General features: G+C 43.0%; 3 protein-coding genes across 9 annotated transcripts in view; 1 reads left to right on the top strand and 2 right to left on the bottom strand.

Annotated features, from left to right (window-relative positions):
- Positions 1-47,700, bottom strand: part of UPF2 (UPF2 regulator of nonsense mediated mRNA decay) — a 148,205-nt gene extending 100,505 nt beyond the window's left edge. For both annotated transcript variants that reach the window (XM_030216003.1, XM_030216004.1), the window contains exons 1-7: positions 47,445-47,700; positions 47,274-47,346; positions 45,736-45,783; positions 31,758-32,133; positions 22,905-23,684; positions 14,964-15,124; positions 1,962-2,159 (exon numbers count right to left, since the gene is read on the bottom strand). In XM_030216003.1, the coding sequence (XP_030071863.1) occupies positions 1,962-2,159; positions 14,964-15,124; positions 22,905-23,684; positions 31,758-32,116 (1,498 nt within the window). In that variant the 5' untranslated portion in view covers positions 32,117-32,133; positions 45,736-45,783; positions 47,274-47,346; positions 47,445-47,700. The remainder of the gene's footprint in view (positions 1-1,961; positions 2,160-14,963; positions 15,125-22,904; positions 23,685-31,757; positions 32,134-45,735; positions 45,784-47,273; positions 47,347-47,444) is intronic.
- A 9,436-nt stretch (positions 47,701-57,136) lies between these two features.
- DHTKD1 (dehydrogenase E1 and transketolase domain containing 1) lies at positions 57,137-112,358 on the top strand. Its single transcript, XM_030216100.1, has 17 exons — positions 57,137-57,309; positions 61,848-62,003; positions 74,190-74,401; positions 77,715-77,909; positions 79,953-80,222; positions 82,381-82,552; positions 86,007-86,205; positions 88,293-88,605; positions 92,322-92,406; positions 93,674-93,813; positions 95,598-95,748; positions 97,195-97,301; positions 98,827-98,991; positions 100,274-100,356; positions 101,346-101,515; positions 108,766-108,851; positions 111,837-112,358. The coding sequence occupies exons 1-17, from the start codon at positions 57,141-57,143 to the stop codon at positions 111,936-111,938; spliced, it is 2,775 nt and encodes a 924-aa protein (XP_030071960.1). The 5' UTR covers positions 57,137-57,140; the 3' UTR covers positions 111,939-112,358.
- A 7,203-nt stretch (positions 112,359-119,561) lies between these two features.
- On the bottom strand, positions 119,562-140,780 carry NUDT5 (nudix hydrolase 5). 6 transcript variants are annotated; one of them, XM_030216234.1, is made up of 11 exons: positions 140,423-140,669; positions 140,171-140,313; positions 135,935-136,015; positions 135,372-135,439; positions 133,905-133,957; positions 133,047-133,154; positions 127,748-127,843; positions 124,117-124,218; positions 121,774-121,782; positions 121,604-121,657; positions 119,562-120,331 (listed from the first exon to the last, which is right to left on the bottom strand). In XM_030216234.1, the coding sequence occupies exons 3-11, from the start codon at positions 135,980-135,982 to the stop codon at positions 120,222-120,224; spliced, it is 648 nt and encodes a 215-aa protein (XP_030072094.1). In that variant the 5' UTR covers positions 135,983-136,015; positions 140,171-140,313; positions 140,423-140,669; the 3' UTR covers positions 119,562-120,221. The 6 variants fall into 6 exon arrangements, with proteins under 6 accessions (XP_030072094.1, XP_030072090.1, XP_030072093.1 ...); XM_030216230.1 differs by lacking the exon at positions 140,171-140,313 and adding an exon at positions 138,543-138,554 and having other exon boundaries at positions 140,430-140,669; XM_030216233.1 differs by lacking the exons at positions 140,171-140,313; positions 140,423-140,669 and adding an exon at positions 140,677-140,780.
- Positions 140,781-144,179: the final 3,399 nt, after the last annotated feature.

Below are 144,179 nucleotides of genomic sequence, written 5' to 3'. Positions count from 1 at the left end.
GGGATTGACCGCCTGAGAAGCCACAACCTCAGGATCCTCTATATTCAGGGCTTCCAGCGCCTGAGAGATCAAGGAGGACAACTCCTCCTTATGGAAAATCCTCATGGCGGAAGAGTCCTCCGGTTGGTCAGTGAGGACACCGTCCTTCACGTCCTCTACCCCCGTCTGCTCCGAGAGAGCCACCACGTAGGAAGCTGCAGGCGACCATATGCAGGACCCCTCCCTAGAACCCAAAGAAAGCCTAGGCTTTTTAAGGGAGGAGAAATCCTCTGGGGAAAAACCCAAAATCTCCTGGTTACCCACAGACTCTCTGAAAGAATCAAAGGTCGAAGCTGTGCAGCTGCATGAGGGGGGGGGGGCAAGGCCCTTTTCAACAAAAACGCCTGCTGGAGTAGCAAAATAAACTCTGGCAAAAACCCCTCCCCCGCAACGGAGGTCGCAGCCATGGCACCTGCACCACCGCCCACAGTGCCTGATGGGCCCCCCCCCCCCCCCACGACTCCCCTACCAGCGGAGAAGAAGCTTTGCCCAAATCCGCTACCGGAGCCAGCTCCGCGACCGATCGCAAATTGGCGCAAGAATCGCCAGGCTCTGGGCGGGAATGCACGCTCGGGGGGGGGGTTTGACCCCGCTCCGTCGAGTCCCACCAAATCAGTGCACCCTGCGCTGCAAAGGCCCGCCGCCGAACGCCGTTTCCCACTTCGCCCGTCCCCGAACAGGAACCCAGCAGGATTTACCCCGGACCAGGAAAGTGCGGGAACTGACAACTGAGCCGAAGAAAAAAAAGAACTCTCTGACTCCACTTCAAGGCAGGCTCAGACAAGCAGGCAACAGAAAACAGGACTCGGACAGCAGTAACACAAACTTGCTCTCAGCAAAAACACACATCCCTGTGCTTCTCTGTTTCTCTTTTAAATAAATTCTATGGTTCTCTTTTTTTTTTTTTCTTTTTTTTTAGTGAGGAGGCAGAAACAAACAGGGAAGGAAAGGAACAGCAAAAGCCTGTTCAGAGGGAATTTGAGGTGCAGCAGGGACCCAGCAACTGTGTATGCTGCCAAAGGGGACACCACCAGTCCGCCACCCCGGCTCAAACAGGCCACCGGCCCACGAGCACCCTCAGAGGCCTTGGGCCCAGGCTGGAGAAAAAGTTGTCCACCACCTGCTGAGATAGCGGCATACTAACTGAGGAAGGAGCTGGCCCTCTGGCATCACTGCCTTTAGTTTGTTTATCTCTATCTCCACCTGCTGGTAGGCGGACTTAACCCATTAGTTCCTGGATTCATCTGCTGCAAGTGACAAGGAAATGGTCGTTCTTTGTGAGGGTTTGTTTGAATAGGAACAATTTGAGGATTTTGCGGAATCTAGTATATTCCTGTATATTTCTTTTTTTGGGTGGTAAGGAGTTCCACCATTTGGTTCCTAGGTAAGTGAAGTCTGCAGAGTGGACAGTTTTGTAGACCACTTTTTTGTAATTTGGGAGGTGTAGTCCGAGATAGTTTCTTGCCTCATATTTAGTGTTTCTTTGAGGTAAGTTGATTAATGGTACCATATAGTCTGGAGCTGTGCCATTTAGGATTTGAAAGATAAAGGTACATAATTTGAAGGTGATTCTCGCTTTGATGGGAAGCTAGTGTAATTTGATTAATAAAGGGGAGGCACTTTCAAAACTAGAGATTTTATATATGAACCTGGCTGCAGTGTTTTGAGCTGTTTGGAGTTTTTTTCAACAGGTATTCCTTACAGCCAGCATATATGGCATTACAATAATCGAATTGGGATAATGTTAATGATTGTACCAACTGAATGTTTCTGATGAGAAATAGGGTCTGATCCTTTTTAGTTTCCAGCACTTTAATGGTCTTTGCTGCACAAGATTACCCCGGCAATACTCAGAATAAGAATAAGCATAAACAGACATAAGCATTTAGTGCACTTTAATGTTTGCTGTCTTTGGTCTCTACCTCTTGAATCTTCTCTGCTGGAGTCCCTGCTCTGAAAACTTTTTTCGTTATCTTTAAATAAGATGGCTGGTACAAAAGCTTTCAAGTCAATCATGTTCTCATAGAAGTTGCGAGCATCTTCATCTTCCCAGATGCCTCCTTCCAAATCAAACTCGCCAGGTTTGCCAGGAGTAAAAATGTCAATACCAGGACCATGATCTGGCAGGGAACAGAGATAGCTTGTTAACATCAAAAGTGTATTCCATTATATGCAAAATTAAAACCACTTAACCACTCTAACTGGTGCATATACTAAAACATAAAAATGCAAGTTATTTAAAATAATAAAATCCACACCAATATAAGCAATTTTTTCTTAGATTGTAAGCTCTTTGAGCAGGGACTATCTCTCTATGTCAAATGTTCAGCGCTGCGTGCATCTGGTAGCGCTATACAAATGCTAGTAGTAGTAGTAAGTTGGGCCAGCCCTGTGAATTAAGGGGGGATCATTTACTAATGGTTAACGTGAACGACCTATTCGTACAAAACTGGACCTGTGGTAGATAGGGGGTCATTCATTAACAGACACCACACCGATTACCACAGTCAGTACAGACACCTCAACGGCAGACCAACTTGCCAAATATTTTGATGAGAAAATTATAAAACTACGATCCACATTACCACTCAACACCACTGATCACGAAAAATTTATGGATTGCCTGGACCCTACCCCTGGCGAATACCCAGCAGACCGAACCTGGAATGACTTCGATCTACTAACCGAAGAAACCATCACTCAAGCACTCAACAAATTCTCCAAAACCCACTCCAAACTGGATGTCTGCCCCAGTAGCCTAATAGGAGTCGCCCCCAAGCGCTTCATAGTAGATCTTACGTCACACCTGAACTATATGCTACAACACGGACTGTTCCCCACGGACAAAGGAAATATACTACTTACACCCATACCCAAAGACTTAAAGAAAAAATTAAATGACACAACCAACTATCGACTAGTAGCATCCATCCCCCTGATAGTAAAACTAATGGAAAGTATGCTAACCAAACAACTCACCAGCTACTTAAACAAATTCACAATACTACATGAATCACAGTCGGGATTTCGATCCAACCATAGTACAGAAACAGCACTAACCACTCTCATAACCAAATTTAAACAACTGGAAACAATGTCCTACTCCTACAATTTGATATGTCCAGTGCATTCAACATGGTCAGCCACCAAATGCTCCCGAATATACTAGACTACTTCGGGATTGGAGGAAACGTACTAAGATGGTTTAAAGGCTTCTTAACAGCAAGAACTTATCAAGTGACTTCAAACTCAAAAACATCAACACCATGGAAACCTGAATGTGGAGTACCACAAGGATCACTGCTCTCACCAACCCTTTTCAACCTAATGACGATACCTTTAGCCAAATCGCTATCCAACCAAGGACTCAACCCTTACATCTATGCAGACGTCGTCACGATATACATCCCGTTCAAACAAGACATTACCTAAATCACAAATGAAATCACACACAGCCTCCAAATAATGAACTCATGGGCGGACGCATTCCAACTAAAGCTAAACGCAGAAAAAACACAATGTCTCATCCTGTCCTCACCATACAACACAAACAAACCCAATACCATAAACACCCCAGACTACACACTTTCAGTCTCAAACAGCCTGAAAATACTGGGAGTCACAATTGACCAAAATCTCACACTCGAAGACCATGCGAAAAATACAGCAAAGAAAATGTTCTACTCAATGTGGAAACTTAAAAGAATCAAACCTTTCTTCCCAAGAGAAATATTCCGCAGCCTAGTACAATCAATGGTGCTAAGTCATTTAGACTACTGCAATGCCATCTACGGCGGATGCAAAGAAGAAATCATTAAGAAGCTTCAAACAGCTCAAAACACAGCAGCCAGACTCATATTTGGGAAAGCGAAATATGAAAGTGCCAAACCCCTAAGAGAAAAACTACACTGGCTCCCACTAAAAGAACGAATTGCGTTCAAAGTTTGCACACTGGTCCACAAAATCATCTATGGAGAAGCCCCGACCTACATGTCGAACCTTATAGACTTGCCTACTAGGAATGCAAAAAGATCATCACGCACATTCCTCAATCTCCACTATCCTAACTGTAAAGGACTAAAATATAAATCCACATATGCGACTAGCTTCTCATACATCTGCACGCAGCTATGGAACGCACTACCGAAGACCATAAAGACAATGAAAGACCTAACCGTCTTCCGAAGGCTTTTGAAAACAGATCTTTTCAATTAGGCATACAATAAACACCCATCTTAAACACTATATAACAACATTATACACGACCTTTCAAAACCGAACTTTCTATTGCATGACTGCTTAACCTCTTTGCTTTCAATGATCAAGCACTACCACTCTAAACCTTAAGTTGAATAGGATCTCTTTATAGCCAATGACTTAATACATATTACAATCCAATTCATTACTCAGGAACCTTTATGCAGTACAAGAATGTATTCTTCTTCACCATGTATTTTTTTTTTTTTTTTTTTTCAAATATTTATTTATTAAAGTTTTTGAACAATTACATATTGACAACCTCTTTATAACAGTCATGTATCACATACAGAATGTTTGAACTTCAATAACAAGAAGCGGTGTATCCCCAATCCTCCCCTCCCCCCTGTCCCTTCCCATCAACCCCCCTCCCCCCTTGTTACCAGTGGAATATCGTAATATGAGGACTGTATTATAGCAGTCATAGTCTTGGTATAATCAGTTTAGGTGCATCTAAGTCTATCCCATTTTGTGATCGCCAGGCTTGATATTGTTCCCACTGTATATTGAATTTTGTTACATGTCCCAATCGTATAGCTGTCATTTTGGACATTTGGTAGAGGTAGTCCATCTTGTGTATCACCTTTATCACTGGTGGAGCCAGCTGGCTTTTCCACGCTGATGCCAGTGTGATTTTTCCCGCTACCATCCAAACTGTTGTAAGCCTGTGTACCGACAGCCGCATTCCCGGGGGTCTGATATGCAGCAGACAAATCTCCGGTTTAGTAGGGTATCTTACCCCGGTCACTATAGCAAATAGGTCCAACAGTTCTGTCCAGTATGCTTGAATCTTAGGGCAAGACCACCAGATGTGTAACATATCCCCCACCATTGAACAGTTTCTCCAACACTGTGCAGACCCCTGTCCATACATTTTTACCAGTCTCTGCGGCGTGTAGTACCACTGATATAGTATCTTATAGCTATTTTCAATCATTGAGCTAGATATGGAAACCCGCAACAAGTGGTTCAATGCTTTTTCCCACTGTGTGTAATCTATGGTAACCTGCAAGACTCGTTCCCAGCGTTGTATATAATATAGTATGGGTCCCTTGTCATTAAGCAGTGAAGCATATATGCGAGAGATACATCCCCTGTGGCTTCCCACTCTCATTGCTCTTTCTAGGGTCGTTTCTTCTATACGTAATTCTGTTTTGGCTCTCTTATTTATATAGTCTCTAATGCGAGTGTAGTGGAACAGATGTGATAGTGGTAGCCCATAATCTTCTTGTAATTCCATGAATGAGAACATCTGACCCTCGTCCCATAGTTGGCCCAGTGTGTTCAAACCTCTCTTCTCCCATTGTCTGTATATTAAATTATCCATCCCTAGTGGACACCCTGGGGCCGTTTTTATTGCCATTTGGTGGAACCAACAGCGATTAGGAAGATATTTCCCCCTAATGGCTAACCATGTCTGTAAAGGGTATTGCACCGCTGGGGGGGCTCTCTTAATATATGTCCGTAGTTGGCCCTTTGGTATCCATAGTAGAGAGCCCAAATTGTTTAGACCCATCCAGTGTTGCTCTATCTGGAGCCATGCTTTTGCACTACCAGCGCTCCATCCCGCCAGCACACGTAGCTGTGCCGCCTGATGGTATAGTGTAAAATTTGGCACTCCCATCCCTCCCAGCTTCTTGGGCTGATATAGTATAGCTGCCTTCACTCTGGGCGGTTTATGCTGCCAAATGTATGCGAAAACCTTCCGCTTGAGTTGCCTAAAGAACCCCTTCGGCATTGGTAGGGGCAGTGCAAGAAACAAATATAGCAATTTGGGTAGGATCATCATTTTTATCGCTGCCACTCGCCCCAGCCAGGATAGTTCTAGGCCCTCCCACCTATCTAGATCTTCAAATAGTTCCCTGAGTTTCATGGGAAAATTAGCTTGATATAAGTCTGTCAATTTGGGTGTTAAATGTACTCCTAAATATTTAAGGGATCTCGTGACCCATTTGATCGGGAATTGTTGTCGTATTAAAGCTTCATCTCTCTTTGTTAATCCCAGCCCTAAAGCTTCTGATTTGTCCATATTCACTCGAAACCCAGAGCATTTGCCATATCGGTTTAGTTCTTGCATTATCTGAGGCATGGAGTCGCTCGGGTCTACTAAGGTTAGTAGAATATCATCGGCGAATAACATGATTTTATGTGTCACACCCCCCACAGTGATGCCATGTATATGTGGGTCCTGCCGGATATGCTGGGCTAGTGGCTCCATTGTCAAAGCGAATAATAGTGGTGATAGGGCACAGCCCTGGCGTGTCCCCCGTTCTAGTATTATCGGGTCTGAACTTTTCCCGTTGATCCTTAAGGCAGCCATTGGTCTGGTGTAAATCAATTGAAGCCATGTTGTAAAACGACCTGTAAATCCCATATGCTCTAAGACCTTGAACATGAAACCCCAGCTAACCCGATCGAACGCCTTTTCGGCATCCAACGAGAGAAGCAACATAGGTTGTCGGGTATTTCGTGCCTCGTGCATCAAGTGGAGTGCCCTTCTAATGTTATCAGTTGCTTGTCTGCCTGTGATAAATCCTGCCTGATCCTCCTGTACTAGTTTCGGCATTAGCTTTTGTAGTCTCTTAGCTAGTATTTTGGTGAAGATTTTATAGTCAGAGCCTAGAAGGGAGATTGGGCGGTAGGAACCGCAGAACTGTGGATCCTTCCCTGGCTTGCGAAGGACCACTAAATCTGCCAGTCTCCACGAATGAGGTAGTTCCCCCTGGAATTCCAACTCGTTGAATGCCCGGACCAGTAGGGGAATTAGCCATTTGCTATATCTTTTGTAAAATTTATTTGTGAACCCGTCTGGTCCCGGTGCTTTCCCATTAGGTAGTTCTTTAATTGCCCATGCCACTTCGTCATATGTAATGGGGGCTGAGAGCATCTCCTCCTCTGGTGGAGTTAATTTTATAAGCTTGGCTTGCGCTAGGTATCTCTCGGATTCCTGCGGATCCGAGTTTCCCTCGGCCTGATAGAGTGTTGTGTAGAAATTTGTGAAGGCTGCCCGAATATCTTCTCGTGTGGTGCATAATTTCCCCTCTTTGTCATGTATGGCTGTGATATGTGTGTTGGCAGACCATTTTTTCAACTTAAATGCCATTAGCCGAGAGGGCTTGTTCCCATATTCATAGTACGTCTGTCGCACCCGTTGGAGTTGTTCTGCTATCTCTGCCATCTGGATTTCCCTAAGCTCCATCCTCAATGCATGCATGTGGTGTTGTATTTTCTCCTTGTCTCTCTGGCGGGCTTCTTGTGCACTGAGGGTGGTCAGCTCTGTGTGTATTTGTTGGGTCCTTTCTCGTGTCTGGCGTGCAAGATGTACCTGTAGAGCTATTACTTTCCCTCTTATCACTGCCTTGCAGCCCTCCCACAATATTCCTGAGGTCACCTCTCCATTATCATTAAGGGTGATGTAGTCTTTAATGGCCACTTCTAGACTAGTAGCGATAGCCGAGTCTGTTAATAATTTGTCATTGAAGCGCCACTGCGGCGCCTCAGGGCTCGGAACCCTCAGCTTCACCTCTAGCACCATTGGTGTGTGGTCCGACCATGTTCTCGGATGTATCTGAATATCTATGATATCAGTCATTAAGGTTGGTGGGCCCATCCAAAAATCTATGCGAGAGTATGAGTTGTGGACTGCCGAATAGAATGTGTATCCTCTCGTTTGGGGATTTCTATGTCGCCAGATATCTACTAGATGCCATTGCCTCATAAATTTGTGGAGCTGAGACCGAGCGGATTGTGAGTAGCGAACCCCCTGTGTGGTGTTATCTATGGTTGGGTGCAGCGTCAGATTGAAGTCCCCACCTATTAATAGGATGCCCGTTATGTGCTGGGAGAGGAGCGCTGATAGTTCCAGACAGAATGCACCCTGCTGGTCATTAGGTGCGTATAAGTTTAGGAGTGTAAGTGTTTCCCCCTCCACTCGCACTATCATTAACAGATACCTGCCCTTTTTGTCCCTGATCATTCTCTGGACCCGCCATGAATATTTTTGGGATAGCATGATCATGACCCCATTCTTTTTCTTTTCTAGTAAGTTGGATGCACAGAATACCTGATGTCTTGTATTTTGACAGAGCCGCTCAGCTGACTGTAGCAAGTGGGTCTCTTGAATGAATGTTATGTCTGCTTTTAGGCGTTGCACTTCTTTGAGCATGAGTTGGCGTTTACCTGGGGAGTTAAGGCCCTTTACATTTAGGGTCATACATTTAATAACACTCATCTAATTTGTGGAAGTGCGCCCCTTAACTTTAAACCCTGCTTAGTCTTCCAGGTTATCCCCTCTTGTTGTGTTTTATCCCTCCCCTTCATGTGGTGTTTAAATATTGTCAGTCTTTTCCCACTAGTAACCCCCGTACCCTCCCTCTCCATTTGAGAACATCCTCGTGTCATATACATAAGGGTGTCTAGAAGGATAATGACCCATCCCCCTAATTGTCAACTTTAAGTACCTGGGTCCCACTTCATTAACTTATACATTGCTATTTGCATATCATAGTTATATCTCCTTTCCGCACTAAGTAGTGCATTCTTAACAACATCAACTCTACATAATTCAATTACATAGTCACCAAGTTGCGGCCTGCATCTGGGTTCTGCTGCCAAGGATATAGGCTCTGTTTATTTCTTTACTCTGGTGTCCATTTTTGTTAATTGCTTGTCTGATTGTTGGCGTTGTAGTCTGCCTTTTCCCGTGACGACTCTTTGCCAACGTGGTTTATCGCCAATCATGGGTAGATGTTTCTTTGGTGCAGTAGTTTCCCCTTGTGATCCTTCTTCTGGAAATATTTCCGCCACATCCGCTATACTTCGCACTTGATATTGTTTCCCTTCTTTGTAGAATCGCAGCACAAATGGGTGACCCCATCGATATTTGATGCCCTTGTCTGTCAGAAATTTAGTGAAGGGCTTGAGCTCTGCTCTTCTTTTCAGTGTGGCTGCGGCTAGGTCTTGGTAGCATTCTATATGGTAGGAGTCCCATTGGAATCCAGGTGTTGATCGTGAAGCCCTCATAATTTGTTCCTTTAATTTAAAGTCATTAAAACACGCAATTATATCTTTTGGCCGGTTATTTATGGTGTTTCCTAAGGCTCTATGTGCCCGTACTAGTTGGATTGTTGCTGGTTCTTTTGATATCTGTACTTCTTTCAGCAGGGCGCTTGCAATACTCTGTACTGTTGTTTCACAATCATTGTACAGTGGCGTGTCTGGAAGGCCGCGGAACCTCACATTGCAGCGTCGACTCCGGTTCTCGAGATCTTCTACTTTGTCCCATATTTGCATTGTTTCCAGTTTAGCCTCCCTCATCTGGGAGTCTATGGCCTGCATTAGTTCTGCTTGTTCATCAATGCGATCTTCTGTCTCTGCGACTCTGATGCCCAGCGCGCCTATTTCCCCTCGAAGCTCCGCCCCCAGTGCCACGAGGTCCGCTCGTACAGCGGCGATAATTTCAGTTTTTATTTCCTGCAGCCATCCGCGGATCTCGTGTATGTGGGTTTCTTCTGGGTTGTGTCCCTCTCCCGTTATAAAGAGTGGCGGGGAGAGCAGCGGGGGACTGCCTTCGCGAGGGCTGGTCGGGACTTGCTCGGAGGACGGCGCGCTCATGTTCGCCGTTGGGCCCGTGTACGCGAAAGCTTGTAAGTCGATCGGATTCGTTTTAGATTTCGGCATGGATCGCTTACCCTTGGCTTCCGATGTTGTTTCCATGTATTTGCTAATTGTTTTTATGCGCTCGCGTCTCCGTGGGTGTCCTGATAGCGTGGGGCTGATCGGAGCTCGTGGCTCAGGCAGCCATTTCAGGGGATGACGTCACTTCCTCACCTTCTTCACCATGTATGTATACATGTATATATATATATATATATATATATATATATATATATATATATATATACCATGATCTGTTCCATATATATCATACTCCCTGTATGTTATCATGTATGTATGCACCTTAATCGCAAGACCATTTGTAATTCTGTTACCTGTAAATGGCAACCGCCATTACGGCAAATGTAAGCCACATTGAGCCTGCAAATTGGTGGGAAAATGTGGGATACAAATGCTACAAATAATTAAATAAATAAATTAAACAGCTAGCATGCCAAGTCTCCTATTTGACTGGACTGATGGCAATTTGAATGGCTATTAATAACCTCTAAAGAGCCACAATCCTAGTGCATTACTGAAAATTATAAAACAGCCATCACACAAGAATTATTCAACGGCACTCATATTCAAAAGTGACATCAGATTTCTATTTATAACCACTGGCCCTTCATCCACAGTCTTACAGAGTTTTGCGATTTTTGATACATATTTTAATGTCTCTTTTTCAATTTTTTATCCCCTCAGCAAATTCATGTCGAAGACAGATAAAACAGGTGAACAGCTTCAAGGGAATAGTACAGTACAGGATATTTTACGATTGTCAAATGCTCCAACCACCAGACAATTTATGTTAAGCCCATCTCAACTCACAATATTTAGATTGCAATTAATAAGAGCAAGGGTTAATGGTTATAAGCAGAAATTTAATGCAGTTTTTTTTTTTAATATAATGAATGTGGTGTTCCTCTTAGAAATTTTTGCCAGATGGGTGGGAGAGTACTGTACAGTATTATAACATTTTCTGTTAAGTTAGCCAATTAATCAGTAAAATCAGCTGAGTGGTAACCCCATTCAGAAGTTGTAGGGAGAATACTGGAATGCTTTTTCATTCTCATAATAGTTACATTAAAGCACTTTGAAAAGGAAATAGCATAATACATCTTGTAAATAAAATTAACAAGGAACTACACCAAAAATTAATAAAAGCAAAAAAAAGAAGTCCTTGCAATTAGCTCATAATAAGGGAGAATCAAGGACTATACCAGAGGAAGCTGGTTTAACAACGGAAAGGATAAAAAAACAAAAACAAAATATACAGCACTCAGACTAACTTCTAACATCAAACCACAGCTTTAACACTAAAACTAATTATGGATTTTCTTTAAATAGACCCTTATTTCCAAAAATTAAATTGAGGTTTAAAAAAGACATAGGAATGATTTTCAAAAACCAATACATATTTACATAGATACCATAAATTAAGTTTAACACCCATGTCTACTAAATTGTGCCATGGGAGCGGAAGGGCGAGGTAAGCATGGTGCGGCGCCTGCTGTGCTTACCTCGCTTACTGTGTTGGCACGGCCCTGCATCTTATCTTGCAGTAACACAGACCAATCTGTATGGAGCCCAAGGCTGAGGTGAAAAGTTGCTCTTGGGCAAAGCTTATATTGTGTGTGGGGGGGGGGGGGGGGGGGGGGAGTGTATTTTCAATTATTGACTATAAGATCAGACTCTGACCTTTTGGTATAGAAGAAATACACCCCATGTATTAATGGTATAGAAATCTTATGGAGTTTGTCTTCATCCAAAAAAGTCAAAAAGTATTCCTATCAATTGGGGATATCAACTGGATGTCTTGGTACATGTGGATACCAATGACATAGGACAACGTGGAAAGGAGGTTCTGGAAGCCAAATTTAAGTTCTTGGGTAGAAAGCAGCAGAATTCCAGATCCTCCAGGGTACCGTTTTCATAAATGCTTCCCATTCCATATGCAAGACCCCAGAAAGCACAAAGCCAAGTGCTGACTGGTTTTCAGGATACGACAGAGTAAAACATGAATTGATGTGCTCTTTTCTGACCACTGACAAGTCATTTATGACTTATGAACTGCATAGTTATAAGGCTCAAACTTTTCTATACTTTTGCTAAGGGCTGAATCTTTCTGAAAGCCCTGACTTCAGCATTCTGTGTAATACAGCAGCAATTTTGCTGACAGCTGTGAAAAGCTGTGTATCCGAGGTCACTCTGACTCTTAAGAGCATTATTCCACCCTCCATGACAGAGTCGGTGCCACTGATACTACTACACAAGGTTGGAAGAGGGAGAAGTGTTGAGGATCTAGATAATGCTTTGATAAGCCCTGGGTACTAGCAAATTCCTATAACAAAATGGCGTCTATAATCCTCTGTAAAAGAACCTTGAACTTATTTTAAGATGCTGAGTTTTATAAACATTATTCTGCATTCCGTAAACAATAACGTAAGACAGGATTTAGCTGATGTTACAATAAATTTGGCTGACATTGCAAGTTGTAGACTGGATGGGAGGGGATTTTTGCTCAGTCCAGTGTATATAAAACGCTGCTGTGCTGGAGTTAGTCAGAGGGCTGAGATGACCAACAGAGAGTAATTCTTTGCAGCTGTGGTTTCACTCCCTCTCAATAGCAAATTTGTTATTTCCCAATTACCTAATATCCAACCTACTCTAATTACCTTATCTAATTACTATGTCCAATTACTCTAATTACTTCCTAATTCCAATTACTTTCTAATTACTTTCCAATTGCTGTCCAATTGCTTCCTAATTCCAATTGTTTTCTAATTACTGCCTAATTACTTTGTCTAATTGTTTTATTGCCTAAATAGATTATTGTCTAATTGCTTTATCATCTTATTGCCTTGTTATTATCTGTACTGGAATAAAGACTATCCCTTTGGAAGGAAATAGCTTCTGTCCTTTCTAGCACCCCTTACCTCGGGGATGGTTGGTCCATCATATCTGGGGTGGGTGTAAGGAGGTAGAAAAACCTTATTTGCCCCATACTTCCAAATTGTATATTTCTTATGGTATGTAGATATATCAGAGAAATAATCCCCACATAATCACGATCCTCACTGATACTAGGCTGTCAGAGGAGGCCCTAACAGACTCCACTATAAACAAACAGAACTTTGAGGGCTCTAGGAGGGGTGAGTAGGAATGCGGGTTTAATGTTTTATTAGATGGTGTGGGTGTCATAAGAGTTCAGGCCCTTCACCTTCATGTATGTTGCTCACAGTAATTTGTATTCTTGAACTTGTGAGTATTTTTTAGGAGTGGGGGGGGGGGGGGGTGAGGTGTAGCATTTGTTTTGTTTTAATTTATCACAATATTTGTTACTATGTTAAACTCAAAACATCTGCCACTGTTTCGTGTAAGCATTTGTTTTAATTACCTTTAAATAAAATTAACAGGCTTATTTTCAAAAGAGGACACCCATCTTTCGACACAAATCGGAAGATGGGCGTCCTTCTCACAGGGTCGCCCAAATCGGCATAATCGAAAGGCGATTTTGGGCGTCCCCAACAGCTTTGCGTCGCGGGGATGACCAAAGTTCGTGGGGGCATGTCAGAGGTAGGACTTGAGCATACCTAACACATGGGCGTCCTCGACCCATAATCAAAAAAAGAAGGGCATCCCTGACGAGCACTTGGATGACTTTACTTAGTCCTTTTTTTTTGTTACAACCAAGCCACGAAAAGCTGCTCGAACTGACTAGATGACCACCGGAGGGAATCGGGGATGACCTCCCCTTACTCCCTCCCAGTGGTCACTAACCCCCTCCCACCCTCAAAAGTCTTTAAAAATATTTTTTGCCAGCCTCAAATGTCATACTCAGGTCCATCGCTGCAGTATGCAGGTCCCTGGAGCAGTGGGTGCAGTGCACTTCAGACAGGCGGACCCAAGCCCATCCCCCCCCCACCTGTTACACTTGTGGTGGTAAATGTGAGCCCTCCAAAACCCACCACAAATCCACTGTACCCACATCTAGGTGCCCCCCCCTTCAACCATAAGGGCTATGGTAGTGGTGTACAGTTGAGGGTAGTGGGGTTTGGGGGGGGCTCAGCACACAAGGTAAGGGAGCTATGTACCTGGGAGCAATTTCTGAAGTTCACTACAGTGACCCCCTAGGGTGCCTGGTTGGTGTCCTGGCATGTGAGGGGGACCAGTGCACTATGAATGCTGGCTCCTCCCACGACCAAAGGACTTGGATTTGGTTGTTTCTGAGATGGGCGCCCTTAGTTTCCATTATCGCCGAAAATCAGAAACGACCAAGTCTAAAGACAACCATCTCTAAGGTCTACCTAAATTTCCAGATTTGGGCGTCCCCGACTGTATTATCAAAAGGAAAGATGGACATCCATCTTGTTTCAATAATACGGGTTTCCCCGTCCCTTCATGGGGACATCCTGCGAGGATGTCCTTAGAAAAACTTGGGCGTCCCTTTCGATTATGCCCCTTCACATATCACAGATGTTTTGAAGTATTACTAAAAATCTGCACAATACAAAAAGGACACTTTGTCAAGCTATTTTTTGTGTCCTCCCACGCCAGCTCAATTTTAAGCGGGTCTTTCTAGGCTACAGTGCTGTTGTTGATTATTATTTTATATTTCCAGTTTTGGCTTTATACACTGCTTTGCAACCTCCCGGGTTCTTTTTTCTTTCTCCCCCTCCAATCTAGACCCATCACTATGACCTCTCTAGAATCCAATATGTATGCTTCTTGTATCTGGCTACCATTCCACTTCTGCCACTGCTGCACCCACACAAAACCTCCCTTGCTGATTCAAACATAGCATTCATCCTTCACAAACTCATTTCCCCCCACATAAGTATACAAACACAGCCTACCTCTCTCAGCCTCTGTTTCTTTCATGGTAGCAAGTATCATGAAATCCTGTCATTTTGACTGGATTTTCATCTAATAACATCTAGACAGTTATTTAGGAACACAGAAATATACAGCTTTTAGTTCTAAATACATAATCCCATGTCAGCCCTCACCCTCTGGTGTGGGTTTCTCTTGGGGAAGTTCAGGCATATTCTCATCCAACAGATCTGCTAGGGACTGAGAATTTGCCAAAAGCTTCTGATAAGATGTTGCAAATTCTTCATGCTGTTTGTGCCGATCTTCACTCAGTTCCCCTTTGGAGTGCAGAATACGCCTAAGAAACCAGAGATAAATCAAGAAAAAGATCATCTCTATTAACAAAGAAACCAGGTCATTTTATCCACATTTTAAGTTTTTCAGGCAATATATTTGGCATTCACATAGAACCACATTATACTGGACAGCGCAGCAACTGTCAATTTTATATTTCTCAAACCACTGGGGTTAGATGAATTCCCAGAACAAAATACACCACAGACCCTTTTCTCAAGGAGATCTCTAACACCTCTTGAACTCTGAGGCTCAATGGAGATTTATAAGTATTTATTCTGTTCACAAATATAACCAGTCACAGTACACCCTAAAAATAAATCATTAATGAAAGTAACTCAAATGCTGCATAAATTAGTCCCCTACGGTCGTCTGAAGGGGTATCCCTAACTGTACCTTCATCAAATGAAATCAAATGAGATACCCACCAGGAATAGCCCCCACACTCTTGAACTCACTCCCAGAAGTTATACCTAACTCTAGACCAGGCCTTGACAAATACTTAGTATCTAGAAGCCAGTCCAAAAATCTAGAATAGGGACAACTGGAATTATTTATGCTTGTTTAAAATCATACATAACATGTTCAATGTGATGTACAGCAAGCTGGTACAAAAATAAGTACCTGAATATATGTAAACCGCTTTGAATGTAGTTGCAAAAAACTCAGAAAGGCGGTATATCAAGTCCCATTTCCCCCATTTCCTTATTACAGAAGCAGGGAAGGCAGGGATAAGATTAGATTATTTATAACCCAGGTACGAAAAATACACAATATAAAATCATACACGATTCTTAAATACAATAAAAAAAATAATCCATATTGAGCCTCCTTTGCTCTTCTCCATTGCCTGCCCACCCACCCACCCACCGCCTATCTGGCAATGAAGAGGGGAATTCCATGGCCAGCTACCAGAGCTACCAACACTACAAGACCCTGATGAGACCTGATCCGATGTACTACTACTACTATTTAACATTTCTAGAGCGCTACAAAGTGTACGCAGCGCTGTACAAACACAGAAGAAAGACAGTCCCTGCTCAAAGAGCTTACAATCTAATAGACAAAAAGTAAAGCATTTAAATTTAAAATATTTAAGCAGTCAAGCACAAGAGAACAGTCACAGAAGGACAGAAGATGTTGAAGGGTGGTCAGTGTGATTAGGTGTAACTCTGGTTGGAGTAGTGGGAGAAGGTGATAGGAGATATACTATAGGATGTCATTCTGAGGCCAGGCTAAGTCTAAAGCAGGAGAAGGTATTCTCTGCAGCCTATCTGTGAGATGGAAAATGCTCTCTGAAGCTGCTGCTATAAGTTGTTAGTTTTCTCTCCCTGAAAGAGATCCAAGCCACACCCACGAAGTTCAAACTGTCAGTGGGGAGGGTGAGGGGAGGAAATGGCAGTGCTTGATGAAAAAGAGAGCTCAGTTTGATAGGAGATATACTATAGGATGTCATTCTGAGGCCAGGCTAAGTCTAAAGCAGGAGAAGGTATTCTCTGCAGCCTATCTGTGAGATGGAAAATGCTCTCTGAAGCTGCTGCATGTATCAGATGTATCAGATGTCCAACCAAGAGCCAAGGAGGAAAAACGTAGAGAAGACCCAATGTCGGCCAGGGCTGCAATAGAACATCTAGACCTGCAGAATTGACCTCTTTTTTTCTGCTGAAGAACTCGGAGACTTGGGCGTTGTGCCTGGTCGCCATCAGGTCCAACATCGGCGTGCCCCACCGTTGACCGCTGAGAAAGTCGGCTTAAACATTAGTCTGGCCTGCAACGTGAGCCGCTGAGAGACAGAGAAGATGAGCCTCCGCCCACTGCAGCAGATCGGATGCCTCCAAAGCCAATGCTGCGTGAGTATCATCATTCATTTATCATTTATTCCTTTTATATACCGTTTCTTATTGCAATTACAAAACAGAATGGTTTACATTAAAAAATACATCTCATAACCAAACAAATAGGAACTCCAGTCAATAACAGGAAAGCACAGCAAACCAAAAAATAATAAAACACAGTTACCTAAATTAAATACAATCAAATACAGTTTAACCTGGATTTTAACACCTACCCTACTCTTATAGATTCTGTTCGATATGATTGCTAAAAAGAAAAGTCTTCAGCAGTTTTCGAAAATGAGTGTAGGATTTCTCCAATCTAATCTCTTTTGGAAGTCCGTTCCAAAGAGTAGGAGACAGAAAGAAGAACACCGATGCATGCGTGGATTCCCATCGCGCCTTAGTAGGCGAAGGAATGACTAGCCTATTGTCTGTTAGTGATCTGAGAGTCCGTGCAGGAGAATAAGGAATTGTCAGGTTAGATAAATAGCTAGGATTAAGTAGGTGAAATGCCTTATGTGATAAGACAAGCACTTTAATTCTGACTCGTTTTGATCGGAAGCCAATGCAGTTGATATAATAAAGGTGTTATTCTGTCATCTCTCCGTGCCCTACAGATCATACGTGCTGCTGTATTTTGAATTCCTTGTATTCTTTTTAAATTCACTTTGGTAATCCCTGCATAAATAACATTACAATAATCTAACCGTGATGTAATATACGCATATGTCAATGTTTCTAAGGAGTCTCTACTTATTAAATTTCTAATTGAACGGAGCTTCCTTAAGTGAAAAAAGGACTTTTTAACTACATCAGATATTTGTTCCTCAAAAGTTAAGGCAGAATCAATAATGACCCCTAGATATCTAAAGGATTTAACTGTAGTAATACTTTGTCCAAATAGCGTGGGCACTACTGATGGAATAGTTCCATGTCCTACTATCCATTAAGCGGTTGTCTTATCTGGATTTAGTACTAAGTGATGTACTGCCAACCATTCCGCCACTTTATCAAGACACATTTGAATTGGTGAAAGATCTATACTGGATGGTTGGACATAATGAATAAGAAGAAAGTCATCAGCATACGAATAAGAACTGATGCCCATTGTTTGAATGAGTAATGCCAAGGGACTAACATACAGATTGAACAACAATGGTGACAAAACCGACCCCTGGGGCACCCCAAATGATAAATTAAATTACCTAGACCAAGATTGCTGTTGGACAACTTTGTATGAGCGGTCTTTGAGAAAGGATTTAAACCAGTTCATGATTGTTCCTGAAATACCAATTTCATTTAAATCGATCAAGAAGTAAATTATGATTGATTAAATCAAATGCTGCAGATAAATCCAATGAAACAACTGCAGCAATATATCCATGTTCCAGCCTCGCATGAATTTCACTCAGTAAGGAGGTCAGAATTGTTTCCGTACTATGTCCTTTTCTGAAACCCAATTGTCTCGGATGTAACAAGTTTTTTGAATTTGTGTTTACACAAGCTTGCAATTGTGTAAACACAATCGTCTCTAAGATTTTAGACAGAAATGGTAAATTAGACACTGGTCGATAGTTATTGGGTAACAAAGGATCCAATGAAGGCTTCTTCAAACTCGGTTTTACTATTGCTTCTTTCAATAGAGTTAAGTACCACCCCTTCAGAAAGACTCACTGTAATAATTGAATACAAAAACTTTTGAATGTCTAGTGTAGATGTTTTCAACCAGATTGATGGTACAGGATCTAATAAGCTATAAGTAGGCGATAGACCCATAAGTGAATTTTGCAATGACTCAACACTGAGGTGTTGTCAGAGAGGACCTGAACTGCCTGACCTTCCAGGAGATCTTGAAAATTCTAGTCAGTTGATGGACCACTTCGCCTCCATCTCTGACCAACGTCCCTGCGCCACACGGTGGAGACAATGAGCTCCCCACCCTGAGAGGCTGGCATCCATGACTACCAAAGGCATTCCATTCTGAAGGTTAGGAGCAAACAGCCACCAAGTCGTGCTGTCTCTCAAGAATGTTCACCGCAGCCAAGGTTTCAGAAATCAAAGCGGGCAGTTCATCATGATGACAAATCTGAACTGCCGTTGGATCATCCTGTTCCCCTAGCGCAGGTTCCCCATCCTCAAAATCATCAAACTTAGGTTTAGCTGATTCCCCAGATTCTGCCAAAACGTGAGGAGGAGAATGAGGCCCCAAGGACCCTCCGTCCAGGAACGAACCTAACCGTCTGCGCTTTACAGCTATATCCTCCAGGGACTGTCTCTTCATGTTCAAGTGTACAGCGCTGCGTATGTCTAGTAGCGCTATAGAAATAATAAGTAGTAGTAGTAGGAAGAGAAGAACCGAAGTCACCTTGACTAGCAAGGGTCTCCCTGCCCTCTAAAGACGATTGGGGGTGGGGGGACACAGAAGGAAATCCCCTTTTGAGTAAATAAGCCTGGTGATAAAGGAAAATATAATCCGGGGAAAAATCTAAATCAGACGTAGCAGTGCAAGAAGAAGCAGCAACAGTGCCTGAATTCACTGCAGACACCCGTGCCAGAAGAACCAGAAAGGCGGGAAGACTCAGCCGGAGAAAAAAGCGCGGGCTCTGCAACCACCTCAGGTGCTGCAACTGCAACGCGGGCAGTACCGTCTGCTGTGCAGGAAGACTCTCCAACAGCCTCAACAGGCCCCTTGGAAGCAGAAACCGCGTCAGCGCAGCGTGCAACGCATGCACCCACTACGGAGCATACAGAGCCACAGCGGGAGCACCTTTAAGCCACCTCCGCAATATTCGCCTCGCCGGCACCACACACACAGCAGACTAACAGAAAAGGCAAGGAAAGCACACACCACAGCTGAAAAAGGACACCGCAGGCGGAAGTGACTCTCAGAGGGAGCCCAAATGGTGCTCCCTTCCTCCCCCTGCAACCCGACAGAATCTCCCAAAGGAACAGACAGCTCTTACCAGGGTACCTTTTTATTTTTTAAAGCAGTCAGAGAAGGGAGATCACAGAGAGCTAGGGGAAAATGGGGTAGGACAGGGACCTGCTACACAAGTATGTCCTCAAGGTCGGCACCCTCAGCCAGACGCCCCCCAAGCTCAACTGGCAGAAATGCCCAGGAGCCCCCCAAGAATCCAGGAGCTGGAAGGAATCCGTCCATCATCTACTGGAGATAGAGATATTCTGAAGTGACAAGGAGCTGGACGTACAGGGTCACTGCTTTCTCTATCTCCACCTGCTAGTAGGCGGATACAACACACCAGTTCCTGGATTCATCTGCTGCTGAGGCTAAGGAAGTAAATATTTTGACTTATAAAAACCACTTGTCCCTAAAAGACTGCTCCCACCTTCATGGCGCTGTCAGCTAACTCGGACAGCAGGGGAGGGGGAGCAGAAGACGAGGAAGATGAACAAACTCACCCCAGGGAGAAGGTGCTCCAATTCCAGAACGGGTCCTCAGGAGGAGCCCAACGGCAACCCTAGCTCCCAAAAGCTGCCCAGGCACAAGTTTCCAACCAAACTGAATAGGCTGTTTTCTTTCTTTCTTTAAATAGCTGAGACACTGACTCATTGCTCTTCTTTTTTTTTTTTTATGTGAGGAAGGTAAGAGCAGTACTGTCATGACCCCTACCTCAACACAAGCGGCATCCTCGGGCTGCGCGGGGTCCCGTCGACACGCACACTTGACTGGCACTGCCTGAGCCATGTGTGTGTAGCCCTCTCTGGGTTTGTTCAGAGAGCGGTGGTCGCAGGCTCCTTAATTGCTTTGCTTCCATGCACCCGTTTCTCTCTCTCTGCCTGGCTTCCAGGCTCCTTGATGGCTTTGCTTCCACCCACCTGGGTCTGCTCTTCCTCTGCCTGGCTTCCCTTGCTTCACTCCTATTGATCTTCCAGTTCCTCCTTCCCCTGCTCTTGTCCTATGGCTGTGCCCCTTCTCCCTGCTGATGTCAGACGTCAGCACTTTATCAGCTGAGCTCTCCCTGGACTCCATGCTTTGGCTTCTACTTTGGTAGGTGTTTCACTGTAGTCTGCTTCTTATCTACTGGTCCCTCGTTGCTTTCACCTGTACCTGGATTACTCTCTTGCCTGCCTACTGACTTTTGCCTGTACCTGGATTACTCTTGCCTGCCGCCTGCCTACTGACTACCGCTTGTACCTGGATTACTCTTGCCTGCCGCCTGACTGCCGCTTGTACCTGGATTACTCTTGCCTGCCGCCTGACTGCCGCTTGTACCTGGATTACTCTCTTGACCTGCTGCCTGCCTGGCCGATACATTCATCACCCCACTTCCAGCTCTGACCCGTAAGTCCTGCAGGCAGGCCACCCGCACCTAGGTGCTCAACCTCTGGGGAACGGTGGTCAGCGCAGGTGAAACCCAGGGTTGTCCAGCCGCCAAGCAGAACCTGGTCCGAATACCGGGCTCAGCAGTGCTCTACTTGGTACAAGAACTCACAAGTCTGACAAGTACAGCCAGAAACCTAAGGGAGCAACCTGGACTAAAGGGAAAGTGTGGGGTAAGGCAGGGACCCGACAAACAAGTATGCCTTCAAAGTTGGCACCACCAACCACACACCACCAAGCTCAACTGGCCAAGACAGCCCAGGAGCTTTCCCCAACGACTGAATTCAGGAGCTGGAGGGAATCCATCCACCACCTGCTGGAGATAGAGATGTACTAAAGGAATGAGGGGCTGCACGTCCAGGGTCACTGCCTTCTTTCAGAGTTCTCTATCTCCACCTGCTGGTAGATGGATACAACCCACCAGTTTCTGGATTCATCTGCTGCTGATGCTATGGAAGTGGGGATATGAACATCATAATATATGTAGAATATCCTTAATAAATATTAAACACATAAATAAAATGGGAAAAGACAAAGTCCTGTTTTGTTATTTTGTGCGAACAAAATTGGAAATGCTGCCCAGCATCCCTTGAAAAGAGATTCAAAGGAAAAATTATATTCAGACCTGTTCCACGAACAGTTACTTCTAAATATAGGGATATGTGCATATATATATATATATATATATATATATATATATATATATATATATATATATATATATATATATATATATAGCTGTGGGTTCTGCTCAGAAATATATATATAAGCTGAAGAACTTATTTAAGGCTGTGAGGGAATGGTCCTAGATATATCAGAGAGAAGACTGAGCAGTAAGATCTAATCAGCAGGGTTTGGTTCAGGTACCCAGATTTAGGGAAGTAGCGAAAATGAGCATCAGAGCTCAGATTATCTCAATGGGGGTCCTGAATTCTGGATTGCTCTCTCTCTCTCTCTCTGGAGCTGTGCTTAAAACAGGAATAATAAAAATTCCCTAAGCACTTAAAGGTTTTCCTCTTTCCAGTAGGAAAGCTGGGATGGTTTTGCCAGGATCTGGTTGGTTTAGGAGGAAACTGTATTAGATGTTTTTTTATTTATTAAATCACCCGCGGGAGGTGGTGGACATGAAAACAGTAACGGAATTCAAACATGCGTGGGATAGGCATAAAGGAATCCTGTGCAGAAGGAATGGATCTACAGAAGCTTAGCTGAAATTGGGTGGCGGGGGGAAGAGGGGTTGGTGGTTGAGAGGCTAGGATAGGGGAGGGCAGACTTATACGGGGACTGTGCCAGAGCCGGTGATGGGAGGCGGGACTGGTGGTTGGGAGGCGGGAAATACTGCTGGACAGACTTATACGGTCTGTGCCCTGAAAAAGACAGGTACAAATCAAGGTAAGGTATACATATATGAGTTTATCGTGGGCAGACTAGATGGACCGTGCAGGTCTTTTTCTGCCGTCATCTACTATGTTACTATGTTTATAACATCTTCACGTATTACTTAATTTTGACCGATTATAAACCTGATCGATTATCTTCTAATAGGAACGTGGTATGGGGGGGGGGAGATATAAATAACTAAATGTATATATATTGTGTGAGGTCACCTGTTTTGCCTCTCGATATTCTGCAGCTCTCGATGGTCTCTTTTTAGATGTTTCGTTAAAGAGGTGAAGTATTCCTTCAACAGGTTCTGGAAGGGTTGTTGCTTTTCTGGGCTGATGATCTCACTGGGAGGAAAACTCAGATTAAACTTCTCTGCAGCACTTTTCACCTTCCTGGGCACCAGGCCAGCAATATCATCACCACAGTGGCGGCAAAAACTTATTACCACAGAAACGTGTGTGTGGGTTTCCCGATCAGCATTGATGATGTTTTTCAGCTGTTCATAAATCAAGGATAGACCCTCTTTGTCAGTAAAAATTCCAACTATTGTCAGCTCTGCAATAAAACGCAAGTCTGTTCGTAGTTTGGTAATATTAGGAGTCTTCTCCTCTTTTCTGGCTTCAAAGTGTTTCTTCCATACCTGCAAAAGTGATGGAGCAAAGTCTGTGTAACGCTGGTGAAAGAGTGAGCACAAGTGAACAGCGCAATTTACATCAGATATTTTCAGTTTGGCTTCTACAATAGAAGCAACAGCTTCAGCAATGTACTTGCTCAGATTGAGGCCACTGAAATCATGAGACAGGGCATCTCGCTGCTGCTCTGTGATTGTTTTCAGCTTTTTGACAAAGGCAGTGTTCTTCTTCAGACTGGAGTCCAGTCTGCTAAAAAAGTGTTCTTCCGGACGGTTGTCTGACGCATTCTGGTTTTTGCTGCGCTGCTCCTTCCTTGCCTGATGGCGCTCCCATGCTTCCTGATGTAACTGATGGGCTTCTTCTTTTTCCCTATAAATAAATCATATGAGACTTTGAAGGCTTTAGCTTTATAGTTATGTTCTCATTGTTAGCTTTATGTCATCAAGAACATTTTCCAAAATATATATCCACTCTGAGTGATATATTACTACTTTAAGTACTGCGCTTTGGTTTGCCACTAAACATGGCATTCCTTCCCCCAGGATTCAGCAACGGAGAAGCAATCATCTTAAAAACATGTCAGTTGAGAGTAATACAAACTTATCATGCCACAAAGCACATGGAAAAAATTTGGTGGAATGATAATTAGTTCTTATATGCTCTCAACTGAAATTAGTTATTTTCAAGATTTTTTAGGCCCTGGGTGTTTGAGGTGGTTATAGAAATGTACAACTAAACATAAATAAACCAGGCTTGTCCAAGTTTAGGCCTCAAGGGCCACAAAGTGGCCATGTTTTTAGGATATCCCCAACGTATATGCATGAGAAAAGATTCACATTGAGGTGGTGGGTATGCAGATCTCTCTTTTGCATATCCATTAGGACAGAGCTTCATGACACAGGAAGAAATTAGGTCTTACCTGATAATTTTCTTTTCATTAGTTCTTTCTACTATTCCAGAACCTCTGGGTAGCTGTGTCCTTCAACCAACAGGTGGAAATAGAGAACTGAAAACTGAACCGTCCAGCTCTTCAGTATTTAAGCAGTAAGGAGAAAAACTCAGAACAAACACAACAACCTTAAACAACCGGCTAACCTAACTCTAACCAGACAAGCAAACACATATGAAACTCTCATCTCTGGACAACTTGTACAGAAGAGATATGCAGGAAACACCATGTAAGGCGACAGTCATTATTTGACCCATTATTTGGCACTGACTAAACATTTCAGAAACCTGGGGTGGGCCTCTGGAAAGTGAAAAAGAATAATGGAAAGAAAAATCATCAGGTAAAACCTAACTTCTCCTTCTGTTATGTAGTTTCTCACCATTCCAGAACCTGTGGGATGTTCAAAATCAATCCCTAGAGTAGATGGGATCTTGGCGCCGCTGCCATGAGGCCTGAAGCCCCAAAATGCGCTTCCAAGCATGCCACAACATCAACACCCTGTAGTGCTTGGCAAAGGTATGCAGTGATGACCAAGTCACTGCATTGCAAATATCCACCGGAATCAGTAAGGTGGACTCAGGATATCGCTATATGCCTTGTAGAATGAGCCCACAAGGCCTGAGGAGCCTGCTTCCCCACAAGCAAATAAGCTGACACAATACAGTCTCCTTCAGCCATCTAGCAATTGTGGGCTTGGAAGCCATGAGGTCAAGTCTCTGTTTACCAAAAAAAAAAAAAGCACAAAGTCTGACTGATTTGAGAAACTCATCTGTGACTTCCAGATATCTAATGAGGCCGCTATGTGCATCGAGAAGCTTCATGGAAGAATACTGAGCCTCTTCGTCCTCTCTGTGAATGGATGGAAGCTCCATAGATTGGATGGTTGAGATGAAATGAAATGCTGATACCACTTTTAGAAGAAAAAGGAAGAAACTGTACGCAGGAAGACCCTGCCTCTGAAAAGTTATGAAAGGGATCCTGACAGGACAGACTGAAGCTCCAAAACTTTATGTGCTAATGCAACAACCACCAAGAACGCTGTCTTTAGCGTAAGATCTTTCAAGGAAGACTTCCAGAGTGGCTTAAAGGAGACCGAAGGACTAAATTAAGGTTCCACTCTGGATATAGCATACCATATCCAGGTGAGCCGCAAGAGATGTCTTCTTTAGTCAGCCTTGAAACAGGCCAAAGCGGCAACCTGAACTTTTAGAGAATCCAACGCCAATCCTTTCTGAAAACCTGCTTACAGAAAGGCTAGGATAAGATCGATCTGAGAAGAAGGAAGAAAAGTCCATGCTCAGAACACCAGCCCTCCAATGTCCTCCACACCTCTCACGTATGCCACAAATGTAGAGCATTTCTGAGCCTTAAGCAATGTAGCAATGAACATCAGAATAACCTTTCCGTTTCAACCGAGCCCTTCGAACAGCCAAGCCGTAAGACCAAAGGGGAACAGATCCTCCATGAATATTGGACCTTTGTTAGGCCATGTACCTGCAGATGAGAGGACCCCCATCTAGCAGTCAAATCAGGTCCACGTATCACAGCCTCCGTGCCCAATCCGGGGCTATAAGAATTATTTGACCCCAGTCAATGCGACCCTTTTCAACAAGTAGCCTACCATGGGCCATGAAGGGAAGACGTACAGTAGATGTGTCTCCAGCCAGAGCTGCAATAGAGCAGAGCATCGATCCCCATTGAGCCTGGTTCTTTCCGACGGCTGAAGAACCTGGGCACTTGGCATTCCTTTTTGTTGCCATCAGGTCCAAAAGCAAAGAACCCCATCAGTCTACTATCAGCTGAAACTCCTGGCTGGATAGTTCCCATTCTCCCAGGACCGCCTGCTGAGAAAGTCCAGCTCCACATTCAAGGATCTAGTGATGTGTGTTGCCAACAGAGAACATTTTTCTCTGCCCAACTCGTGAGGGGGGCTGCCTCCACTGCCACTGAATAACTGTGGGCCCTGCCTCGTTTGATATTAGTCACTGCCGTCACACTGTCAGAGAAAACTTGGACCAGGGCCCTTGCCAGAACTGGAGTGAAGTCACATAAGGCATTCCACACTGCCCTGAGCCCCAAGTGATTTAAATCTACCACAGACTCCTGTTCCGTCCAGGTGCCCTGTACCAGATGGAACTTGTGATGAGCTCCCCAACCTGAACTTGCTGGTGTCAGTTGTCATCCCCTCTAGATGACAGAGGACGTCCTATCTGCACGAAAGAAGACTGGCATGCCTCAAAACAGGACTTCTGAACATACTGCTGACAACCAGGCTGGTTCCGTCTGTTGTCTCGAAATCGAGAGCCCTCTGAAGACGGACTAGAAGCTTTTGGCTTATCCTCCGCTAACTGCTGTGACTTAGTTTCCCCCAGTCCTTTCATTAAGTTACTGAGATCTTCTCCAGTCACTTGCCCCGAAGGGAGGTAGGACAATGTGACTAATGCTGTATTCGCTGCCCAATCCTGCAACCAGTGTTGCCAATATGCTTTGACAGGCAAAAGCAAAGCAAAGGGAAAAAAAAAAAAAACACTTCCACAGATAACCAAACAAGCAAAGAGAGTGGAAGGCACCAGGACAAAGTGCAAGATAAAACAAAAAGTCTTATTTCTTCAAACCAATTAAAGTATTCACAATACAACCTTCGAATGCAGTATACAGGATGAACTTGACAAAAAAATCCCAACATAGGCCGTGTTTCAGCACATAATGCCTTCATCAGGGGGCCTGTAGAAGTTATATCAAATGTAAGAACTGCAGGTTTGAGAATATGCTATTTCCAAATTGGAACACCGACTGCTCTGTGCACTTCAGATAAGCACACTGTTTGTTAGCATTTCACATACTCCAGTGACCTGCAGTTCTTACATTTGGTACCACTTGTACTGGTCCCCTGATGAAAGCATTCTGTGCCAAAACACAGCCTGTGTTGGGATTTTTTTTGTCAAATGCATCCTGTATATGAAGATTGTATTGTGAATACTTTTATTGGTTTGAAGAAATATACTGAAGACTTTGGTTTATCTTAGACTTTGAACTGGTGCCTTCCACTCTCTTTGCTTGCTCTATGACAGCCAAAGACATACTGAAGGCTGTTACATGTCATAAATAGCATCCAAGTAGGCCAACTCCACTTCCAGCTGAGCATTATGGCACGCATCTTATGTTGCCAACTGCTGAAGCCACTTCAGGCAGGCTTTTGCCACAAACAAGATGCACACTGTTGCTTGAAGGCCCAAAGAGGCCACTTGTTTCAGTAAACCTTCAAGCTTCCTATCCTGTAGGTCTTTACGGGATTGCCGCCTTCCACCGACAAGGTGGTCTTCTTAGTCACCACCATAACCAGGGAGTCCACTCTGGGAAGCTGCACTTTATCTTTCTCCTCCAGAAGTAACGGGTAGAGGTGATCCATAGCTCTTCTCTTCTCAGACCTGTGTCCGGAGACCTATTCTGCTGCAGTCAGGTCCTGAATGTTTGGATGCATTGGAAAGGTCTTAAGAGGACCTTGTAAGTCCCCTCATGAAAGACAAATATAGAACTCCTGATGATGAAGCAGAAGGCTCCTCAATGGAAAGCACTACCAGGGCCTCAGAAATAAGAGTACTGCGCTCCTCTTTATGAAAACAACCTCAGTACTTTTGGATCATTCCCCTACTCAGGAGGGAAATCTCTCTCCTCTAATGGCTCCTTCAATAACAGTTTCTCTGAATAGCCCGAGGCCACATCAGATAAGAAGGGAGAAAGAGATAACCTCTACTGCTCACTCTTGGGATGTTTAAATTAGATCTCTTAGTAGCTGGAGGGGCAGCATTGCAAGAAACTGAAGCAATTTGACTGTCCCTGCTCAGTAAATAGTCCTGGTTTAAGAGAAATATAAACTCCGAAGAAAACAAAAGCTCCCAACGCAGCTGAATTCTCTGTTGGGCCGAGAGGCTATAAAATGGCAGCTGTGCTCCACACGTGATCAGAGGCTCCTCCTCAATGCCAGTTGGCCCCAACAGAATGGGGCCCATTCTTGCACTCTCCTGCATCAAACTACGCACCGGCCCCCAGTCAGCCCAAAGGCCCTGGCATATTTTAATGCTGCACCAAATCTAAAGATGTGCTGCAGCCATTCCCTCCACATCCCACAGGATTCCCAGTTTGCACACACTAACACCCAGATGATAGCCGGCAGGTCCCACAGTGGGAACATTGCTTTACTGCTTCTGTGGGAGTCGCCATTCACCCCGACTGTCACAAGCACAGCACAACATGTCCAAAATGATGAGTCAGGATCTCTCCCCTGCACCAAGCATAACTTGCAGACCTCCAAGTGGCTCCAAGTCAAACTTTAGTCAGACTTACCACTGCCGGCTGCTCCCCCCAAGCTCACAGTCTCCACAAGGTCTTACCAGATAAGAAAGGCTCAGGACATACTCTGGCCCACGCTCTCCAGTAAACCTGTTTCCTTCTCCTTTCCTTTTTTTTTTTTTTTTTTATTGTTTTGCTGAAAAAAGGAGAGAAGTAAATTCACGAGGCATCAGAGACAGCGATTTGAAGACCTCCAGATATGACTCTGCAGACTCACGCCACCCGCAAAACTCAACTGGGGACCAGTTGACCATCCGGACCATGAGCAAAACACCCAGAACCAGAGGATAAAAGGTGTGTCCATCATCCTGCTGGAAAAAGAAAATTCAGAAGAGAGAGATGACTCAGCTCAGCTTTCAAGTTCTATATCTCCACTGCTGGTTGATGGATACAACTATCCCACAGATTCTGGAACTGTGGAAAGCTATATAATGGAAGTGGGCTTTTCATAGGTGTATCACTATCCTGTACATCTGGGACAATTTTACGTGGTTGCAACCATGGGTTCAGCTACAAAAATATCAATAAGCACAGCATTAGGGATATCCTGAAAAGCTGGCCTGTCTGTAGCTTTAGATAACCAAACTTGAACAAGCCTGATCTAAAGTAACAGGCAGAGTACATACAAAATAAGAGGCTGAAGGCAGGCCTAAAGCACATGCAGGTGCTCAAGATCCCGCACTGGCCAAGTGTGATGATTTGTGTCAGTTGCGAGCGGGGGTAATTTTGCCCTGGTTTGAACATAATCCGGGAAACCCCAATTTTATTTGGGGGGGGGGGTGAAGGGGAGGGGGCAAAAAAAAAAAATCTCAGTTTATATTCAAGTATATATGGAACATACAGAGTCTTACTAGGCCACCCACTATCCCCATACTTTTTTTTTTTTTTTTAATGTCCTTGTCAATGCAGTTCTTATGACAGAATTTTCTACTTTGCTCTACTCCTCAACTTTGAAGTGTGGCACGTGGAAGTTCTCCCAAGGACTTACTTCCATACCAGGTCTGCTGGAGCTAGGTCTAGCCATTCCAGGTATTAGAGGGACCACACACACAAAATATTTTTATACATTACAGGTATGTATGAAGTGTGTGTGTGTATATATTAAGACTCTAAAAAAAAGATATGATTTGCCTGAAGCTCACCTATAAGCTTTATATACTGCTCTATAAAATCAACCTTGCCACCAATTTGAAACAATTAGGGCAATTGTTTTCAAAAGTTCAGCGACTTTACAGCAATGCTTCTCAACCTTGTTCTGGAGGCACACCTACCTAGTCTCTATATATGTTCACCATTCATGATGTATTGTAAGCCACATTGAGCCTGCAAAGAGGTGGGAAAATGTGGGATACAAATGCAATAAATAAATGATAACCACAGGGAGTATGCAGCAGATAGATTTGCATATAATCGGTCTTTAATACAAGCAAATCTGATGCATATTCATTAAGGTTATCCTGAAAACCCAACTGGCTAGGTACGCCTCCAGGACAGGGTTGAGAAGCATTACTTTAGAGAGTGCACCTGTTAAGCTATACACCTTTTGGCAGCTCAAGGCATGTGTCTACATAGTCTGTTATCCTCCATGACCTTGCTGTTCTGGTCACTAACAAAACAACCTAAGGCTCTCTCATAAAGTCGCACTAGCGGTTCCTGCGCAGCAATGCCGACTGAGCCCAAAGTGAATGGGCTTTGTCAGCATTACCTCACCGGAAGCTGCTAGCACAGCTTAATAAAAGAGGCCCTAAATTATTGTAAAGTAAACGTTACTGCAAAAAAACAAAAAGGAAGATCAGCTCTCCTGCATGATCAAATGCAGGATAATCAGATAAGCCAATAAAACCAATAAAAGGCTCAATGTCAGAACAGTGGAGGAAGAAAACAGCAGCCGTGACACTGCCATACTGGAGACTAGCAAATTCATGTTTGATCAATAAGCCAAGTAGATCTTAGAAATACATTTTTAGTACAGCACAACAGTGATTTTTGGAGGGATGGAAGAGATCAGAACAGTTGATTGAGGATCACTAACTAAAGTACCATACAAGCATTTACAACAAGTGTATTAAAGAAGAAAAACAAACAAACAAACAAACAAAAAAAAGAGTTAAGTCTGGATATTTTGCTAAATGAAATAATGTAGACCACTCATACTCTTTAGCTAAATTTACTCCAGTGAAACAGCTGCTATTCTGGGTTCACAATGGCACAGTGCTTCAGTGGAACGGTAACGTGACGAAACAGTGGGTTTCTGAGCATACAAACTATATATTTTTTTTTTGCTGCTGACATGTATTTCTCCTGGTTGTTTTGCTGATGATATGTGTTTATCCTGGCTGGCAATCATATATATATTTTTTAAAGCTGTACTAGAAGTAACAGTTTTTTCTTCTTGCCCAACTGTGAGGTAATTTGTTAGGTAGAGGGAGAAAGACCTCTCTGAGACCCTGTGATCAGTTACATTCTTGTGAGCAGCTATATTTCCTGTACTTCCCAGGCACTATTCAGGTAGTGATAAAATGTTTAGATAAGTTTTAAAATGGATCCATATTCAGTTACCTATTATGTGCTGTTTTTGTTCCAGCTGTTCAATATTTTTCTTGACAATAAACCTTCTTTAGTTTATTGCCTCTGCTTGTCTAGTCTAAGTATCTTGATGGTTTGTGTGTTGGGTCTGTGACTGCTTTCTGGGAACTATGCGACCGCTGGGAGTGTGGCCCTAGTGTCCTAGAAATCACTGGGGAATAATTTGAGAGAGGGAGACTCGCCCAGAGGTAGTTAGGACCCAGTTGGTAGGAGGGTGCTAGTGTAGAGCACAAGCGGCAGCTGCAGGTGGACCTGAGCTGTGCTGGGGTCAGACCCTCCAGGTGGCCGCAGGGATAGCCCCAGGCAAGTGACTAGACGTTTCGTCACAGGTAACTTCTTTGCAAGATGAATGAGAAGATTTTGAATGACTTCTGTTTATGTGTGTGTAGGTCTTTCCTATCAATATGATGGAATTTCTAAAAATTATTTATTTAAATCTTACGTTATTGTGTTTGTAACCGATTTGGTCTTTTAAGTTGGGCGGTATTAATAAACAAAAACATAATAGGACCAAGCTTTGCAATCCAAGAACTGTACAAAAAGAAGAAAGTTATTACTTTATTTGTGCAGCTGCTTCATCTTCTTGCCGTTTCTGAATATCATCTTGCTTCTTTTTCTCTTCTTCAAATTTATGTTTTTCTTCTTCCTCTTTTCTCTTCTGCTCTTCCTCAGCTTTCACCTTGTCCTCTTCTCTTTTTTTGCGGTCTTTTTCCTCCTTTTTCCGTTTCTCCTCTTCTAACTTCTTTTTTTTGTCTTCACACATTTTTACATTTTCTTTCTTATTACCAAGCTTGAAATCATCTTTTGGTCTCTCCCTGCTACCTACAGGTCTCTTCTCAATATAGTCTCTCTCTCTAGTGTTCAGTGACATTTCTTTCTCTTCCATGTTCGATAACTTTTGATGCTCAGCTGGCATTATGTTCCTAGGCAAGCCTGCAATATGACAAAAATAAATACATCATATATCTGCCATACTACAATAAACATATGTTTACTGGTTTTACAAATTTGTATGTTTATGTTTTTTGCATTTCTGTGTTGCAACGTAAGCAGTTCTGGGCACAATTTTATGGAGATATGCAATACAAGGTAAACATAAAAGACATTTAACTATGTAGTACAACTCATCTAGTTTGTGATTTTCCCAAGCTGTGGGTCTGGAATCACCAGCAAAGAAAAAACCCAAAAACAAACTTACAGGTGTGTTAAAAGAAATCACATACTACTAGAGAAACTCAGCCATGAAAATTGAAAAGTACAAACAAGAACAACCACCTGTATATTATGTTAAAATTTAGCACTGTACGTCTGCAAGGGAGTATTTCACACAGCCGACTACATAGCAAAGATTATTTAAACAAGGGCTTCCCAACCTTGTCTTAGAGATCCCAGAGCCAGTTAGGTTTCAGGATATCCACACTGAATATACACGAGATCAATTTACATATTAAGTCCCCAGTGCATGCAGATTGAATGTGCATGGGATTAACGTGACTATCTTAAAAACACAACTGGCAGAGGGATCTCAATGATAGAAGTCTAAATTAGTTAAGAACGTCTTTCCTTATATACACGTTGTGTGTATATATATATATATATATATATATATAGATATATAGATATATAGATATATAGATATATAGATATATAGATATATAGATATAGAGAGAGAGAGAGAGAGAGAGAGAGAGAGACACACAATGTACACACGCACATAAATGCATAGATTATGTATGTACTACACATACAAACAAAAAAAAAAACAGCACCACGGGCCTTTAAAAATGGAACACAGTTCTTTAATGAATGAGCCTTGACAAAAAGACCCGACACGGGCCGTGTTTCGGTGACTAGCACCTGCGTCAGGGGTCACAGTGATGACGTGGAAAACTTGGGGAATAACTCGAATATATTCCTCTACAATATAGTATTCCTTACCCCACGTCTCATATAGCAAAAGCTACAAAGCACCAAGGCACTTTTCCACGTCATCACTGTGACCCCTGACGCAGGTGCTAGTCACCGAAACACGGCCCGTGTCGAGTCTTTTTGTCAAGGCTCATTCATTAAAGAACTGTGTTCCATTTTTAAAGGCCCGTGGTGCTGTTTTTTTTGTTTGGACTTTAGTTTGTACTTCGTTCCCTCTCGTTTGTTATGTACTACACATACACACACACATTAAAGATGGCATGTTGGAAACAAATGTCATCCACTGGGAATGTCTATCGCGAAATAGTATGTATACACATACTGACAGCTGGAAAGGCTTTTGTTTTGGTCAGCCCAAAGGAGGAGGAGGAGAAGCAAACCCATTTTTTTTTTTTGGGGGGGGGGGGGGGAATGACCCATAGACCACTAGGAATACCCCTCAGAATATACAAACCTTAAACCCTTTTGTTCAACTGGAAGCCAGCTGACTAACTGGATCAGGAGCTCCTGGAGTGATTAACCACTCCAGGAGCTGCAGAGCACATCCACCTGATGGAAATAGAGATATTGTATAATCTCTTATCTCCTCCACCTGCTGGTTGGTGGACATAACATCTGCAAGTTCTTGACTAGTCTGAAGAACACCAAATAATACGGAGGGAAGTTCTGCGACAGATAACACAGCATAGCATAACATGTGGCAGTTTGTTTTTATTCATTCGAGTCTTATCGTTAATTCTGAAAACAATAGTCTGATCTACTGAAAGTTGTGGCGTAGAAAGAAACAGAAAAGGAAAGGGAGTGGGACTTGATACACCACCTTTTTGCAACTACATTCAAAGCAGTTTACATAACATATACAGGTACTTATTTGTACCTTGGTCAATGGAGGGTTAAGTGACTTGCCCAAAGTCTCACCGACCATATTCAACCTAATGATAACACCATTGGCCAAACTACTATTGAATCAGAATCTAAACTCTTACATATACGCTGATGATGTAACGATCTTTATCCCATTCAAACAAGACCTAAGGGAAAGCTCCAATGAAATCAACCAAAGCCTACACATCATGAATTCCTGGGCAGATGCATTCCAGCTGAAACTAAAAGCGGGAAAAACCCAATGCGTAATACTCACCTCACAATACAATAAGAATAAATTTACTACCATCAACACACCCAAACTAAGTCTACCAATTTCGGATACCCTAAAAATTCTTGGAGTTACCATTGACAGATACCTAACGCTCGAGAATCATGCGAAAAACATAACTAAAAAGATGTTCCATTCAATGTGGAAACTAAAAAGAGTTAGACCATTTTTTCCAAGGAACATCTTCCGCAACCTGGTACAATCATTGGTACTCAGCCACTTGGACTACTGTAATTCACTCTACGCCGGCTGTAAAGAGCAAATACTCAAAAAAACTACAGACAGCTCAAAACACGGCAGCCAGTCTAATATTCGGCAAATCAAAATACGAAAGTGCAAAACCCCTACGAAAAAAACTACACTGGCTCCAACTCAAAGAACGCATCACGTTTAAACTCTGTACTTTATTCCATAAAATCATCCATGGGGACGCCCCAGCCTACATGTCAGACCTAATAGAACTTCCACCCAGGAACACAAAAAAATCTTCTCGCACTTTCCTCAACCTTCATCCACCAAATTGCAAAGGCCTGAAATACAAATTAATGCACGCATCTACCGTCTCCTACACGAGCATGCAGCTCTGGAACGCGTTGCCACGCAACTTGAGAACTGTCTATGAACTGACAAATTTCTGCAAACTATTGAAAACCTATCTCTTCGACAAGATATACAACAAAGATCAACACATGTAACTGTATAATCTTTGACTTATCCAGTAATGTTTTATACTATCTTTTGCTTTAATACTATCATTTAACCCCAAACTCTCTGTTAATAATAAATGTATGTTCCCTTCTATTTCCCATATCCACGATGAATTGTAAGCCACATTGAGCCCGCAAAAAAGTTGGGATAATGTGGGATACAAATGCAATAAATAAATAAATAAAAGACTGCCCCTATATCTACTGCGTGTAGTCTTTATAAAAATCCAAAATAAAAAGTCATACATAGTGAGATCTGAAATCATAAAGTGAATTCTACAGTCTCTGTGCAACTGTAACTATATGACAGACTAGAGGGCTAGGAGGCAAGCCTGAAAACTATTATTTCAGAGTGTATTTCTGCTAATTGGCCAGCAGATGGCAGTTGTTAAAGCTGTTGCAGAAAAAGACTCGCTTTTCCAGTTTAAGCTTATCGAAAGGCAATCTGCTACTTTCAAAATTAATGCCTTGGGCTCTGATTGGCCCTGGATTTCAAATCTAGCCTGAAGGTGCTTGATTTTCCCCAGTCTCAGACAGGGAGCAGAGAGAGAAAGATCTCTTTATTAAGGCCCTGTGAGCAGCTCAGTTCCTGAACTCCCCATGTAGTAAACAAATGTTTAGATAGTTTTATAATTGATCCATATTCAGTCACCTATTGTTTGCAGAGTTCAAAATTTTCTATTCACTGTTTAAGTTCTGTGACAAAAAAATCTTTTTTAGTTTTTCGACTCTGATATCCTGGACTAAGAACCCTGTTTGTGTTTTTGGATCTGTAGGTGCTTTCTAGGAGCAGTGGGACCCCTGGAGTGTGGTCCCAGTGTCCTAGAAATCACCAGGGAATAACCTGAGAGTGGGAGACTAGCCCACAGGCAAGCGGGACCCAGTCGGTAGGAGGAGGGTGCTAATATAGAGCACGTGCCCAGGTGCAGACGGGCCGGAGCAGTGCTGGGGACAGACCCTCCAGGTGACCACAGTGTGAACCCCAGGCGGGTGCTAGGCGTTTTGTGACAGGACTACAATCACCAGTATGGGGGGGGGGGGGGGGGGGAAGGTGACATGCTGTAGCTAAGTCAAAGTAATTGAGCATGCCAGCTGGTGCATTTGCTGTGGCTTGAAAGGACAGGCAAACTGTACTGGCCCACCTGGTGCCTATATATGGAGGTTTAGCACCTGCCAAAGATGAAACTGGAGAAGTTCCAAAGACAGCAGTGGCCTGTGCACTGTGCATGCAGTAAGACCTGGTCAGCACTTCTTTTTTGATGGGATCACCAGCCTTTTTATTGCTGCTGTGTCAAAAATTCATAAAGCAAGCTGATCCCTTTTATCTCCTTTTTACTCTCTGAAAGAGAAATAGTGATGTTCATGAAGGCTATATATCTACTCATAAGCATCGCAGAACCTGCACAACACCAATTCAAGATAGAGAGAAAGAAAGAAGGAAAACTAAAAGTAAATTGACTATTTATACATTTGTTGAGTTATTCTAGCCTAGCTTTTTTTTAGAATTTCCTAGTATTTAAAGCCTGATAAAGCAATCAAAGCACTGTTCAAAACAGAGTCCAATTTCAGGTTTAACTATTTTTATTCAGGATCAAACAACTCCAACATCTGACAAAAAAACAAGCCCAGACAAAAATATCAAGCAATTAAAAAACAGCAATCAGGCATAACATAAAATGAGCAAAAACATCATACAGCAAAAATCTGGATAGCACACAATCCCATTTTTATTTGTAAGAATACTCCCGTACCGTCCCCCCTCACTACCCTAGTTTCGTTCTTGCTTTAACGTTTGTATGCAAGATCACCCCCTTCCTCCCAACCCTACCACTAACATACATTAACATGGACCGGCATCTGGACTCTTATGACCCCAGTCCATCTCTGAAAAAAATATAAAACAGTCCAATTTAAAATCCTAACATTAGCACATGAAGCCTTTCACTCAGATAGCTGAATGCAAGAAAACCAGGCATAGTGGTAAAAGAGAAAAATAGCTGAATGGCATTAATCATAGAGGTGTCAGTCCCAACTCTGGGAATCACGTGGAGAAGGAGAAGATCCTGAAGTACCAGGAAATGCAGTCAGACAAAGAAAATGTGGCAGAGAGATACAAAAATATATTCCACTGTTTTGGGTGTCATCGACTTAGAAAGAATTTCCAAACACACCTGATTAAGGTACATCTTATCAACTCCAGAGGGCTCTCTTTGGCATAATGTAAGTTTTAATAGTGAGCATTAGCAGTAAATTTGAGAAACCGAGATTATATTCCACATGCCCTGGCTTAAAGTTCATTCTTGTCATGGTATGCCCAAAGATAATCCATTTGGAGACATCCCCCCCCCCCCCCCCCCCAAAAGTAATCCAATCTATTTTCTATTTAGCGTCAATGGTTATTCATCATGTTCCAGCTTGGGCAGTTAGGTCTTTCTAAGATGACAGGCTGCGTCTTCCTTTATTTATCTGGGCTTCTCTGGATTCCAGGTGTTGAGTGCATTCTTTTTCAGAGCACCAACCATCACTTTGGAATTCATTGCCTTTTGCTCTTCTATTTGAAATGTCAAGCGCAAATGAAAACCTGTGTTTTTTTTATTTGCTTTCAGTGATGCTCCGGGAGCAGCGGAGAACCAATGTTAGATATGATCCTATCCACTACCTGATAATTTTCGCTTGCTTGAGGTTCTTCTACTGCAGCATTTTGTTTTCCTTCTCATGACATTACTCCTTTATTACTTTGTTTAGTTTGTCTTGAAAGACAGTACAGCAAATACCAACATAAATATAATGGAGGTAACCTATAAAAGTTATCAAAAGTTAGGCACTAGATAATTGCCCATATAGAATTTGCACTTAGCGTGCACCAGGCACATAATTACATAAGAACATATAATTAGCCATATTGCCAGTATCCTGCTTCCAGAAGTGGCCAATCCAGGTCATAAGCACCTGGCAGAAACCTACTTGGTAGCACCATTCCATGCTACCAATCCCATGGCAACTAGTTAGAAAATACTAGTGTTACTCAGAATTTACACAATTTTAGGTATGACCACTTAATGCCACGTCCAAGGCTGATGTAAATGCTCACATGTAACTAACCGCATTCTAAAAGGTTAGCATGTAAGTGCTTGGCACACCCTTGAGCTGTCCATGCCTCTTCCCAGATCCACACTCCTCTCAGTTATAGAATTTAGGTGCTAACACTATAGAATAGCACCAAAGTGCCAATTAGCTCCAACATAGATAAGGCGTGAATAGGCACTAATAACCAGTTATCAATTAACTTACACATGTAACTATTGTTCTATAACCTACAAATGAATTTTGTGCACTACGGCTTCGATGCGAAAAACTCTGGCGCTGTACTGAACAGCAACAGGACAACTCTATAATGTTCAATGCTAACAAGATGCAAATATAGGTGTGCTCATAGCATTAAGAATTAGGAAACTGTTTGGAAGCTACTAGGAGAAATGGTGCCTGGAGCATACGCTCCAAGAGTTATACGCAGAGCACACCTGTTGCACACATGCCAAGAACGTCAGAGCGAAGGGAGAAGGAAGAGATGCCAGTTGCCCAGCTCCAGTAGCGGCTATTCCCTCACACTATCTAGCCCAGCTGTAGAGGAGGAAGCCCCCTCTCCTGACCTAGGGTAAGAGAGCTTCTGTTGCCCACTTGACAAACTCATGTCTCTCCAACCTTCGATATGCACTCCTCAAGAATCCTGGATTTACGAGCCTTGTTAAACCATCTTTTTTCCAGCAGGGGTGGGGGCCAAGTGTAAACTCTGCCACACCAACAGCTGTGTCAATTACACGGAATGAATACTATCTTTCTTTGCTTTTTTGCACCTTCCCTTCTTTGCAGTGAAATGGACAAACTCCCAAGCTTCTACTTCTGAAACAGAGAGTTGCAGGGGGACAGAAATCCAACCCGTCCCCACCGCCATTAATCTCCTACATCCCAGCTCCTGGCCCGCAAAGCTCTTGCCATGCCCCAGTCACCTTGACCTGACCAAACCCCCCCTCCCCCGTCCAAAGAAAACCAGATTCTATAAGCAGTAAAAGTAAAATCATTTTCTTCTGTACTCTATAAAACAGCAGATGTAGAGATCAGCACAGCACCCAAAGCAGTCCAAATTCCAAAACAAGTCAGAAACAATACAGTTTACACCTAATTGTTCAACCACCCTTAGGATTCACCAATGGACTGGATAAATGGATTAAAACAAAGTTTAAAGCAAATACCCTTAATATGTAATACTTGATGCAATATTCACAAAGCAGGCAGCCTGAGCCAACAGATTTATTTTCTACTGAACAATTAACTTTGTATGAATTTGGCAGCTAAAAGTGGTATGAACTGGACAATTTTGCCACATTTAGACTGCTGCTGGACAAAACTTCTGAAGGAAGCCCTTCTCTAATTATTCAATACCTTTCTGTGAAACAGTAGTAATAAAAAAGGCAAGTGCATTTTTATAATATACCACTGCAATTCACAAAACAAAAGGAGCAAGTTCTCACATGCAATCGTTTTTCTTTTGATGTAGACATGGGGGGAAAAAATGTTAAATGCTCCCAGGTTTCAACTTAACTCATGTTTAATGTGGGATATAAATGTCATAAATAGAGGCCCTTTACCAGGAGGAAAAAAGCTCTGCACAAATATAACACATGCTAGGGTGTCCCTATAACCAGCCCCTCCAAGTAACACACAGGTTATGATTTATAACAAATTACTACTCTACCTATGAAAAGTTATTCCTTCATTATACTTCCTCTGTGTACATCTGTATGCTGCACAAGCCGGCATGTTTGAAAATATAAGTGAGATTAAATAAAAATGCCACCAACAACAAAGAACGACAACGTGGATGTAGCAGCTCATAGGTTCGCTCGCTTTGTTTTGAGCGTATGACAATGATGGCAGCGTGAGGAAGGGAAATAGACTCACCCTTTTACTTTCCCAACTCCATCCATCTACCTCCCCCTCTGACCCTGGGTGCCCTCCCACCACATAGCTTGAGACAGCCTGGTGGTCTAATGGCTTCTTTGGGTCAGGAAAGATCCCCACTCTTTCCTGCCCACTGCCTTGGCTATGATCCTCTCCTCTCTGCTTTTTTAACATGGCTGCCAAGACTTCCAGCGGCGGCCTTGCAAGACTGTGGTGGAAGTCTCACGAGGCCACCGCAAAGTCTCTGCAGTCATGTTAAAAGAGCAGAGCGGAGAGGATCAGCGCCGCAGCAGCGGCCAGAAAAGAGTAGGGATCTTTCCTGCCCTAAAGAAGCCATTAAGACCACCAGGGTACCTCAAGGTATGTGTGGGAAAGCATTCGGCATTCGGGGAAGGGAAGACACTTCCGCGGGGATCCTGCAGACATAGAGGGGATCCCTGCTCCTGTGCAGCTCTCTATTCTGAAGCTGCTTGCTGCTGTCCATTCACCTAACACCAGCTCTGAGCTGGCATAAGATTTACAGTGGTAAGGGTGTTGTGTTCAGAGCACTGTTCTCTAAGCATAGTAGAGGAATAGGAAATGACCTCATGAGCATCCATTAGCATGCTCATTGTGCCGTTCAACTGCGTGCTCGTTTGTTCCCGTACTCCTGGCCTTTGAACATTCTGCACTGGTAAACACAGGTGCTAGTCCATCGCTAGTGTTTCCTTCTGAGCATCGGGTCCTAAGTGTGAAAGTGCACACAGGATTATAAAATTAGGAAGAATATATCCCAAACTCTCCCACCCCTCTCCCTATCCTGAAAGGCTCTGTAGAGCAATGGTTTTCAACCTAGTCCTCACAGACCACCTGGCCAATCACAATTTTCAGGATATCCACAATAAATATGCATGAGAGAGATTTTGCATATCCACCTTCTTGGTACATAAGTACATAAGTACATAAGTAGTGCCATACTGGGAAAGACCAAAGGTCCATCTAGCCCAGCATCCTGTCACCGACAGTGGCCAATCCAGGTCAAGGGCACCTGGCACGCTCCCCAAACGTAAAAACATTCCAGACAAGTTATACCTAAAAATGCGGAATTTTTCCAAGTCCATTTAATAGCGGTCTATGGACTTGTCCTTTAGGAATCTATCTAACCCCTTTTTAAACTCCGTCAAGCTAACCGCCCGTACCACGTTCTCCGGCAATGAATTCCAGAGTCTAATTACACGTTGGGTGAAGAAAAATTTTCTCCGATTCGTTTTAAATTTACCACACTGTAGCTTCAACTCATGCCCTCTAGTCCTAGTATTTTTGGATAGCGTGAACAGTCGCTTCACATCCACCCGATCCATTCCACTCATTATTTTATACACTTCTATCATATCTCATAAATGCATATTGTAGATATCTTACAATCCGACTAGCAAGGTGGTTACCAATGACTGGGTTGAAAACCACTGCTCTACAATAATTTTGCTCTCTTTCCACCCTACTTTTTATCTCTTACTTATGTATAGCCCCCCCCCCCCCCTTTTCCTTTAAAGGAGGGAGGGGGAGCTGAACAACTTCAGAAGAGACTGAAAGAAAGCCCTTCTGGCAAAGGAAAAACACTCCAGACTTCAGTTTTTCTCTTTTATAATAATGCTAAAATTTATTAGAGTAAATAAATGGTACAATAAAATATTCTTTTATCCTAATGTTACAGAAAATGTAATTCTTATTTATATCAGTCTAAATTTCAGTATAAGAAAAATAAAATCTCTCTCTGTTTCCTTTGGAAGCTATCAGAATCTGACTGGTACAAGATGTGCTTAGCCAGAATACTGAAGCTTAGTTTTGTCCAATCACTTAATGACTTATATTCTTCAACTCTGACCTTTAAGGTCACCGTCACATAATTCTGCATTTGCCCATTACAACCTCCCTCCCTCGAATACTTATCACTCGTACTTGCCCTTCACTGAGAGTGTCCCTGTATTAATTCCGAGTCTGTTTGAAACAAACAGAGGTTTTAAAGTTTATGGCCCATTATTTTAGGCCAAGCAAACCTGCCTGTTAACTTGTCCCTGAGAAAGCCAAGAAGACACAGGCTATAGCTATAGATCATAGATAAAGGAATAAGTTATATATACAAAGCTGCCTGATCTGCAAAACCAGACAGCTCTATACTAAACATTGATCACTTTTTTAATACTTTGGCATGTCTATATCTTGCCCATCTTTGCCACACCTATACAAAACATAGATCAATAATCTAATGTTATATTATAAATTCCTTTGTGTTTACTTACTACTTGAATTGTGATGCAAGTTTAACAAAAAAAATTGTTTTAGGAAAACGCAACTTAATTTGGTTTAAGCTAGTTTTTCGCTTTTTTTTTTTTTTTTTTATTTGTGGCAAAATAAGGGGCATTTTTACTAAATGCAGGGTTTGCATTTATTGTGCTCTTAACAGCAAAAATTAATGCAAAGTACAAAGGCTGTCAGTTAACTGCTGGGGGCATTCCCAGAATGTTCCCTTCAGTTAACACACAGTAAGGAATATTTCTGTGCAGTACAATTCACAGTTAGCACGGATGCACTTACTGCCTCCTTTGGAGCAGCTGGTAAGTGCACCCTGTAATGTACAATCCATACCCATTCTCTGCCTATAATCTACTCAGCTCCCAACCTCTAACAAAGCAAGCATTTGAGACATGAATAAGCAACTGCTGCAATGCTAGTGTGAACTGTCATGTCATCTTGCATGCTAAGTCATACATTCATCATTAAAACGCTAAAAACAGTTAATATAAGACTGGATAATGCAATTATTTCCACAAAATAGATAAAACATAAATGTTGGCAAGAAACACAGCCAAAACACTAATCGACTTATATGTTAAAAAAAAAAGGAAAACATATTTAATAATACTCTGAAATTAAAAACCCACAGTATTATCCATTCATTTATGTGAGGAGACACGACAGCAATTTACAGGAAGTATTTGGGAGAGGTTTAAAATAGCATATGCTTTACTCTCCAAAAATTATCTTTTTCCTCTAGCCAGTCATCATTAAAATTCACTCACTACATTATTTTGCACACATCTGACTACACAAGAATTATATTCTTATGCGTGCTATTTTGTTAATCTTGTCTACAGAGCCCAAGAACAGACATGCTGGGGCAGACCAATGAGCCATCTAGCCCTGCATCTTGCTTCCAGTAGTGGCCAATCCAGGTCAAAACTACCTAGCAGAATCCCAAATAGTAGCAACATTCCATGCTACCAATTCCAAGGACAGTAGTGGCTTCCACATTTCTATCTCAATAGTAGACTATAGACTTTTCCTCCAGGAACTTGTCCAAACCTTTTTTTTAATCCAGATATGCTAACCGCTGTTACCACAATCCTCTGGCAAAGAGTTCCAAAGCATAACCCCAAAGGGGAAACAATACAAGACAGCAGCAGTTACAAACAGAATTATATTTTCATTCCCCAAATCCAGCCTCAACCTGCAATCTCCCAAAACCCACCCCCCCTGAGCTCTTTTGACCCTCTGGGACTTACCACATCTCCCCCACATGATCAAAACAGAAACCAAATTTTAAAGAATCATGAGCCCTTTCTAGTTTTGGTTTTTTTTTACATTTCGGTATCAACTGATGCATCTGAATAAATGCATCACTGAATTATTACACACCAGTGCTCTATACTCTTATCATACACATATCAAAACATGAATCACAGCACACTTTTACTTCTAGAAAAATGGCACAATGCTCAAAGCTTCCTGGGCTTCTAGCGTTCCATTTTGACTGGTTTTAGCTAGTTTGTGTATGTTATTGTGCACATAAAGTACAAAGGGTTTCAAGTACCAATTTTACCTCACAGAAGCGGTAACCAAAACGTTTATGCAAATTTATTAAAACAAGCTCACTAGTATTAAAACGAGCATTCCTTGCACAAAAGAGTTTGCCTGCCTGTGTTCCACCCAAAACAATAAAGAAACAAAAGGTAACCGATCGTCCATGAACACATATGATGTCCATCTATGATGTCCACAAAAAATGGTTTGCTTTATGGTAGCATCTCTCGCAAGATTCTCAGACTACCGCAAAGACTGTCGGGATTGGCTTCTCTCACTATAAAACTTTGCTGTAATAAAAACATGTTCTTACAAGTGCGTGTATTTTATGCATTTGTCTTGCAAGTGTACCTTGTTCACACATCCTGCTGCAACAGACACTTATGATACACATCTATGACACAATTATTGCCATTTCCGCTTTTTATTTTTCCCTGAGCATGTGCAGAACATCGATGCTTACCACAAGACTGGTCCGGGCATGTGCTAGGCGCTTTCCCTACCAAACCATATGCAGACTCTCTGCACATAATCTGCATGCGATTTCCTTTGAGGGTCAATCACTACTCCTCATTTGGTAAGTTCAGCTGCAGCTACAAATGCACACAGCTGTTGACGATGACTTTTGAGCATCGACTCCAAAGCTCCTACAAACTACCTTACATAAAATCAGTCAACCTATACCCAATTTTCTGTTTTTGTTTTTTTTCAAATTTTAAATAAACACATTAGGCTGATAGTATGTACTCTCATGTGGGAAACATACAGGACTCATTATCAACTGTAAAAATCTCTCATATACCTACTCCTACTAATCATTTCAACAGCGCTACTACACATACACAGCACTGTACACTGAACACGTAAGACACAGTCCATGCTCGACAAAGCTTACAATCTAATCAAGACAAATTTGACATACTACTACTACTACTACTACTACTTAACATTTCTAGAGCGCTACTAGGGTTACGCAGCGCTGTACAATTTAACAAAGAGAGACAGTCCCTGCTCAAAGAGCTTACAATCTAATAGACAAGTGAACGGTCGGTCCGATAGGGGCAGTCAAATTGGGGCAGTCTGGATTCACTGAACGGTAAGGGTTAGGTGCCGAACGCAGCATTGAAGAGGTGGGCTTTAAGCAAAGACTTGAAGATGGGCAGGGAGGGGGCTTGGCGTAAGGGTTCAGGAAGGTTGTTCCAAGCATAGGGTGAGGCGAGGCAGAATGAGCGGAGCCTGGAGTTGGCGGTGGTGGAGAAGGGTACTGAGAGGAGGGATTTATCCTGTGAACGGAGGTTACGGGCGGGAACGTAAGGGGAGATGAGGGTAGAGAGGTAGTGAGGTAGTGAGGGGCATACTAATTCAGGAAGTCTATTCTAGGCGTAAGATGCAGCAAGATAAAAGGAACAGAGTCTGGAGATTGCAGTAGAAGGGTACAGGTAAGAGATTTTAAATACCCAATGAACAGAGTTCCAGGGGAAAAGTGTAGGGAAGATATAAAGAGTGAAGAGGTACTGAGGAACCGCAGAGTGAATGCACTTGTAAGTCAATACGAGAAGTTTGAATTGTATGCAGAAACAGATAGGGAGCTAATGAAGTGACCTGAGAAGAGGGCTAACATGAGAACAGTGACAATTGCGGAATATAAGTCATGCAGCAGAATGTTGAACAGATTGAAGGGGAAGAGAGATGGCTTAGTGGGAGACCTGTGAGAAGAAAAGTCGCAGTAGTCTAAGTGAGAGGTGATAAGAGAGTGAATAAGGGTTTTGGTAGTGTGCTCTGAAAGAAAGGGACACATTTTGCTGATGTTAGAGAAAAAGAAAGGTCAGGATTCAGCAGTGTTTTGGACATGTGCAGAAAGAGAAATTTCAAAATCTTATGCATCAATCCCAGTAACACCAACTTCGCTTTCAAGTCATCTCAACATTCACATTGCTTACTTACATCATTTGTCAAGCAGGCGCTCTCTCCTTCAGTGGAACTGGAAGCACACTGGAAAATAAAGGTACTTTTTTTTATTCCCATTAGACTTATTTAGCCATTTCCGATTTCAGCCTGCCTTTTGTAATTATGGATACTAATGTGCAAGGTATACAAAAATCAGCCCTTACAACCTCAAAAGATAGCTATTCTTTAATATTTTATGTTGCGCTTGGCACTTTCCTTTTTCAGTCTGAAATTAAACGTCTACTTCCAACAGTTGATGAATGCTTTAACACAGAATGAGCTAACATGAAAAGTCATTTTCTTTATGGCCAGTATCATATACTTCTTCGCTGCCATTAAAATCCATTACCTTTTGTAAGGTGACGCCAGCATTTTTAACTACTACTACTACTATTTAGCATTTCTATAGCGCTACAAAGCGTATGCAGCGCTGTACAAACATAGAAGAAAGACAGTCCCTGCTCAAAGATCTTACAATCTAATAGACAAAAAATAAAGCAAGCAAATCAATTAATGTGTAGAGGAAAGTGGAGGGTAGGTGGAGGCGAGTGGATACAAGTGGTTACGAGTCAAAAGCAATGTTAAAGAGGTGGACTTTCAGTCTAGATTTAAAGGTGGCCAAGGATGGGGCAAGACGTAGGGGCTCAGGAAGTTTATTCCAGGCGTAGGGTGCAGTGAAACAGAAGGCGCGAAGTCTGGAGTTGGCAGTAGCGGAGAAGGGAACAGATAAGAAGGATTTATCCAGTCTGCCCATCCATGCCACCTACTCTCTACTACTACTACTATTTAGCAATTCTATAGCGCTACAAAGCGTACACAGTGCTGCACAAACATGCTCAAAGAGCTTACAATCTAGTAGCCAAAAAATAAAGCAAACAAATCAATGAATGTGTACAGGAAAGAGAAGAGGAGGGTAGGTGGAGGCGAGTGGTTACAAGTGGTTACGAGTCAAAAGCAATGTTAAAGAGGTGGGCTTTCAGTCTAGATTTAAAGGTGGCCAAGGATTGGGCAAGACATAGGGGCTCAGGAAGTTTATTCCAGGCGTAGGGTGCAGCGAGATAGAAGGCGCAAAGTCTGGAGTTGGCAGTAGTGGAGAAGGGAACAGATAAGAAGGATTTATCCATGGAGCGGAGTGCACGGGAAGGGGTGTAGGGAAGGACGAGTGTGGAGAGATACTGGGGAGCAGCAGAGTGAATACATTTATAGGTTAGTAGAAGAAGTTTGAACAGGATGCGAAAACGGATAGGGAGCCAGTGAAGCCATTCAAGACATCTGAAAGCTACACCCAGTTCTCCACCACTTGGCACCACAAACTCGGGGAGGGGAGAACAACTGTTCCACGTCGCACAAAATAATTGCCCATCCAGGCCAAACATAGTTAAAAAAAAACCTCTGGCAACAAAAACAACACAATCCAGCGAATTGCTAAGCGCGCTGTCGTCTAGGAAACTCCTACAGACCCCCCAGGAGCTGCTGCTTCACTTCCAGGACACCCTCCCCGGTCCCCTCAGATGCGGCCCCCGAGCTCTACTCACCGCTCAGGACAGGAGCTCTTTCAGCAGCCCAGCGCGCCCGCGCTCCGCTTCATGGAGGGGCAGAAGGAAGGCCCTGGAGAGGCAGAAAGAGAGAAGGGGAAGGAGTTAAAGCAAAAACCGAAGACCCCCATCCCCTCGGGACAGCTCGCGGAAAAGCGCAACGGCGGTTACCTCAGAATTCCCCATCAACAGCGACAACTAACTCCGGCGCCCTTCCTTTCCCCTAGGACCCCAGGCCCCGGACTCCCACCGCGGCGCCTGACGGCAGCAAGCGTGCCCTCCGCCGGAAATCCAGCTCCGAGCACTACGGCGCACCGTTCCCCGTGCTTTCGGCCCCTTTTCTGGCTGTAACTGAAACCGGACGAGCACCTGCTGTCATTGGGCCGCGGGAGTTTGAGGCAGGCAATGGAACGAACAGCCCTGTTGCTGCCAGCTCCCCAGCGAGCAGGAAGTGGCGTCTGACGTACGGTTAGGAGGAGTGGCCGAGGAGAAAGGAGGTGACGCGGCCACGCAGCCACGCCCCCACTCGTCAGACCGCCCCCACCCTCGTCACCCTATTGTGGGACGGACGGTTAGTTAGTGTTAGTGGTAGCTTTGAAGAGAGTGGGGAGCAGGGCTGTGTCTTGGTGCCCACAAGCAAAGGTTTAACAACAAAAATATAAGGCCACACGTTTTCTGGAACGCACTTCAAGTTCCCAAGTTTTGTTTAAATAGTTTGAGTATATAATTAGAAATACAAAAGTATAGAGTAAATTCATGTATAGACAAGTTACAAATGCATAATAGTAACAACAACAGTGCAAGTACTATAGAGAAAGCACGAGTATAGTGAGTGTATATCCTACTACTACTTGACATTTCTAAAGCGCTACTAGGGTTACGCAGCACTGTACAATTTAACATAGAAGGACAGTCCCTGCTCAAGGAGCTTACAATCTAAAGGACTGTGGTAGCCGTGTTAGTCCACTCTTAAGGTTATCAATAGAAATCAAACAAAATAAAAGATGGAAAAGAAAATAAGATGATACCTTTTTTATTGGACATAACTTAATACATTTCTTGATTAGCTTTCGAACGTTGCCCTTCTTCCTCAGATCGGAAATAAGCAAATGTGCTAGCTGACAGTGTATATAAGTGAAAACATTCAAGCATTACTATGACAGTCTGACAGGGTGGGAGGATGGGGGTGGGTCGGAGGTATGCATGGGGACATCAAAGCATATCATTGATAATCTAACAGGATGGGTGTGGATAGATGAGGGGTGGGGTGATCAACAGAGACATCACATGAACAATACAGCCAGTAGGAGCCCCACCCCGGTGGGACAGCACTTCAAAGAACCAGGACACTGTACCAGTGATTTCACAGTGAGAATACTGAAAGGTAACTTTAAAACCATACAAGAACGTAAGACCTTTGAAGTCAGAATGATTGAATATTTTAACACCCAACAGAAAGGACTTAACAAGGATCTGGGGTTCCTAACCCATTATAAACCATAAAGCTGTATGTCTCTGTTGATCACTCCACCCCTCACCTATCCACACCCATCCTGTTAGAATATCAATGATATGCTTTGATGTCCCCATGCATACTTCCTACCCACCCCCCTCCTCCCACCCTGTCAGACTGTCATAGTAATGCTTGAATGTATTCACTTATATACACTGTCAGCTAGCACATTTGCTTATTTCCGATCTGAGGAAGAAGGGCAACCTTCGAAAGCTAATCAAGAAATGTATTAAGTTACATCCAATAAAAAAGGTATCATCTTATTTTCTTTTCCATCTTTTATTTTGTTTGATTTCTATTGATAATCTAAAGGACAAATGTACAGTCAGTCAAATAGGGGCAGTCAAATTGGGGCAGTCTAGATTTCCTGAAAGGTATAAAGGTTAGGTGCCGAAAGCAACATTGAAGAGGTGGGCTTTGAGCAAAGATTTGAAGATGGGTAGGGAGGGGGCTTGGCGTAAGGGTTCAGGAAGTTTATTCCAAGCATATCCAGGATCAAAGGTATAAATACTCTCAAATGCTGACCAGTGTGAGTTATTTTACTAGATAAATACCTACAGTTTTCCATTTTAACAACTTACGAGATTTCTGCAAAGCACAACTTAAATTATTTTCATATTTCTTCTTATACAATATAACTCAATTCCACCACATATGGAAAGAAAGAGGTGAGTTAGCCTTCCAGTGATTAACAATGAGTTTTAAGGGCAACAGATATTAGAAAATCAAATAGAAATTTGTCCGATTCATCAGATATTTCAGATAGGATAATTGAATGTAACTCACCTTGAGCTACTACTGAAAAAGGTGTGAGCAAAATCTAAATAAATAATAATAATATACGTTTCAAGGATATAGTAATGGACAAGTGAAGGATATCAGATATTTTACTCCAAACCTCGGACCCAAAAATTGGGAGATTGCTACAGTCAAATAACATGTGAAAATGTACCTATTGCTTTGGAACATGACCAACATTTATCCGACTGAGATTGGCCACTGGCCCTTGCTTTCCTGACAGTCCAAAGTGAACGATGGTAAATGAAATATAAGGATTGTGTGATTGAAGCGGACAGAGACTCTAGGGCCGTGGATCCAAAATTAGTTCCATGATCCTTCTGGTATGTGTGTGTTCACATCCTTTCCACATACTTGTTGAATGGCCAGGCTATAGTTTCTTTTATTTCATTTAAATGTCTCGTAGTAGATTAAATCACAATGAGAGCAGTGAAGAGTCTTTAAGATAAAAACTTACAGTGTTTCTTAACATTGGATATTCCTTCCATCGCAAAACAACATTTGAGAGATGTATAATATTTATAGTAAAATATATTATTTATTAATTTCTCGATAGTTAACTCCTTCCCATTTTTTTTTAGATCAGCACTGTGTAGGAACTCCCAAAAGGACTCAGCACACCTTCTGATCACCCATCCATCTCTCCCTGTTAATTACTCCTTCCTACCTTTCTTTTGAGACTGTAATTAGAATGCTTTTAGGATCTACTTATATTTTCTGGTAATCAACTTTTGCTTATATTGTTCTCACCTTAGGAAGAAGGTTTTGGCCTTCAAAAGCTAGTAAAGAAATGTATTTTAAGTTCAATAATAAAAAAAAGTAACCTTATTTCCTTTTTTTTCCTTTTGGAAACATAGAAACATGACGGCAGATAAAGGCCATATGACCCATCCAGTCTGCCCATCCTCTGTAACCCCTAACTCTTCCTTTTCCTAAGCAATCCCACATGCTTATCCCATGCCTTTTTAAATTCTGGAACAGTCTTCAACTCCACAACCTCCACCGGGAGGCCATTCCATGCCTCCACCACCCTTTCTGTGAAATAGTACTTCCTTAGATTACTCCTAAGCCTATTCCCTCTTAACTTCGAACATCAAGAAAAGACAGTCCCTGCTCAAAAGAGCTTACAATCTAAATCAGGACAGACAGACAGGACAAATAAGGGATAAGGGCAGGACAGACAGGACACATAGGGAAAAGGGACTATTGAAGAGAGGAAGATAAGATAAGGTTACGAACAGGTGACAAGTTAGGAATTAAAAGGAATACCCCCATGATACCAAATTGGGGCAGCACCCAAAAGATATAATCCTAGAAGATCTTATCAAAGCCTTTTTCTGCATCCAAACTAGTGGTAATTGCATCCCCTTGATTCTACAAACCACTATGTGGATAATGATGAAGAAAAAGCAAATTTGCTAAACAAATACTTTTGTTCTGTTTTCACAGAAGAAAATCCTGGAGAAGGACCACAATTGACTGACAAAAGTTCATATGAGAATGGAGCGGATAGAGCACCGTTCACAGAAGAGAGTGTGTATGAACAACTTGAAAATCTAAAGTGGGCAAAGCCATGGGACCAGACGGGATCCACCCCAGGTTGTTGAGGGAGCTCAGAGAGGTTCTGGCGGGTCCTCTTAAAGATTTGTTTAATAAATCCTTGGAGACGGGAGAGGTTCCGAGGGATTGGAGAACGGCAGATGTGGTTCCTCTTCACAAAAGTGGTGATAGGGAAGAAGCTGGAAACTACAGAAGCCTCACTTCGGTTATTGGAAAAGTAATGGAAGCAATGCTGAAGGAAAGGATAGTGAATTTCCTGGAAGCCAACAAGTTGCAAGATCCGAGACACATGGTTTTACCAAAGGGAAATCGTGCCAAACGAATCTCATTGAATTCTTTGACTGGGTGACCGGAGAATTTAATCAGGGACATGCTATAGACGTAATCTACTTAGATTTCAGCAAAGCTTTCGACACGGTTCCCCACAGGAGGCTATTGAATAAACTTGACAGGCTGAAGATAGGACCCGATGTGGTGAACTGGATTAGGAACTGGTTGACGGACAGACACCAGAGGGTGGTGGTTAATGGAATTCACTCGGATAAGGGAAAGGTGAGTAGTGGAGTGCCTCAGGGATCGGTGCTGGGGCCAATTCTGTTCAATATATTTGTGAGTGACATTGCCGAAGGGTTAGAAGGTAAAGTTTGCCTTTTTGCGGATGACACCAAGATTTGCAACAGAGTGGACACCCCGGAGGGAGTGGAAAACATGAAAAAGGATCTGCAGAAGCTAGAAGAATGGTCTAATGTTTGGCAATTAAAATTCAATGCGAAGAAATGCAAAGTGATGCACTTAGGGAGTAGAAATCCACGGGTGAGAGGCGGTGAGAGTCTGATAGGTACTGAGGGGGAGAGAGATCTTGGGGTGATAGTATCCGAGGATCTGAAGGCGACGAAACAGTGTGACAAGGCGGTGGCCATAGCGAGAAGGTTGCTAGGCTGTATAGAGAGAGGTGTGATCAGCAGAAGAAAGGGGGTGTTGATGCCCCTGTACAAGTTGTTGGTGAGGCCCAACCTGGAGTATTGTGTTCAGTTTTGGAGGCCTTATCTTGTTAAGGATGTAAAAAGAATTGAAGCGGTGCAAAGGAAAGCTACAAAAATGGTATGGGATTTGCATTACAAGACATATGAGGAGATACTTGCTGACCTGAACATGTAAACCCTGGAGGAAAGGAGAAACAGGGGTGATATGATACAGACGTTAAAATATTTGAAATGTATTACTCCGCAAACAAGCCTTTTGCTGAGATGGGAAGGCAGTAGAACTAGAGGAAATGAAATGAGGTTCAAGGGGGGCAGACTCAAGAAAAATGTCAGGAAGTATTTTTTAACGGAGAGAGTGGTGAATACTTGGAATGCCCTCCCGCAGGAGGTGGTGGAGATGAAAACGGTAATGGAATTAAAAAATGCATGGGATAAACATAAAGGAATCCTGTTCAGAAGAAATGGATCCTCAGAAGCTTAGCAGAGATTGGGTGGCAGCACCGATGGTGGGAGGCGGGGCTAGTGTTGGGAAGATTTCTACGGTCTGTGCCCTGAAAATGGCAGATACAAATCAAGGTCAGGTATACATATAAAGTAGCACATATGAGTTTATCTTGTTGGGCAGACTGGATGGGCCGTACAGGTCTTTCTCTGTCGTCATCTACTATGTTACTGTCAGCCTCATTTTCGAAAATGATGAGCGCCCATATTTCGACCCAAATCGGGAGATGGGCGCCCATCTCGCAAAGGTGCCCAAATCGGTATAATCGAAAGCCGATTTTGGGCGTCTTCAACTGCAATCTGTCGCGGAAATGGGCAAACTTGACGGGGGCGTGTTGGAGGCGTGGTGAAGGCGGGACTGGGGCGTGTTTATCGGCAGAGGAGAGATGGGCGCCTTCGGCTGATAATCGAAAAAAGAAAGGCGTTTTTAGCGTGAATTTGGGTCATATTTTGGACCCTTTTTTTCACGAATAAGTCCCAAAAAAGTGCCCTAAATGACCAGATGACCACCCCTGACTCCCCCAGTGGTCACTAACCCCCTCCCACCATAAAAAAAAACAACTTTAACAATTTTTTCCCAGCCTGTATGCCAGCCTCAAATGCCATACCCAGCTCCATCTCAGCAGTATGCAGGTCCCTGGAGCAGTTGTTAGTGGGTGCAGTGGACTTCACCCAGTTGGACCCAGGCCCATCCCCCCCTACCTGTTACACTTGTGGTGGTAAATGGGAGCCCTCCAAACCGCCCCCAAAACCCACTGTACCCACATGTAGGTGCCCCCCTTCAGCCATAAGGGCTATGGTAATGGTGTAGAGTTGTGGGCAGTGGGTTTTGGGGGGGATTTGAGGGGCTCAGCACCCAAGGGATGGGAGCTATGGACTTGGGAGGTATTTAACTTTTTTTTTTTACTTGTTACAAGTGCCCCTTAGGGTGCCCAGTTGGTGTCCTGGCATGTGAGGGGGACCAGTGCACTATGAATCCTGGCCCCTCCCATGACCCAATGCCTTGGATTTGTTCATTTTTGAGCTGGGCGCCTTCGGTTTCCATTATCGCTGAAAAACGAAACTGCCCGGCTCAAATCCGCACAAATCTGATGCATTTGCCGGGCACAACCCGTATTATCGAAAAAAAAGATAGGCGCCCATTTTTTTTCGAAAATACGGTCTGTCCCACCCCTTCACATACCCGTTCTCGGACATAGACACCCATGGAGATGGGCATTCGATTATGCCCCTCTATTTCTACCCTTTAACATTAAAGGTTCTGAGGATATCGGTAGAGGGAAATCTGCCCAGCAGAAAACCTGTTTGATCCGGGTAAACGAACTGTGGTAGAACTTTCCCCAGGCGAGTGGCCATGATGTTAACAAAGAGCTTAATGTCCTGATTTAATAATGAAATGGGGTGATAGGAGCCCAACGGCTCCTTATCTCAGCCCTGCTAGGGCAAAACTACAATTGTTGCATGTGTCTTCCTGCCATGTGCTAAATAGTTCCTGGCAGAGGGTTTGGAAAGGCAATAATTTTGTAGTACTCGGGGCCCAATCCATCAGGCCCTGGGTCCTTGGACAGTTTAAGATGCTTTATCACTTGTTGTATTTCTTGCCCCGTAATCGGAGAGTTAAAACTTAGCGTTTGCTCAGACGTAAGACAGAGGAGTTTAAGATTCTGAAAAAAGTCAGCCCTTTTGAGCATGTGCAAAGAAAAGCTACGAGAATGGTATGGGATTTGCGTTACAAGACGTATGAGGAGAGACTTGCGGACCTGAACATGTATACCCTGGAGGAAAGGAGAAACAGGGGTGATATGATACAGACGTTAAAATATTTGAAAGGTATTAATCCGCAAACGAACCTTTTCCGGAGATGGGAGGGCGGTAGAACGAGAAGACATGATATGAGAGTGAAGGGGGGAAGACTCAAGAAAAATGTCAGGAAGTATTTTTTCACGGAGCGAGTGGTAGATACTTGGAATGCCCTCTCACGGGAGGTGGTGGAGATGAAAATGGTAGCGGAATTCAAGCTTGCGTGGGATAAACATAAAGGAATCCTGTGCAGAAGGAATGGATCCTCAGAAGCTTAGCCGAGATTGGGAGGCGGGGCTGGTGTTTGGGTGGTGGGGCTAGTTCTGGGCAAGACTTCTACGGTCTGTGTCCTGAAAATGGCAGATACAAATCAAGGTAAGATATACACAAGAAGCACATATGAGTTTATCTTGTTGGGCAGACTAGATGGACCGTGCAGGTCTTTTTCTGCTGTCATCTACTATGTATGTTACTATGTTTTGAGCATGTAACAGTGACCTTGTCATATGAGGATGTATAGAATTGGACAAATGCTCTCTGAATCTCTGTGTCTTGGGAAACTAAAGAGCCTTGAACAGTCTTGATGCGAGTTATCACTTGTCTAGCATCTCTGTGTTTAACCAGAGTGGCCAGAAGCTTACCTGACTTGTTTTCCCACCTGTGTAATATTTATATAACTGTATATCTCTGTGTGCCCTTTGATTTAAGACATCATTAACCTGCATCCTGACCTCTATATTTTTGTCTAACAAATCCTTCCACCCTGCATTAGAGGATGCCTCTGAGTGAAAGTAGCTGTTTGGTCAGGTCTAACAATATTTTGTCCTGCACTTTCCTCATTCTGGTAGTATTTTCCCAAATGTTCTCTCTCTTAACTGCTTTCCCAGCCTCCCAAAACACTATTGGGCTTACCTCCTGAGAGTTATTATCAGTAAGATAATGCTCTCACTGCTGAAGTATGAAGGTTTTGATATTAGGGTCCATATAAAGGGTTGGGTGCATTCTCCAATTATGCAATGTAATCCATGGCAATAAGCAAAGATCCACCCACAGTGATCTGACACCACCCCATCCTCTATTCCTGCTCCTCTTACTGAGGGCAAAAATGCTGCATGTAAAAGTATGTAATCTAAGCGTATAACTTATGTATGGGGGGGGGGGGTGAAATTGCGCTCTTCAGGATGTAACATATGCCAAATGTCTAACAGCCCCAAATCTTTCATACACTACTACTACTTATCACTTCTATAGCGCTACAATGCATACGAAGCGCTGTACACCATACATGAAAAGACAGTCCCTGCTCAAAGAGCTCACAATCTAAATATGGAATGTTGCTAGTGGAATAGCAACATTTCATGTAGAATCTCAAATAGTAACAACAGAATCTCAATAGTAGCAACATTCCATGTAGAATCTCAAGTAATAGCAACATTCCAGAATCTCAAATAGTAACAACATTCCATGTTCCACTGCACTAACCACTAGGCTACTCTTCCACTAGCAACATTCCATCTAGAAGCCTGCCCTTGCAGATCAGCAATGCGGCCGCGCAGGCACATACGTGCAGGATGTCAGACTGACGGAAACAGAAGCCTGCGCGGCCATGTTGCTGATCTGCAAGGGCAGGCTTCTACATTACTACTACTTATCACTTCTATAGCGCTACAAGGCATACGAAGCGCTGTACACCATACATGAAAAGACAGTCCCTGCTCAAAGAGCTCACAATCTAAATATGGAATGTTGCTAGTGGAATAGCAACATTTCATGTAGAATCTCAAATAGTAACAACAGAATCTCAAATAGTAACAACATTCCATGTTCCACTGCACTAACCACTAGGCTACTCTTCCACTAGCAACATTCCATCTAGAAGCCTGCCCTTGCAGATCAGCAATGCGGCCGCGCAGGCACATACGTGCAGGATGTCAGACTGACGGAAACAGAAGCCTGCGCGGCCATGTTGCTGATCTGCAAGGGCAGGCTTCTACATTACTACTACTTATCACTTCTATAGCGCTACAAGGCATACGCAGCGCTGTACACCATACATGAAAAGACAGTCCCTGCTCAAAGAGCTCACAATCTAAATAGGACAGGCAAACAGACACTGCTCATTAAGCATTGAAAAAGAGAAACTCCAGTTATGGTGCTGTTTCAAAACTGTGCTCGGCAACCATAGGAGCTAACTTTTGAAAATTATTGGGGGTGTTAAGCCAACCCCTCCCTGGACACATACAAGGAATTTTCTCAATATTAGGAGTGCTCAAGCACCCACAGAGTCGGCAACCCACATGCACAAAACAAACTGTAAGAATTCTGACAGTGGGTCAAAGACTTGCAAACTTCTACTCTGAAAGCTTCACTGAGTCCCGAGCGAGTTGAGCCGGGCGTCACCACTCAGCTTTCAAAGCTGAGCGTCTCTCTGTCCTTCTTACTTTATAAACACCTGCCGCTCCTTCGTCTGGTAACGTTTCATAGCACAAATACAACTGTTAACTGCTGCACCACCTCCCCCCACCTACCCTGTTTTTTTTTGTTGCCTATACCATACAACTACCCTCCCCCCTCCAGTTGTGAAGATGGTACAGTCCTCGCAACTCCGCCCCCTCCCACCCCTCGCCGACCAATGGGCGTCGGGGGTGTTGTCTGCGCGTGGCGCCGCGTCAGGGCTGGAATCCAGCGGCTCGTGCTCCAGGTCCACGAGAAATGTCGGCTGCTGGAGGGGGGTTTCTGTCGGCTGCAGCAGCGGCGGTTCTGCGGTCCTGCCTGAGGCGCGGTTACCGCACCGAGAGGGGCGTCTACGGTTACAAGCCCAGGAAGTCGGAGGGCGAGCGCAGAGCGGGCGACAGGGAGCCTGTGCCGACCAGCAAACCAGGTCCGTCCAGGAGGGGGTGTCGTGCAAGGGCCGAGTAGGTTTTAGCAACTGGTTCCATGATCTAGTGCTGAGTTTACTTCGCTTCTTTTCAGCCCATTTAATTTTGCTAAAAAGACTGCAAGTCCGTGAAGGCGGTGGGTAAACCCAGGACTGGATTCGGTAGTCTTGAAAATCTGGAGCCAGATAGAGGAGGAGGAGGAGGAGGAGGAGGGGGGGGGGGGTGGTCTCATGGTTCCCCTCACTTTGGCATTGACATGCACAATAAGGGCCTTTTATTTTGTTTCCCTGAGGCTCTGAACTGCCCATGGCCTTCACATGGCTGTCAGTGTACCAGTTCCAGTGTGGTCCAGTCCTGGATTTCTCAAAGTCGTATACTTTTGGCATTATGAGGCTGGTAGTACTGGTTTCAATGGATAGTACAAGGGATTACAATCCCTGTGTTGCACTAAGGATGTCAATTGAAAACGAGGACTTTATCAAGGTCCTACTGGAAGCTATACGCTGAGGACCCTGGAAGTTGTGGATCTGAACTCTTGAGTTTTCTGTTATCTTTGCTTAATGGAGCGTCAGCATAAGCTGCAGTTCACCAGGCTCTAGGCTCTCTCCCAAAAAAGCCCAGGTTGTACCAGTGTCTCCTGTATGAGATCGTGTGTTTGGGGAAGGCTGGCTGGTGAGCTGCTGCTGTGTAATGTCAGAACTTGTGAATTATCACCCTGCAGGATGGGGTTTTAATACCTTTAGGAGTGAAACTTGTGTTTAAAGCACTGTGAGAAGGGAGTGACTGGAAAATGGTATATCAGAACAGGGTAAGGAATAACATTTGGAGAATAGGATCTTGGACTACACATTGAGATCTGGAATGACATTTGTGCCCTAAAATAGCAGTGTTTTTTTTTTTTAGGTCAGTGTCTCCTGGAAGCACATCTAGCCAACAGAGGCATAGGCAGAAGTTAATTTCTAGAGGGACCTAGGTGTGGACAAAAGGGACCCACACATTTCCACTGGTAGAATATTGGGCCTGAAATATATTTCTACACTATATAAGTACATAAGTACCACCATACTGGGAAAAGACCCAAGGGTCCATCAAGCCCAGCATCCTGTCTCTGACAGCGGCCAATCCAGGCTTCAAGAACCCGGCTCCCCCCCCCCCAAAAAAAAAAAAAAAAAAAAAATTAATAATGTTCAATGGACTTATCCCTCAGGAATCTGTCCAAACCCCCTTTAAATTGCATAAGGCCAGCTGCTGTCACATTCTCTGGCAACGAGTTCCAGAATCTAACTACACGCTGAGTAAAGAAAAACTTTCTCCTATTTGTTTTAAATCTACCATATTCTATATAAATTCCAGATATCTGATACTCAATCTTTAAAAAATCAAGCTATGCTCTTATTTTGTGCTGTTTGTTTCTTTTTTTTTTTTAGGGAAGATTAAGGATTTCAGATTTAGCTCACACCTGTTTCAGTAATAATGCAAAGTGAGTTACATTCCGGTACAGCAGGCGTTTAGATTCTCTGAGCTGCTTCTGTACACAAAGCTCTACATCCCCAGAATCCATTCAGTGCCTTCAGCCTGATACCTGAGTCAAGTCTGTTGCATAGAATGAGACTCCTGTGATATATGCTCTGAGCCGTGTGTCACAAATTTCCTTTAAATGGATATGATGTAATTGCCCTCTTTTAGAGTTTGTAAAGCAGTGTTGGACAGTACATTGGTAATATTTTACACCGTTGTGGGCCCTAAAGAAAATGTATTACCAAAAAATGGAGAGATATGAGGGAATTATGTCTGTTTAGTCACTTGCTTGATATGTACTGCTTTTTGTCTTGTGGGATGACAAGGAGATTTACAGTAAAAGTATGGTTAGCAAAGGGATTTTGAACTAGACTTGCAGTATGGGAAGTTATGTTAGCAGATAGCTGAAAATCCATTTGTGCTGATTAAGCCAGGCTGAAAGAATCTGATACTTTTGCAACACATTAAAAAGAGAGCTGATCTGCGTGTTGTGGTTTCGGCGCTGTAAGTTCTGTGGCGAAGAGAGGGCCCTGCGGGTGGAGGGGGGCGGCTGCGGCAACTCCGGGGGTGGGGGAGCGGTATCGGCGACCTCGAGGGGGGGGAGGGAAGAGCAGGAGAAATGCTGGATATGGGAGGTCACAGAAGGAGGGGGGCCTTGGAGCTGGCTGGGAGGGAGGGACAGAGGGGGGCATTGGAGCTGGGAGGGAGGAGGAGGGGCCTTCAAACTGGGAGGGAGTGCGGGGGGCCTTGGAGCTGGGAGGGACAGAGGGCCTTGCAGCTGGCAGGGAAGGAGGGAGGATGCTGGACATGGGAGGTCAGAAGGAGGGGGGCCTGGGAGCTGGGAGGGATGGACAGAAGGGGGCCTTTGAGCTGGATGGGAGGGAGGGAAGGAATGGGGCCTTGGAGCTGGGAGGGAGGGACGGAGAGGGGCCTTGCAGCTGGCAGGGAAGGAGGGAGGGCAAGGGGGCCTTGCAGCGGTGAAGGAAGGGGGGAGGGGGCCTTGGAGAAAACACATCCCAATACTCGCCCGTTTTGACGGGCTTAACGGCTAGTATCTGTAGGGGTAATAATTGTTGGCAGGGTAAGTTCTAAGGTTGGCTGTTCAACCAGGTCCTAGTAGCTAGACGTAGGAAGTGAAAGTGTATCCTGGGGATCTATTTCTTCATTCCCTAGGATGTCTAGTTACTAGGACCTGGCTTAGCTGCCAACCTGAGAACACGGCAGCTGTGTCGAGTCATTAGAGTTGTTTGATGATTTCCAATATAGATCACCTTTTCTGAGCAAGCGTCTCCCTTGGTTTTCGGAAGAGCCAACCCACCCTACTCTTTGAACTCCACCTTTTACCAGAGAGAGATCATGTTGGATAAATGTGATCAGTTTCTTTAACAGATAACCAAAGAATTAGATGAGATACTTGCACTGGCTATGATTTGCATGTAGGTTTTTGACAAGAGGCTTTGGAAAGAACAGATAATCGAAGTATTGAAAAGCTGAGCAATGCAAGGGTAGATTATAAGATGGTGAACTGGTTTAGAAAGTGGTTGAGATGATACGGAATAGAGGATGGGGATTAATTTAATTTAATTTTGGCATGTATAATCCGCTTAACCTTCAAGGTGGAGAACAAATCATTGTAATGGGATACCGAGTACATCACAACATATAAACAGTTTTGAGTACAATGTAACGAAAATACAAAGGTTTAACATATCCAAAATATAATGAGAAATGTATTACCTCATTAGCTGTAAACAAACGCCATGAAAAATAAAAGGTCTAGAATACCCCAACCTGGTTCATCATAACTTGTCAACAAATGTGTGTACGATATAACATATTAGAAGGGCCTGTCTTATTCATTTAACAGGTATGATTCTCGAACCTAATTCCACACCACCAGCACTACCCATACTCCAATCCTCTCCCCCACATCTCTCCCCATTGTTTCTACTCTTTTAACTTGAACATTTCTTGATACCTTAGCTGAAATTGGGTGGCGGGGGGAAGAGGGGTTGGTGGTTGAGAGGCTAGGATGGGGGAGGGCAGACTTATACGGGGTCTGTGCCGGAGCCGGTGATGGGAGGCGGGACTGGTGGTTGGGAGGCGGGAAATACTGCTGCACAGACTTATATGGTCTGTGCCCTGAAAAAGACAGGTACATATCAAGGTAAGGTATACACATGAGTTTATCGTGGGCAGACTAGATGGACCGTGCAGGTCTTTTTCTGCCGTCATCATCTACTATGTTATCTCTGTGATACTTTGTACCATTATTATTATTATTTTATTGCATTTGTATCCCACATTATCCCACCTATTTGCAGGCTCAATGTGGCTTACATAGTTTTGTAAACATTGTCGTTACAGGATAGCAGATACATTTAGTATTGTGTAGAAATTAAGTGAGGGAAGAAAGAAGAAGGAAGGGAGTGAATAGGGTAATTATAGCTTGTAAGCAGCACTGAGCCCTGCTATCAAGCGGGAAAGAGCGGGGTAGAAATGCTATAAATAAATAAATATTACAAAGGTCTGGCATGTCAAAGTAGAAACAGAGAAACATGAGGGCAGATAAAGGCCAAATGACCCATCCAGTCTGCCCATTCTTTGTAACCCCCTAATTCTACCTGTTCCTAAGCGATCCCACATGCTTATCCCATGCTTTTTTACATGCTTAAAAACACGTGGACAAGTATGTTTAACATATAAATTAGAACGGAACATCCAAGTTCTGAGAATCAAGTCCTTGATTTCTGCACAGGTAAGTATGCAGTAGGTGGGGTGACGTCTAAAACATAAATTATTTTTTTTAGTGGCGCACACACATGCAGAACCTACTGTGGGACACCTTAGTGCACCCCACGGTAGTGCGTTTTAACCTGCAGTAAGCAGGTTAAACATAGTTAAACAGCATAGATTGCACAATTGTTAAATTTAGCCTGTGCAGCTTTGCCAGATGGTGAGGTTATGTTTGGGCAGTTTTCTTCTCTGCTGTAACACTCTATCCCATTTTTTTTTCTTTTAGTTGATCATGGCCTTGCTCGCCTTGTGAATGCATACCGTGAACATGGCCATAAAGCGGCAAAAATTAACCCTTTGTTTACTGGTCAAGCTGTGATGGACATGGTACCTGAGATTAAAGCACTGACTGAGGTACTGCATGGGCCTTTCAACACTACAGGTATGCTTTGTAGCCCCCCCCCCCCCCCCTTTTAACTCTCAGATGGCAGAGCAGCTTTACGTTTCTACTTTGAAATATTAAAAGCATAGAACATTAAAAGTTAAGCTTAGAGAGCGGTACTGATGTTTGTGTTGAGAACAGTAAGATTTCGAAGTGAACCACACTGCTTTACGATCTTATGTTGGGCAGTTAAACAGGGGCCTGTGAGAAATATGTACTATGGTTCAGACTGCAGAACAAGCGGGGATTGGATTTGAATCCCGTCTGTCTATCTGCACTTTGTGGGTTGGGGGAGTGGAAGTACTTTTCAGCTTGGAGAAGAGACAGCTGAGGGGAGACATGATAGAGGTATATAAAATAATGAGTGGAGTGGAACAGGTGGATGTGAAGCGTCTGTTCACACGTTCCAAAAATACTAGGACTAGGGGGCATGCGATGAAACTACAATATAGTAAATTTAAAACAAATTGGAGAAAAGGTTTCTTCACCCAACGCATAAACTCTGGAATTCGTTGCTGGAGAACATGGTGAAGGCGGTTAGCTTGGCAGAGTTTAAAAAGGGGTTAGACGGTTTCCTAAAGGACAAGTCCATAAACCACTACTAAATGGACTTGGGAAAAATCCACAATTCCAGGAATGTTTGTACGTTTGGGAAGCTCGCCAGGTGCCCTTGGCTTGGATTGGCCGCTGTTGTGGACAGGATGCTGGGCTTGATGGACCCTTGGTCTTTTCCCAGTGTGGCATTACTTATGTACTATGTACACTGGTGGGCCTATAAAGAGAATTCAGATGGGGACTCTGCTGCTACAGAGCAGTGCTTTAGAACAGTGGTTCTCAAACCTGTCCTTGGAAATCGCCAGCAGTCGGGTTTTCAGGATATCCCATAAGTGTTGCCATAACTAGGACAGACCGAAGGTCCATCAAGCCTAGTATCCTGTTCCCAACAGTGGCCAATTCAGGTCACAAGTACCTGGCAAGATCCCAAAACAGTACATTTTGTGCTGCTTATCCCAGAAATAAGCAGTAGATTTTCCCAAGTCCATTATAGTAATGGCTTATGCACTTTTCTTTTAGGAAGCTATACAAACCTTTTTTTTAAACCCCGCTAAGCTAACTGCTTTTACCACATTCTCGGGCAATGAATTCCAGAGTTTGATGACAGATAAGGTAGGAAAAAAAGTCCCCCAAAAGTTATCGGCTCTACCCTTTCCCAAATACATAATCTCTTTTTGGTTCTTGTAAACAAAAATATTGGTCAAATACTTTGAGAAACATAAAGTTAGTATGGGGTCACTTAGAGGGAAGCCTATTTGTTGAACATGTCGATATGTTAAATTCATGAATTGCATGCTGGTAGTGCAGTGGACAAATAACTAGTCAACCAAGTAGTAGATTTTTTTTTTTTTTTTTTTTAATCAGCGGTTGCATGGCTATTAAAACTACAAAAGGATTTCTGTGGTTTAGAGAATATTTAATCTAGAAAATCCCAAAATGAGAGTGTTAGTTCTGCTTTCAGGGCCTTCCATTGGTGCAGTTTTTGGGGTCTGAATAGCTGTCTACCACAAACCAGCAGAATACATTTATTTTAAAATCTTTGTGTCTGACCAGAATTTTCTCTTGAAAATCTTAGGGCCCTGTTTACTAAGCTGCGCCAGAGGTGCGTTGGCGTGTTTAGCGCGCACTGTGTAGGCGCCCAGAATATTCCCATGGGCACCTGCACAGCATGTGTTAATTTTTTGTGCATGCGCTAAAAACACTAGCGCACATTAGTAAACGAGGCCCTAAGGTGAATGTAAAAATATTGTCAAGATACAGCATAATGGTATTTTTTTTTCCCTTTTTGATATTGCACACTGAAAATAGCATCGATGCATCCCAAGAGCTCAGGCCTTTGAATCATTGCTTTTTATTTTTGTTATCTAGTAACTTGATTATATACATATACAAAAAAAAAATATGATCGACCACAGTGTGAGAGTATCTAAATTGTTATAACGAGTAAAAAGTGCAGCTTACCTGTAACATAATTGGTCTTCCCTTCAAATGTGGTCATTCTCAGGAATAATGGCTTCACATTTTCTAAAGGTAGCTGCATTGTTAAGGGAAGACCAGTTGTCTGGGGCTTTGTGGTAACAGCTGCCACAGTACAGAAGTCCTGTGCAGCAGGATTATTGCATCATCGATATTATGACGACATCAAATGATGTCACTGCTAAGGGTCCGGGGCTGACCTCCTGCTACCTCTGGCAACCATGGAATTTAAAAAAGAAATACTTCACAGATAGCAGTTTTGTGTGCTGCTGCACTTACTTTGACAGTGTAAGAACCATGGATGTAGCCAGACCTCGGCGGGAGGAGGATCCAGAGCCCAAAGTGAGGGGGGCATATTTTAGCCCGCCTCCCCAGCCACCGCCCCTCCCCCGCCCCTTCCAACCCCCCCCCCCCCCCACCGCTGCAGCCGCTGCTGCCACCACCGTCACAAGGTACCTTTTGCTGGTGGGGGTCCCCAACCCCCACCAGCCGAAGCCGCCTGCGTTCAGCACTGGTCTCCGGCGTGCCGCGTTCACTGATCTGTGCTTTCTTGAGTCCTGACGTCCTGCACGTTCCTTTAAGTGAAACTGAGCATGCTCAGTTTCACTTAAAGGAACGTGCAGGACGTCAGGACTCAAGAAAGCACAGATCAGCGAACGCGGCGCGCTGGAGACCAGCACTGAAGAAGGCTTCGGCTGGTGGGGGTTGGGGGGCCCGGACTAAATCTGGGGGGCCCAGGCCCCCGTGGCCCCACCTAGCTACACCCATGGTAAGAACTGTCGATGGATGTGAATTGTTGTCTTTAGAGCAAGTCCTTCTGGCATATCTGTTGACAGTGGGGACAAAATAATCATAGTTTTGAATGTAGTTGAAAAAACAAAGAAAGACGGTATATCAAGACCCATTCCCTTTCCCATAGTCGTACAGTGCTAAAACTAAAAAGGAGGGTCCATATATTCTAAAGTGCCTTGATTTTTTTTGTTTTTGCTATGTGCCATGTATCAAGTTCATGCATAAATAACTAAATGTAGTTTGCAACACTGTCTTTAGAGACAATCATGTTCACAATGAGGCATATTTTCAAAGCACTTAGCCTTCCAAAGTTCCATAGGTTTCCATGGAACTTTGGAAGGCTAAGTGCTTTGAAAATATGCCTAAATTTCACTGAAGAGCTCAAGTGGGGGAAACTTTTTTTTTTTTATTGCCTACTTTCGGCAAGCTCAGGACTGCTAGTTTGAGTTGTCATGATTATGTTAGGAGAAGGTGGCTGCAACTATGGTATACCCAGAGGGCAGCATTTAAATAAACTGAGCTTAAATTTGACCGTGTTGAAGTCATGATGTAATAAATGGGATACAGAATGGAGAAATTAGGTTGGTCTTGCTAATTTTCTTTCCTTTAGTCCCACCAGTCCAGGACCTGTGGGTTGTGCCTGTTGACCAGTGGTTGGAAAGGGAGAACAAAAAAAGTCTTGCATACTTTACATAATAAGCGCACCATGCATCCTTAGATGTTCAGTGTTTCAAATGACGAAGCAGGGGACCATCTGTTTTCAATTTTGTTTGAGTTCTACTAATAATATACATCACATGTTAACAGTAAAATACGAACAATGAACCTGAAGAGAGTTGGGCTTTGATTTAACTATACTAGAGAGGGTTAGTAACTTGAATTATGTTAAGGAGGCTTCTGAACTGGTCTGGTGGGTCTAAAGGAAAGAAAATTTAACAGAAAAGACCTAATTCCTTAGCATCCTCATCAGACCAGTCCATAACCTCTGTAATGTATTGAAGCAGTTCCCAAGATAGGTGGGACTCCAAAATCTCCACCCAAATATTTTCAGTCTCAAACACCTGGAGTCAACAATGAGGCATGGATTTAATATACTTCACTTTGCAAATGTAAGAAGGAATGACTCTATCATCAGTTTCTAGTTGCAGACCAGAAATATTATTTACAACTCTGCCCAGGTAGTGAAAACACCTCTGGACAAATGCATAGTGTGATGCACATTGGGAATAATAACAAAATCGTAGTTACCTGATGCTAGGGTCCACCTTAGGGGGGTGGGGGTCAGCACCCAAGAAACAATCTAGATGTCATTGTAGACATATGCTAAAATCTTCTGCCCAGTGTGTGGCAGTGGCCAAAAAAGCAAACAGGATGGTAGAAAATAGTAAGAAAGGGATGGTAAATTAAAACCAAGGAAACTATAATGCCTCTGTATTGTTCCGTGGTGTGACCTCACCTTGAGTATTGTGTTCAGTTCTGGTCATCTTATCTCAAAAAAGATAAATCGGAATTAGAAAAGGTTCAAAGAAGAGCGACCAAAATGATAAAGGGGCTGGAACTCCTCCCATATGAGGAAAGGCTAAAGAGGTTAGGGCTCTTCAGCGTGGAAGAGATACAGCTGAGGGGAGATATGATAGAGGTCTTCAAAACCCTGAGTGGTGTAGAACGAGTAGAAGTGAATTGATTTTTTTTTTTTTTTTTTGCTCTTTCAAAACGTTCAAAGACTAGGGGACACTCAATGAAGTTACATGGAAATACTTTTAAAACAAATAGGAAGAAATATTTTTTCACTCAACAAATAGTTAAGCTCTGGAACTTATTGCCAGAGGACGTGATAACAGTGGTTAGCGTATCTGGGTTTTAAAATTTTTTGGACGATCACGTTGTTGGATTATTTGTAGTAAATAATTAGCAGATTTTAGTACACACAGCTTCAGCTTTAGAAATGTTAATTTCTTTCTTCATCTCTCTCTCATTCACCCCTGAATAATTCACTGCTGAGTCACTTTAAAGTTGAAGTAACAAAACATCTGTTTACTCACAGTTTGTAGTTAGATTATAATCAGACAGGCTTATATATACATATTACTATACATTTGTATTATCAGCTCCTTCCATGTGCTTAGATGGTAATGGATGCTCACACCACCATAGATCCTCTCAGGTTAGGAGAGATCATGAGCTCCATGTGCTCCATGTGCTCCATGTGCTGCATCTGCTGCATCTAACCCCCACAGGAAGTTGCATAGCTATGTGACCTCTCTAAGTAATTCACATCAGAGGTCACAGAGTAATAGCAGAGAAATAATAGGTGACAGGCAATGCATGTAAAAATACAATTACATTCCAACAAACCCCTTCTCATGCATAACTGTCATGCAATTATTTATTCATACAAAGTCCAAGCTTTATACGCAGATTCACAAAATGTTCTCTGGGTAACGGTTTGGTCATGATGTCAGCTGTCATCTCACTGGTGTGACAATAGTGTAGACTGATGACCCCTTCTTTCGCCAACTCTCGCACGTTGTGGTATTTCGTTGCGATGTGCTTGGTGCGTGACTGAACCTTGTCATTCTGTGACAGTCGGATGCAGCTCTGATTATCTTCCATTATCTGGATTGGTCTCTTTTCAGCTATTCCAAAATCCAGCAAAAGTTTTTCAATCCACATCAGTTCTCTGCACGCTTCCGATACGGCCACATATTCAGCTTCTGTAGAAGACAAACTCACAATACTTTGTTTATGACTGGCCCATGAAATTTGTACATTTCCATACATAAACACATATCCACTTGTGGATTTATAATCAGAATGATCCCCTGCCCAATCTGAATCACAGTAACATATTAGTTTTGGATTACTATTGGCTGAAATCTTTAATTTACAATCAATGGTACCCTTTAAATACCTTACCATCCTTTTAACTGCAGTCCAATCTGATTTGGTAGGTGAGCTGACCCTTCTGCTCAAAATTCCTACTGCATTTGCTATATCAGCCCTGTATGTGGTAGCTAGATATAAAAGCTTACCTATGGCTGATCTATATTGGATGTTATCTGGTAAAGGTTCTCTTACTGTTTCATCCTTCAGAAAATCAGTGATCATGGGAGTGCTTACAACTTGGGCATCTTGCATACCTAAACTTTCAATAAGCTCATTTATTTTCTGCTTCTGGCTTAGAAGATAAGAACCATCATTTTGTTTCTCAATTTCTATACCAAGATAGTATGACACATTACCAAGTTCTTTTATCTCAACATTGTGGTTTAAACACTTTACAATGTCCTTGTACTCTTGCTCACTTTCGCTTGCAATGAGCAGATCATCAACAAAAGCTAAAATGTATGCATATTGTCCATTTGTGCACCTAGTGTACAAGCATTTATCTGCTTCACCTTGCTTAAATCCTAAATTTGTCAATATTTCATGCAATTTGTCATTCCAACATTTTGCACTTTGCTTTAATCCATAAAGACCTTTGTTTAATTTACACACTAGCTGTCTTTGTTTTGTATTTATGAAACCTGTTGGTTGTTCCATGTACAAGTCTTCAGTTATATCTCCGTGAAGAAATGCTGTTTTCACATCAATGTGGTTGACTTGCATGCCTTTTGAGACTGCAATGCTCAGAAGTGTTCTGATTGTCGTGTGTTTCACTACAGGTGCAAACACTTCATCAAAATCTTCTCCATATTTTTGAAGATATCCCTTTGCCACTAATCTGGCTTTATACCTTTCCACTTTTCCTTGTGCATTCCTTTTTAACTTGAATACCCATTTGCATCCTATAGCTTTCTTGCCAGGAGGTAATTTTGTAAGAATCCAAGTATTATTTTTATGCAATGCATCAATTTCTTCTTGTGCAGCTTTACGCCATTCAGCAGCTTCTTCTGCTGGCATTTTCTCAATCTCATCCCATGTTAAGGGCTCTTGAGCTTCTGCTGACTTTGTTAGGTAAGACAGTCTTGGGGGTGGAACACCTTTGTTTTCCCTGGATGAGCGTCTGACAACAGGTTGGTCTGACCTTTCTGCATCCTCTAAATCTGAGAGTCCTTCTCCAATTGATTCCCCTTCTCCAACTGTACTGTCTTCTTCAATGATTCTTTCTGTGTCTGCTTCCTCTGCCTGTTCCTCGTTAGATACAGGTGAGTTGCTTTCAGACATCTGCCTTGGTATGGCATTTATATACACTGGCATGTCTATTATGGTTCTAGTTTCATATTCTGGATGATAAGGCTCATCTGGGATAATCCAGCCTTTATCAACCCTTTTGTTTTCATCAAAATATGTAACATGTCTTATGCCAACAATGCCAGTTTTCAGATTCAAAATTCTATATCCTTTGTGTCCTGGAGCATAGCCAACTAAAATGCCCCTTTCTGTTGTGGAATCCAGCTTATGCCTTCTTTGCTTTGGTACATGAGCATATGCTGTACTTCCAAATGTTCTTATGTGTGACAGGTTTGGCTTCCTACCATGCCATGTCTCATGTGGTGTGCGCTCAGCACCTTTAGTTGGCATTCTGTTTTGTAGGTACACTGCTGTGAGAATGGCTTCCCCCCATAGTCTTTTAGGGAGATTGCTATCTGACAGCATACATCTGGTCATTTCCACAAGTGACCTAAATTTTCTCTCTGCAACAGAATTTTGCTCTGGTGTATAAGCTACTGTTGTGATATGCTGAATGCCTTCTTGTTCTAGAAATGTGCGCATGCTTTGTGAAGTGAACTCACCACCATTGTCGGTCTGAAGAACCTTTGGTTTTCTTTCAAATTTATTGCTCACCATGGCTACGTATTTCTTCAGCATGTCTGTGACTTGACTTTTTTCTTTCAGCAAATAGGCCACACAATATCTAGAGAAATCATCCAAGAATATTAGCACAAATCTGTTATTTCCCAATGATGGGATATTAAACGGTCCACATAAGTCACTGTGTATTAAGTCCAGCACTTTATTACTCCTATTTCCTGTGTATGCAGGAAATGAGGGTCTTACACCTTTTTGAGTAACACAGTCTATGCATTTCTCCATTTTACCAGCATCTGCACTTATCTGAATGCCAGTGGCTAGTTGCTTACTGTAAAGATCCTGGATCACCTTAGAATCACGATGTCCCAGGTGGCGGTGCCAGATTTCCAGACTATATTTACCATCATTCTTCCTTACTTGCGCCATATGTGAGGCTTCACCTGAAATGTTCAGCTTATAAACATCATTATGCATAAAAGCTTCAGCATACACTTCATCATTTTTAGAGATTGTGCACTTACTGTTTTCAAAATGAATCACAAATCCCTTCTTATCTAATGTAGATACACTAAGCATATTGCAAACTGCTTGGGGAATATACAAGACATCACTTACAGGAATTTCTTTAACTTCATTAGACACTTTGCATTTTAAGAATCCAATACCTTTTGCTTGGATCTTAGCAGTCCCTGCGTTTGCAGTTTTAAGAATTCCTTCTTCTGGACACATTTCCTGAAAGAAATCCTTACAATTGGTTAAATGGCATGTGCTCCCCGAATCCAAAATCCAAGTACTTTCATTTGAATTATTATTTACCATAGTCAAAGATTTTTCTGCCATTAGAAAGCCCTTGTGTTTATCTTTGTCCTTCATACATTTCCTGGTTTGAAAATTCTTTAGTTCCATTGGCTTAGGTGAGCTAGAGGGAGTGTTTTGTGTTTCCTTACACCATTTAGATACATGTCCCTCCTTTCCACATGAGTAGCAAATCAGCTTGCCCTTGGGTGGAGTTTTCCCATAGCTCCGCCTTCCTCTGTTCTTTGCCAAGAAATTTGTTTCATTTCTCTCTGACTTGCTTTGAGAACACATCTCCTCAGAATCATTTATTATGCATTCCTGCCTTAGTTTTGATGTTGTCTGTTCAAAAGATTGCCCTTCAATGGCCTCATTTACAGACCTAAAAACATCAAACTTCTTTGATAGTGAGGTAAAAAGAAATGCTCTTTTCAATGCATCACACATGGGAATTCCAGAAAGTTCTAACTTTTGAAATGAAGACATAAGATGCATAATGTGATCATTACATTTACTTTTATCCCTTAATTTGGTTTCATTCAACTCTGCCAACCAAATTGGTTGCTGCTTTGCATATGTAGTTGCATACATAGTTCTCAGTTTATATAAAATGTCCTTTGGTGTATCTTTTCCCTCCACTAATATGGCTTGTTTCTCTGAGAGAGCTTCCAAAAGCATGCACTTCACATAATAGTTTGCATTGTCCCATTCAGCCATATTTTCAGCTGTTCTGTCTTGATCTAAGCATATATTTAATCTTTTTGCTCGAAGGAGACATATGAATCTTAATTCCCACTGCCGATAATTAAACTCAGTTAATTTAGGCACCTTGAGAGAATAGAACAATGGTGAATTTCTTCCCTCAGCCATTTTCTTAGCCTTCTGTCTGCTGTGTGGGGGGAGAGAGAGACAGACTGAATCTTTCCTTTAAAACTTAAGAGAAAAATGTGGCCTTTTTTTCTGCCTGGTAATATTTCTTTTCTTTTTCAATTCCTGGACCCTGGGCCCATAACCCTTTTGTTGGATTATTTGTAGTAAATAATTAGCAGATTTTAGTACACATAGCTTCAGCTTTAGAAATGTTAATTTCTTTCTTCATCTCTCTCTCATTCACCCCTGAATAATTCACTGCTGAGTCACTTTAAAGTTGAAGTAACAAAACATCTGTTTACTCACAGTTTGTAGTTAGATTATAATCAGACAGGCTTATATATACATATTACTATACATTTGTATTATCAGCTCCTTCCATGTGCTTAGATGGTAATGGATGCTCACACCACCATAGATCCTCTCAGGTTAGGAGAGATCATGAGCTCCATGTGCTCCATGTGCTCCATGTGCTGCATCTGCTGCATCTAACCCCCACAGGAAGTTGCATAGCTATGTGACCTCTCTAAGTAATTCACATCAGAGGTCACAGAGTAATAGCAGAGAAATAATAGGTGACAGGCAATGCATGTAAAAATACAATTACATTCCAACACACGTGATGCTAGAGCAGGAGCGGAGGCTGCTTGTTCGGCTCCTCTGTTAGACAAACACTCTAGATTTTGGCTGGATTGGGGTTAGAGTTGCAGAGGTGAAAAGCTGTTTTTGTGAGTTTCGTGGGGTGTAATTTTGACAGGTGCTGTTTTTGTTATGGCATTGAAACAACCCTGAAAAGAGAAAGCAGTGCAGGGAGTTTCAACTAAGATGGTGGTCCAAACGGCTTCAAGTCCATTGGTAAACTCTTCCTGGACAATGGAACTTGTGTCTGATGTTCGTGCGGTGGTGGAAGCTGCCCTTCATGTGAAATTGCAGCAATTGCAGGATAGAGCAGAGGCGGCACATGAGCAACTAGATAATGTGGATCTGGAATTGGACACCCAACAACATCGAGTCGGGACGTGGAGGAAAAGACCCAACGTGATAGTCGAGGTAGATCAACTCAGTCACACAGTCCAGCACCTGGAACGCAAGACAGATGAGCTAGAGGGTAGAGTGTTATATAAAAGTCTACATCTGGTGGGCTTAGTTGAGTCCTTACCGGAGGCCGACCTTCTAAAAACCTTGGAGGTTTGGATCCCGCAATCTCTTAATTTGGACTCTCTGGTGGACTCTTTGAGTGGCATAGGCTTGGCGCTAGGAGAAATTTCGTTGCTCGTCCCTGTGTGGTGCTTTTGTGCATAAACAAGCCAGTCTGCAGGCCTTGTGACATGGGAAGATTTTGGAATATGACAACCGGAGAGTGGTTTCATGATTATACAACAAAAGTGCGGAGTCCGTGCAAGGCGCTTACTCCCTTATGCACGAAGCTATACGAGCAGAAGATTTCCGGTGCTTTATTGTATCTGGCGAAACTTCGGATTACTGTTGGGGTCAAATGCATTTCTTTCATTCTGTGGAGGCAGCACAAACTTTTATACATACTCTCCCAGCCACTGTGGGCACGTAGATAGCTGGCTTTGTTTTGTTTTTTTTAATGTTGGATTTATTGGTGCTAACCATTGCATGGAACTTTGTTGATTTTGACCCCTTGCTTCTGGTGGTTTTTACTGTCAAGGGTGTTACTTCAGCCCCACTGGAAGATGGACTTATTTTTCTTACTTTTGCTATCGCATTAGTTTGAAGGGGCTTTCTGGCTCTCTTATTCTGTTCTTGAGGCCTTTTGGTTGTTCTGGGACTGTTGGGTTGGATGCTGGGGATATGTGGCTTTATTATATTTTCTTGTGTTTTGGATATTTTTGGGGTGGGTTGGGTAGGGGGTGTTCACGTGAGAGTTCCCATATAATATGGGACAGTAATTTGGGGTAGGGGTTGGGAGGGATGTTGGATAGAGTGTTGGAGAAAAGTGAAAACCTTTTGCCGATTATATTTCTATTGGTAGTTCTTTGTGTTAGTTTTCTGATATTCTCCTTTATAGGACATACCTTTGTTTGTAATTTTTGCTTGACTGTATTGTCAATAAACAGATTCAAATTAAAAGTTTGGACAAGTTCCTGGAGAAAAGTCCATAGTCTGCAATTGAGATCAACATGGGGAAGCAAACTCTTGCCCTGGGATTGGTAGCATGGAATGTTGCTACTATTTGGGTTTCTGCCAGGAACTTGTGACCTGCATTGGCCACTGTTGGAAACAGGATACTGGGCTAGATGGACCATTGATTTGACCCAGTATGGCCATTCTTATATTCTTGGTAGGTCGCTTCCTTTTGAAATTCAATATATATGCCACCAAAACTATTACCTCAACTGAGCATTCATAGTTTTAGAAGTTGTTTTTCCTTACCTGAAACCTGCAAAGAGAAATATCATTGTGCCCAACCTTGGAAATTAGAAGTACACTGAAGTGACCAACCAAACTATATAACGGGCATTGAGCAAAAGCAATGATTTGATCTACCTGAAACAAGATCACCACCTTTGGAAGAAAAGGGATCTGTGCAAAATCCCTAGGGAATGGTACAGTTTAGAGGCAGATTTTGAACACCATTGCTTGGCTAGTCAAAATACTGAACATTCTATACTGCGTAATACCCTTAAGAGGGAAGTCGCAATAGCAATTTTCTTACTCTGTCTCCATCTGCTGGTAGAGGGACACAACCCATTTGTCTGGACTGGTCTGATAGGACTAAAGGAAAGAAAGTTATCGGGTAAGACATAACCTTTGCTTAAATGTAAAGAAGGATCTATGGGGGAGAGCATTCTTAAGAGTCCAAAAAAGTTTGAATGTTGTGATGTCAGATTGTCTCTAGGTTGGTTTAGACTTAATATGTTATTTTGTTAGCAGATCTAAATAATAATTTTAATATTTTCTTAATGTGAATTACAGATATACTTTACATGGGCCAAGAGGAATCCTCTCTAGAAGATATTTTGGCCTACTTAGACCACACATACTGTGGACACAGCTCCATAGAAACTAGCCAGTTTCAGAATCTGGAGGAAAAAGAATGGTTTGCGGAAAGGTTTGAAGTCCTAAAGCAAGAAACATTTACTACTGAGGAGAGAAAACATTTGGCAAAATTAATGCTAGAATGTCAGGTAAATGGGAGAAGTTTCTGATAATCCTTGATCTGTGGCTTGTTTGCATGACAGAAGCTTTTAGAACTGAACACTATCTACATTCTGTATTTGTCCAGGTGAATTTGGAAGTTACCTATGCAAATCTAGCTTTTAAAATTCCTCTTCCACTCAGTTATTTTATTGGCACAAAATGTAACCATGATAATATAAGAAGCAGAGTTAGAGGTCTTCTGGGAGCATGATTATAGTTTAGTGGAACAATGTTGAATTTTTAGTGCTATCCAGCTGAACTCTGCTGGTTCAGCCAGTTTAAGCAGGAGCTCCCTTCAGGTATCATGGTGCATGACTGCTGTGAAGCTAGTCACCCTTCCAGGACCCGGCCAGGGCTGACCCTGCTTAGCTTCTCTCCCAGACAGTCACTGCTGGGCTCTTCCCTGCTCGGCCACACACCAGGACTCTGCCTCACACACTGGGGAGCTTGCTGCCTCCTCTTTTCTCTTCAACATAAACGCTCACCAACACCAGGCTTCTTAGAGTTAAGGGTTTTATTAATGGCCATTTAACACACTCCTTATGGCTTGTTGCTTCTTTAACTCAAACACAACAGAAGGGCCCTTTCCTCAGAGCCTGCTAGATAAACCCTTCTCAACTTAAGACAGGTTCTTAAACTCAAACAGTCAAACAGAAGTCTTTACTTTCCTTCTCCAGTTGTCAGTGTTTCCAGAGAGAGCTGCTCCAGTGTTTCCATCTACTCCAACTCCTCCCTACGGCTTTCCACCCCTCTCTTAATGAAGCTGCCTCAAACCCTCTCACAGCTGGTTCAATTTTCCAATTAACTTCTGGCTTTACCCTCTCCTGCCTAGAGTCCTCCCCCTGACTCTGGCTCTCTTGCTGCTGCAGTGCATTCTGGTCCTTGTAGTTGCCTGCTTCCTCACACTGCATACAAAGTTTGGGAGTGAAATTTGACAGCCAACTTTCTAAGATGGGACAGTTGGAGGGAGAGTGGGTAGTGACGTCCTGCTTCTACCAGCTGAGATTGATTCCACAGTTAAAGCTATACCTGACAAGAGAAAATCTACCCTGTGGTGAACAGTCTGCTTTGATAAGTAGACCGGACTGTCATAATGCATTGTGTTAGGGATTGTCTAAAACAAGTTGAAAAGGTTTAATTTAGTACAAAATACTGCTGCAAGACTTACAATGGACAGCAGAAGGCAGGATCATATTGCCCCAATTCTTTTTAAACTTCACCACTTTCCAGTAGAAGCCAAGCTGAATAAGATTCTCTGTTTAGTATTTAAATTTGGCAAATTGGCATATCCAGGCCTTGACAAATTTTCTTGGGATTTAGGAGCCAGCTAAAAAAAACTCCTCTATCAACCGCTATATCTCAGAAAAGGTATAGTGGAATTAGAAAAGGTTCAAAGAAGAGCAACCAAAATGATAAAGGGGATGGAACTCCTCATATACGAGGAAAGCCTAAAGAGGTTGGGTCTCTTCAGCTTGAAAAAGAGACGGATGATTGGAGATATGATCGAGGTCTACAAAATCCTGAGTAGTGTAGAACGAGTAAAAGTAAATCCAATTTTTTACTCGTTCCAAAAGTACGAAGACTAGGGGACACTCAAGGAAGTTACATGGAAACACTTTTTTTAAAACAAATAGAATATTTTTTCACTCAATGAATAGTTAAGCTCTGGAACTCTTTGCCAGAGGATATGGTAAGAGTGTTAAGCATGTCTGGGTTAAAAAAAAAAAAAAAAGGTTTGGACAAGTTCTTGGAGGAAAAGTCCATAATCCGCTGTTGAGACAGACATGGGAAGCAACTGCTTGCCCTGGGATTGGTAGCATGGAATGTTGCTGCTATTTGGGTTTCTTCCAGGTACTTGTGACCTGGACTGGCCACTGCTGGAAACAGGATACTGGGCTAGATGGACCATTGGTCTGACCCAGTATGGCTACTGTTATGTATAACCCTCTTCTCCTTTCACCATTTGGGGGTGGAGGGTAGATTATAAGGTCTATTTAAGCTCCTTTAGTACCCGATTTACTAAGGATGTTTTTTTTTACTTCCTTGTCCAAAGGAAATAATAAGCATAGTAAACCAGGCCCCTAATGCATTCCTGAATGTCATTAGAACTTCCACCCCCACCTCATCATCACCCATTCCAGCTTAATGGGTTTGTGGTTCCTTGAGCCAACTTTTGCTGTGGTGAACCCCTTTGACCCATGTTAGAGAAGCACTGTCTTCCATCTTCTTTCTCCCCTATACAGCATCTCCTGTCTCTCAATTGGTATGAACCACACAGATTTTGGGACTGAATGGTGGTTCAAGGTAATCTGCTGCTTGAGGCCGACACCCCCTTCCCCACCAAGGCACACAAAATTGGTGGGGGGGTGGGGAGGAGCCTTCTCTGAGCTCCAGTCAGGGAGCAGAGGGTCCCTTCACTCAGGTGGTTGTCCCAAGGAAAAAGAAAGCAACATATTCACAGACTATATTACACGGGTTAGTTTTCAAAAGGCATTTGGCCATTCAGCATAGCACGAAATGTCTAAGTACGTTTGTGTAACCATTTTCAGCAAAAGTACACGTATAGTTTCATATATCAAAAATGGTGCCACCCTGGAACTTCCCTTCTATGTCCCAAGTACGTGTATACTCTGCATGTGTTAAACTACTTAGTAATAGTTTGATTTTACTCTGGTGCATAATTATATGTAGGACATATGTCAGCCCTGAGGCTTATGTATTGGGCCCAAAAATATTTTGCAGTAGCGAAACTTAATGTGGGCCAATATTCAAAGCTAGTTACCTGGGTAGCAGCACTTACTTTCTGGATAACTAGTGCTCACAGGGCCCAGTCGGTGATATTCAGACATTGTCCACTTAATGCCAGTGTCTGACGCACACTGTGACATTAAGCCCTATACCTGCTCATGAATTTTGGGGGGGCAAGGATTCTTATATTCCACAGTGCCTTGTTTCCTGGGGCTCCAGCAGGTTAGAATTTATGTGTTATGTATTAATTCAAATCCCCAGTGAGTTTCGAAACAAATGGCAGTCCATAAGCTATATTGTAACAAACCCTAGGCCCCAGAACGTAAAGAATTATTTTAAAATAAAAAATTAATCCTTGGAAAAGTGTCTAGGTGAAAATTTCAGTTTTTTAGTCAATTTAAATTCTGCTCTCACAAAAGAAACCAGGAAAAGGGGCAAGCAAAAATAAAACTTTGGCAGGAATTGGTGGTGATTGTATAAACATGGAATTTTTACTGCATGATTTCCACATATGTAACACATGGGCTTATTTTTTCCCATAATCTGTAACAGGAGTTTGACCACTTCTTAGCCACAAAGTTTGCCACGGTAAAACGATATGGTGGCGAAGGAGCAGAGAGCATGATGGGCTTTTTCCACGAGTTGCTGAAAATTTGTGCCTTCAGCGGGGTGACAGATGTGATTCTTGGAATGCCTCATCGAGGACGACTCAACCTTCTCACAGGTCTCCTGCAGTTCCCACCTGAGGTATGCAGCAGCTCCAGTGCCTCCCCCCCCCCCCCCCACCAAGTCCTTCAACTTTCCCTTCAAAATTTGATTGCAAATCAGCCCTTTCTAATGAGCCGAGTCAATGGCTATTTGTAAATAAGAAAACTGTCCCCTGGTCGGACCCTAAATGGTTGCAGTTTCTGAAATTCCAGGACCTTATCAACTTCATTTAACTTGTTTACTAGGCTATCTTGCGAATGTTCCATTCTGGTTTTCCATTCAGAAACCTACATTTCCCCTCATGGACGAGAGTACCGAGCTTTGTGAATTTTGCCTCATTAACCTAGTTAGCTTTCTATACTTGCCTCAGCTGATGCTGCCTAAGGTATAAAAACTTAGATTATGAGCCAGTAGAAAGTATCTGTACACAATATGTGAAACACTTTGCTTGCACCCTAGAAAGGCATTGTATCAAGAATGTAATGTAATAATAATAAAAATGCGATATTTCATCCCTGATCTGTAACTTTCTGTGAAGAAATATTTACTGCAGAGTCTACTGTAAAATAATGCCATTGCCTTTTTTTTGCTTGTAAATTATTTATATTTCAGTTAGTAAAATGTCCTGATTCTTCTTGCTCTCTTCTGTTTTCTGCAATGCACATATTTAGCTCTTAAATCTTGCTGATTCCTCCTTGCAATCAGAGCTAACAGGTCAGTTTAGCAGGAAGTATTATTATAGAACTTGAAAGCTTTTCAAGTGTGCAGAGCTGGTTTGTAAAAGCCTGGTAAAGTCTAAAGGTGGTTGACAGCAACAATTGATTTTTAACCTGACAAGTTTTTTTGATAATGAGAGTTTGACAGCAGGCATTGAGTATAAGGCCCATCTGATCTGCCCAGTTTTCCTGTTCGTGTTGTAGACCGGTGGTGTAGCCAGATGAGCAATGCTGGGTAGGCATACAATTCTCCCCCCCCCCCTCCCCCCCGATTTCTGCCTTTGGTTCCTCAAAATAGACCCAAGGATGCCAATTTCCACCAGCCGAAGACCACTGCTGCCTGAGTTGTGCCTGTAGCAACACTTATTCAGCAGGCGCGCTTCACAGTTAATGCTGGCTATCCTTCGCGTACTCAGACTAAACTGAGCATGCACGAGTGAGCCGGCTTTAGCAGTGAAGTATGCCAGCTGAATAAGTGCTACTGCAGGCGTGACTCAGGCAGGAGAGGTCTTTGGCTCAGGAAAGCAGAGGGGGTCCCAAGTTGACGCCCCTCCCGCCGCCAACCCGCCTACCTTTGCTGGTGGGGGACCCCAACCCCCCGTCAGCCGAGGTCCTCCTCGCAAAAGGCTTCCTAGTCCTTCTGTTTCTGACGTCGTGCAGGACGTCAGACTCACAGAACAAAGCCTTGCAGATCAGCTGATTGCAAGGCTTCGTTCTGTGAGTCTGACGTCCTGCATGTGCAACGTGCAGGACGTCAGAAACAGAAGGACTTTGAAGCCTTTTGCGAGGAGGACCTCGACTGGCGGGGGGTTGGGGGTCCCCTGCCAGCAAAGGTAGGCGGGTTGGGGGGGGGGGGGGTCGACAATGGCTGGCGGGCGGTGTCGGCGGCAATGGGAGAGGGGCAGCAATGGTGGGGGGGGGGGCTAAATGTGCCCCCTCACCTTCTGGCTCTGGACCTCCCTCCCGCCGAAGTCTGGCGACGCCCCTGTTGTAGACCCTTCCTTATCTCAGGTTTCATCTTCCTTCCTCAGATGAGACATTTTATTCCACTTCCATACAGAAAAATAAAGCTTAACAAATAAATTACTGGGCTAACTTTCTCCATTTCTTGATTAGCTTTCAGGAGCTGATATTCCCTTCTTTAGGTAAAAGCATCTTTGGGTTTCCTCTATTACTATAAAATTTGGAGATTTGATGTTTCCTATAGAACTAGATTAAGTTGATATGACCGTGAATATACTGTGCTATCTGAGCTGCCAAAGTGTGGAATTTTCTTGTATTACTTTTTTTTTTTTTTTTTTAAATCTGAAATATTAGACGGGAAGAAGAAGAAATTAAGACTGGCTCTTGCATTTCTGTTCTGCAGCTGATGTTCCGTAAAATGCGTGGGTTGAGTGAGTTTCCTGAGGACACCCCAGCCATCGGCGATGTGCTTTCTCACCTGACTTCTTCTGTCGATCTGGATTTTGGCTCTCATCGTCCCTTGCATGTCACCATGCTGCCTAATCCTTCACACCTGGAAGCAATCAATCCTGTTGCCGTTGGCAAAACACGAGGAAGGCAACAGTCTCGGCAAGATGGGGACTACTCTCCAGAAAGCTCTGCCCAACCTGGGGACAAAGTCCTCTGTGTGCAGGTATCCTGATTACTAAGAAAGTTTTAGGAAGGGTTTTTTTTTTTAATGGGTGCTATTTTGTCGGGCCAACTGGCAGTGAAGAGCAACCTTGGATCACAGCTGCCATTTTACAACCTCAGGCAGTGGCGATCCTAGGTCGGCTGCCACCCGGGGTGGATCGCCGCTATGCACCCCCCCCCCCCCCCCCGGGTGCATTCTTGGTGGCTGGAGGGTGCAGAGAGCAGCCGTGCGCCTGTCGGCTCTACTGGCTCCCTGCTCCCTCTGCCCCGGAACAGGAAGTAACCTGTTCCGAGGCAGAGGGAGCAGGGAACCAGCGGAGCCGACAGACGTACGGCTGCTCCCTGCACCCTCCAGCAGCGTGCACCCGGGGCGGACCACCCCCACCGCCTCGCCCTTGCTACACCGCTGACCTCAGGGTTCAACAAAGCATTCAATTGCATTGGAATCTTTCTTTTCTCCAGAGTGTATATTTCTTTTACACCAGGCCTATTTACTGAAGCAGGGATGGTCAGAGTTGCTGCAAGTTGCTTTATTTATTTATTTGATACTTATATCCCACATTATCTGGAATTAAATAAGCAAGTTCAATGTGGCTAACAATTAGCCAGAATACATACAGTGTTAAGGTACAGAAAAGATATTAGGAAAACATTGGATATAGTAGCAGAGAATTAACAATGTTGGATTTAAATTTAAAAAAAGAAGAAAAATATATATATACCTCAGTTTCTCACCCCACTGCCCCTCCGGGATCGGCTGTTTAAAATTGTTCTTAAAAAAAAAAAAAAGTTCCCTTCCTGGGTTGTAAGATTGGGGTATTTCCTGATCTTATCAAAGAAACCTAGAGAAGAAGGAAACATTTTCTTCTTTTGAAACTAATTGTTCTCCATTTAGGAGCGCTGTTTTTCTTAAAATACCCTTGTAAGTGTATTGTTAAGCTGAAGTCAGTTAAGTATGTGTTTTGTTTTTTTGAACCTATACAGCTCTACAATCGCTATTTGGAAATGCATGCAGTTTGGATGTATATACACTTGGGCACTGAGATTTAATGGCGGCATGGCAAGGAGTGTGGGGGGGGGGGGGGGGGCGGTTGGAGAGCCTGTCAGGGGTGGAGTGTTGATTTAAGGATTTGGGGAGGGGTTCCAGAGATGGGGAGGGAACTTGATTTCTCTTTCACTGGACTTGGGACCTGCTTTCTTGTTGTTTCAGCCAGGGATCTGCAATGTACCTGGCTGAAAAAAAATGCAACTTTCAGAGCTCCAGATACTCTTTTTATTGCCATTTAAAAAATTTTTATTTCAAGATCTCTGCTCCCTCTGAACATGCTGGCAAATGTCTGGATATTTGACGGTGTCGTTCTAGGTATTTTACAAAAGATTCTGTGTTTGGTAGAGTCTTTTTTTAAAAATCAGGGGGAATATAGCAGGATCCAACCTGGATATGTCAGTTCTCTCTCCCTGACCTATGTAAAATTGGCCTTACAACATCTTAATCGTACATAACATGGAGCCTTTTACAGAACATCCATTGTTAAGTTGGATGGGCTTCGCTGGAAGTGTGGTTTAGAAAAACATACTTTGTTTACATCCCAGACTTGTATAATTTTACGATTTGTTGTATGTATTTGTCTTGATTTCGATTTAGCTGTATATGTTGATTTGTGACCTGCTTATGTGCAGTGAGATATATAGAATATATATAAACTAGGAAAAAATGCCCGTTTCTGAGCGGAATGAAACGGGCGCTAGCAAGGGGCCCCCTCCCTCCGTCCCTCGAAGCTACTTGCCTTGTTCGCTGTGGGCCGTTTCGGCCCTCGAGTGTCAATAGCTCCGCCCTGGACGTCATGACGTTTTGACGCGAGGGCGGTGCAGACACTCCAGGGCACACCGGATATCTCGGGCGCCTCAACTTCCGTGGAGGCTTCAGAACGTTGGGGTTGCCTTTTATATATATATAGATGGTTAAAAAAGAAACAAAAATACCAAAACTTTAGAATTTTCTCTCCCATATTTTTTCCTCTAATTTTTTTTTCAGATATGCTTCACCCAGGCAGGCTGTCTTGAGTGAAAAGTGAAAAACTGAAAATTAGATCTTAAAAAAAAAAAAAAATCTGTATACAGTTTATTACAGTTCTTCACCTTTTTCTTTCATACTGTAGGTTCATGGTGACGCTTCTTTCTCTGGTCAAGGGATTGTCCCTGAAACGTTTACGCTTTCTAATCTCCCCCATTACAGAGTTGGTGGAAGCATTCATCTGATAGTAAATAACCAGCTGGGTTTCACCACCCCAGCAGACAGGGGGAGGTCTTCCTTACACTGCAGCGATATTGGTAAGTCTGAGTGCCTTCTGGACTGAAGATCAGTTAACGCAACATATGGCAAAGTGAAATTCATTTGCTTTTGATTACCTGGAATTATACTGTAACCTTTCAGTAGGTTTATAAACATTTTTAAAAATCTTTGGAAAAAAAAATGAAGTTTACCTCCTGGCATTCTCTTGGCTGAGGTGCTGGAGTTCTAAACTTTACATAAAGCTCTGAAATGTTTCTGGTTTTAGACTGCATGATACAAAGGAAGGGATTGGTTAGCTTTCTGTTTTGTGTTTTGAAAACCTATAATAATTTCCTAGTGTCTTCTGCTTCTTTCCAACACCTTCAATTCTTTTGAAGAAAAACCATATAGATCTAAGCAATGTGACAATACAATCAGCTTAAGGCATCAGGTAGACCAATTCTGCCTTTGTAAGCCACCAGAAAGAGAATTTCCTTATCGTCTATCAGATTCATTTATTTTATTTATTTGCATTTATATACAATTTTCCTTATCAAAGACCATTCAAAGTGGTTTACATATCACATAAAACAATAAAAGTCAGAAACACAGGAATAGAAAAGCCAGAATAAAAAACAAGTTATCAAAATAACACGTACAACCTATATTTTCCTTCATAATTACATTTAATAGCTTTCTCCTAAATGTCATCAGATTTGTTTCTAGTCTCAACTCTATAGGGAAGTTTGTTCCACAGCTCCAGTCCAATCACTTGAAAAGCCTTTGACCACCATCCGGCCTTTCTTTCAACATCCACACCAGGCACTTAAAGAAGGTTACCTTGACCTGATTGCAGCGGTTGGTTAGATATATAAGAAATATGTTATGACAATGTAACACCTTAAAAATCAGTGTTAGTTGTTTAAAATGAACCCTTTCCTTCATAGGAAGCCAGTGTAGTTGATTCAAAAGGGGTCATACACTGTCTCAACGACACTTCCCTAACAATAACTGAGCTGCTGCATTCTGGATAGTTTATAATTTCTTAAACAGAATAGTAGGTAAGCCCACATCTAAAACATTGCAGTAGTCCAGAGAGCTTAACAGGAAGGCATACGTTAAATAATGCCTTCATATCTAAAAATGGTTTTAATTGCCTAATTGATTGACCAGGTCTCATCCTGGAACTCTGAGATAAAACAAGATTTTGACACAATTGCTCCGCTCTACCCATTTCTCCCTTCACCCAGTCGTACCCGTACTCAACCATGGTACACTGACGAATTGCGGCAAATCAAACCACAACTTTTGCCAGGCAGAGAGGAAATGGTGCCATCACCCAACAGCTCCTTTAAGGCCTCTTTGCTATCTCGGAAGAAGGATTACTATTCTGCACTGATTGCTAGAGCTCCTACATCATCTTAGGTGTATCATGTCCTTCAGTCATTAACCACATTTCATAAACCTCAGAGATCTGATGACACTGTCCCTGACGCTCAGTCCCTGGCAACTTTCTTTGAAAACAAGATCCAGCAGCTCCGTTCTCCATTTCCATCTTCACAACAGTCTACTGTTGACAGTCCAGCTATCTCAGAGTATATTGACATGCTGGATTTCTTCCTCCCTCCCTCTATTCCTGAGCTTAGTTGGTTCATTCAGTTCTCTGAAATCAACAACAGCACTACATGATCCTCTCCCCTCTCATCTTGCCAAAACGTTTTGACTGCATTCTTCCCATTTATTCACTCCTTAGTCTGTCAACAGATGTTGTCCCTCTAAGCTGGAAACTTAGTGTACTTATGTCCCAAAATCAAAGACCTTGCCCACTCTGCCACTGACCCAACAAATTATTCTGTTATAGCAAACCTCCAATTTTTGGCTAAACTTACTGAATCTATAGTCCACCGACAGCAGTTTACCAATCTAATTTCCAAACATCTGATCTTCATCTGCATCAGACAGGTGGGAAAATGTGGGATACAAATGCAATACATAAATTAATTACAGTACAGAAACTGCCCTGCTTGGCATAACCACCTACATCTACCACCGTCTTGATCGGTCACAATCAGTATTGCTACTCTTGCTTGATCTTGCTACTGGTTTCGACTTGATTGATCATCCAATCCTGCTCTTCCATCTCTTCTTGGCAGGACTTCGTGGTACTGCTTATATAGCTGGTTCAGCTCATACATAGACCAATGCTCCTACTTAGTACGGACCAATCTTTTGGATTCTCCTTTTCCTCTTGCCTCTGGTGTGCCACAGGGCTCCATTTTATTCCCTTTAACATTTTTCTGGTTCCTATCAGTTCCTCGTGCTCACGGCATTTGTCTACAAGGATGATATTCAGGTGCTTTTTATTCTAGACCCATCTAACCTACAAGAGATCTCAATTCTCAACTCTAAGTTAGAACAGAGTACTGATTGACTCTGGTCAAATAAACTGGTTCTGAATCCTACCAAATGTACCGCTCTTCTCTTTACTGGAGGGAAAGAACTACCCCTTGGCTCACCACTGTTACTTCACCATACCCCTGTCCAGTTGGCTACTAGCATTAGAATCCTAGGAGTTATCCTTGACAACACACTGTCTTACCGAAAGCACCTGTCTCGTTCAATTTATTCCTTGGTTCGGTCTTTTCTTCACCCCTCAGCTCTCAATGTGTCTTTGCACTCTTTGTCACCAGTCAGCTTGAGTACTGTAACAGGATGCTGGGCTTGATGGACCTTTGGTCTGTCCCAGTATGGCAATACTTATGAACTCCAACTTTTTGTGTTACGGGAAGGGGGGGGGGCCCTGGTCCACTGGACCACCTGAGTAATTTTGCTAGGTGGGGGATGGCCGAGGGAGTTCGGAGGTCCCCCGAACCACCAGACCCGGGAATTGTTTTGGGAGTGCAGGGGGTCGGCAGGGTCTACTGGACCACCAGAAAATTTTCAAAATGGGGGGAAGAGATAATCTCTGTTACATTTTCTGGCAATCACTGTTTCTCTTGGAATTTTGTACTTTAAAAAATGTATTTAAATTACCCTATATTGTACTGAAATTAATATGTGTAGACTAGTGGGCTATAAATTTCTGCCACGTAAATAACACTGTGGATAAATTGTAATAATGGCTTTCATTTTAATGGTAATTAATTGCATTAAATTGAGCTCAAAGACTGTTGCTTGCAAGAAACCTCTGTTTGCTACATATCACACACGCTTGATAACAGCAACACTTGTGCTTCAGTAGACGAGAGGATTGCCATCTCTGCCCCTGCTTCTGGGTGTTTGAGGAATGGAAGCACCAGCAGAAGCATGATACTAGATGGTGGTACTTTGGTTTCCCTGAATTATTGTCCGATGAATGAACGGTGGCTGAGGTGTGCTTGGCTTTCGAGAACCTGTTTGCTGCTGTATACTTCTGCATGCTGATTTTTAAGGGTTCCGTCATGGATAAAGAATGGGGAAAAAGCCTTTGGAAAAGAAGACACCTATGCTACTTCTTAAAATATTTCCCTGTAGGTAAGATAGTGGATTGTGCAGTGATACACGTCAACGCAGACGATCCTGAAGAAGTTGTACGGGCTGCACGGTTGGCCATTGAATACCAGCGCCGGTTTCGCAAGGACGTGATTGTAGATTTATTGTGCTATAGGCAGTGGGGCCATAATGAGCTGGATGAACCATCCTTCACGAACCCTGCTATGTACAGAGTCATCAGGTATGGTTCTGTGGGCCATGTGCCTGGATTTGGTTCATTACTCAGCATGTTTCTAGGATGCAAATCTTACCTAAATTTATAAAGGGGAATTTTGGGGTAGCAGAGTATGCATGCATTTCTGGTCAAATTACAAAGGTGTTCTGGGGTGGGGGTTATTTTGAAGGCACAATTAGAACTTTGTATGTTCTAGTTTTAGAAATGGAGCAGTTTTTCTGTGGCTTTACCGTGCTAAACGGGGCAAGGTCCTATCATGTTATGGGAATTCAGGTAGTAATGTGATTGAGTGATATTGGCAATTTCTAAAACTGCCCAGGGTATATGCGCATAAATTTATGTACATACTCTCTCTCTATACACATAAGTTTCTCTGACCTGGATCATAGGAGCCAACTTTTCAAAATGATTGGGGGTGCTTAATTTTTTTTTTTTAACATGTGGTGCATTTCTTCCCCTTGCCCCCCTCCCTCTCCTCAGAGTTCCAGACCACCCTCCCTCCCTCCCTCCTTCCTTAGAGTTCCAGACCCTCCCTCCGACTCGAGTTCCAGCCCGACCTCTTCTCCCACTCCCACAACAGTCCTTCGCCTGCCCCTCGCCTTCCTGCATGCCGCCCATAACTTAAAAGTCATCTTACCAGGGTTCCGGCGGCAGCAGTAGTGAAAGACGAGCAGGCTCAGCGAGTCAGCACTTCAGCCTGCCTTCCAGTCTCGTTGCTCTCAGCTTTGCCTCTGGTCCCGCCCTCATTTCCTGTTTTCTGCAAGGGCGGGACCAGAGGCAGAGCTGAGAGCAACGAGAAGGGAAGGCAGGCTGAAGCGCCGACTCACTGAGCCTGCTCGTGCTCGCCTTTCACTACTGCTGCCACCGGGACCCCAGTAAGATGACTTAAGTTATGGGCAGCATGCAGGAAGGCGAGGGGCAGGCGAAGGACTGTTGTGGGAGTGGGAGAAGAGGTCAGGCTGGAACTCGAGTCGGAGGGAGGGAGGGGGGTCTGGAACTCTGAGGAGAGGGAGGGGGCAAGGGGGAGAAATGTACCACCTGTAAAAAAAAAAAAAAAATTAAGCACCCCCCAATCATTTTGAACCAGCCAGGAATGCAGGCTAAGAAAGGAGTTACATATGCTAATTGTCACGAAATGCTTAGCCACCCGCCTGGGGCGAACCCTGCGGCTACTTAGAGGGTCTATCTCCAGCACAGCTCAGGTCTGCCTGCACCTGGGCATGTGCTCTACACTAGCACCCTCCTCCTACTGACTGGGTCCCAGCTGCCTCTTGGCGAATCTCCCGCTCTCAGGGTATTTCCCAGTGATTTCTAGGTTACTAGGGCCACACTCCCAGTGGTCCCACAGACCCAACACTCAAACCACTAGGCAATAAATTAAAAAAAGATTTTGTCATAAAAATATTGAACAGAGAACCATAAAACAGAACAAAAACAGCACATAATAACAGGTAACTTAATATGGATCAATTATAAAACTGTCTAAACATTTGTTTACTAGCTGAATAGTGCCTGGAGAGTACAGGGAATATAACTGCTCACAGGGTCTCAGTGAAGAGATATTTCTCTCTTCCCTCCCAATCTGAAACTGGAGAAAAATCCAGTATTTCCAGACTGAATTTGAACTCCTGGGCCAATTAGAGCCCAGAACATTATTATTTTTTTTTTTATTTTTTAAGTAGTTGGCCACATCATTGCAGGTTACTTTCTCTTTGTGTTAAACTAAAGAAGGAACAGTCATTTCTCTGTAACAGCTTTAAACATAAAACATGCACCACCTGCTGGCCAAACTACAGAAATACACTTCAAGAAATAATACAGTTCACAGGCTTACAAACCCACTGTTTTGTCACACCAAACTCTTGAGAGGGAAGAGAAGATCAGATACACACAGATGATCTAGACTATCCAGAATTAAGTGGCATGTAGCTCACTAAAGAGAGAGCCTGTGAAGCTGCAGGGTACTAGTTCAGAAATGACCAGCTTGGGTAATACTAGAGGATATAAGCCAGCAATTGACCTTTAGCCACTACACATTTCAAATTCTGCCACCGAAAGCACTGAATTTGCACAGGTTTTTCTCACTTCAACAGGGCACGTAAGAGTATTCCAGATTGCTATGCAGATCGTTTAATTACTGAAGGTCTCATGACTGAAGAAGAGGCCTCAGAGTTAAAGACCTCCTATTACGCTAAATTAAATGAACATCTTGCTAACATGACATTGTACATCCCACCATCTACAAACCTGCAGGCTCACTGGAGCAATATGGTGGAGTCCTCTGCTAGGATCACCACCTGGGACACTGGTGTACCAGTACAGCTTCTGAAGTACATTGGTGCCAAATCTGTGGAGGTGCCTGAAGAATTCCAGATGCATAACCACCTGCTGAAGACACATGCTCAGGTTTGTACACATTCCACTATTACCCAGTTACGTCAGTGCCGGGGAAAATGGTAGAGGCTATTATTAAAAACAAAATTACAGAGCACATCCGAGGACATGGATTACTGAGACCAAGTCAGCACGGCTTTTGTGTGGGGAAATCTTGCCTGACCAATTTACTTCAATTCTTTGAAGGAGTAAACAAACATGTGGACAAAGGGGAGCCGGTTGATATTGTGTATCTGGATTTTCAAAAGGTGTTTGACAAGGTACCTCATGAAAGGCTACAGAGGAAATTGGAGGGTCATGGGGTAGGAGGAAAAGTCCTATTGTGGATTAAAAACTGGTTGAAGGATAGGAAACAGAGAGTGGGGTTAAATGGGCAGTATTCACAATGGAGAAGGGTAGCTAGTAGGGTTCCTCAGGGGTCTGTGCTAGGACCGCTACTTTTTAATGTATTTATAAATGATTTAGAGATGGGAGTAACTAGCGAGGTAATTAAATTTGCTGATGACACAAAGTTATTCAAAGTCGTTAACTCGCGACAGGATTGTGAAAAATTACAAGAGGACCTTACGAGACTGGGAGACTGGGCAGCTAAATGGCAGATGACGTTTAATGTGAGCAAGTGCAAGGTGATGCATGTGGGAAAAAAGAACCCGAATTATAGCTACGTCATGCAAGGTTCCACATTAGGAGTTACGGACCAAGAAAGGGATCTGGGTGTCGTCGTCGATAACACACTGAAACCTTCTGCTCAGTGTGCTGCTGCGGCTAAGAAAGCGAATAGAATGTTGGGTATTATTAGGAAAGGTATGGAAAACAGGTGTGAGGATGTTATAATGCCGTTATATCGCTCCATGGTGCGACTGCACCTTGAGTATTGTGTTCAATTCTGGTCGCCGCATCTCAAGAAAGATATAATGGAACTGGAAAAGGTGCAGCGAAGGGCGACTAAAATGATAGCGGTGTTGGGATGACTTCCCTATGAAGAAAGACTAAGGAGGCTAGGGCTTTTCAGCTTGGAGAAGAGACGGCTGAGGGGAGACATGATAGAGGTATATAAAATAATGAGTGGAGTGGAACAGGTGGATGTGAAGCGTCTGTTCACGCTTTCCAAAAATACTAGGACTAGGGGGCATGCGATGAAACTACAGTGTAGCAAATTTAAAACAAATCGGAGAAAATTTTTCTTCACCCAACGCATAATTAAACTCTGGAATTCGTTGCCCGAGAACGTGGTGAAGGCGGTTAGCTTGGCAGAGTTTAAAAGGGGGTTAGACGGTTTCCTAAAGGACAAGTCCATAAACCGCTACTAAATGGACTTGGGAAAAATCCACAATTCCGGGAATAACATGTATAGAATGTTTGTACGTTTGGGAAGCTTGCCAGATGCCCTTGGCCTAGATTGGCCGCTGTCGTGGACAGGATGCTGGGCTCGATGGACCCTTGGTCTTTTCCCAGTGTGGCATTACTTATGTACTTATGTAACTTTGAATAACTTTGTTTTATCAGGAAGTTTAATTACTTCATTAGTTATTCCTATCTCTAGATCATTTATACATATGTTAAAAAGCAGTGGTCCCAGCACAGACCCCTGGGGAACCCCACTGTCTACCCTTCTTCATTGAGAACACTGACCATTTAACCCTACTTTCTGTTTTCTCACTTTTAAGCAGTTTTTAATCCATAATAGGACATTAACCTCCTATCCCATGACTTTCTAATTTCCTCAAGAGCCTTTCATAAGGTACTTTGTCAAATGCCTTTTTTTTTATTTATTTATTTATACAATTTTACAACTTTATAATCAAGTACATACTCGTTTGAAAAGCAATACATTTCAAAATTATTAAAGGAAAAAAAAAAAAATTGCAAGAAAAACATATAAATTTCATGCTCAAGTCCACATTTGGAAACAAGATGTTTAGAAATGGATTATATTTAGGTAATTTTATCAAAGATTGAACTAATAAAGATAACAGGTTTAGTGTTAAACAGTGTTTAAGCTAATCAATGGGTTGATGTTTTAAATGCCCCTATTCTGCCTTGAGGTAAGAAATGTTGTTAGTTGAGCCGGATCAAAAAAAATAAACTTATTTGACTGGTACCTTACCACACACTTACATGGGTACCTCAAGTAAAATGTGGCTCCCAGCTGAGTTACTGCTGGTTTCATTAAAAGAAATAATTTACGACGTTTTTGTGTCTCTCTAGAGACATCAGGGAACATCTGAACTTTCTGGCCAAGAAATGTTTTATCTCTATTTTTAAAAAACATAGACATCAACCATTGCTTATCTGGTGCAAGCGCCACAGTCACTATTAACGTAGTGGGGATTATATCTTCAATTTCTGTAGATTCTAATAAAGCAGTAACATTCATCAATCGATCTTGTTCTTTTTTTTGTCAGAGTCTTCTTTAGTTGGAAGATAATAAACATATGTGAAAGGAGGAATCAACTCCTCTTTTATGCCAAGTATCTCCGTTAGGTATTTTTTCCACATTTCCCTAGGGGGTTTGGTAATTTGTTTAGGAAAATTTAACAACCGTAAGTTATTATTTCTAACAGTATTTTCAAGGAGTTCAGTTTTCCTTCTTAATGAAGACAAGTCTTTCATCATAACCTCCTGGCGTGTTTGAAGTATTTTCATATCTGAATAATTTTTCTCTTTTATCTGTTCCAATTCCCCTACTTTTAAATCCAAATTCTTTATTTTTTCTTCATGGTTTTTCATTTCCTGGTTTAATGTGTTTATCTGAGGAGTAAGTGATTTCCCTAGCTCTACTATCAGAGTCCACAATGAGTCCATAGTCACTTCAGCTGGTTTAATCATTTGAAAGGAAAAAAGTGGTGGTATTACCTCTTTCTGTGAAGGCAAGTCCGTATTCAAACCTGCAACATTTAACACCGAAGTTGATGTTAGTATCGGTGTCTCAATCAAGGCAGCCTGCGCTCCAAACAGTCGTTGTTCCACCTCCCGGCTCTGGTCGGTCTCACCACTATCAGGGGATCGATTCAGAGTCGTCTCCGATGGAGTGCTGTAGGCGAATGGCTGAGGGGGCGGTTCCCGTATGTCGGGGCTGAGCGTTAGCTCAAGCCCTGGAGACGCTGCTGTGCTTCCATCTGCACTAGCGCGTATCAGCGGGCTGACTCCCGGCAATCCAAACTCTGTAGAAGATGGTGTCGCAGTCATCTGTAAAAAAGACCGAATGTCTTGAGAGGAGGATACCGCTCGCTCTGGGGCTCGGGAAGCTGACTTGCCTCGTCGCTTCGGCATCTCTAAAGGTAAAGTTTAGAGAACTGCAAGAACACTGCCTGCTAGCGTGTTAGTTCTGTCAAATGCCTTTTAAAAATCCAGGTACACAGTATTGACCGGCTCACCTTTATCCACATGTCTATTCACTCCTTCAAAGAAATGTAGCAGATCGGTGAGGCAAGATTTCCCTTGACTAAAGTCTCTTTTAATCCGTGCTTATGTATATGCTTCTGTACTGAGTACCTTTGAGGGAAAACAAATTGTAACATTGGCTCAAATGCATCATTGATGAAGAACTAAAGTATCTAACTTGCTGATCACGATGCTGTTTAATTTAAATTCAATTTTGATTACTTTGTAGAAATATTCTTCTATAAAGTATCCTAGATGAAAACAGTGAAATGATTAAGTTGAACTATCTGATGCATGTTTAAGTCAAATTGTTTTTGCATTGTTTTTTCCCTGTGACTGGACAGGCCAGAATCCAGAGACTGGAAGAGGGGACCAAATTAGACTGGAGTTCAGCGGAAGCATTGGCCTTTGGTTCATTACTTTGCCAAGGTTAGAGACTTATAGTCTGATACAGTCTTGAAAGCTTGTATCGTAGAAGCAGATGGTTGTACACAAACCTACCAGTGAGAAAAAGTGTTAGATTAAACAATGTCATTTTGAAAAATAGCTTCCAGCATTCCTTGACAACACTTTTTTTTTCTAGTTTCTCCAAGACTGAAATTCTGCTTTAAATTTATTTACAACATTTGTATCCCACATTTTCCCACCTATTTGCAGGCTCAATGTGGCTTACGTATTTCTGTAATGGTGATTACCAGTGCCAGAAAAAAAAAAAAGAAATACATAGTTAAGGTAGAGGAGATAGAATGGAGTAAGTATTCAGGAAGGAAAGTTCATCTTATAATAAAAATCGGGATAACTTAGTTTGAAACAATCATGAATATTAAACATAGGAAATAAAGAATTATATATTCTGAAAGTCCAGTGTGCATCTTATGAATTGATAATTAGGGTGTGTTATTATGGTAAGCTTTCTTGAATAAATTGGTCTTCAATAATTTACGGAAATTAATTGTCGTGTACTCTACTTTTTATTGATTAAATTTGTACATACATTTTGACGGAGCATCCCCAAATGTGCGTAAAATGCATTTTAATAAATGTGATTTTCAGGTGGTTTTTAATGAGAGAATTTTTTAGATTTTTTTTTATTTTTTCTTTTAATCCTGTCATGTTACTTCCCCCTCCTCAGCATGCTTAGGTGATTCAGTTTACCTTTACAGGCTTGAGGGCTGGAGGGAGCTTTTCATTGGCCAGCGAAATAGTATTAGTTGTCTTCCCTTCTTTCTTGGTCTGAATACACCACCAAAATCAGTGTTGACGGATGGAGGATCCCAACTCATTCCACTCTAGAATGATGTTTATGTGGCTAGGACAGAACTCTGGATTCAGTTCTCTTCATCTGGAAAAAAATTTTTAATGCTAGATGTAAGAAGGTGAAAATAATTAGCATTTGAGTTTTCTATTAAAAGTAAGATATTTCAAATTTGTTCATTTATAGGAACTTAAAATCCACCTGTTTAGGTGAGGAACCTCTATCCTTAGCAGATTGCAAAAATGTAGAATGTCTTGATTACTAAACTGACCTGTATTTCAGACCCTTTGTGCGATAATCACTGACCCTTAGTAAACATATTGCTTTACCAAATCTGCACACATTGTCTGTCTCACAACAGACTTGCCTGCAGGCTTTCTGTGTTGATTTAAAACTGGCCAAATTCCTCTGATTTTTCCTGCTTTACTTGGCCTTTTAAAGGGTTCCATGTGCGGTTAAGTGGGCAGGATGTGGGACGTGGAACTTTCAGCCAGAGACATGTAATGGTGGTGTGCCAGGAGACGAATGACACGCACATCCCGCTCAATCATCTGGCACCGGATCAGAAGGGTTTCTTAGAGGTACAGTACATCTTATGTTTTCATTGGTACTGCTTGTAGTTGAAAAGATGATTTTTCAGAGTAACGAGTCAATAAGGATTTCAATCAAACACAATACAGGAAATTCTCACAATGCTTCTTGCATGGTCACATTTTCTGTTCTGCTCAAACTAAATAGCCACAATGTCTCTGCTGTTCACAGCAAAATCATGTAGTTAGCGCTCATCTCAATATATTATACAGTAATTTTTGGGGGGTACAGCTCACTGTCCTGCATACCTGAGCTTCCAGCCTGAGTTTGCACCAGCCTCAATTATTATCACTTCTGATAGTAAGAAGGTCTTAAATGGAGGTGCCCCGGGGCTCCAGGTTTCTTTTTCCTGTTTAGGCCCCAAACATTTTCCTTTGTAATACAGCCGTCACGATGACTGTCTTCCAAAGGGGAGCATACTCTTGATACTCAATATATGTGCACCCTGACAAAATAGCTATATATTTTTGAGGAATTTTTAACATTTTACATACTAAACACAGAGGCCCTCTTCTTAAGAAACCAGTTGATTTGTCCCATTTTGTTATACTGAAGTAGAGGAGTGTGGTAGCCGTGTTAGTCCACTCTTAAGGTTATCAATAGAAATCAAACAAAATAAACCATGGAAAAGAAAATAAGATGATACCTTTTTTATTGGACATAACTTAATGCATTTCTTGATTAGCTTTCGAAGGTTGCCCTTCTTCGTAAAAAATGTAACGGAGGATGCTATATTGGAGAAACAGGCCAGATGCTTAAGACAAGATTCAATTTACATAGACATCACATGAACAATACTGGTGCCAGTAGGGCTCCCACCCCTGTTGGTCAGCATTTTACAGGACCAGGACACTGTACCAGTGACTTCACAGTGAGAATCCTGAAAGGTAACTTTAAAACCATACAAGAACGTAAAACCTTTGAAGTCAGAATGATTGAATATTTTAACACCCAACAGAAAGGACTTAACAAGGATCTGGGGTTCCTAACCCATTATAAACTATAAAGCTGTATGTCTCTGTTGATCACCCCACCCCTCACCTATCCACACCCATCCTGTTAGAATATCAATGATATGCTTTGATGTCCCCATGCATACCTCCGACCCACCCCCATCCTCCTACCCTGTCAGACTGTCATAGTAATGCTTGAATGTTTTCACTTATATACACTGTCAGCTAGCACATTTGCTTATTTCCGATCTGACGAAGAAGGGCAACCTTCGAAAGCTAATCAAGAAATGTATTAAGTTATGTCCAATAAAAAAGGTATCATCTTATTTTCTTTTCCCATGTTTTATTTTGTTATACTGAAGGAACATTGCAAATTTGTACCTTCTATGAACAACATTTGAGAATAATTAGGAGTCCTGTAGTATTCAGAATGGACTCTCTTATTTATTTGAAGGGAAAAAAAAAAAAAAAAAAGTTGTATCATTGAAATTATACTTTATTGATTGAAATGCTGCAAAATTTATTTGGTACCCTCACACATTTCATAAACCTAATCCCCTCCTGGAATCTGGAAGTTACTGATGTAATACAATTAATCGGGTTTCCACTGTGGTAAGTTTGTGATATGGGAAGAAAAGAAGGTTTCCAGCAAATCAACAGTTGCCAATGATCCGAACTGTACTAAAGGGTATTTCCCATTTTGTGTCTGTGGAGAAAAGTATTAAATATATCCAACCCTAAGAGCTTTGGTTCTTTGGTGAGAGCTGTAGCTACAGACAGTACTGTATTTCCCTTTTTTTTTTTTTGCTTTCCTTGGCCAGGTGAGCAACAGTCCCTTGTCTGAAGAAGCCGTCCTTGGGTATGAGTATGGCATGAGTATTGAGAGCCCTCGCTTACTGCCCATCTGGGAGGCTCAGTTTGGAGACTTTTTCAATGGAGCCCAAATCATTTTTGACACATTCATCTCTGGAGGTGAGCATACGATGAGCACGGAGCAAATGCCTAACAATAATTTGTTTGTTTATGCATTTAGCTCATGCCTTATTTTGAGGCAAGTTTACATTCAGGTACACAAGTTATTTTCCTTGTCTTTTCATCTAAGGGCCCTGTTTTCTAAGCCACACTAGAGGCTCATTGGCGTTTTTGGAGCATGTGAAGATTCCCATAATATTCCTATGGGCATCTACATGGTTAGCGTGCGCTAATTTTTAGCAGTCCTATATAAATGTATGACCACACATCCAGACCACAAATTATACAAGAGTACAATTGCTTCATCCACAGTCCAGCTAATTCAGCAGCAGGGAAATATACAGCATATTTATTTATCTGGATTTTTCTCGCACCTTTTCAGTAGTAGCTCAAAGTGAGTTACATTCAGGTACTCTGGATATTTCTCTGTCCCAGGAGGGCTCACAATCAAAGTTTGTACCTGAGGCAATGGAGGGTTAAGTGACTTGCCCAAGATCACAAGGAGCAGCACTGGGATTTGAACCAGCCACCTCTAGATTGCAAGACCAGTGCTCTAACCACTAGGCCATTCCTCCACCCGAAAGAATCTTGTTACTCTTTGTGGTTCTACATGGACTGTTGCTACATTTGAAATTCTGCATGGAATCTTGTTATTCTTAAAATTCTAGAATCTTTATTTATTTAGATCTTGCTCACACCTTTTTCAGTAGTAGCTCAAGGTGAGTTACATTCAGGCAGTGGCGTTCCTAGGGGGGGAGCGGTGGGGGCGGTCCGCCCCGGGTGCAGTCCACTGGGGGGGGGGGGGGTGCCGCCGTGCGCCTGCCTGCCCTCCCTCCCTCCCTCCCTCCGTTGTTCCATGCTTCTTCTCTGCCCCGGGGCATGGAACAACGGAGGGAGGGCAGGCAGGCGCGCGCGGCGCCCCCCCCCCAAGTGGACTGCACCCGGCGGGGGGGGGGGGGTTCCTTTGCTTGGGTGTCCTTTCGCCGGGGGGGGGGTCCGCGCTGCATCGGAGGGGGGGGGGGCGCTGCACCCGGGGGGCGGGGCGCATCAGCGATCCGCCCCGGGTGCCAGCCCCCCTAGGAACGCCACTGCATTCAGGTGCTCTGGATATTTTCCTGTCCCTGGAGGGCTCACAATCCTAAGTTTGTACCTGAGGCAATGGAGGGTTTTTTTTTAAGTGACTTGCCCAAGATCACAAGGAGGCAGCAGATGGATTTGAACTGGGCACCTCTGGATGTCAAGACCGGTGTTCTAACCACTAGTCCGCTCATCCACTCCATACGACATGGTTTTGATCCCAGGGATACATCTAGCAAGCAAGACACCTGTATAGTTGAGGGATAGGGTAATGAGATTGGCAGTACATGAAAGAATTCATCCATTGTGATAAGTCCATTTTATGCATGGAGGAATTTCTCCCCCCTCACTGTTTGTTTGTTTTTGTAGGTGAGGCCAAATGGCTGCTACAGAGTGGGATAGTGGTCCTCCTTCCCCATGGGTATGATGGTGCAGGTCCTGAGCACTCCTCTTGCAGAATTGAACGCTTTCTCCAGGTAACATCATAACATAGACTCCTGGATAAAGTAAACTATTTGGCTTTTTACTTTTTGTATATTCAATGCCACTCTTTTGAATGTATGTTTATGTTCATTTGACTTAGGTTTGCTGACTTACCTTTGATTAAATCCAGTGCTTACCAACCTTTCTGTTAATGTAACCCCATTATCACAGCCACAGAAATCACACAAACCCCAGAGGTGTGGGCTGATGATGTTTCTATGCCCAAATTGCGATCCCAAACAAGGTTTGTTTTGTTTTTAAACCCTATTTTGAGTCACAAATGTTCAGGAAGCCCTGGTTTAAATCTGTTTAATTTTATAAATGGCACCTAGGTTTGGAGGTGGAGGTCAACATTTGCTTTGCAACAAAATAAAACTGGCTACACGGTGCCCTCTGTGGGGTGGGGCTCACAAGCTCTATCTCCAGCTGCATGTAGAGGGGCATGACCCTTTCATCTGGACTAGTCTGATAAGACTCAAGGAAAGAAAATTTATCAGGCAAGACAAAAGTTTTCTGTAGGCTGGTCAAAGATACAAGTGTAGGTGGCGAGTGCAGAAAAGTACTGGCAAAATTATAATCAAACTCGCCCAAATTTTAATTTCCAGGTTAAGAACATATCCATGCATTTAGTGCCTCTTTGTGTGTGTACAAGAGTTCTATAAATGTGTTTGTACAGTAGCAGGGAAGAGAGGAGCCTTCCTCAGAAAGCCAGACTACTGGCATGGGAAGTAGATTTGCTAGTCAGAAAGGTGAACGAATTCCCACCATGAATCACTCCTCCATGGTCCAGATCTCAAGACGAGTTGGGGGTTACACATGATTTTGCGCAAGTACAAATGTGTATCAGAAAACTCATACATACGTACTTGAAAAGACCACCCAGCACAAGCTTCCTTTTCGTATATATGAATCTCTGTTTTATAGAGTACGTGTATAGGGTGTGCCCTTAATGTTCACATTATTTTTATTAGTATATTAACAGCAGATAACAAACAAAGAGGTTACAGTTCACAACAAACAGTGTTGAGTTTTGGCACTGTGACGATAATCTGGAGCAAATAAAGTTCCTGATCTATCTTACCAGGTATATCAACGTATCAGTACTTCCATAACATGTACGAAACTAAACTCCTTCTTCCAACCCTCTCTCCCTCTTACCCTTAAAAAAAATGAGGGTTAGAAAATTATGATTACAAAATTGCTTTCTCTATGTTCATGTGCTTTTCTATAGTCATTTTGGCGACAGTAGTCAAAAGGGGGCAATAGTGTGTTTACCCATGTGAAAATGTGCTTTGAAAATTCCCCTTTTCTCTCTCATATGCTGTTTCGTAATTATCAGGTTTAACATCACCAGTGTAATAGCAGACCTTCTCTCATCATTTCACACCTGTATTCTAAGCTTTATATTTTTTTTATTTCCTTTTGAACATGATCCAGATGGGTATATGTGAGAAGTACTTGACTGGATTTATTTCTTGTCGCATTGCATGGCTGTCTGACCTCTTCTTTGTCTTCTAGATGTGCAGCAGTGCTGAGGAAGGAGTAGATGGTGACAATGTGAATATGTGCGTTGTGAACCCGACTACTCCAGCGCAATATTTCCACTTACTGCGTAGACAGATGGTGCGGAACTTCAGGAAACCCCTCATTGTGGCTTCTCCCAAAATGCTGCTCAGATTACCGGTAAGGATGTCGCATCTTTGTTACAGTTTGGTTCAGCCCTTGTCAGACTGCTAGTGTTTATAGTGATCCAGAAGAAGGGACAATTAGGCTGATGTCCCAGAAAATTTCTGTCATGTCTCTTCATCTCGTATAGAACAGTTCTTCCCTGACCCAGAAGGAACAGTGAAAGCACACCCCTAGATCGTTCTGATCATTAGAACTAGGACTGCACATTAATTGCTGTTAATGCTGCAATTAACAAATCGCAGCCAGCAAAATTAATTGCAACATTTCCAGCATGCTTTTCTCGTCTGTCTCCTTCCTGCATCTTTCCTTCCACTTTCCTCCCTAGGCAGCAACAGTAGACATATATTGCCTGTGATCTGCTCTGGAGGTAGGCCACAGCAGCTTATGTCTATCACTGTTGCTGCCAAGGACCTCTAGAAGACCAATTCAAAGGTAATTGGGGGAGGGAGGAGAATTGAGAAAGAGGGGGAGATGCTAAACCCTAGGCGGAGGGAGGGAAGTGGAGTGAGATGCCAGTTCTCAAACTGGGAGATGGGAGAAAGGAGAAAGAAATGCTGGATAATGGGGGAGGGAAGGAAGGATGGAGGGGAGAGCAATGGCGGACCCAATGGTAGAGGGAAGGCATAGAGAGATGTTGGACATGGGGTGGGCAGAATGGAGGGAGAGATGCTAGACAACAGGAAGTAGGGAAGGAAAGGGAAATGGGACTTGATATACCGCCTTTCTGTGGTATTTTGCAACTACATTCAAAGCGGTTTACATATATTCAGGTACTTATTTTGTACGTGGGGCAATGGAGGGTTAAGTGACTTGCCCAGAGTCACAAAGAGCTGCAGTGGGAATCGAACCCAGTTCCCCCAGGATCAAAGTTCCTTTGCAATAACCACTAGGCTACTCCTCCACTCCAGGAAGAGAGAGGGGGGGGAGAGATGCTGAACCATAGAAGGGGGCAGGAGGGAAAAGAGATGGGATGGGAATGAAGACAGAGGGAGGAAAGGATGGGGGGTATCAGGAAGCAAAAAAGAGGAAGAGAAGGAAGGGGGGACATATAGGAAAAACATTCATCATGGATAGAGGAAGGGATGATCCCTTAACATCCTATACACCTCTTTGATCTCCTCACTCACTTTTCTTTTTCCCATGCGTCCACTCCGATCTCCCTAATCAACCCACAGCCCCTCTGATACACTCAGTCTCTCCACAGTCCCCATTAGCTCTGCAAATGTTTTGTGGATGCCGGCTAGTTTTGTTATGTGCACTGTCTTTTCTCCTTCAGGCTGCAATGTCAAGTTTTGAAGAAATGGCACCAGGAACAACATTTAGACCTGTCTTTGGAGATTCATCTGTGGATCCCAAAAAGTAAAGTTTATTATATTAGTTTGGAAATGCATTTGCCCCCAAGTCTACTATTCATTTTTTATGTAGAAACCTTGAAGGTGTTTGGGGGGGGGGGGGGGGAGAGCAATTGATCTAGTCGATCTGCCCATTTCTACCTGCCTGTTTGTCTCTTTCCATGTGTCATCTTTCTCCGTCCCTTTGTGTTTGTGCATGCATCCTTGAATTTTTCCACAATTTAGGCTTCCATAACCTCTTTTGGAAGTGTTTGAAGTGTCCACCACCCTCTCAATAAAGGATTTTTTCACTCTCTCATCTTCATAAAATGATCCTTCAGAGTTTTGGTTTATACAAAATGCCACCTACTGGTACTTTATTGATGCTGGCTTAAAAAACGAGGTTGTCCATGCATAATCTATCAGTAAAACTTTTTTTTTTTTTTTTTTGCTGGATGTGCCTTAACCTGACCATAACTACCTTTGAAGGATCTCACTAGTTGGTATCTCTCATGCTGCTTGAACATATGACTTCAAATCTGATGTAAGCAGAAAGCTTTCCATTTGTAATAGCCACAGGGAGGTGCTCTGATCATGTCTGAAAGGAACGAACGATCTTAATGATTTTTAAGAACAACTTATTTATTTTTTGTCTATTAGATTGTAAGCTCTTTGAGCAGGGACTGTCTTTCTTCTATGTTTGTGCAGCGCTGCGTATGCCTTGTAGCGCTATAGAAATGCTAAATAGTAGTAATTGTATCTGGGGCAGGTACAACCAAAAAAAAACAACCAAAAAACAGACTTAGATTGTGAGCCCACTTGGGACAGGAAAAAAAAGTACCAGTATATAATATTGAAATACGTATACCATTTTGTTTGTAACCACAGAAAGGCAGTATATCAAATCCCTTCCCCTTAAATTGTCGGAAGTCATTTTCTTCTGGTATCGTTGCTTTAATTTTTAGCAGCTTAAGGGATTTGGAAGATTTGATTGTTTTTTCCCTTTCTACCATGCAGGGTCAAGAGGGTGGTGTTTTGCTGTGGCAAGCATTACTATGCTTTGGTTAAGCAGAGAGAGACACTAGGAGAAGCAGCAAACAGCTCAGCTATTGTCCGGGTGGAAGAGCTCTGTCCCTTCCCACTGGAGGCACTGCAGAGAGAAATGAACAGATATCAAAATATCACAGGTCAGGAGAATTTCCACACTATTCCAAACATTTAGATAATATCTGTATTAGGCAATGTGTCTCTGTTTTTTTTTTTTAATTAACTGAAGTTCTCTAATAACTAGTAAAAGAGGCCCGTTTCTGAGCAAATGAAACGGGCGCTAGCAAGGTTTTCATCGCCAACACCCCCCACCCTTCCCTGCCCAACCCCTTCGTTGTTCTGCCATTGCTCCGCCCTCAACATCATGATGTTATGACGCGAGGGCGGGGCCTGGAGCGATTTCCCAACACCCCCCCCCCATCTCCCTCCCTGTCAACCCCTTCGTTGTTCTGCCATCAAGGTTTTCGTCGCCAACACCCCCCCTGCCTCCTTCCCTCCCTCCCTGCCCAACCCCTTCGTTGTTCTGCCATTGCTCCGCCCTCAACGTCATGATGTTTGACGCAAGGGCTGGGCCCGGAGCGATTTCCCAACACCCCCCCGCCTCCCTCCCTGCCAACCCCTTCGTTCTGCCATTGCTCCGCCCTCGAGGGCGGGTCCCGGAGCGATTTCGGTGGCTTCACCACCACGAACCTTCAAACCCTGTCTGAAGGAAGTCAGTGGCTTGGCTTCACTGACGTCACTGTCTTCAGAACGTTGAGGGTGAGTTTTATATATATAGATGAGGAGCCTCGGTGGATTCTGATTATTATTGTAGGGAAAAGAGCAGCAGCACCCCAAAAGAGCGATGTCGGTGTGACATTGAAGAATTTAATCTGAAAAAGAAGAGAATGTAGAAACAAGGGTGTGTGTGTGACTGCCTGTTTGCCTGGTAAATTTTGCTTCTCCAAGGACAAGCAGGCCGTTGTTTTCTCACAGCTGGGATGACGTCATCTGACGGAGCCCGGTGTGGCAATGACTAGAGAGATTAACCTAGAACTTTCTAGCAGTGTCCCACCGCACATATGCTAGTGTCTTCCCACCCGACGCACGAGAGCGGGTTCCCTAGTCTTCGTTTTTCCGCGGAGCAGGGAGGGCACGTGTCCAGTCTAGCTTTATCCACAATAAAGTATCTTTTCGCGCCTGTAAGAGTGATTTGCGTTTTCTCACCTCTGCTGTTTTGTTGTTGCTTTGAGATCTGTGGAGGATTGTTCTTCTGTGTCTGCTGTCTGTCTTATTTTCCGGGCCCTTATTTCTCTTTGAAGTACGGCTTTTGCTGCATCCATTCTCTCACCTCTCCTTTTCAATCTTTTCCTCAGTCCTCTCGCTTCCCTGAGTCAGTCTTTTGGCCTTTCGGTCCACGTATGTGCAGATGATATTCTTTTACTTTTTCCTACATCCCCACTCAGTCCGTTACAAGCCTGTTGCAATGTGGTTAAAGGAACATCATTTAGTTCTTAAGACAGACAAAACTGTTGCCTGTTGGTTCTCTGGTGCACCAATGGCTCCATCCACTCCTGTTCACCTGTTTGGAGCTCCCATCACTCCTGAATCTAGTTTTTGTTCTCTTGGCATCATCCTTGACTTGGAGAAGAGACGGCTGAGGGGAGACGTGATAGAGGTATATAAAATAATGAGTGGAGTGGAACAGGTGGATGTGAAGCGTCTGTTCACGCTTTCCAAAAATACTAGGACTAGGGGGCATGCGATGAACCTACAGTGTAGTAAATTTAAAACAAATCGGAGAAAATTTTTCTTCACCCAACGCATAATTAAACTCTGGAATTCGTTGCCGGAGAACGTGGTGAAGGCGGTTAGCTTGGCAGAGTTTAAAAAGGGGTTAGACGGTTTCCTAAAGTCCATAAACCACTACTAAATGGACTTGGGAACAATCCACAATTCCAGCAATAACGTGTATAGAATGTTTGTACGTTTGGGAAGCTTGCCAGGTGCCCTTGGCCTGGATTGGCCGCTGTCGTGGTCAGGATGCTGGGCTCGATGGACCCTTGGTCTTTCCCAGTGTGGCATTACTTATGCACTTATGTACTTGTCCTTAGCACAAATCTCATCTAAAATTTAGTTTTCCAAATTTTCAGAGATTACAGGCCATCCGCCACCCCTTTGATTCAAATTGGTTGCACGCTCTCTCTCTCTTGTTTTTTTCTTTACATTTTGTCGTGACTATTGCAATATCATTTACACAGAGCTACCTCCATCAGCATTAAAGAAGTTACAAACTCTACAAAACACTGCGAGTCGTTTACTGTGCTCCACTCACAGCTACAATCATACCTCACCCCTGTTAAAGCAGTTTCATTAGTTACCGGTCCATCAACGTATCATTTACACTCTTAACATTTAAGGCTGTCCGTATAGGTTCTCCTGACTGTCTCTCTGCCCTCACAATTCCTTATTCACCAGCTTGAGTCCTCTGTTCGGTTAATGACCACTGTCTCATTCTTTCGAGTCCAGAATTTGGCTATTTAGAATCTACTAGACACTATGCTTTTTTTCTTTCTTTCACCTCTCATCTGGAATAATCTCCCACTGTCTGTCCGTAGTACCACCTCCTTCAAGCAGTTCAAATCAGAACTCAAAACATGGTTATTTCTGCAGGCTTTCAGAGTCCTGGATACGTGAGGTTTGACGACTACCTTTTACCCTTCCTTTTTGGTCTCCATCTGTTTTACATGATGCCCTTCCCCTTACCTCTGTCCCCTTCCTCGACCAGTTGTCATGTCCTAACCAGGGGCGTATCTGGACTCTGGCGGTAGGGGGGGCCAGAGCCAGAGGGAGGGGCACATTTTAGCCCCCCCCCCTGGCGCCACTGCTAGACCCCCCCCCTCGCCACCAATGACGCTCTCCACCCCCTCCCGCCGCCGCCAACCCTCCCCCGCTGCTGTCACTTACCTTTGCTGGCGGGGGACCCCAACCCCCCGCCAGCCGAGGTCCTCTGTTACATGCAGGCTGCGCCGCTGCAAGTTGCAATGCTTCCTGTTCTCCTGAGTCTGACGTCCTGCACGTACAACGCGCAGGACGTCAGACTGAATTCCAAATTCTGAGTCTGACGTTCTGCACGTTGTACGTGCAGGACGTCAGACTCAGAAGAACAGGAAGCGTTGCAACTTGCATCCTGCACGGAAGAGAGGACTTCGGCTGGCGGGGGCTTGGGGTCCCCCGCCAGCAAAGATCGGCGACGGGTTGGTGGCGGGCGGGCAGGAGGGAGGGGGAGGTGGAGAGGGTCTGTGGTAGGGGGGTCCAGGGCGAAATCTGCGGGGGCCCTGGCCCCTGTGGCCCCACGCAGATACGCCCCTGGTCCTAACTATGTATGAATGTTTGCACTTTCCTATCAAAATAATGGAGTTCCTTTCTTCCTATACGTGTTCTAGTTCATATACCACTGGGTCAGTTTGAGCTGTATAGAAAACACCAATAAATCAGTTGATTGGCATGTTCTCTATTAGGATTCTTAAATTTCCCATGAAGTGATGTTTTTCACTGCATCAGGTTTGGCTTTGGTAATGAATTGTAAACTCAAAACATAACAATTGCCTTAGAGTATAAGCACATAAGAATAGCCATACTGGGGGCAGACCAATGATCCATCTAACTCAGTATCCTGCTTCCAATCGTGGCCAATCCAGGTCTCAAGTACCTGGCAGAAAATAGTGGCAAGATTCCATGCTCCCAAACCCAGAGACAGCAGCGGTCTTCTCCCGTTTTTGTCTCAATAACAGACTATGGACGTTCCAAGACGTATGAAGAGAGACTTGCTGACCTGAACATGTATGTATACCCTGTAGGAAAGGAGGAACGGGGTGATATGATACAGACGTTCAAATATTTGAAAGGTATTAATCCGCAAACGAATCTTTTCCGGAGATGGGAAGGCGGTAGAACAGAGAGGACATGAAATGAGATTGAAGGGGGACAGACTCAGGAAAGATGTCAGGAAGTATTTTTTCACAGAGAGGGTGGTGGACGCTTGGAATGCCCTCCTGTGGGAGGTGGTGGAGATGAAAATGGTAACGGAATTCAAACATGCGTGGGATAAGCATAAAGGAATCCTGTGCAGTAGGATTGGATCCTCAGCAACTTAGCCGAAATTGGGTGGTGGAGCAGGTGGGGGAAGAGGGGTTGGTGGTTGGGAGGTGAGGATAGTGGAGGGCAGACTTATACGGTCTGTGCCAGAGCCGGTGATGGGAGGCGGGAAATACTGCTGGGCAGACTTGTACGGTCTATGCCCTGAAAAAGGCAGGTACAAATCAAGGTAAGGTATACACATATGAGTTTATCTTGTTGGGCAGACTGGATGGACCGTGCAGGTCTTTTTCTGCCGTTATCTACTATGTTACTATGTTTCTCCAGGAACTTATCCAAACCTTTTTTTAAATGCAGATATGTATTACCACATCTTCTGGTAACGAGTTCCACAGCTTAACTGTTCGTTGAGTGAAAAATATTTCTTCCTATTCGATTTAGTATTACCATGTAACTTCATTGAGTGTCCCCTAGTCTTTGAAAGAATAAACGATCGATTCACGTTTACCCGTTCTACACCACTTAGGATTTTGGAGACCTCTTTCATATCCCCCCTCAGCCGTCTCTTTTCCAAGCTTGAAGAGTCCTAACCTCTTAAGCTTTTCCTCTTAAGTTCATCCCTGGTATCATTTTGGTCACTCTTCTTTGAACCGTTTTCTAATTCCGCTATATCTTTTTTGAGATACAGTGGCCAGAATTGCACACTCAAGGCGAGGTCGCGTCATGGAGTGGAGCAATAAAGAGGCATTATAGTATTCTTTGTCTTATTTTCTACTCATTTCGTAATCATTCCTAGCATTCTGTTTGCTTTTTTGGCAGCTGTTGCTTCAAACCGGGCAGAAGATTTTAGTGTATTGTCCATAATGACACCTATATCAGTTAACTTAACTTTGATATAGAATCTGAGGTGCTGAAGGCAGCACCAGCCCCCTTTAAAAGGGTGTGAAGTCAGCTCTGCGGCATTTTCCTCTGGCGACATCTGCTGGCAGGGAGACATAATCCACTCATCTGAACTGGGCTGGCAGGATTCAAGTAAAGAAAATTAACTGGGAAGTTTTAAATTTCACCTTCACTTTCTGTGCCATTGGAAATAATCTATTGAATATGTCTCTCCTCTTTTTACACTAACTGCATAGTGAAAGTGGAACGTAACGCTTGGAATGTGTCCTGGATACAGCAATAGGATAATTCCTGAAGAATTTCAAGTGCATTATTCTGACTTTTTTTTTTGTATGAACATTAGTTAGGCTTCTGTTTTATATTTTATTTATTTATTTGTTACATTTGTACCCCGCATTTTCCCACCTATTTGCAGGCTCGCTTCTCGGCCTTTTGGCTAAGATCAAGTGCAGGCTCAGTGTGGCTTACATAGTACCGTAATGGCATTTGCCAATTCGGTTGATGATAAATACAGGTTGTAATGTGGTCTGATGAGGTAGGTGTGTATCAGGCAACAGGAGGGTCGAAGGGAATGTAGATTATATATTGTCCAGTAAGATCATTGGTTATGCTGTGTTCCTGGGTTTAGGGATTTAAGGTGGGTCGGTGGGGTAAGCCTTTTTGAAGAGGTTGGTCTTTACAGATTTCATGAAGTTTAAATGGTGATGGATTGTTTTCATAGCTTTTGGTAGTGCATTCCATAGTTGTGCACTTATGTAGGAGAAGTAGGATACGTAAGTTGTTTTGTATTTAAGTCCTTTGCAATTTGGGTAGTGTAGGTTTAGGTATGATCGTGATGATCGGATTCTATTTCTGGTTGGTAAATCTATGAAGTCTATCATGTATCTTGGGACTACGCCGTAGATGATTTTGTGGACCAGGGTGCAGATTTGAAGGTGATCCTTACTTTGATTGGGAGCCAGTGCAGCTTTTCTCTGAGGGGTTTGGCACTTTCGAATCGTGTTTTACCGAATATCAGCCTGGCTGCTGTGTTTTGGGTGGTCTGGAGTTTTTTTGTCAGTTGATCTTTGCATCCTGCGTAGATTCCATTACAATAATCTGCATGACTTAGGACCATTGATTGTATTAGGTTTCGAAAAATTTCTCTCGGGAAGAAAGGCTTTAATCGTTTGAGTTTCCACATTGAGTAGAACATTTTCTTTATTACGGAGTTTACTTGGCTCTCAAGGGTTAGGTTGCGGTCCATTGTGACTCCGAGTATTTTTAGGTTGTCTGACGTACGGAGGGTGTGTCCTGGGGTGTTTTATGGTTGTGGATTTGTACTTGTTATGTTGAGATGAGAGGATGAGGCAGTGTGTTTTTTTTCAGTACTCAGTTTCAGTTGGAATGAATTTGCCCAAGAGTCCATGATGTTCAGGCCGTCATTGATGTCATTGGTTATTTCTGTTAAGTCATGTCTGAAGGGAACGTAGATTGTGATGTCATCTGCGTAGATGAACGGGTTGAGGCCTCGATTGGATAGGGATTTTGCCAGCAGGATCATCATTTGCGTAGATGACTTGTATTTAACCAGTAAATGGAGCTGATTTAAGCTGAAGAGGGGACAGTGGAATAAGCTGCACTATCCTTTAGTTTGGTAGTTTACTCAGGATTACCATCCAGTGTAGTAGAGTCCAGTGGTTTTGGTTCCATCTGAAATTCGCCACTCTGTTTAGGCCAGAACTGAAGCCTAAAATGAAAACATCTTTCCTGTTCCTTCCCACCCCCCGCCCCCGACAGAAAAGGTGCACCATTGCCAACTACTACTACTTAACATTTCTAAAGCGCTACTAAGGTTACGCAGCGCTGTACAGTTTAAAATAGGACGGTCCCTGCTCAAGGAGCTTACAATCTAAAGGACAAATGTACAGACAAATAGGGGCAGTCAAATTGTGCCAGTCTAGATTTCCTGAATAGGTATAAAGGTTAGGTGCCGAAAGCAACCCCCTCCACACCGCAGAAAACAGGTAGTGCTGCTGTTGCCCCCTTCCCCTCGGTAGAGGCCTGGGCTGCCCGACCACCCAGGCTCTCCCCAGACCTACCTTAACGTGTCCAATGGGCAGGAACAGAGCCCACTCATTTTTGCCTGCTGTGGCCGCTGAATTAAGATGGTTGCCGATGCTGTTGTGGGAAGTCCCGGCTGCCACTTTGAGACGGGCACCCAGGCGACAGCGGGCAGGAATGAGTGCCCTTTATCCTAAAATCCCCTCCCCCCCCCCCCAACCAAACTTCCCCTACCCCTCTGTTCCATCTACTAATTCTCAAACATGAAAAAAAGCCTGGAACTACCTGTCAAACTGAGGAATTCTTTTCTTTTTTATTGCACTGACATGAGTTGTTGTTTTTTTTTTTTTTTTTTTTTTTTATCCTGTAGATTTTATTTGGAGTCAGGAAGAGCCACAGAACATGGGACCCTGGAGCTTTATAGCACCAAGGTTTGAAAAGCAATTGGCCTGCAAGGTAAGAATTTCACAGTGAAACAAAGGAACCAGCCGCAGGATCCTGAGTTGTGTAATCTCCTAAAAACCCAGACTTCCAGCAAGAGAAAAATCCAGACAGTACTGGAAATTGTATTGTGAGCAGCTGGTCTGAAACTGCTGGGAAGGATCAGGGTGCGAATAAAAGGAACCATGGCATCTGGTTTATGATTTCTTTGCTTCATATTTGGTGACGTGCAGTCCAGAATTAACAAGAACGTAATTATTATTATTTTTTTTTACTTTGAATTTTTATTGAAATAACATCTCAAACATAACAATGAGCCATTGGCTCCAGCACATGACAATGCAACAATTTAATTTTTATTTTAACATTATGCTTATAACCCTTTTATTCCCCCAACAGCCCAAACTACTACTACTTAACATTTCTAGAGCGCTACTAGGGTTACGCAGCGCTGTACAATTTAACAAAGAGAGACAGTCCCTGCTCAAAGAGCTTACAATCTAATAGACAAGTGAAGGTGCCTCTGGATTATATCTCCCCTTACGCTTATCAGTCAATTTTTCCAACTCTATAATGGTTTTAAATTTCTCAGCCCAATTACCTACAGTTGGCCCAGCGGACTTTTTCCAATGCATTGCAATAGTGGTTTTTGCGGCGGCTAACCCCATTAAGAACATAATTATTTTTATAGAAGAAGCAGAGACGTCCATTTGAATTTGACACTTTCAGAATGTCAAAGCACATTCTGGAAACAAAAATTGCTTCCTGCCTTTTTGGAGCCCTGCTGTTTGTAGTAGGAGGGGGAAAATTTTTTTAAATGTGCACCCTCTATCCCTGCTCCCCAGCACCAAAAATATAGCTGAGTTGAGCCATTATCGTGTACATTAAATCATTCGCACTCTGCAAGGGAAAGCAACACATGCTGAAAATTTTAATCCTAGGTTTTATTTTTTTCTTTGATTTTTAGTTTGCCTAGTCTTTGGTTTTAGAACATTTTTCCTTTCATCTTATGGTCTCATTACTTTTACCTCACCCATTTCTATTCTTCTATCACCTTCTCCCAGTACTCCAACCAGAGTTACACCTAATCACACTGACCACCCTTCAACATCTTCAGTCCTTCTGTGACTGTTCTCTTGTGCTTGACTGCTTAAATATCAAATGCTTTACTTTTTGTCTATTTAGATTGTAAGCTCTTTGAGCAGGGACTGTCTTTCTTCTGTGTTTGTACAGCGCTGCGTACATTTTGTAGCGCTCTAGAAATGTTAAATAGTAGTAGTAGTCTTATGAAAGAAAAAATGTACTAAAACCAAAAGCTAGGCAAACTAAAAATCAAAGAAAAAAATAAAACCTAGGATTAAAATTTTCAGCATGTGTTGCTTCCCTTGCAGAGTGCGCATAACTTGATTTAATGTACACAATAACGTCTTATGAATAGCCATACTGGGTCAGATCAGTGGTCCATCTAGCCCAGTATCCAACAGTGCCTGACAGAATCCCAGAGAGTAGCAAAATTCATGCTGCTGATCCCAGGGCAAGCAGTGGCTTCCCCCATATCTATCTCAATAGCAGACTGTGGACTTTTCCTCCAGGAACTTGTCCAAACCTTTTTTTTAAACCTAGTTATTCTAACCTCAGGCATGGGACACCTGTATGTCTCTGTTTTGCCCTCACCTTTGTTGTCCTTATTTCAAACAGTACTAGGAGAGACACCATAAAATTAGCAGCTAGTTGCCACTTGCTTCTCAGAGAAGGTGAGAGAATCAAGAAGACAAAATTAAACAATGTTTTTCTCTAGACTGTCTTGCATCTCTTCCCCCACTGTGGTGTGTAGTATATCTCTTCCCCCCCCCCCCCCCCATTGTGGTGTCTAGTATATCCCCCGCCCTCCCACTGTGGTATCTAGCATCTATTCCCCCCCCCCCCTCTGTGGTATGAAGCATGTGTCTTTCACCATCACCCCCCCCCCCCCCCTGGTGGTGTCCAGCATTTCTCTCATTCTTCCCTCCATCCTGAGATGTTCAGCGTCTCACCTCCCTTCCTTGGTAATGTGACTGCATCTACAGAAGATGCATCGCAGCCAGCACGGGTCCTGTTTGGAGGGAGGCAGGTGCCAGCAGGCCTTGAATATTCATGGATACTCAAGACCCTGCTTTGGCATCTTCTATAGGTATTGACTGCTGTGTCATTGCTCTAGAGGAAAAAAGGAAGTCACTTGGGGGTGGAGGGAGAGTCCAGGAAGGATGCTAGAGAACGTGGTTGGGGGTGGGAGAGAGGTGCTAGAGACCAAGGGCTAGTGGTTCCCTTAAGTTGTGCCACTCTAGGTGGCTGCTTAATCCGCCTAGTGGATGGGCTGGCCCTGCCTGGCATGTGTTTTTTGGATGATGGTTGGCCAACATGAATTTCACATTCTGGATGGAGACTAAAGAACCAGGCATGCTGGCAGCTGCATTTAAGCTGAAACTTCAGTGTTCTTGAACATTTTCTTATTATTTCTGAGAAACTTGAAAGCAGTGGCGTTCCTAGGGGGGCGGACACCTGGGGCGGCGCCCCTCCCCGATGCAGCGCAGACCCCCCCCGGGTGCACGCCACTGGGGGGGGGGTGCCGCAGCGCGCGCCTGCTCAGAGTTCGCTGAATTTGTACGTTCGCTGCAGCTCCCTCTGACCCGGAACAGGAAGTAACCTGTTCCAGGGCAGAGGGAGCTGCAGCGAACTCAGAGTAGGTGCGCACAGCAGCACCCCCCAGCGGCGTGCACCCGGGGCGGACCGCCCCCACCCCCTTGGTACGGCACTGCTTGAAAGTGAAATTATAGGCTGAATTACTTAATGGTATGGCTAATCACTGCATGCCTTGTGCAATCTGGCTAAACTTGATTGATTGTGGAAGAAGAGGTGAGAGGTCACATTCCACTTTTAGACCCGTTTACAATTGATACCTATGTGATGTTGAATTAAAATGTCTCTAAAACTTACAACTCGCACCTTTAATTTTGCTTGTAGCTGCGCCTTGTGAGCAGACCAGCTCTTCCAGCACCCGCAGTGGGCATCGGAACCCTACACCACCAGCAGCAGGAAGCCATAGTCACCAAGACATTTGCATAAGGAGTTTTATTCCCACAAGCAAAACAACACAGGGCTGGCCTCTGAATATTCCAGGAAACTTAACTAGAAGACTGACAGCTTCTCCTGCAACAGACTGTGTTTTTCTGAAAGTAGGGGGTAACTTTTATCCTGTTTTAGTGTTTTGCTGCCTTGGCTCTTCCTGACCTGAGCTGACAATTTTCTGTAAATTAGCAATCCCCGTTGAAGGATGTGCCAACATTTGGTCAAGTTGCAGTACGCATTACAAGGTTTACCTGCTGTAAACTGAACGATGCATATGTGATACTGCCCTGCTGCAATGTCATTCAGCTGCATACCTGGGGGGGGGGGGGGTCTTATACCTCTCCTGGCCTCCAAAGTTCCAGTTCCCTGACAATGAATCTAGTACTGCAAGAGGTAGTGGCATATTGGCCCAAACACGTTTACATGCCTGACGTTACACCTGCTATAGACCTGACATACCTGTGGGCACATGACTGCAGCAGGGCTGTTCTTAACATAGTATTCTGTAAGTGGGGAGTCCATGGTCAGGGCTGTGCCCCTTTCTATTTGAGGCACCCTGCTGGCATTCTGTAATTGAAATGTGCCGAGGTTTTTGGAAAAACAGGTGGTCCGATATAGCATTGCCCTTTTACTGCATTGATCCTTCCTCTGTCTTTTTTCAGCATGCCCTGTTTTTGTTTCTTTTTGGCCCGAAAGGTTCATTCTGGTTATTTGGGCTTCCAGCTGAGTGCAGATTGGCACCTAATTGTTTTGGAATTGATTCAGGGCCACAGTCCTTCTAACTCACTCCTCTTTGGTAAATTTCTCATCAACAAAAACAGTTGGGTCCTGCACCAAGTAATGCGCTGAGTCGGCTTAAACAATAGGCAGACGAATCAGTCGCCTATGGTAGCAGTGATGAACAGCTGTTGTCAAAACAAAACGCTACGCCCCCCTACAGAGAGACAAATTCAAAAGAACCATTCATGTGCACTTGTACCCAATTTTTTTCAAATATCCCACTTACCCCTATAAATGACTTTTGGAAATTTTCCCTGGTTCTGTAGAATATTTTAAAGTATGATGTCCAGTTACAAATTTTTACAAATTGTTTTGGGGTGATCACGAGTATTGAATTTAATTAGCAAAATCTCAGGGTCAGACTATAGTCTTGAAAGTTACAGTTTGTTTGATATACTGCATTTCCTGATAAGCATAACAGAGTGTTTCAGAAAAAAAAGTTATATTTAAATAGAAAGAAATGAACGCTAATTCTTAGGAGAATAAAAGACTTGAGGGGGGAGGGCAAGGATGAAAAGTTTGCTTAAAGCACCCAATAATGTTGCACTTGTACTAGGCGGTGTTTGGATACCATTCTCTAAACTTATGGAATTTTATAAAATATTGTACAAAAAATGTACAGGAATTAGAGAGAATTAAGTCTTTAATTACTCACCCACCAACACAGCATTAGATATCAGTGGTAAAGTTATAACAAAACTTACAAAATATAACATCAGTACCTCTGGTAATTATAAGTAATTAGACTTACTTTATATAAAGAAGAGAAAAAGGAAGGGAGGAAAGAGTTTGTTCCTCATACAAAAGTCACAGAACAGAGAGAAAGCAGTGAAAGAAAGATTCTTAGATATAGAGAATTATTTTCTACGAGGGGGGGGGAGCAAACCCCTTCGGGAAAAAACATAGGCCATTGGGCGGATCTGAAACTCTCTCTCCAAGCATGCCTAGTTTTTTCAGAGTTTCTTTGTCTGCAGCGTGGTTTTATAGGCTGTGGTGAGCATCCACCTCTCCTCTACCCTGGACCCAATCATAGGTGCTGCATATGGGCTGGAGACTTGTAATTGGGACTTTCATATGTGCTGGAAGCTTGCAGTTGGTGTCCTTGCCATTCCTGCTTTCAGTAAATTACTTTTGTAACAAGATATACCAGGTATCTGAGTTGCCTTAATGCAACATGAGGACCCATTAGAGCATGTGACCAGCCAGAAATTCCTTCATGTGGCTGATAGGAAAAGAGATGGGGGATGGGAAATAATGCAGCGAACCTGAAGTAAAATTAGAGACACTGCTGTTCGGAAAGCTATAGCTCAAGGTATGACACTAGCTGTATTCGAGGTGGGCTCTGCTTGTCTGTTGCATCTTCATGGGGAAAGGATCGGCCTGAAGTTCCTCTAGAAGACAGATCACTACTGTTGGTAATAATTTTGCTGAGGCAAATTTGTTTATACTCTAAATGGAAGACAAATGTTTTGCTATTTGCTTTTAAAAGTTGCTACTTAATGCTGCAGTTTTTCTTTGCTGAACTGGGAAAGTGCAAATGATAGAGAAGGGGACTGGGGAATTATTTCAATTATAATAGATTAGCCGTTGAGCCCGTAAAAACGGGCTGGTATTGGGGTTTTCCTTCCCCCTCCCTCCCCCCTCCCCACGAGGTCACCACCGCTACCGTTCCCCCCCCACCCCCGGAGTTGCCGCCATCCCTCCACCTGGCCTGGGCCTTCTCTCTGCTACTAAACTTGCACATTCATTCGCCGGAACGCAGCACGCACATCAGCTGAGCTGCCGGTGGCCCTTCCTTCTCTGCCTGTGTCCCGCCCTCCTGTGACGTAACGTCAGCGAGGGCGGGACACAGGCAGGGAAGGAAGGCCGACGGCAGCTCAGCTGATGTGCATGCTGCGTTCCGGCGAATGGATGTGTTAGTAGCGGAGAGAGGGCCCGGGCCGGGTGGGGGGGAGGAACGGTAGCGGCGATCTCAGGCGGGCGGGCGGGCGGGGGGGAGCGCTATCAACCTCAGCGGCGCAGTTTTCCTCTCTGTCCCGCCCTCCTCATCACGTATTGACGCGGGGGCGGGACAGAGAGGGAAGTCTCTACTGCGCATTTGCGAGTGAGTCGGTCACTCGCCGTTTATATGTTTGATTGTAGCAGATTGAAAAAAAATAGGTTTTAAAGTAAAAGGTTTTAAATACTAAGGAGCTCAGCATACATTAAATGTTGCCCGTCCTATTTTATACCTATGGGCTATTTGGCCCATGGCCCATGCTAAGCTTTAGTAAAAGGGCACCTAAATGAGAAATTATAATTTAAAAGGCAAAGCTTTGTCATTGAAAATGTTTTTTTGAACTATTCTGATGAACTCAGGCTTTCTTTAGAGGCTCCTACTAAGGGGTTAATGGATTGGCTAAGGTAGGACTATCCAAAGACAGGATTTTCATCCTTTTGTTCCAGGTCATTATCAATGGGTTTACTGGATGATACAAATGTATGGATTGTTTGTTTTCTTTTGGGGGGGTCAATAGTTTGCATAGTATTGAAAACCACATTAAATAAATTTATTTTTATTTTAGAATAGCCAATATGCTGCTACGAGGCCGCTGCTCAAATATATGAAAGCACCAACAGGTTAGGGTAGCTTCAGAGCCCTCTGTGGCAATTCAGCAGAAGCTCAAGGAAATTGCTTTTTACATTCATAAGTAGTTAGAAAACTGCGTTCCTACACTGACACGTACGGAAAGTTTAAGTACCTCGAGTGTAGCAGCTGACACAGTTCAGTGATGTTTAGCTAAGGCTGCAGTGTTACAGATATTAAAGGGCTGGTCAATGGTCAGCTTTCTATTAAATGGGAAAAAGATAAATTTCTGGCAGAACGATGATCTGAAGCTTGTTGACTTAAGAACAAACATGGTTAAGAGGGAATGAATTTCCTATTTTCAACTTCAGTTGTATGTTTGCATGTGTTTGTAGTTTTGAAAAGGCTCTGTACAGTAAAATTTACATTTTACACTGGAAACACTGTACTGAATGTCCTTTGCTGAATTTGTTCTTTGTGGTCATCTTTCAATCCTGTATTCTTTTCATGGGGAAATAATTTTATCCCAAGCTTAGTTCTCCTGCTTCTGAACTAGATCTGATTTCTTCCAGATTCTTAAAAAAAAAATTTTTTCACTATGTCCATTTTTGGGATCTTGCCCGGTATTTGTGACCTGGATTGGCCACTGTTGGAAACAGGATGCTGGGCTTGATGGACCTTTGGTCTTTCCCAGTATGGCAATACTTATGTACTTGGGATTCTGAATGGAATCTTGCTACTCTTTGGGGTTCTACATGGAATGTTGCTACACTTTGAAATTCTGCATGGAATCTTGTTATTCTTTAGAATTCTAGAATCTTGCTATTCTTTGGTGTTCTAAATAGACTGTTGCTACTATTTAGGTTTCTGCCAGGTATTTGTGACCTGGATTGGCCACTGTTGGAAACAGGATGCTGGGCTCGATGGACCTTTGGACTTTCCCAGTATGGCAATACTTATGTACTTATTTTTGCAATGGTTAACTCTAGTCTTAGTGTGGGGGAATTCCTGCGTTCTGGAAGAGCACTATTGTAAAAACCACTCCAATAATCCTAATGTAGACCAATCCTCTCTTAATTATCGTTCTATATCCAATTTGCCTTATCACTAAAGTAGAGCGCAGCCTTTGTCCAATTAAGAGACTTGGTGGCTAAAACCAGCCTTCTCCATGGCAGACCATCAGGATTTAGGAAACTCAGGTGCTGATGACCAAAAGTAAACGCGGGTGCTAGAGGCCATTGGCCACTACTGCCTGCATTTACCAGCACAGAATGATCAGAAGGCTCCAGCATAGCAAACCATGAGCACGCCAGGCTTTAGTGCAGACAGCATGCAAATGTAGTGAAGCTCATTTAGATGAGGTCATTTCGTATTCCTTCTCAATGATCAGAAAAGAGCGCCCGAAACAAAGGTGTCTTACTGCTGTAAAAAGTACCGCCACGTCTGAGCAGGCGTTAGGGTGTAGGAAGCAGGGCTGCTGAGAGACTGGGCCAGGCCAGGGACAAGGCCGCCCCCGGGGGGCCCCCCCCAACCGCAGTCACCGGGTCCCCCCTCCACCGACCTTAAGCGCCTCACCTTCGAAAGCGCAGCAACAGACCACTCCTTCCTTCTGTGTCCTGCCCTCGTGGAAGTTACGCCAGGCGAGGGTGGGACACAGAAGGAAGGAGTAGTCTGGTGCTGCTTGCTGTGGTTTCGAAGGTGAAGGCGCTTAAATTCAATGCCAGGGAGCGACAGAGGGCGGGTGGGCTGGACTGCAGCAGCAGCGCCGACCCCCCCTCCCCCTCGGAGGCCTGGGCCCCGGGAATTTTGTCCCCCCTGTCCCTCCCCTCTCGGCGGCCCTGGTAGGAAGAGAGGATTTCTTGTGATTCATTCTGTAATATTTACCAGTTTTGATTACTTTTGGAAGCAGAAGGAAGCCCTTGAGTGCTGGTTGTGAGAAACAGCAGACATGGACATGAAGCACACAATGGCATTCTTGTCCTGTGCCTAAATTGAAAGCAGCCATGCTTAAAAAAAAAATAAAAGCACACATTGGCATCTGTTACTTGCATCTAAACTTAAGCATCCAGAAAAAAAAAAAATTAAAACGCTTATATACAGGCAGCAGAAAACAGATGCCAGTGTGTGGTTCGGGTTTTACCCAGGTGTATGTGCACAGGAGCCGAGCTTACCACTGACCTCTTCTGCACATGCACCAAACTCCCTAATGCTCAAAGCTATGATTGCACCTATATTTCCATCGCATTAGCTTTGAGCATTAGCCCATTGTTCTGCGGTATTTTTATGGCGCTATTCAGAATAGCACCAGTGTTGATCATTGGCCCTTCAGTGAGCTCCATGGGGTACGTAGAGAGAGGTAAGGTTTGTTCTTTTTTTTGTAATTCAATAAGGTCTTTTATTGATAAAAGCAGAGAAATACAAAGTGTAACAAACGTGCCATAAAATCATAAGACTGGAAAGCATCAAGCACAACTACGAAAACAAGGCAAAGACAAAAAAAAACTGCCTGAGCAAGTTACAGAACACAACTTGGGGCAAGATTCCCACTGCAGCTCCTTGTGACTGGGCAAGTCACTTAACCCTCCATTGCCCCAGGTACAAAATAAGTACCTGAATATATGTAAACTGCTTTGAATGTAGTTACAAAAAAAAAAAAAAACCACAGAAAGGCAGTATATCAAGTCCCATTAACAAGATTCCATGCACAATCTCAAAGAGTAGCAACATTCCATTTAGAACCCCAATGAATAGCAAGATTCCGGAATCCCAAGGAGTGGCCTAATAGTGCAGAGGACTTTGATTCTAGGGAACTGAGTTCAATTCCCACTGCAGCTCCTTGTGACTCTGGGCAAGTCACTTAACCCTCCATTGCCCCTGGTACAAAATAAGTACCTGAATATATGTAAACTGCTTTGAATGTAGTTACAAAAAAAAAAAAAAAACCTCAGAAAGGCGGTATATCAAGTCCCAGTTCCCTTTCCCTATTTGAGATTCTACATGGAATGTTGCTGTTGCTACTATTTGAGATTCTAGATGGAATGATGCTACTATTGAGATTCTGTTGCTACTATTGGAGAGTCTACATGGAATGTTGCTATTCCACTAGCAACATTCCATATAGACGCCAGCCCTGGAGGAGTAGCCTAGTTGTTAGTGCAGTGGACTTTGATCCTGGGGAACTGGGTTCAATTCCCACTGCAGCTCCTTGTGACTCTGGGCAAGTCACTTAACCCTCCATTGCCCCTGGTACAAAATAAGTACCTGAATATATGTAAACCGCTTTGAATGTAGGTGCAAAATACCACAGAAAGGCGATTAGATCAAGTCCCATTAACAAGATTCCATGCACAATCTCAAAGAGTAGCAACATTCCATTTAGAACCCCAATGAATAGCAAGATTCCGGAATCCCAAGGAGTGAAGGAGTGGTCTAATAGTGCAGAGGACTTTGATCCTAGGGAACTGAGTTCGATTCCCACTGCAGCTCCTTGTGACTGTGGGCAAGTCACTTAACCCTCCATTGCCCCTGGTACAAAATAAGTACCTGAATATATGTAAACCGCTTTGCAAAAACCTCAGAAAGGCGATTAGATCAAGTCCCATTTCCCTTAAGCTTCCCTGACTTCATTGTAGCTTTTGCTCTGGTCAATCGTCTGTTATGATTGTGGACTCATAGGTCCAGTTTCTCTTGACTGATCATTTAATGGGTTCGTTCCTAAAAAGTATTTGCTTCATTGTGGAGTGCCTCAGAACTCTGTCCTCTATTATTTTTATATTTCCCTGAGCCCTTTAGCTTAGCTCTCCATATTAAATTGTTAGACACACATTCCTATTTCTTTGCAGATGTTGTACAGTTAACTTATCTTCAGACTCCACCTGATCTTCCCTATTTAATAAATGCTTATCTACAGTTGCTTCTTGCATAGTCCTCATGGTATATTCAGATAAAGCCTTCAGATTCCAAAGTAATGTGGATCAGATTGTGCTTTATCTCCCACAATAAAGAACTCTCATGAAACCAGTTTGAGAGTTTCTGTACAGTGTGGATCCTGTTCAGTTTTCTCCATCAGCAGCAACAAAGGAAAGGCAACAGGAATCCCAAGCACTAGAAGTAACTTTCTAGTCACAGTGGCCACCTGGTGCCAGGGATTTGTTCAGCCCTATGTTAAGATAAATGCCTCTTCAATGCATGGAGAGGCTGGGATCTCTTGCTTTTAGACTTACCAAATTAAAATTCACCGGGGGCTGTTCAGATACCAGGCAGGTGGCATTCTGCTCCCCAAAACATTCTGAACCTATTTCAAAGTTTGCTTGTGTTTTAAGGGCTTTTTAATTTTCCCCTAGTCCCTGTGCAATATTTAGGGGAACTGTATACTGGTTTTTTTTTTTTCTTTGTTGGGTGCAGAGAATCTTAAGGTGTTTCTGGAGTTCAGTCTGCATGTAGCAGTAGACCTGAAGTGGAGTTGACACGTTAATCTTTTCAAGGCCAAGAGAAACTTGACCTTACTTCCTCCAGGTACAGGTGTGAACAGAAGTCTATTTTTTGAACACGGGGGGGGGGGAGGGGGGGGGGGGAGGGGAGAAGAAAAAGACAATTGCAGTTCCTTTAACAAACACATGTAGTAAGATTACTTCTGTTGGCTGAAACGGCATAAAACCAATTAAAGGAGTTTGAGAAAATTTAAAAAGGCACAGAGAGAATTTCATTGATGGACAAGATACAGTACCGAACAATATACATATTAGCATCTCTTGGAATAAAGAAGCAATCCTATCGGTTTATAAAAAAAAAAAGCTTGGCTTCTAGTGTCAATTTTGTACAGAAACAAATCAACCGTCAGGTGTAGGCTGTTCTCTCTGTACACACATATACTGAATCTTCAGCCTGACCAGGCAAATATCTGTCCAGTTCGCAAAAATCAAAATCGGATGATGTCAACCCTTCAGAAAGGGCAGCTCGAAGGGCTTCGCCACCGCATGTTCTAACGCCAAGGCATATGAGTACACTCTGGCATCCACCACGATATCTTCTTTTGCCACTAGTGCTGAAAAACAAAATATCACTTTCATTTCAAGATACAATCAGTGTACAGTCCATTAGTGTAAACTATACCCCGACTCTATCCTTCAAATACTTAAAAACAAACATTACATCAATGCATCCACTAAATGACATTTCTTTAGCATCGCTCTAGAGCAGGGGCTCTCAACCCCAGCCAGTCAGGTTTCAATAATTATGCATAAGAGATTTACATGCAAATCAGTTTTGTGTGTAGTCATTGTGACTGTCCTGAAAACCCAACTGGCTGGGTTTGTTCTGCAGACTAAGTTGAGAACCGCTGCTCCAGAGCTGGGGTTCTCTCAACAGTCCTTGGAACACATCAAGTCAGCCTGGTTTTCACGATATCTACAATGAATATGCATGAGATAAATTAGCAAGCACTGCTTCCATTTTATGGAAAATTTATCTCATGCATATTCATTGTGTATGCCTTGAAAACCTGACTGGCTAGGTGTGTCCCAAGGACTGGGTTAAGAAACCCCTGCTCTAGACCAGTGTAGATGTGTGCTTCATACTTAACACACAGAGATGCCATAGCATCTGTAAAACACCATAAAGGTCTTTATCAAGACAATCTGAGATCGAGATCGCTTTCAAGTATTAAGGACCTCTGAAGACTCCTGAGGCAGGCCTGTGGCTGAAACACAGTACTGTGTCGAGTCTGTGAATAAAGTACTATCTTTTACACTAGTATCCCGTTTCCCTGGAGTCATTGGTCCACTTCCTTCTGACTGTTGTGTTTCGTGGGAGTTAGTGTTCATCCACCTAGGTGGATTATCCCTTCCTCGTTATGTGCACTCCTACATGGAGGAGGGACTTGACAGAGATCCCAGCCACTCCATGATGGTGGCAGATGCTCGTCCATATCCAGTACATGCATAACAAAGCTCTTCCTAGAAAGATGAGGATCATCACTGCAGTGGTTTGGATAGAAGAAGAGAGAAAACTTAAAATAAATGAAGGAAAACATCCTGAGTATTTGTAAATAAAAGTTCATGGACCTACTACCCAATATTCATCATTCTTTAAGAGTCAGGAGGAAATTACCAGGACCCTACTGGAGGACCCCGGCCCAAAGGATAATCCAAACTCACAAGACAGAAATCATTTAAAGTTTGCCAGTACCGTTATGAAATAGCTCTTCATTTGACCCATCTTCAGGAAGGGAAGATTTTAGTCTTACTCGGGGTTGAACGGAATGCAAAAGCAGTGCAGGCCGGTTAACGTGTGGCACTTGAGAAGAAAGATTCCTTACCTTCAATTCTCTTGCGCAGTTCATTTCTTGGCAACAATATTACCTCCACAAATTCTATATTAATAAAAAGACAGCTGAAATATGTAGTTGTGCAAACCTAGAAGAAAATGTTGATATTTCAAGCATACTTAACTGGGTCCAGCCAAAGTGAAGAAGAGTGAATAACGTACCTCCATCGCCTGAAAAAGATTTAAACGAGGGGCTCAGCTGTGTTGTGTTCTATTATGTATGACCGTACACCATTAGTAGCAGATATATCCCAACCAGAAAGAGAAGAGTTTGTATTTGACATATAGGCCTCTTCTGTCGTTCCAACTAATGTTATTTTACATGTGATTTATTGTAATCGGCTGCACGTACATTTGAGTGCACTCAGCATTAAAAGTAAGTCTTTCCTGAAACTGGCTGCAGGAAGCACAGTCCCAAGTGTCATGGCCTTTCTCCAGGGCTGCAACCATATGCCCATTGCCAGCATGGCTGCGGGAAAAGGTTAAAGTTTGTTTTTATTTCCTTCTTTTGGAGTCCTGCCATTTTTTTTAAAGGAGAGAAATGTTTTAATGATTAACTAACTCAATCAGTGGCCCACCTAGTTACTTACAGCTTGTCAAACAAACACCTAAAAATAGATCACATGTAGAAATCATAGCTAACACTGCAACTTCTCCAATAACACAAAGGAATCCTGTTTAGAAGGAATGGATCCACGGAATCCTAGCGGAGATCAGGTGGCGATGCCGGTAACTGGGAAGTACAACCAGTACTGGGCAGACTTCAGTCTGTGCCCTGATTGTGACTGAATAGATAGGGATGGGCTGGAGTGCAAATTTTAAGGGGCTTCGACGTTAGCTTCAGAGCTCAGTATAAGAAGAGTGCTGGGCAGACTTCTACGGTTTGTGCCCTGAGAAAGGCAAGGACAAATCAAACTTGGGTATAAAGTATCACATGCCATGTAAAATGAGTTTATCTTGTTGGGCAGACTGGATGGACCATTCAGGTCTTTATCTGCCATCATTTACTTTGTTACTATGTTACTCTTTGGGATTCTACATGGAATGTTGCTACTAATTGGGATTCCAGAATCTTGGAACTCTTTAGGATTCCAGAATCTTCAGAACTTTCAGTATAGGAACAGTGCTGGGTAGACTTCTATGGTCTGTGCCTGAGAATGGCAAGGACAAATCAAACTCGGGTATAAAGTATCACATACCATGTAAAATGAGTTTATCTCGTTGGGCAGACTGGATGGACCGTACTGGTCTTTATCTGCCGTCATTTACTATGTTACTCTTTGGGATTCTACATGGAATGTTGCTACTAATTGGGATTCCGGAATCTTGTAACTCTTTAGGATTCCAGAATCTTCACAATCTTTAGTACAGGAACAGTGCTGGACAGACTTCTACAGTCTGTGCCCTGAGAAACGCAAGGACAAATCAAACTCAGGTATACATATAAAGTATCACATAACATGTAAAATGAGTTTATCTTGTTGGGCAGACTGCATGGACTGTAAGGTCTTTATCTGCCGTCATTTACTATGTAATAGTAAAAGTATAGTTGCAGAAGCTCAGATAGCTGAGCAAATAAGTCTTCATAAAGCATTTCCTATCTGTAGAAGGGAGGTAGAAAGTGTAGTGCTGGCCGGCCCAGGGACCCACTATAGCCTTGTTTCTCAATTGAGTCCTTAGGGTAAACCCATCCAGTCATGTTTTCAGGATATCTACAATGAATATGTATGAGATAGATTTACATACCAAGGAAGCAGTGAGTGTGAATCTGCCATGCATATTCATTGTGGATATCCTTAAAACCTGACCGGATGGGTACGACTCAAGAAGTGGGTTGGGATCCCCTGCACGATAAGTGAGCACAGAAGCAGCATGTGCTGAAAAGCAACGATGCTAGCCAAACATTTCAATAATTCAAATGGCACTAAATAGTAAAATCACTCTGGTTCATGTCACTCGTGAGTTAGCAGAAGGTGTAAAGATGTTTGAAACCACCTTTGGGTTTTCTGCTTCCCTCGCTAAGTGAGTCTGCACTCTATCTTCCACTCCACCCCCTTCACCCAGTTCCTCTTTCCCTCACCTAGGTCATAAGTACATAAGTATTGCCATACTGGGAAAGACCAAAGGTCCATCAAGCCCAGCATCCTGTTTCCAACAGTGGCCAATCCAGGTCACAAATACCTGGCAAGATCCCCAAAAAGTACAAAACATTTTATACTGCTTATCCCAGAAATAGTGGATTTTCCCCAAGTCCATTTAATACCGGTCTATGGACTTTTCCTTTAGGAAGCCGTCCAAACCTTTTTTAAACTCCGCTAAGCTAACCACCTTTACCACATTCTCTGGCAACGAATTCCAGAGTTTAATTACACGTTGAGTGAAGAAAATTTTTCTCTGATTCGTTTTAAATTTACTACATTATAACTTCATCGCATGCCCCCTAGTCTCCATTTCTACTCTTTTCATACTTATTATAAAAGGGGTTTGTCCTTCGTTTCTACTTACCAGGTTTGGGTCTGGGTCTAATATTGACAGAGTCATCTCCGTTAATGTTTACGGTTACTATGTAAGTTGTACAGTTTGACAAACCGGGATCCAGGCATGCCACTGAAAAGCAAAACACTGCATTACACTCCATGCTTACAAACAGAACCATATTAATTACAAAAAGGTCATTGTTTCTGGGAGTGTGAAAATGGCAACGTGTCAGCCGCTGTGCTCCCTCAGTGTAAAGTACGAATATTATGTCTATTTGGGATCCTAAAGAAACTGCTATCCTGATTACAGGAAAAATCAGTGCTGTGAGGCTATGTCCCTTGTAACCCTCATTTTTCAAAAAAGGGCCCCATTATATTTTTTCTAATTTGTTTCAACTGTTCTCAGTTACTGACACTCTGCAGTATAATTGATATGGGTAATTATTGGGCAGCTCTTAACTGCCCAATGATGACTTATAAAAACACCTCCAAACTGCTGGTAATGTCAAACACAATTGCATTTCATTCTTCTAACCAGAAATGTCTAAGTGTTAGAGGGTAATTTTCAAAGATCTCTGCAGATGCCTGCTGGCAACATCATCACAGAGGCTTTTGAAGTGTTTGTATACCGAGTCTCTGCTGCAGAATGCAGTCTGCAGGCGCATGCTTAAAGGGGCACATCAATGCCAGGAATTGTTTATACAGAAACTCTCGTCTCCCCTCTTAGAGGCCAATGCGGTCGAAAAGGTGCCACCAGGGAAAGCAGGTAGGCATTTTATTCCAATTACTTCCTAGTTACTAAAAAAACAAGGGGTTTTTCTCCCATTCTAGACCTAAGGGCTCTGAACAAGTATCTGGCAACAGTTCAACGGGGTTGTCCTGGGCAGCCTACGCCCAATGAGACAGGAACAAGACTGGCTAGACTCTCTGGACTTAAAGGATGCTTATACCCACATACAGCTCCATAACTCATAGGAAGTATCTCAGATTTTGGGTCAGGAAGCACCACTACCACATATTGCCATTTGGCCTTCATCAGGGTGTTCACAAAGAGGCATATTTTCAAAGCACTTAGCCTTCCAAAGTTCCATAGAAACCTATGGAACTTTGGAAGGCTAAGTGCTTTGAAAATATGCCTCTAATTAAAGTGTTTAGCGCATTGCTATGCAGACAAGGGGTGCACGTTTCCCTACTTAGATGATTGGCTGGTCAAGAGCACAAGAATTAATAAGCAAAAAGTTGGGTGCTTGAGCTACTAGGATTCGTTATCAATTATCCCATCTCAACCCGACACAGCAATTGGAATTTAATGGAGCGCTGTCAGACATGACGCAGGCCAAGGCCATTCTCCTGACATCACGAACGGAAGTTCTCGCCTCTATAACCAAAACGATTCAACAGAGTCAGCAGGTATCAGATCAGCAGATGTTGAGATTACTAGGTCACATGGCTTCCTTAATGCAAGTCACAAATACAGCGTGCCTCAATTTGAGGACAGCTCAATGTACCCTGTCTTCCCTGTGGTTTCAAGCTAAGGAGAACCTTCAGGATGTCATTACTGTCATGTTGTCCCTCTCTGTCTTGGTGGTTAATTCGGAACAATATGGACAAGGGTCTACCATTCCAAATTCCTTCACAACACAGGTGCATATATCCTGGGGTGGGGGGCACCTGTAGATAAGCTTCACGTCCAAAGGTCAGTGGTCTGCTAAGGAGAGGCAACATTTAAATCAACGTCAGAGAGCTAAGAATTATTTGGAACACACTCTAAAGGCTTTCAGAGTTCAGCAGCAAACAAAATTATCTTAATTCAGATAGACAACCAAGTGTCGGGAAGCAGTCAAGATATGGGAGATGAGCCGTCTGTCAGGGCCACTTATCTGGCAAGGAAAAACACCTCTTTGGCAGATGGACTGAGCAGGGTCAAGCAGCCACACGATTGGTCCCTGAAAGTTTTCTCCAAGGACAGCAGGATTTACCTGCCACGCTCTCCCTAGGTGTTGCATTTTATCAGCTATTGTACTAGACTGACCTGGTCCCATATAATGTCGGCATGTGGAAAGATGTGAGCATGCATAATGAGGTACTTCCAAAATTCTTCTAGAAAAGAACGCTGGAAAACGTTTCCACTCCAGACTTAACCCCCAGTTTACTAAGCCGCGCGCTAATGCCGACACAGCCCATTCACTTTGAATGTGCTGTGTTCGCTTTGCCACACGACTTAGTAAACGGGGGCGTTAGTGACTTCACCCACATGTAGGAATATTCATTCTGCTACAGGTGAATAACTTTGCTTTCTTACATTTCCTTGCAAGTGTCTAGTCACTTATGGAAATAATATGTATGTCTAGATCCCACTCACTTAGAAGCTTTTGATAAACCTGTTCTTCAAGAGAACGTAACCTAAAATATTTTGATTTCTTTCAGGCTGTATTTAAGGAGTCACAGTTCTATTGGATAATTATAGCCGTTTCCTCTATTCTAATATTTCGTTTTTAGATTTTTTTTTCTCCAACGTATATAGCATTTGTTTTCTTGTGATCTGTACTACAGGGGTTCATATTTACCTTTGTTTATTTGATGAGATTTTCTGTTTTTCTTTCCTTTACTTTTCCTGTATGTTTTGTGTAATCCAAATTTATGAGAAAATACAGAATTATTTTTCAAAGACCTTTTCATGTGTTACAGTTACTTTACCCACACATGGGCTTTGATAAAACTGTCCTAGGTGCAAGTACACTTGTAATAGTACCATTTACCTACTCTAGGACCTACTCCTTGAAAATGTAAGTGAGTGAGTATGTACGTAAATTTCACTCAGAAAAAATATCCATAGATATTGGTGTAAATCGTGACTCTCCAATTCCTGGGACATTTTTCAAAGTGAAGAGTATGTGTGTACTTTTCACCAATGCAAAACATTATTCATTATTATTCTGCTGCACGACTAATATTCCGCCAGTGTCGTTATGCTCATATTAACCCTCTCCTCAAGTCACTTCACTGGCTTCCTATCTGTTTCCGCATACAGTTCAAACTCCTCTTATTGACCTATAAGTGCATTCACTCTGCAGCTCCTCAGTACCTCTCCACTCTCATCTCTCCCTACATTCCTCCCCCGGGAACTCCGTTCACTGGGTAAATCTCTCTTATTTGCACCTTCCTCCTCCACTGCTAACTCCAGACTCCGTTCCTTTTATCTTGCTGCACCATATGCCTGGAATAGGCTTCCTGAGCCAGTACTTCAAGCTCCATCTCTGGCCGTCTTCAAATCTAAGCTTAAAGCCCACCTTTTTGATGCTGCTTTTAACTCCTAACCCTTATTCACTTGTTCAGAACCCTTATTTTATCATCCTCACTTAATATTCCCTTATCTCTTGTTTGTCCTAATTAGATTGTAAGCTCTGTCGAGCAGGGACTGTCTCTTCATGTTCAAGTGTACAGCGCTGCGTACGTCTAGTAGCGCTTTAGAAATGATAAGTAGTAGCAGTAGTAATAGTCATTAACAAATTCTTAATGTGGGGATAATGTTACATCTTTGCGTCTCTTCATATCTTGCTCCCTAGGAGTTTTACGTTTGTCTGTATCATATTTATTCGTAGACATTCTGATACCAATCATAGGCTGCATTTCATCCTACACAGAGATTATACACTAACCTGGGGAGCGCTCTACAACCTCGCCCTTGTAGCCCGTCTCTTCCTCCAGTTCCCGTAAGGCAGCAGTCTCTGGGGTCTCATTTTTATCAATCAACCCTACCGGAATTGTTTAAAAAGAAAAGAAGAAATTAGATCTTACCTAATAATTTTCTTTCCTTTAGTCCTTTCCACTATTCCAGAACCCCTGAGTAGTTGTCCCATCAACCAATAGGTGGGGCTAGAGAATTGAAAACTGAGCTGAGACATCTCTCTCTTGGCATCCAGTCCAGCAATAAGGAGAAACTCAGAATAAACATAACCTTGAACAACTCGCTAACCTAACACTAACCAGATCAGCAAACGTATGGAACTCTCATCTCTGGACAGCTTGTAGAGAAGCACCAAGCAAGGTGACAGTTATTTGACCCATTACATCACAACAACTAAACATCTCAGAAACCTCAGACGGGCCTCTGGAATAGTGGTAAGGAATAATAGAAAGAAAATTATCAGGTATGATCTAATTTCTCCTTCCATTACGTGGCTTCCCACTATTCCAGAACCTATGTGATGTTCAAAAGCAATCATTAGAGTGGGTGGGATCCTGGTGCCACCACCTTGAGGACCAAAGACCCAAAACTGGCTTCCAAGTATGCTGCAACACCCACCCTGTAGTGCTTGGCAAAAGTATACAGTGTTGACCATGTCGCCGGCTTGCAAATATCCGCTGGAGACAGTAAGGTAGTCTCCACCCAAGATGTCACTGTCCACCTCATAGAATGAACTCGCAAGGCCTGAGGAGCCTGCTTCCCCACAAGCAAATAAGCTGATGCAAGTCTCCTTCAGCCATCTTGCTGTTGTAGGCTTGGAAGCCATGAAGCCAAGCCTCTGTTTGCCAAAAAGCACAGTCTGTCCGATTTGCGAAATTCATTTGTGACATCTAGATATCTAATGAGGACTCTACGCCCATCGAGGAGCTTCAAGGAAGAATAGAGCCTCTTCATCCTCTTAAAGGGAAATGACGGAAGCTCCACAGATTGGTTGAGATGAAATGCTGCTACCACTTTTAGAAGAAAGGAAGGAACTGCAGGGAGACCCCTGCCTCCAAAAAGCAAAGACAAGAGCGCCTGAAGCTCTGAAACCCTATGTGCTGATGCAACAGCCACCAAGAATGCTGTTTTTAGCATAAGATCTTTCAAGGAGGCCTTCTGAAGTGGCTCAAAAGGAGGCATCTGAAAAGCCCAAAGGACTAACAAGGTTCCAGTCTAGACACAGTGTAAGAAAGGGAGGTCGTACGTAGCCCACTCCCCACAAGCATCAAATGACAGCCAGGTGAGCCACAAGAGATGTCTTCTGTAGCTGGTCCCTGAAACAGGCCAAAGTCCCAACCTGAATTTTTAGAGAAACCAATGCCAATCCTGAAACGCCAGGATTTACGTGATATGAGCAGAGAATGTAGAAAGTCCATACTCAGAACACCAGCCCTGGAATGTCTTCCACACTCTTATGTAGAATCTTTCCAAGTCTGAAGCAAGGTGGCAATGACCGAATCAGAATAACACTTTTATCTCAACTAAGCTCTTTCAATGGTCAAGCTGTAAGATCAAAGGGGCATGGATCCTCCATAAGCACTGGACCTTGCTTCAGTATGTTCTGTACATGTGGAAAATGGAGAGGACCCCCTTTTAGCAGTCTAATCAGGTCCGCATACCACAGCCCCCGTGGCCAGTCTGGGGTTATGAGAACTAGAACCCAGTGCAATGTTAGCCCACGGTAGGTTGTGTGTTGAAAAGGATAAGGAGGGAAGACATACAGTAGATGTCTCTGACCAGGGTGCAGTAAGGCATTGATCTCCATCGAGGCTGGTTCTTTCCAACAGCTGAAGAATTCAGGCACTTTGGCATTCCTTTTCATCGCCATCAAGTCCAGAAGTGGAGAACACCATTGGTCGACTATCAGCTGAAAACCTCAGCTGGATAGGTCCCATTCTCCTGGGCCCAAGGACTACCTGCTGAGAAAGTCCACCTCTACGTTCAAGGACCCAGCGACTACAGCTGCTGACAAGCAGAGAAGATTTTGCTCTGCCCACCTCATGAGGGAGGCCACCTCCACTGCCACTGGACAGCTGTGGGTCCCGCCCTGCTTGTTTTTCTTTTTTTTTTTTTGTACTTTATCAGTTGGCAAGGTACATGATAATGCTTAGACCTCAATATAATCTGAGCCCCGTACAGCAATAATTGAACAATACACATAATACAACCCAAAGATGAAAGCCAAAAAGTCACAACCAAAATAGCATTTATATTATAGTCTGCAGGGCCAGCTAAATCTGACGGATTAATACAATAATCATACACCCTGCCAAACATATCCCCACTATTCCATGATCAACGTCCATTCCATCCTTAAACCATACCTCACACGCACTCCTGCCTCCCCATCAGCACAAGGGTCTTTATCTGCTATAATTCACAAAGAGAATCATCAAAAGAAACATAATTCAAAAAAGCGTGGGATAAACAAAGAAATCCTGTTCAGAAGAAATGGATCCTCAGAAACTTAGCAGAGATTGGGTGTGAGAGCCGGTGGTGGGAGGTGGGTCTAGTGGTTGGGAGGCAGGGCTAGTGCTGGGCAGTCTTCTACGGTCTGTGCCCTGAAAATGGTAGATACAAATCGAGGTCAGGTATACATATAAAGTAGCACATATGAGTTTATCTTGTTGGGCAGACTAGATGGACCGTACAGGTCTTTTTCTGCCGTCACCTACTATATTACTATGTAAGTATGCTTCCTTGAGATTGAGGGTGGTGAGAAAGTTTCCTGCTTGAACCAAGGCTATGATTTGATTTAATAATTTGATATACTGCCTTACAAGGTTTTAAAGCGGTTTACAGTAACAATTTAAAAAAAAAAAAGCATAATACAATAAACAGATAAGACAACTGAAATTAAATCCCACCCATCAATATTTATAATAAAACTTCAGAAAAGAATGCAATTAAAAATCAGCAAAGGCTCTTAGTGTCTCCATGTGAAAGCAGGTCACTTAGAGGCACCAGTTTAGACCTTTGAGATCGAAGACCAGATAAAGGGTGCTCTCCTTCTTTGGGACAATGAAGTACACCGACTATCTGCCTTATTCCTGTTTGGCAGGGGGAACTGGAACATTCCAGAGCGCCAGCAAGCAATCTATGGTGGCCTGAACCTCGATTGCCTTGGTTCCCTTGCAACAAGGAGACTGCAAGAAAAGAGGAGCAAATGGGCGGAAGACTTACTACTTGTAACCTTCTGTAAGAATATCCAGAACCCACTGGTCTGGTGTGATTTTGGCCCACTCCTCCGAAACTCCTGACGACATCCTCTCACCAGAGAATGAACCAGCCTCGCATTATAGTGAAGCCCTGGAGGCATCAGGCGCTCTAGCTGACAGAGGACTTCTTCTTGTCCACATGAAAGGAAGATTGACGTGCCTGAAAGTAGGACTTCTGACCACATTGTTGACAACCAGGCCAGTACCGTCTGCTGTCTCAAGATCAAGAACCCCATGAAAACGGATGACTAGAGGCTTTCAGCTTACCCTCTGGCAACCACTGTGGCTTAGTTTCCTCCAGTTCTTTCAACAAGTTACTGTGATCTTTTCCGACCAGCTACTTACCCCAAAATGGCAGTTTAACTAGACCTGGCTTTGGTGCTGCATCTGCTGCCCAATGGTGCAACCAGAGTTGCCGATGTGTCATGACAGCCAAAGACATACTGTGGGCCGTAACATGTCATACATAGCATCTGCCAAGTAGGTTGTTGTGCTGGAGAAGGAAAGCTCGACAGAAAATAGGGGTGAGGTGAAGGACGGAAGAATTAAATTCACGGGCCACCAGAGACCAGGGATCTGAAGACCCACAGATATGACTCTGCAGACCAGCTGACCAACTGGACAATGAGCAAATAGAATAAGAGGCTGAAAAGTGTCCATCCATCTGCTAGAGATAGAAAATACTGAGGAGCTTGGCTGGATGCCGAGATGTCTCAGCTCAGTTTTCAGTTCTTTATCTCCACTTGCTGGTTAATGGACACTAACTATCCCGTAGGTTCTGGAACAGTGGGAAGCTATGTAATGGAAAGGTACATTTTCACGTTCTTTCCCTTCTGAAATCAACACAACAGTACTAAGATGTTGCAGTCCTGCTTCCTGCAGAGATCACACAGCACAAACAGTGAAAGACTGTAGTTGTGGAAGGGGCCACAAAGGAGTTTGTTACCACTAATAGCTCCTCAGAGCATGAGCTCATGGATAAAACAAGCAGGGAGGGAACTTGGGCTCCATGCACACTACTCTCTAATTTTCAGTGTTTATTAGCTATTGAAACTCAGACCCGTCCAAGAACAGCACCACATTTTGAAGAATGTGAATGGCAGCATTAAAGCTTCAGTTCCTCATATGTTTCATAGAGAAAGGAGGGAACTTTTCCCTAAACCCAACATCCATACATGACAAAGACTCAATATATGTGGTTTCACTAACCACACCCCTCCAAAAGACATTACACGATGTGACACCCGCAAGCGAGCCTTCTCCGGAGTAGCCCCCACACTCTGGAATACACTCTCTGAAAGGTTCCACTTAACCCAAGACTATCTCTATTTCAGGAAGCAGGTGAAAGCTTGGCTTTTGAACCAGGCCTTTAATGGAAGAAGTAACTAACTTCTTAGTCACACATACAAGGAGTGACTCGGATGTTTATCCACTCCTACCCTAGCTGAGGTAATATTAACCATCTCTCTGACCTCATGTGCAACTTTCTTTAAATTAAATCACCTTACTTTCTAACTCTTCTGACTGTCTTATCTATCTATATGTTACATTTTTGTTTACCCTTCACTATCAATTGTAATGTTCTGTTATGTATTGTGTTGACATAAGTAGTATACCATGCCATACTTTGTATTGTTTTTTAAATATTTTTACTGCTCATGTTTGATCTATTCTTACTTTACACCGCCTTCAGTGAATTCCTTCAAAAAGGCGATAAATAAATCCTAATAACTACATAAATATAGCTTGAATAACAGACACCTGCACCAATGTGTGATCTATTCCTACTTACGCAGCTTTAATGGGCCCTTAAGCAGATCAATGCAGCCATTCTGCTCTCAACAGAGCCACTGCAGTGATCCTGAGCTCTGCATACATGCCACGTCAAGCGTATTCTTCTACACTTCTAGGCCAGCGTTTCAAAACAGGACAAAGATCAAATCTACAGCTGAAATTTCAAACCTACTATTCAAAAGGACACGAGTAAGCTCAATGGCATGTGATACACACCTGCAGGAAACTCCAGGCAATGACAACCCATGGGAGGCCTGAACTGCTTCACCAGCACGATGCATTCATAGTGAAGAGTCCTCTGCAACACTGGGATTACAGCTACACCTGCCAGAGTCACAAAGCACACTGTGAAGACACCTGAGATGTTAACCATCTTACGCATTTACTCTTCCTGTGAAGATAACTGGAAAAAAAATTGGACCAGACACTATAGGCCACTGGTTTGAATTGTGGACTGAACTTAAAGACAAGTTGGGTCCAATCCAAATGCTTTTCCGGGTTTAGCCCATTTTTGAACCATAATCAGATAGTTGGGAAATCATGGTTGTGTGTTTGCTACGTGACCCCCAAACAAACTGGCCCAGCTCTTTTGCACATCAGTAAATCAGGCATGGCTAGTATTACCTGCCAGGTTCAGAGAAAATTCTCAAACACACTGCACAGATGGCTGACAACTTTTTGGTATCCAACAAGAAAACAAGGCTGCAGTACTTAGATAAATTATCTATTTTCATGTGGACATCGACACAGCAGAAAAGACCTGTGCTGAAAGGGATTCCACATGGTACGCACAACCCAGAACACAAAAAGCTAGCTATGCACTTCGTGGATCTGCAGCTAAGAGAACTGCGACCCCCAGTTTAAAGCCCATATTCATCACTCGCTCTGAGACTTTCAGCAAGTTATTTACTCTCTCCGTGCTTAACCCACACTTGTAAGCATCCTAGCCCAGTGAAGCCTCTTACACAGTGCAGCTGGTGAATTTACAGTTCTCCTCTCACTGCAGACACCGAGCTCTATTCACATCACATGCACAAGATCTCACAAAGACATTTTTTCTCATTTTAGACATACCATCAGCTGAGCTGCCCTCATTTCTCGTAGTGCGTTTTACCGTCTCCCAAGTTCTGTCCCAAATAAAAATGAAAAGGGTTAGTCTGAAAATGTTACCCCGGTGAAAGCAGGCTCGGTTTAGCATCCAGACACTCCCCACCACCCCTTTTTTTCTGACTTGACAGAGAAGTGTTATTACGTAATATGTAATCTCATGGGAGCTATTACACGTGACTCTTTGAAGCCAATTCTGATACTTAACCCTCGTTCCCTTAGTCAATCCCTGTAACAATGCATGTAAATTTTGAAATGCCCACGAAATGCCCATTTCCACGCCTATAACCATGCCCCTTTTTTGCCTGTGCACATTAAAATTTAGGTACAATGTGTTACAGAGTACACTTAGGGAGTCCTGTGCGTAAATTCTAATTATTGCCAATTAGTGCTCGTTGAGTGCTGTTAACGCTGATTGGCTTAAGCCAATTAAGTGAAATGCATTGCTATAGAGTCTACGTGGAGGTCAGCATGGAACGCTAGGCATGATAGATAGAATCCGGGGGTAAGGGCAATTCTATAAAGGGTGTGTCCCTTTACAGAACGGCACTTGGCACCAATCTTTTCTGGTGCCCACTTCTGAGCGCAATTTGTAGAATCCGGCCCCATAAACTTAAAGAGAACTGACTGCCCTACGTGTTCATAACAGCCACTGTGCCCTGAAGACTCAGAGATAAGCTCCTGCCAGGACTCTAAAGGCTGTGACACAGCTCAGCCTTCCTGCTCTCTAACAAGCTCCAAACCTACGTATGTAGCGAGCCAGCAGACAAAGTGAGAAGAAAGGAACTCAACAACTTGTTTTAGGAGCAAGTGATTTCTTTGATCCTCTTCACCTCAGAGCCAGAGGGGCCTCCTAGTGCTTTGCCATTTCTAGCACCAGCCAGAAGAGCTTCCCCATCCTCAGGGCAACAACGGAAGAAAACCCTAAGAGCTGTGGAAACCCCAATTCCAACAGCACTGGCATACTAAGTGAAAGGGCAAAGAAGTGAAGGCTTGACAGTGCAGAGCAGAGATGGACCATGGCCTGGAGACCAGAGAAGAACCTGCCTCCAGCAGAACAGGAAATCTTTACAAGAACAGCAGAGTATTATTAATTTCACTGCCCATTACCAGATTCAGACATTTTCAAGACAGCACAAAATAGATTCAAGTTTTTGGGTAAATGTATGTTGAAGGTGTGATCAGGTCTTTTATTTCTAGCTACTTACTCCACAAGTGGAGGAATAACCTAACAGTTAGTGCAGTGGCCTGAGAAGCAGGGTGGGGGACTGGGTTCAATTCTTACTGCAGCTTACAGAAAAGTGGTATATCAAATCCCATTCCCAACCCCCATCCATCCACCAGAATAAACGTTGGTTGCGGTTGTAATATCCACTGACTATCCTTCTCAAAGGCAGAGCAGGCCATGCAGACAGGTAGTTAACATCACCTTACCTGGTCTTTCCTTTAGGATCAACATATGTCGTCTGCTGGAGCTTCACCCACTTTCCTTCTGTTATTGTCTAAGACAAAGCCAGTCACAGTACAAAAGCATGAGAGATTTCAGGGGCATAGCTGCCTATGGGTTACACTCTGAGCCAAAGAAAGCTACATTATCAACATGGTGAAAAGTTCATGGCGGGACTGAGGTTCCCATACCCTCTACCCTTCTGAAAAGAGAGGGACATTAATCATGAAACAGGTGCTTCAGGGAGGATCAGAACCACAGCTTACCACCGACAGATATTTTTATGCTTAGTAAGTCTTTGCTTCCTCCAAAGCCTTCACTTATTACCCTGGAATCACTACGGGACGCTTTGCTTATAGCAGAAAGTTCAGGCCCTAGCCACAAATATTCAGGGGTCCTCTGGTCAAATTAATTTATTGCAACAGCAAACTCAAAAGACGGAAACTCAAATGGACTTTTTTTTTTTTTTTGATTGATCATTTCCTTAATTCTCTATTGATTCTGTATCAAGATGATTTCTTGAGTACGTAACTTAAAATTACTGTAGTACCTCTTCTTTGACTATGGACTCTTTGACGGGATCTAGAACTGCCTCCATTTCCGAAGCTGTGTTCTGAGCTCGTATTTTCACCTGCACAAAATACACCACATCCATATTTACCTTGAGAGAACGTGAATTGCGCAGTGCATGCATTATATCGAACGGATCATTTTTTCCTTGTGTCAATAGTAACATCAAAGACACCGAATGTTGTGGCTGGAAACTAGATTTAAGCAGTATAATAAATGTCACTCAGCCATGCCTCCATCTCATTTACACTGTTATTAACGCAGCAAATCATTCAAAAGAAAGACAGTTCATTGCACATGCTGACAAACTGAACAAATGCATTAATTCCAGAAAACTTATTTATAAGAGATATGCATTTGACTCACAAAATCTTCATATGCTGTTTTCCTTGGTCACTGCAAAGGAGAGTCCAAAATCTCCCGCAAAAGGACAAAAGTGTAACAAAAAATGGGCGGAAGATATCCAGAAGGACCAGACTAAAGCCACAAATATAAAAGCCAAAAAAAGTTTATTATGACCCAACACGATCCGTGTTTCGGCCAAAAAAGGCCTTCCTCAGGGGTCTTTAAAACTGGCTTATACTGGTATTTCTCCAAAGAGGATCTCACAGAAAAAGTGAGATGATCAATGATACTGTCAGAGTGAGTTTGTAAGTACTGTCTGCATAGACGTCGAGAGGCAGCAATGGCGAGTAGGCTGTTGTTTATAGTGGATATGCTGACGTCGCTAGTGATGTGCGATTTACATCACTAGCGACGTCAGCATATCCTTCTGGATATCTTCCGCCCTTCCTTGGTCACTGAACATTTTCAATGTTTATTAAACCATTTGATAGACAAATGCACTCAACCCACAGTTTTAAGAATGACACACGCATGCTCACCTTTTTATGTAGGTTAATCATTTTATTATTCATGTTAATTTTTTCATATATGTTAATCATTTCATTATATATGTTACCATTCCCTTTGGGATTTACAAATGATTTTTTGAAAAATATACTTTTCTTTGTTATGTTTGACCCTCGATGTTATATATATATTTGATACAGACCCCTGACGCAGGCACTGAAACACAGCCTGTGTCGTGTCATTTATGGAAGATTGATGTTCGTCATACGATTAAAGGAACTGTGTCCTGATTTTGAAGGCTCTTGGTGCTTTTTTTTTGCTATTTAGACTTTGTTCTGTACTTTGGACCCGTCTCTGTGCTGTTGTGATAAACTGAACAGGGCAGTCCTTAGATCAGACCAAGTGAACTGACAGCTCTACAACTTTCCAAAGCAATAGTATTCATACAGCGTCTTGGATATGGAGATGGAAAACAAATAGAAAGCTTCCAGAAGGCAAATGTTGTCCAAACACCTTGAAAGTGGAAGTCTGAAATGACTGAAGAGGAAGCTGAAAGCCACTAGGTCGGTATACTTGGGATCCGTGACAAAAATGGCGTCCATAACATCAAAATTGGACACCCCCCTTTCCATGACAAAGCAACTTTAAAGAAGCATGGAGAGGATTTCTAGGGCCGTAAAAAGAGCTGGGGAAGCACTGCAAACTCCACAGCCTATTTCAAATTTGAAAACACAGGGAGAAAGAGGGCAGAGACTCACCTGGACCCATCACAATGGAGCAGCATTTCAGTGACCTTTGAAATGAGCTGACTGGCACTAATTATGAGTTTGGCTGCGTGCCTAAAACGGGATTGCACATGACTGCAAAAGGGGCGTGCCCATGGGTGGGTCAGAGGTGTTCACAAAAGATGCGTGGAGTGTTCCAGAATAGCGGTGATTGACTAGGTTCCAGCTGGTTTAAATCCTCATGCCCAAAAGATGAGTGCAGAACTTGGTGCTCAACATTATTCTATAAAGAGTGCTCATTTATACAATTTCCCCTCGTAGGCTGCAGGTAACTGGTTGTGTTCATCCAGCGGTTTTACCCATGAATTTCCCCTGGCTCCTTTGGCAATGACATGAAATTTAACCCTTCCGCCGCCCCTCCCAGTCCAAGGGTGGAGCAGGCTTCTCATTCCAGATCATCATCTGCTGTCAGGCCAGTGAGGTCCCATCTCAATTCTGAATGGGCTTAAAATGAAACAGGACAGATGTTTGATGGTGATTGTCCCTGGCTACTTCTTTCTCTGTTTATTGGGAAGGCTGCCCCTTCTTGCATTTGCAGGTGACCTACAGCTTCTGCACGTTCTCAAGAACATTTCCATGAACTTTAGCCCTGCTATTCTGCAGAAATGGGTGTCACGTCAGGGCCAGAGCAAAGGTATTAGGTGCACTATGCGAATTGTAAGCCTTAGTTTTGCTCCTCCTCAACTAGCTTAGAAATCTCTAGAATCCCCCCACCAACAGATTTTGATCCTTAACAATAAAGCTGGGAAGGTTTTGCAGCCCATCTACATATTCTTCCCAGCATTCAATGGGGTGACTCCTAGGTCCACCCCAAACCACTTGGGACTCCACTCCTGTTATCTCAAGCGCTATTTCCAAAACACTATTTGGTAAACTACCCACCCTCTTTGTGGGTTCCTCGAGTCTGTGTGGCTGTCAGGATAGGTGGCTGCTAATCTGCCTATTGGTAACCTGCCCCAGTTCCTGCTTCCTGGGCTTCTTGCAGCCTATAGATCCCTACTCCTTGCCTATCTTCTGCTCTCCATCAAGCACGAATTCCTCCTCTCTAGCTCATCCACTTACTTCAGCTCCTTCTTTACACAAAGACCACAGAAAGTCATAGTTCTTGCACTGTGGGCTCTCTGTTAATGTGGCTTCCACCAGTGGCGAATCAAGCTCCTGCCACTGAAGGGAGGTTACACAACACAGGACCCAAATACACAGCCCATGTCGCAATATCTAATAAACATTCTAAAATTAACATCTGGTTAATTACATAATGTAAATTTGGCTCCTAAGTAATTGTAGTGGGGAGAATAGGGGAGGCCAAATATTTTAGTGCACCAGCCATAGCAGCTGATCATTAGTCACGAGTTTGACTAACCTGTATGCTGATTACGAAACACTATGCTAGACTTCCAAGCGGAAGTTTTCATCCTGAGTTTCAAAATACAATTACGCTGTCCAGCTCGAATCAAAATCTATAGAAAGGTACCAGTTTTCTGTACTGCTTATACCTTTGCAAAGGTGCATTTGTTAGCATGCAAACAGTTCATTAGTGCATGCAAAAACTATTTACCACTCTTTAACTTTACTTAATCCATGTTAAGTAATTTAACATGCGTTAGAGAGGTTTTTTTTTTAAATTATTTATTTATAATTTCACATTATTACAAGATACACTTGTTAAAGAAAACTCGGAATTGAAATATCAATCAGAAGAAATTACAATAATATTTCTCATATCCATAGAAACAATATTTTCCTATCTTAGACCACCAACACTTAGGGGGGAGTTAAAGAACTTGAGGAGAACAAAAACAAGTTATTTTCTTATTTAGGCAATAGGACCTGGACCGCCCCACAGATAGTCAATACTTCATTATTTCCCTTAATCCAAGAGGTCATTTGACAATCTTATTTGATCCAACAAAGCTCAATTGTTCAGGTTCATAGAAAATGTACTTATTATCCAAGTATTTGATTAAGACGCGTTAGAGAGTTTTAAAATTAAAACCAATATGTGGAATGAAACAGAAGGCTGAAACTTGGGAGGGGGGGAATCCACAAGTGATCTGAACGTGAACCTATGCACATCCCTACTACCATCACACATTTCCCCACTCACCTAAAACTGCAACAAAGTATCTAAGAGCTATTTATCATCATCATGTTTCAGGAAGTCAGCTCTTAATTTGAAATTGTTTCCAACACCATAAACGCCTTTCAAGAGTTTGAGAGGAAATGTCAAACTTCGTCAACACCAGCTGTCACAATCCTCTGCAGATAAAATAACCAGGGTCTGGGTCACCATATAAACGACCCCCCCAAAAAAACAAACAAAAAAAAAAAACACGCTGCATTATAATTAAGGTTCTATCTAAATTGCTGGATAAGTTTAAAAGGGACAAGATAAAACCGTGGGGAGCAGAAAACCGCTGTGGAAGCTCCAACTCCAACATAACTGAAGTAGTGTTTTAGTTATCACCATATGGAGATAAAAACACACACACTGAGGGCAGATCTAGAGACTAAAAGCCTCATTTCATCTTCCCACCATGAGGTGACTTTGCGTATCTTATTTTGTCTTCCTTACCTACCAATAAGATTTCTCTGGGATAATTGAATTGTCAGCTTTCAAGTGGGCTTTAACCACCGACCCAGGAGATCACTGAATCCTTGTTTCTGATGTGACTCTTGAGTCTTCCCTCCGCTTCCCCCGTTTTTGTTCAACTACAACTTCCTTCAATGAACAAAAAAACGTGTAATTCTTGTGCATTGTTTATACCTATAAAGTATCCAAGCAGGTGTCTTGTCCGATCATAAGCTCCCCAGAGCAGGGACTCTCTTACCTGGTACCAAGCAACACGTACAATAGGTTGGTGGCAGACAGGGAAGTTCCGGTAGAGAGAGGACGCGCATCCTGCAGGAGTAGCCTAGTGCTTAGAGCACTGGGAAGCCTGGTTCAAATCCCATTGCTATTCCTGCTTATAAAATTAAGATTGTGAGCTCTCCAGGACTAAACATTACTGACTGTACTTGAACACAATTCAGCTTCAGCTGCCGCTACGAAAAGATCCAGCATCAGAATAAACGCGCAACTTACCGATCATTCGTAAATAGAACAGGAAGAGCGAGACACGGTCCTCCCCCTCGGCACGTGCGAAGACTCTTCAGAACCCCGCCCACAAGCTGCACAACTATAAAGTAACGAGCGTTACGGGCAAATCCCCAGAGGACGAGTCTTTTAGGCAGAGCCTCTCCGGCCGGGTAGGAACAAAGAGATCAAGTGACGTCAAAACGTTGAAACCAAGTAGGTCAATCTAAGTTTCCCCTTCCCCGCGTATCCGTCATCCCCGTACACTCAAAACAAAGCAAGTAAACCCATGAGCTGCTGCATCCAAGTTGTCCTTCTTTATTGCTGCTGGTGGCATTTCTATTACTTTCATTATATTTTCAAACATGCCGGCTTGTGCAGTATACGGATCTGTACATCGGGAATTTTGGAAGATAGAAATAAGGAAATAAAAATTAAATTTTGTATAAGTACATAAGTACATAAGTAGTGCCATACTGGGAAAGACCAAAGGTCCATCTAGCCCAGCATCCTGTCACCGACAGTGGCCAATCCAGGTCAAGGGCACCTGGCACGCTCCCCAAACGTAAAAACATTCCAGACAAGTTATACCTAAAAATGCGGAATTTTTCCAAGTCCATTTAATAGCGGTCTATGGACTTGTCCTTTAGGAATCTATCTAACCCCTTTTTAAACTCCGTCAAGCTAACCGCCCGTACCACGTTCTCCGGCAACGAATTCCAGAGTCTAATTACACGTTGGGTGAAGAAAAATTTTCTCTGATTCGTTTTAAATTTACCACACTGTAGCTTCAACTCATGCCCTCTAGTCCTAGTATTTTTGGATAGCGTGAACAGTCGCTTCACATCCACCCGATCCATTCCACTCATTATTTTATACACTTCTATCATATCTCCCCTCAGCCGTCTCTTCTCCAAGCTGAAAAGCCCTAGCCTTCTCAGCCTCTCTTCATAGGAAAGTCGTCCCATCCCCACTATCATTTTCGTCGCCCTTCGCTGTACCTTTTCCAATTCTACTATATCTTTTTTGAGATACGGAGACCAGTACTGAACACAATACTCCAGGTGCGGTCGCACCATGGAGCGATACAACGGCATTATAACATCCGCACACCTGGACTCCATACCCTTCCTAATAACACCCAACATTCTATTCGCTTTCCTAGCCGCAGCAGCACACTGAGCAGAAGGTTTCAGCGTATCATCGACGACGACACCCAGATCCCTTTCTTGATCCGTAACTCCTAACGCGGAACCTTGCAAGACATAGCTATAATTCGGGTTCCTCTTACCCACATGCATCACTTTGTATGTACTCTGTAGAAGTTGTTGTTTACTTTTGCAATGTGATGGATGCCTGTTCTGGTGTGTGCATACGATAATCTTTGAATAACTGCCTATGCTAATGGCTATGGATTTCTGAACATCATTAAAGGACAAGCTTTTAAATGCCCAGTTGGGTATATATGCTAATCTCAACTTTAAATGTTTCAGACATATCCATCTATTTGTTCCCATGATATAACTGAATTCTATTATTCTGTCTCACTGTATTTTCAAATGTAAGCCATATTAAACCCGACTTGGCTTGGGGTAATGTGTGATATAAATGTAAAAAACAAAATCCTTTATTCTCCACATTTTAAGACCCTGCTGGATAGTGATGGCACAAAAAAAGCAAGATCTGTGTTTACAAAGGCATGCTACTACTACTACTACTTGACATTTCTAAAGCGCTACTAGGGTTACGCAGCGCTGTACAATTTAACATAGAAGGACAGTCCCTGCTCAAAGGAGCTTACAATCTAAAGGACAAATCTACAGTCAGTCAAATAGGGGGAGTCTAGATTTCCTGAAAGGTATAAAGGTTAGGTGCCGAAAGCAACATTGAAGAGGTGGGCTTTGAGCAAGGATTTGAAGATGGGTAGGGAGGGGGGCTTGGCGTAAGGGCTCAGGAAGTTGATTCCAAACATAGGGTGAGGCGAGGCAGAATGAGCGGAGCCTGGAGTTGGCGGTGGCACATTAGAATTTTTAATGCACGTTAAATGCTAACACGCATCAAACGCTAATGTGCCTATAGGAATTTATTGGTGCGTTAGCGTTTAACGCGCCTTAACTTTAAAGGCACGTTAAAAATGCTAATGTATCTTAGTAAACATACCCACAAGTTTGGTCCAGGGAAGACTAACTCAAAATAACCTGTTCCTTAGCTGGGCCCTAGGATTACCAAATTGAAAATTTGACCATACCATACCTCTGTGATTATGTTCCACTAATAAGTTAAACGATTAACTGGATTTCTTTAAAGGATTATATAAACTTAGGATGCATCACTAGGGATACAAACATACGTTTATTTATTCAATATCACAATTCTTCATGTACAGCCACAAAACAACCTTTTAGGGTGGATAGTGTTCACAATGAGCTCCTTTTATTATTCACCAGGTAGAGATAAGACTTTTAAGTTTTGGCACAGTATAAGTCATCACAAGAACAAAATATAAGAAAACTAATGGGCTGTATTAGGTGATTATAGCCTATTTATGTTTAAACAAAATAAATCTGCATGAAACATAAGTACATAAGTACATAAGTAATGCCATACTGGGAAAAGACCAAGGGTCCATCGAGCCCAGCATCCTGTCCACGACAGCGGCCAATCCAGGCCAAGGGCACCTGGCAAGCTTCCCAAACGTACAAACATTCTATACATGTTATTCCTGGAATTTTGGATTTTTCCAAGTCCGTTTAGTAGCGGTTTATGGACTTGTCCTTTAGGAATCCGTCCAACCCCTTTTTAAACTCTGCTAAGCTAACCGCCTTCACCACTTTCTCCACTTGCCCCTGAAACATGTTTAAAACAGAATAATCCATTTGTGTATCTAAAAGGTAAACTTCTACGAAACAGATGAAGATGTGATTCCATGTGCCCCAATGAAAGGAGAGTTTCATTTTACTTCCATTTAATTTCAATAAATTACATCATCTTTATAACACCAGCAGGCTTATTTTCGAAAGAGAAGGACGCCCATCTTTCGATACAAATCGCAAGATGGGCGTCCTCACAGATTTGCCTAAATCGGTATAATTGAAAGCCGATTTTGTGCGTCCTCAACTGCTTTCAGTCACGGGGATGACCAAAGTTCACAGGGGCGTGTCGGAGGCGTAGCCAAGGTGGAACTGGGGTGTGCTTGACACATGGGCATCCTCAGCCCATAATGGGAAAAAGAAGGGCGTCCCTGACGAACACATAGATGACTTTACTTAGTCCTTTTTTTTTTACACCCAAGCCACAAAAATGTGCCCTAAATGACCAGATGACCACCAGAGGGAATCGGGGATGACCTCCCCTTACTCCCCCAGTGGTCACTAACCCCCTCCCAGACTAAAAAAAAACGTTTTAAATATTTTTTGCCAGCCTCAAATGTCGTACCCAGCTCCATGACAGCAGTATGCAGGTCCCTGGAGCAGTTTTAGTAGGTGCAGTGCACTTCAGGCAGGTGGACCAGG

The sequence above is a fragment of the Microcaecilia unicolor genome, chromosome 10 (assembly GCF_901765095.1).
Source record: "Microcaecilia unicolor chromosome 10, aMicUni1.1, whole genome shotgun sequence".
NCBI lineage: Eukaryota > Metazoa > Chordata > Amphibia > Gymnophiona > Siphonopidae > Microcaecilia > Microcaecilia unicolor.
The sequence above is the reverse complement of the archived record's forward strand: the minus strand, read 5'-3'. Positions and strand labels throughout refer to the sequence as shown.

Coding starts and splice junctions, on each gene's coding strand:
- DHTKD1 (XM_030216100.1), top strand. CDS start 57,141: ATGTCGGCTGCTGGAGGGGGGTTTCTGTCGGCTGCAGCAGCGGCGGTT. Junction 77,910..79,952: donor TCCTGCAGTTCCCACCTGAG/GTATGCAGCAGC, acceptor TCTGTTCTGCAG/CTGATGTTCCGTAAAATGCG. Junction 95,749..97,194: donor TGACACATTCATCTCTGGAG/GTGAGCATACGA, acceptor TTGTTTTTGTAG/GTGAGGCCAAATGGCTGCTA.
- NUDT5 (XM_030216230.1), bottom strand. CDS start 140,492: ATGCGCGTCCTCTCTCTACCGGAACTTCCCTGTCTGCCACCAACCTAT. Junction 133,155..133,904: donor TGAGGGCAGCTCAGCTGATG/GTATGTCTAAAA, acceptor TGACTCTGGCAG/GTGTAGCTGTAATCCCAGTG. Junction 120,332..121,603: donor ACTGCGCAAGAGAATTGAAG/GTAAGGAATCTT, acceptor TTTGTTTTTCAG/CACTAGTGGCAAAAGAAGAT.